Below are 110,553 nucleotides of genomic sequence, written 5' to 3'. Positions count from 1 at the left end.
TGTATGTGTGTAAGAGAAAATATACGGTGTGTGTGTGTGTGTGTGTGTGTGTGTGTGTGTGTGTGTGTGTGTTTGTTAGAAAAGCTCAGACAGACGGAGTGAAAGAGAAAGTGTGCACCGCAGTGTGTGTGTGTGTGTGTGTGTGTGTGCATAATGGGAGAGTGCGTGTTAGTGCTTTGTGTGTTTATGTGTATGTGCGACGGTGTGGACATGGACGTGTGTGTGTAAGTAAGTAATAGATGTGTTTGTTTGTTTGTTTGATTTAAAATTATATAATTGTTTTATTATTATGATTAATATTTATTTTTAAATCACACTTGTGTGAAGTGAGGGGCGCTCTTATCATCATGTACATCATCATACATACATCACATTCCGTGCTCAGCCAATCAAATCATTTCCGTGGTACAATACAAACACACACACACACACACACACACACACACACACACACACACACACACACACACACACACACACACACACACAAAGCTGTGCATAGGAGGGGCTAGCACCCCTCAAAGATCTTTTGAAATACATTATATCTCGTGTTTGTGTGAATACTAGCGATGGTTTGATTGGCTGAGCACGGAATTGAGATGATTTGATTGGCTGAGGATAAAAAGTGAGGGCAGAAAAGTGAGGACGCAAATTGTGATTGGCCAGAATGAGATGATATACAATATGATGGTAAGAGCGACGCTCACTTCACACAGGTGTGATTTTTTTATATATGGGAAAAGAAAATGGGATTGGTGAGTCGTGACTCGTGACCCATAAACATTGGTCCGAACCGTGACCCACAAATGGGTCCCGACCCAGTGTTTGGGAACCAGCGGTATAGCGCAGTGGTTCCCAAACCTTTTCATGTCAAGGACCCCCAAAATTGGCACTAATTAGCCCGCGGACCCCCATTTGAAAAGATATGCCGCAGGGACCCCCATAAGAGAAGATTTTTACAGCTCTAGCAGTGATTCTCAATTATTTTCATTTCAAGGACCCCCCAGTTTGATATGCAACAGGCTATGGACTCCCATTAATGGCATTTTTTATCTCTGAGACCCCAATTCATATTGTAAAATCAATGTTAATTTAACTCAGAGAGTGTACGTACAAATGCAATGCAATACACATTTGTACACTCTCAGAGTTACAGACGCATAAGGGTCCATTTGGTTCCTAATTATCATTTAGCTGGAAACCAGTGCACTTGACCAGTGGTTCCCAAAGTGGTGTCCGGGGACCCCCAGGGGTCCTTGAGGGAGTTCCACGGGGTCCCCAGCTATAAATGCATATAGTTACCAACCAAATGGACCCTCATGGGTCCGTATAACTTTGGTTCCTTTTGTACACTCTCACAAAAGTTAAATTAACATTGGTTTTACAATATAAATTGGGGAACCAGAGATAGAAATGGGGGGGGGGGGTTAAATGGGGTGTCCGTAGCCTAATAATGCATGTAAATCTGGGGGTCCTTGAAATTAAAAGGGTTGAAAATCAGTGCTATAGAGCCCTAGTCCCTGGCATATGTTTTCAAATGGGGGGGTTCGGCTAATAGGTGTCAATTTGGGGGTCCTTGGCATGGGAACGATTAAGAACCTCTGGTATAATGTAGAAGAGCGAGACAGAAAGGGAGAAAGAGACAGAGAGAGAGAGAGAGAGACAGAGAGACATTCCATTCCAGAGAGGACCTTGAGTGGATCAAAGCTGCTGATACCCCAGGCCGCGTCGCGAGGGAGCCAGCTGTCAGACATGGGACCAGAGATCACCCCTCCAGTCAGTCAGTACACTCACCACACACTGTGCATTCTGTCACAGCCAAGCGGTATTTACCCCGCAGGCACGGATCTACAATCAGATCCCCCCTCTCACCCTCCCCCGACTCCCCCCACCCCCCGAAAACATGTTAGCGTCAACCTATGAGTACCAAAACATGGCTCAACTGGACAGTGTGAAGAGATGATGAGGACAATGCACACTTGTGAGGAGTGAGGAGGTGGATATATAGGCGATGCATCATGCATGGCGATGACGCGTGTGGACAGGGTTCTAATAAAAACAAATAAATGCCGATGTTGGTCATTTTTCTGCGAAAGTTGCTCGTCTGCAGCCTCTCTTCCCACACGTATCATGGCCTTGAACAACGTGAGTCCGCGTAGAGAGAGAGAGAGAGAGAGAGAGAGAGAGACACACACACACAGAGCTTTTGATGCTGCTAAGGGAATTTAGGGGAACGGTTAATGGGGAGCAGATTAAGGCGAATTGACAATTGGCAAGGGCTTAGTTAAAGTAAGCAAGATGATGCATTGCGGATTGGCCGTGTAAAATCCGGCACCGGCAGTAAAAAATTACCCCTGCCCCGCATGCAATTGCCTTTAGCTATAATATTGCCTGTGCTGTGTGTAAAGGTTGTTAGGTGGTGTGTATGCGGCCCTGAGTCTGTGCCAGCAGAGCTCTGGTCAGCCCACCCGTTGTAGATGTGCTGCCAACTCTCCCCTTGGCAGACATGTTGAAACCCCTCTTTGCCTCCGCAGCGGTCAGCACTGTCAACAGCCCAGCGAGACCACATGTGTATGCAGAGCCTATGAATCACTGTGACTGAAGCGCCTCTCTGTGTGTGACTGTGTGTGTGTGTGTGTGTGTGTGTGTGTGTGTGTGTGTGTGTGTGTGTGTGTGTGTGTGTGTGTGTGTGTGTGTGTGTGTGTGTGTGTGTGTGTGTGTGTGTTCATGTTGTGTGTTGTGTGTGTGTGTGTGTGTGTGTGTGTGTGTGTGTGTGTGTGTGTGTGTGTGTGTGTGTGTGTGTGTGTGTGTGTGTGTGTGTGTGTGACTGTGTGTGTGTGTGTGCCCATGCTCACTTGTGTATAGTGTGTAATAGTCTATCTGTCAGTGTGTGTGTGTGTGTGTGTGTGTGTGTGTGTGTGTGCGTGCGGCATGCCCATGCTCACATGTGTATAGGTGTGTAATAGTGTATCTGTGTGTATGTGTGTGTGTGTGTGTGTGTGTGTGTGTGTGTGTGTGTGTGTGTGTGTGTGTGTGTGTGTGTGTGTGTGTGTGTGTGTGTGTGTGTGTGTGTGTGCGTGCGTGCGTGCGTGTGTGCACACATGTGTGGCGTGCAGTATATGCTTGCGTTTGTGTGACTTTCCAATGAGGTGTGATATGGGTTTGTGCGAGCTGTGTCTGTCTGTTGCCACAGAATTGAGGTTAAGCATTGAATGTTGCTCCATGAGGTAACTATAAGAAAGAGCTAAATTGAATTTTGCCCAATCCAAGTACCCAGAGGTGCACTTTGTGTGCATAATGTAGATGTGGCCAATTATAGCACTGAAGCTGCACTTTATATAGTTTACCATGACGGTGTTGCTTGCCGTAAATAACATAATATTCATATGTGCACAAAGTATAGGAGATACTCTTCATTTGCCACTGGCCCTTTTGCACCTTGCCCTAAAAGCTCCCCAGAGCCTTCCGTTTAGGAAGTTTGGAGCTTAAAGAGTCCCCTCCTCCATGCTCAACTGCTGCCTCCCAACCCCCCCCCCCCCCCCCCCCTCTCTCTCTCACTCACTCAGTCACTAACACACACACACACACACACACACACACACACACACACCCTCTCTCTCCCTCCTCTCAGCTTAAAGGCAGACAGCAGTGCATGCACACACACAGTCACACACAAAAGTACTTTTGCTGCACATGCATGCACATGCAGTCATGCACACACACATGTACACAGTGACACACACACACACACACACACACACACACACACACACACACACACACACACACTTTCACAGCGCATGTAGAGTGGAACAATTCACAGCGATATATAGTGAGGTTGGTGCACGTACAGCATGTGAGTGTGTGTGTGTGTGTGTGTGTGTGTGTGTGTGTGTGTGTGTGTGTGTGTGTGTGTGTGTGTGTGTGTGTGTGTGTGTGCGTGTGTGGGAGAGAGAGAGAGAGAGAGAGAGAGAGAGAGAGAGGGGGAGGGAGGGAGAGGAACCTCTTTTATCCTCTCCAACTATTGGAAGGCACCAGAGTGGAGAAGTTGCATGAAGCGGGTGAATCTGACTGAGGGAGTTAGTTTCTTATCAGACCATGGAAGCCAAGAAGCTGGGCTAGACGGAAGGAACCGCAGCTCTGTTTGGACACAAAGGATTTCATCTCGCCTAAACACTAAAACTGGACAGTATACGTGGACAGGACAGCTGTATATGTATATGTATCTCTGCTCATGTTGTAGCTATACACACGCTGGGTGATCTCCTATATAAATGACCAACTCTTACTGAGGAAGCCTAATAATATTATAGTCTCCAACTGCTTGGATTTGCCAATTGGACCAATAAAGCGTGCGTTAATTCTTCGGAGAGGAGTGCAAGTGTGCACCGGACGAGGGGAACCATGTCAAGTGGACGCTCTGCTCACCTGTTGAAGGGAGCCTGGCTGCTATGGAGCTGTCAAGGTGAGTGCATGCCGCCACTGATGCCAGAAGAACAGCTGGGTGTTTTTTTTGTGCCACTCACCTATATCTACGTCGGTCGGTCGGTGGTGGTGGTGGTGCTCAAACGTTTTACATTTCACATTTTTATTTTTGACAGAAAATTCTGATATTTTTTTATTTTTATTATTATTTATTTTTTAATAACACACCATTTAGTTTAATTTAGTCCTAGTTTAGTAATCTGAAATAGTTTAGTCTGAGTGTAGTCGACAAAAATATCAAACATTTTGTCAAATCTCAGTGGATTTTGACGGAAAAAGCTGATTTAGTCTTCAGACAAAAATTTGTTTTAGTAGTCGACTAAATATCAAAAACCTTTTAGTCAACAAAATGAAGAGCTCGTTAAGGAATTGGTCCCTCCATGGACGCCACTTTAATTAAGAACCACTGACATCAATATTTTGATTAGCAATTATGACTTTAATGATTTATTATTATTTTTATTATTATTTGTACTTTTTAATGAGTCAACTGTGTGACTGTGGTGATCGTGGTGATTTATTTGAGAAGGTTTACAAAGTGTCATTACTGTCATATATACTGCACATATAGGCTACATAATGTTTTGCTTGCAATCAAAGAATATGAAATGTGCGACATGAAAAGTAAATGTATTGTCAAATCTCAAATAGCATGGCTGCAGCATTCATTTATCTACAGTATATCTCATCTCATCTAATCCAGCCTTATTCTCTCTCTCTCTCTCTCTCTCTCATGTGAGAAATCAGCTGAATTGCTGGTGATTGAGTTTATAGGGAACACATGGCAGGATATAAGAAGAAACGGGAAAAAAAGAAGGAATGGATTATAAAAGAAAAACTCTGAATTACGAGGAAGCCATTAAGTCATTTGTCTCAATTCAGACAATTTGCAAAACATTCCATGTTTGGAATCGGATGTGCTTAAAAACAAAAACATAACCTGTGCTAACACAAGACTTATGAATAGTGTCTCTGTTTTCTCTCTCTCTCTCTCTCTCTCTCTCTCTCTCTCTCTCTCTCTGTGAATCTTCAAAGTCTCTGTGGGATTGGGCGACGAGCAAAAAGGAGCCTTAAAAAAAAGAAAAAAAGAAAGTCTCTGGCTGTGGACTGTGGTGCCTTTAAAAAACAATGGTTCCCTAGGAGCAGGGAAGCATGGCCCTGGAACTAATGTTGCCATTATGTTAATGGCTAGAATAACAGCAGACGGCCATTACTGACCCTATAGTTCGGCTGCTGTTCATAGGCTGCTTGTACTGCCAATGTAGCCTTGATTGTGTGCGTGCGTGCGTGTGTATGTGTGTGTGCGTGCGAGTGTGGGCGCAGAGCGTTTTGGCCGTCAGGGCCGGTTAGGGTGATGTTGGACGGGTCACGTGGTGTGGCAGCAGGAGGCATCTGCCCATGCTTCCCGGTGCATATGGGGTTGTCACAACCATTACATGATCGTCTAATCTCGATTGTTTGAGATAATCACAATAATTTTTGTCCATAATCGTGTCCACGTTGAAAAATGTCCATAGCATAAAAGTTTACAACGCACCACACGCTATTTATTTTTTAACATATGGCAGAAATTCCTTGGTATATTTCAGTTATTTGTCTGCCCTGTAACCTGAAATGTAATTTCTGTTCATAATGTCCCAGTGTTCAATTATGCCAAAAAAACGCAATTAAATCGTGAATCGCGATTATTCGTGTGTCAATTTATTCGTCAATTCGTTAAATGTGTAATCGTGACAGCCGTAACCAGTGCACACAGTGAAACCTGGAGTGTTCATTAAATCCAGTGGTTCTCAAACTTTTTTTTTTCTTCCCAAGGACCCGCATAACTCAAGAGTTACAGACCTATAAAGGTCCATTTGGAACGCCTCCCCCTCCCTCCCCAAGGACGGTATCCCCCCGGACCCCCACTCGCATGATGTGAACCCTAGCATCGACATTCTGTGAAAACAGCAGATGGACACACAAGCTCACAACACGTGACAACAGGCTGTATTGCGACACACTCTGAGCTTGTACTGTGTAGTGTAGATGTTCATCTGAGCTATATGGGCTGTATAGAGCAGTGCTTCTGCCCTCTACATTTCAAGGACCCCCCTGTTATGATCACGGACCCGTAAGGATCCATGTGGAAACCCCTCAAGTAGCACGGAGGTTATCACATCATCACAAGTTATCACATCGTCGTCTATAGTCGCAATTATTTTGTCATAATCGTGTCCCCGGCCGTCAGGTGAAAAGAAGCAGCTTGGACTCCTCGTGCATAGAAGGAAAGGAAGCATGAGGTCAGTCCGCTGCCCTCCACAGCCAGGTTGGCAGAGGAAGTGTAGAGCGCTGCAGGATTACATTAGATAATTGACACTGGGGGAACAAATGGGTTGCACAATTGTGGGATAAAAATGTAGATAATCAACATACATAAAAAGGAGCAAGGAGCATTGGTATGTCCTTAGTCTTGCGTTGCCAGACTGTTGCCTCTCGCAATTATGAGTAAAATCATGAGTCTATCATGAGTCAAATATAAATAAATCATCTAGCTTGTTGCTTAGCACTAGCAGACATGGAAAAAATAAGCTCTAAAGATATTATAATCCACCACTCCTGAATGAAGTGCCTGGTGCTGGGAGTCTGGTGCAACGCACAGGTCCTGGGCCTGGTGAGAGCAGGAGTGGACCTGGAGAGACGTAGGAGGGGCCCGGACAGGAGTCAACCCACAGAGCCTAGTCTCTCCATGTGCCAGATTGCTGATCCTCCCAGTCCCGGTAGAGTATAAATTCCGGAGCGGCCCTGGTCTTGCCCTAATGACTGATCGAGGGTAGCTACTGGGGACGTAAGTCAGGACTTGATCACCCCGGGCTGGGTCACCTGAGTGAGGGGTATGATGTTCGAGAGACCCGAAACCCCAATGACCTTGGGATACATCACTGAGGATACGTCCCAGGTGCATCCATGCAATGTATTTTTAGTTAAAATATATTTTTGTGAACGGAAATGATACATTTATTCGGATTTCGGGAAGTGTAGTTCCAGACTCTATAGCATTCGCAGATTGTGGAATAGTTGTCTGGTTATGTCCTTAAAACTGTTTTGTTGCAAGGATTCGTGACTATAGTTTCATTGGTGTGGTTTGGGCCTTAGATTATTAATTCATTATTAAAAAAACTATGTGGAAAAAATATTCAAGGATTTACTTCTTTGGCCCTACTGGCACCATGCACAAGACAAATCATCCCGGGGGTTTGCAAGATTAATCGCAGATACAGACAGACAGACAGACAGACAGACAGACAGACAAGACAGGCGCGTGCACACACACACACACACACACACACACACGCACGCACGCACGCACGCACGCACGCACGCACACACACACACACACACACACACACACACACACACACACACACACACACACACACACACACACACACACACACACACTGAACATTTCAGCTGGTGCTTAAGTTAAGTACACTGGATATGTCAAAATATTGATCAATATGGAGCTAGACTTACAATTTACAATTTAGGCATTTAGCAGACGCTCTTAATCCAGAGCGATTTACATTAAGCAAGAAGCATGGGAATACATCACATAAAAAGCATTTATCATGAAACATGCGTAAGCTAAGAACGTAACAGTGAATATCTATATAATGAAATGAAACTATAGGCCTACATATAAATTATACATATATACTATAGTAACTATACTATGCTATACTATGTCGTGCTATGACTACATACAATGCAATTATATAGTGCTGTCGACATAACAAGACTTTGGGGGCAATGCTTTACGTGTCATTTTTCTGTAACGATGGGAACAGGGTCAATGCTTTTTTATTTTCATGTTTTGTTTACGTAAGCCTTTGGAAGCGCTTGCTTTGATTTTCTAGACTGTAGACATTCCAGTCTTGGTAGAATACTATCTCCATTGTTGGGAGTTTGTAAGGAAGACAAAACTGAGCCGCTCTTTTGCATGGACGAAGGACGGTTACATAAAAAATATGAGAATGTGCTGCATGTGGTGGATCTTTAGAAAGGAAAAATGGATCACCGTGTCCTATCACTACCTCATTTGACCATATGTTCCAAACCGAGAGAAAGAGCGAGAGAAAAAAAGAAACACATTGATCCTATTCATATAAATTAAAACCTTGGATGCACTATTCCCATTTGGCCCCCACTAAAATGTTCCCGTTGAGCCGCTGGCTCGTCCAAAAAAAACCTCCCCACCCCCACCCACGCCCCCCCCCCCCCCCCGAGACAAGACTTTGGATTAACCCATTTTGACCTGAGATCAGATTCTAAAAATGTCTGTTTGAAAATGACAGTTTTCTGAAAAAGCTATGTTTCTATGTCAGTCGTTCTTTCTAAAATAGCAGACCTACAAGCTCGCTATGACCTTGTATATCTGCTATTTTCCAATAGCTAAAGCATAGCATAATGCTAACACCAAAAAGGGGGTTCCCGCCCAAAATGGATTAAGGTGAAACGGCTGTAATCTCAGCTCTAAAAACATCAGCGGACCATCAACTTTCCCTTCCCGTCTGCTATCTCCATTCCGACTGTGGCGGCAGGCAGCTGTCCGGGCGCCCGAGAAGAGAGAGAGCGCCGCAATACAATGTCAGGTGCCGTTAGCATCACGCATCTTCTCCGTATACTCTCCTACTGTCTCACAGCCTGGAATAATTACACTGTATAGGGGGGGGGAAATACCAAAATTGTCCATCTTACTGACCCTCTGTGATTTATAGAGCACGTAGTTATGATGTGGTTCATATTACCGACCGCTGAGGCAGTCTATTGACAACTACACATGGAACAAGTGATCATCATTAGTGCGAATGAGACCCTATATTAATCCTCGGGCTATTACGGTAGTTGCTGTACAGCAGGGTATATAGGCTACGTCATATTACTGTAGAATGGTGACTTATTACTGTCAATCATTAGTCACGTTCATCTTAAAATTGCATGCACCTATGGCTACTTGTACTGCCTTTAGTTTTATCCTTAGATTATGTCTGAGGGAGATTTATTTTTTTACTGCATCGTTACGGAGCATAACATCGTGAACTTACAGTACTTTTCCATAGGCTAATATACGGGAATACGGGCACTGTATCGGTACGTGTTGCCAGTGTTTTTGTAGGTTTGGCGATGCAGGGCGGGGTTTTGGGTGGGTGGTGTTATGAGAGGTGACGGCCCTGATCCCCGTTGGTTATTTTATTAATGCAGAGAGTGTGAGACGCAGCAGGAGAAACGACACGGTTGTTGTTGTTGAACGAACGGGAGCCAGAGTTTTGCTAAACCACAGGAGGAACTGGCAGCGAGGGCTCACTGGACAAACCCCTCTAGATCCCTTGTCCAAATAAACGAGGCCGGCGGATTAGCCAGCTTAAAACTGTGATGAAAACACAACAGGCATGCGTTGCCCCCGCGGGACAGGGGGACACTTCTATATGACTACTAGGAGAAGTTAGGGGGTTAGGGGACGGGGTCGGACGGACGGGGGGGGGGGGGGATCGGGCGGGCTTGGGGTTGGAATAATAATAATACAACATGGTTCATGTTCTTTGAATTATTCCTATGCTCACCTGACCCGGGTTTGACTTTGCTGTCTCCAAGGATGACGTCTCTTGGTTCAAGCAAAAGGACAAAGGAGGTATAGGTTTCTATAGTGAACAGGCCTAAGAGGTATTTGCATTTCTTTGGCCCTGGCTCTGGGTGGGGTACAGACAGTATATATACACCACAGGACAATACATTTCTTTGGCCCTGGCTCTGGGTGGGGTACAGACAGTATATATACACCACAGGACAATACATTTCTTTGGCCCTGGCTCTGGGTGGGGTACAGACAGTATATATACACCACAGGACAATACATTTCTTTGGCCCTGGCTCTGGGTGGGGTACAGACAGTATATATACACCACAGGACAATACAATTGTCACTGAAAAGAAATGGTTGTTGGAGGACAAGGCTTTTTTAACCACTGACTGGTGCACCCTGCAGTTTAAGATGAATGTTAATAAGTACTTGTGGTTTACTGATTGACACACCTATGTTTTGTAGCAAACGATGCAAGGTGTAGCAATTCTAAAGTCTTACTTTGTAGGCGTTGGCTGCTACAGAGGTGTGTGCAAAGTGAGTGACAAAGTTGATAATTTAATGTTGTTTGAAGTTATTTAATGCAGTCAAATAGGACTTTTCTGTTTGGATGTATGGGCCTGTCAAGGCCAGAGTAGTAGTTTTTTTGCCACTCAGTGGGCGTTCCCGCATAACTTCCGGGTATGATGATGATGTCACGCGCATAGCCTCTATGCTGTTGCTCTCCTCTCAGCTCCATTTTGGGGTATAACAAGTAATGATCCAGACTGACATCTAAATAAGAAGAATAGTATTAACGAGGATAAAAAATACTTTTCTTAAAAGCATTTCCATTGGTAAAAGAAACATCCTTATCTGTCTCTTCCTCATTGTGGTCAGTAGACATGTGCAGATGTTCACCGAGTAAAAGAAAACAAAAGGACAATCCATAAGCAGGGGAGCAACATATAATATATAGATAGTCATATTTCATATGGGATTAGAGCTAATGCTGCGAGAGGAGAAAAAGAAGGAGATGATTTAACGGAGCTATATATTCCCCTGCGAGGATTACCTGAAATCATTTTTATCCATCCAATACGTGGGCGGCGAGATCCCTCCCATTATGAAACGTAAATCCAGCCCATCTCACATCAGCGACGCGGGGAGATCTTGGAGGACAACTCGACCTGTTGCGTTTGTCTGAAAAAACAGCTGTGAGCGCAGCACTGCAGCCAACTGAACATGTGGAATGGATAGAAAGGTTACTGTACCGTTTAATATTTCTACTCAACCTACACACACAGTCGCTCGCGCACACACGCACGCACACTCGCACACACACACACACACACACACACACACACACACACACACACACACACGCACGCACGCACACATGCATGTATTGAAGCAGTACATGTGTGCTGACCATGCCTACACTCTAGTGTTTCCTTTGTTCATCTCTTCTTAATACTCAAAAGGACTTTTACTTTTTGTTTTTATGTTTTTGAGGGGAGCTGATCTGCCATAATTATGTCATATATGGCAGCCTATATGGACGTTTTTATTAAGGCACTTTAAACAAACATAGAGTGCCAAGTCCATGGACTTTTAATGTTTGTTATATGGGCACTTATATTACCAGGTGTCCCTCACTTCACACAAGTGTGATTTTTATTTCACATGTTGGCACTGGCACACTAGTGACTAGTCTATAAATAAAGTTTATTATTACTTTTATGCACAACAGACTTGAATGTATACAGGACTTGCAGAAGGAAACACATAAGTTTATGACTATGAATGAACACACAAAAGTGTTAATTGGATGATACACGTAACATGGCGCATGCACACACACACACACACACACACACACACACACACACACACACTCGAACCCTTGATCAATCATCCCTTATGAGAGTTCATGGTCATTTTACAAGAAGCCTTCTCCCTCTCATTCCCACCGAATATATACACTACTAACAGTACATCAACCACCGGCAGACGCGCCACACTGAACAAACAAACGCAGCTAACAAAGAAAGAATGAAGAAATAAAGAGAAAAGGGCAGCTAGGGAGGAGGAATCTGAAATCCATCCAGGAGAAATGAGGCGTAAACATCAGGGCAATGTATTCATCAGGGGGAGTGCTGGGCTAATCAAGCCTGGGGGGAGGGAGGGAGGGAGGGAGGGTGAAGAAGGCACAGCTTCAGTGGCGTGCACAGACATTTAGAGGGGCAGGTGCTCAAGTGAAAAAAGGGCACCTTGTGCAGCGCGTGGAACCGGCCGGTTGCCTTAATAGTGTGAGATTTATAGATTTTGGGACCTAAATATAATATTAGAAGCTTTTTTATCAAGAATTGGACAATGTCACCATGGTCCACATACTGTACAGTGTACAGTGTACACTGTAAAAGAAAAACCCTTTTTATTTTTTCAAAAAGGGTACCTTTGTCCAGAGGGAAAAGGGCAAGGGGTGCTCTAGCATCCCCTAGTGTCTATCTGTGCACGCCACTGCACAGCGTCCAGGAAGGACCAGGCCGTGCGTCCGTGCGTGCGCGTGTGTGTGTACTGTACATGTGTGTGTACGTGCATGTATAAAAATAATGCACAGACAGTTGGGGAGGGTATTTTGTCCTGCCGTGCTGAGGCAGTCAGAGGGATCTGTGAACGTGGAGAAAGACAGCGGGTTGCTGCAAACGGTGCCCAGAAGCAGACCACCATGCCGGGGTCTTAAATCGTATGTATAAACCTGGAGCAGGAAGTAGTAAAAAAGAAAAAGAAAACAACAACACAGGATGCACATTGGGATGAACACAGACTATTGGATCGTACATGCTGTCAGCTCTGTGTTCATTTTGTCTATCGGATAGAACAAAATGGACGGGTTCCATTTGTACGCCCTCAGAGGTGAGAGACTTCTACCGTGTTGGTGGAGCAACGTGAGTGGCTGACAGAGGGGTCTCTCACTGCCCAACTACAGTACCAGTGCTGGACAGTATAACTAAGTACTTGAGTACTGTGCTTAAGTACAATTTTGAGGGTTTTTTGTACTTTACTTGAGTAATTTGAAAACTTTGAAATGGGCACATTCTGCATAATGAGTACTTTCTTACTTTTGGTACATTTTGAAGATGTGGCCGGCGAATTCAAAGTGGCTGGGGAGCTCGCCTCCTGTTTGCACAGCGACTGCTCCAAATAGAGAGGTACATAAAAGCGCAGTTTGACTCGGGTGCTATGTGCGGACAGGACATGAGAGGAGAGAGTGAGAGTTGCCAAAACCCTAATCACCAGCGCAAACAAACAACAAACAAACAGTCACACAGCATGGCGGAGGTCCTTCATAAATGGCATCCCTTCTATAAATCAATGTCCCCTGTGTGTGTGTGTGTGTGTGTGTGTGTGTGTGTGTGTGTGTGTGTGTGTGTGTGTGTGTGTGTGTGTGTGTGTGTGTGTGTGTGTGTGTGTGTGTGCGCGCGCACATGCGTACATTTGTATGTGTATATGTGTGGAAACAGCCCCCGATGCAGATAGATTACTTTGGCTGGCCATCAGTCAGACATGCGGGCTTGTTGAAGCTGTTGGCCGGCCAGTGGCACTGGAGGCGCTCGGAGTGCTGATAGGGCCGACTGCAGCAGACCACACACAGGTCACACTGACTGCTGCGCTGACCCCCTGTGGGAGGACAATGCAATTACAGTATAGGAGGCGATGGAAACCGTCTCTAATGGGCTATACTGTATGCACACAGAAATAACTCTTCCTACTTCCGGGCCGCATCCGTATACTTAGGTGTTACCGATGATACTAATTAAGGCTCCGTTCCATTTAGTGTGCAGTGGTTCTCGAACCTTTTTTAATTTCACGGACCCCCATAACTCAGAGAGTGTACAAATCTCAGTCTCAGTTACAGACAAGCATATTATATATTCCATTAAGTTGTTGCTTTCCCACTACTTCTCTTTATGTGTTTTGCCCTTTGCTCTTGATAATGAAACAAAAAAAAAGCACAATTATAATAATAACTTGCCTAGAGGGTTGTGAACAACCCCAAGAACGCTCACCCTAAAACACACTCGCCCCGGGTCAAATCCGGCGACCTCAGATATTCCTGAACGCAACCTCCAGTTAAACTATGTATAATCCTATAACCTTATTCATAACCTTAACCCCAGTAAAAACCAATACCTGAACCGCTGAAACAATGGGGGCGAGTGTGTTTTGGGGGCGAGTGTTCCGTTTACCATGTAAGCTGCCTATACAATAGAATTTCTATTGAGAATTAGTTGGGGAGCAACAAGGAACTGTTTGGATTCTGGTACTCCAATTACATTTCTTTTCCCAGCATCTCACTGTCAGTGTATGAAATGTAGCAACTCAAATAGTCCCCCCGCAGCTCGTCAGTAAAATGGGGCCCGTCTCCTTTTTGGAATAGTATCATTTATACATTTACAGTACAGTTGTATCACTCGTGGCTGGAATATAGCCTCTTTTATAGAGCAATACTTAAAACCCCGCGATGAGCACTTTTTGTTTTACTAAGCTCTGTTTTTACGAGTGCTCTTTTCGTAAATGCAACCATATGCCCGACTGGAATGAGATCCAAAAGAGAGCGAGGGAGAGAGAGAGCGCCCGGATGGCAAGTGACTTCAAGGAAACACCCTACAGAAAAATACTTTGGCAGAACTAAAAACTAAAAACTTAAAATGGCTCCTCATCACACGCACACACGTGCACACACACACACACACACACACACACACACACACACACACACACACACACACACACACACACACACACACACACGCGCACACACACTAGAGCTTGTTTTCCTTTTATTCTTTTGTATTTTTGCTTTAATCTTGATAGTGACGGTGAGAGAGACAGACAGGAAAGGCGGGAGAAAGGATGACATGCAGATATAAAATGGCTTTGGGTTGGATTTAAACCCAGAGCAGCTGCAGGAAGAACTATATGGCGTTATTTACGGGGCATACACGCTCCAACCAGGTGAGCTACTGGCGGGCACCTGAGTTAGTTTTTTGGTTTGTGTGAGAGGATGTATACGTATGAGCAGAACTTCAGGCAGCATGCAGCAGAAAGACAATATAACACAAAACAGACCTTATATCAGATGACTCAGTGGAAATTAATGAATTCTGATTTAGTGTTGTTTGGGAATCAGGCCTCCCAAAAATGCAAACGTGATGATCAAGTGGATGTAAATGAAAATGCTTGAAGGATAATAAGTCTGATTTATGGTGACTATATAATGTACTGTTACTGTATGGCTCAGTTGTTTGTTTGTGGGCATGTATGTGTGTGTAGTTATGGTTGTGCACATATACTGTAGTATATATGTGTGTGTGTGTGTGTGTGTGTGTGTGTGTGTGTGTGTGTGTGTGTGTGTGTGTGTGTGTGTGTGTGTGTGTGTGTGTGTGTGTGTGCGTGCGTGCGTGCGTGTGTTTGCAGGCATGCATGCGTGCGTGCGTGCACAAAGTGGGACAGAGCTGCGTGAGTGACAGTGAAAGTGGTATACAGAAACAGCCGAGAGAACAGGAAACATCCCTCTTAGTTCCGACACTGACAAGCCCAAGGAAACACTGTCCAATTAGCCCCCCCTCTCAGCCTTTGAAAGACCACTCACTGGACAGCTCCGAGTAAACCTCCGGTTCCGCTTTTCCCACTCAGAGACAGTGCTCCTCGTCCTCGAAGTGACACCGCAAACCATGCATGCTCGAACCTGGCTCTCTGTGTGAGCACGTCACACGCATGTGATCTCTGACCGAAACTGTACTTGGCGGAGCCTGGGTCTTAGCAGCTGACGCGTCCAGCGACCAACTCCCAGTTCAGCCAGTGCAGCTACACAGGGCTCGGTCGGTGACGTTCTCCCCTGTGAGCAGCGTGAGGTGAGGGGTGAAACGAGGGCTCGGTCGGTGACGTTCTCCCCTGTGAGCAGCGTGAGGTGAGGGGTGAAACGAGACAAACAAGGGAAAGGCCTCTTGGAGTACGTTCATAAAGCTGTCTGCCCGTGATGATGAGTTCCTGCAGCCCCAACGAGTGTGAGAGGGGAAAGGGAGAGTGAGAGGGGAAAGGGAGAGAGGGAGAGTGAGAGGGGAAAGGGAGAGTGAGAGGGGAAAGGGAGAGAGGGAGAGTGAGAGGGGAAAGGGAGATGGTGAGAGGGGGAAGGGAGAGTGAGAGGGGAAAGGGAGAGAGGGAGAGTAAGAGGGGAAAGGGAGATGGTGAGAGGGGAAAGGGAGAGTGAGAGGGGAAAGGGAAAGGGAGAGTGAGAGGGGAAAGGGAGAGTGAGAGGGGAAAGGAGATGGTGAGAGGGGAAAGGAGATGGTGAGAGGGGAAAGGAGATGGTGAGAGGGGGAAGGGAGAGTGAGAGGGGAAAGGGAGAGTGAGAGGGGAAAGGGAGAGTGAGAGGGGAAAGGAGATGGTGAGAGGGGAAAGGGAGAGTGAGAGGGGAAAGGAGATGGTGAGAGGGGAAAGGAGATGGTGAGAGGGGAAAGGAGATGGTGAGAGGGGGAAGGGAGAGTGAGAGGGGAAAGGGAGAGTGAGAGGGTAAAGGAGATGGTGAGAGGGGAAAGGAGATGGTGAGAGGGGAAAGGGAGAGTGAGAGGGGAAAGGGAGAGTGAGAGGGGAAAGGGAGAGTGAGAGGGGAAAGGAGATGGTGAGAGGGGAAAGGGAGAGTGAGAGGGGAAAGGAGATGGTGAGAGGGGAAAGGGAGAGTGAGAGGGGAAAGGAGATGGTGAGAGGGGAAAGGGAGAGTGAGAGGGGAAAGGGAGAGAGGGCTAAAGTGAGGAAGGATGGAGAATTTATTCCCTATTGCTTTATATAATAAATCAATCAATCAATCAAACATTATTTAGCACAATTCATACAACTAGTGCAGTTCAATGTGCTTCACATGTGAATGGTTTAAAAATAAAGATGAAAAAAAAAACTCTGAAGGATAACAGCAAGCAAATAAAACGAAAGCATGTGAGAAGAAAAAAGAAAATATATTAATTTGAGAAATATTAAAATAGGGGGAGAAAAAAAGGTTCTCCTTCACGAGAACTCCTTCTAAAGCTCTGGACCAGAGCTAGAATATTGTCAATTTATGGCAGTCATACCAATATACAGTACTGTATGTCTGAATAAGAGATGCAATTGTTAGAGATATGGGCAGACACAGAAGTCCCACACACGTCCTTACCATGGCCATAAATACACCAAAGATCAAACCCATGTTAGGTTTTTGCATGAAAGCCAGTGTAATATCTCCCTTGACCGAGGGGGGATTTCCCTTTGGGTGAGTGGTAGATCTTTGCTTTCCAGTGAGGGAGACTGCAATGCAGGTTCAAATTCAGGTGGTGGTGTTGGTGGTGGGCCAATTACAGTGCTTCTGCCCTCAACAACAGTGGGATCCACAATGTTCTATGTTGCAGCAGACAGGAGCCAGAGAGAGAGAGAGAGACAGAGAGAGAGAGAGAGGTCAGAGAACATACAGAAGTCTGCAAGGACTCATCTCTGTTGCTGTTGTGACGTTTGGTATAAAGGAGACAGACTGAAGCCATAACTCATCACACTCGCTTGCACACACTCGCATAATCTTTATGCATGAAATCAAAACACTGACAAAAACTTGACACAGATGCACTCACATATCTGCACACAGTCACCATTTTGCTCGTGCACGAACATACACGTGCGCACACACACACACACACACAGCCCGACTCGTGCCGAGACCCCCAGTGGGTAGTGACCATGAGGGTCCAATCAGGGAGTCTTTTTTTTTGTCTGCAAGTGAAACCGGATCGTTGATATCCCGGCCTTGTCCTGTCAGAGGGACACGTTCTCCCTGCTATAGAAACAAGCGGAGAGACACCAGGATGTGTGTGTGTGTGTGGTTCTATAGCTAATGACAGCCAGAGGGACTGCAGATGTGCAATGTGTCGGATCAATAAGCGCCTTGCGGAATGAATAATGTTTTCATTTGGATTAGGTTTAACTGTCAGCGCGTTTTGGAAAGACTTACAGTGAACGAGACCGTTCCTCATCACCAGTGTGTGTGTGTGTGTGTGTGTGTGTGTGTGTGTGTGTGTGTGGGGGGGGGGTATAAATAGTCATATTATCAACAGATGTTTTTGGCTTGGTCAGCCGACTGACCCTTGCTGACAACAGAAGTACGACTCATGCATGCTCAAACATGACAGCCAGAGACACACATACAAACAGAACATATACCAGTAAGACGAAGCTAAGAGAAGCGACCTCATCTCGTGACGGCAGGCTGCTGGGCGAGCACTGGCGCTTTGGCATGAGGGGTCAGCATATTGGAATTCATTCTGTGCTGGCCATATATGGAGCGTACAGGGTTTGATGAGGTCAGATCAACATATGGAATGTCAGAACAGGTCAGCTCCATATGTGGAGATCTAAGGGTGGCAGTGGGGGAAGTGCATGTCTTGAGTGTACAGGGTTTGATGAGGTTTGGCCATATATGGAGCGTGTCTTGAGTGTACAGGGTTTGATGAGATCAGATCAACATAATGGAATGTCAGAACGAGTCAGCTCCATATATGGAGATCTAAGGGTGCGCGGCTGCACTAATAACTTTGGGGCAGGCCCGTCTAGAGTTTAAATGGACAGGTATCAGTCAAAAGGGAGACATCGGAGAGGAAGGACGGGCCGGGAAGGATCAACTTATGGAATGTCAGAACAGGTCAGCTCCATATATGGAGATGTAAGGGTTTGAGGTCAGATGTAGAGTTGCTGGCCGGCTCCATATATGCAGATCAAGGTGATGATCCAGTCTTCTCATCTATGGCTATCCAGGGTTTGATGAGGTCAGTGTTGTGATCTTCATATATGGAGACGGCCATATATGGAGCTTATCACAAGGTGTTCATAGTAATCTGCGACCTACGGTCGCGACAAAACTATTAGTATAAATCAAAATATGCAATCTTACACACCTATACACACAGACAAGGGCCGCTGAAATGTGCACAAACATGCATATGCGGGCACGCACAGTCGCACACGCACGCACACGCGTGCGTGCAAAACCACATACAAGGAATGCCAACTGACTTTCACTGACCACACAGATTACCCCTAAACCCCAAGCTGTACCCACACCCACACACACCCACACACACACCCACACGCACTCACACTGCCCCCCCAAAAGCTGTCACTTCTTTGACTCGCAGCTGCAGGCCGATAGGATTGACAAGCCCAATGCGCTGCTTGCTCTCTGTGTTGTCCATGGCTCGAGTCCTGCTCCACTGCTATGTATACACGGTTAGGGTTCCTATAGCATCCACTCACCGCTCATTACACGGACAATTTACCCAAATCACAACATTCCAAACTGCTCGCAGTCGACCAGAATAGTGTTTAGATGTACAGAGGAGACGGGGTGAGTAGTTCCCCCCCCCCCCCCCCCCCATAGCTATTATTGGCTCCCCTTCGCTTTCTGACAGACGGCGCTGATAATCATCTCCGAAGCATTATATCATTTTGTATTTCTGTTTCTTATAAACGCCACACACATGCACAGTCCAAAAGTCAGCCATGATGGAATCTAAAATGTTTATCCGATTGGAGCTGTAGATAATGATGACTGAGAACATTTGCCATATACTGAACAGTGGTGGAAAGTAACTAAATACATTTACTTAGGTACTGTACTGTACTTAAAAGTTTTGAGTACTTTACTTGTGTATTTCCATTTCTACTTTTACTTCTACTCCACTACATCTCAGAGGCAAATAGTGCACTTTTAATCCGCTACATTAATTTGAAAGCTTTAGTTACTATAGTTACGTTGTGCATTTAGATTATTATTACAAGACAAGACATACATTAACCACTTTACCAAAAGTAGACATTTTGTGAGCACTTTTGGTACTTTAAGTACACCTCGATGCCAATACTTTTGTACTGGTAACAAGATGTTTACATGCACGCACTACAGTGGAGGGACACGCGGCAGGCCAACAGCACGCACACCACTCGATCATGATTGGCGGAAGGCCCCTCTCATCCTGATTGGATGAAGACTTGGCCACCTAGCCAAAAACGAAACCTACGGGTTTTTTTATTTTTACCCCAGGGGCTCACTGGGGACAGGGAGGAACTCATTATATGGTCAGCACACTCTATACTGTAGTAGGGAGGATTATCACAACAAAACAAAATAAATAAGTGATATTTGAAGTATATTAAAGTATATTTCAAATTCTGGACTTTTACTCATAGCGGAGTATAGTTCAACATTGCCGTGTTGATACTTTTACTCGAGAAACAGATGCGAGTGCTTTTTCCCCACCACTAAGCGTACCGAGTTACTGACAGCCTCGTCCTGTCTTTCTCCCACAGTGGTGCTCGTGGCTGGAACGGGGAGCAGACTATGGGAGGTCCCTACAGCCTCCCACAGCTCACTGTCCAACCGCAGCACTAGCGCTAGCAGCAGCAGCAGCGCGCAGCGGGAGCCGTACTGTCAGCATCGCCACCTACGGGACGGGGTGAGGATCACGGCGGACATCCCACCCAGGCTGGACGGCACCTGGGTGTCAACGAGGTGAATTTAATGTACCGTATATATATACCGCCATTTGAGAAAGGCTTTTTCTGCAAGATTATTATTACTCTGCAAATGGTGCTCTATGCACACATGCCATTTCGGAAATAACTTGGGCCCCTTCCCTACTTCCTTCACAGGTGTTACCGCTGACACTAATGAAGGCTCTGTTCCCTTCTGGCCAAACAGAGACAGGGTGCTGCTGTTGACTCACTGACCAAATGACCCTGTACGGGTGTGTAACTCTGAGAGTGTACAAATGGAACCAAATCCATTTGGTTCCATTTGTACGCTCTGAGTTATTGAAATTTAAAAAGTTTGAGAACCACTCGCACACTAGTCTCGCGTTACCAGACAACTATTCCACAATCTCCGAATGCTATATATGGAGTCTGGGACTATAGCCCCCATGAGCTGAGTATGAACGGAAGCTGCCATTTCCGTTCACGGAAATATCTTTTTTATTTCCTTTTCTGCTAAGCAACAAGCTATATATGCTTAGTTAAGATGTTTTCTATTTATATTAAGATAAATGTGCGCAACTGTAAAGACGAAACGGAAGTGGCGAGGAGGCTCCACTTCCGCTTTATCGCATACTCATGAGACCTCTTCCGTTGGCCCAGACTGTATGATGAAGCGTTTGGAAATCGCGGAGGCAACGGTCTGGTAACGCGAGACCAACTGCACACTAAATGGAACAGAACCTTATTTATTATCATTGGTAACACCTGTGTGAAGAAAGTAGGGAAGCGGAGAGGAAGAGTTATTCTGTGTGCATACTAGAGCCCATTCACAAACAATAGTGGTCTAACGGTTAGACTATTGTGTCTAACCCAATCAACACGATCGTCCCTAAATTCCATGTTGTTGTTGTAGTACCACCAGCAATGTACTTATTGTTATTTTGTGACAATAATATATTTGTCTGGGCTAGTACGAGGAAGTGAAAGGGACCATGTTAGAATGGTAGACAATGATTGCATGTTCACAACAGGTGCCTAAAACCCAGAATTCAACATTTGTCAACAACAACAATTAGTTTTTTTAAACAATAAAGCCAGTAGCAGTCATTGCTGGCAATGAAATGCTTGCACTCTGAGCCTTTCTCAGTCATGTAAAGTAAAATATAAACCTAAAACATGAATACATGTAACGGCTTATGGGTGGAAGCGGTGCCTTTAGAACCGTGTGCACTGGTTCCCTGATGGTAGCAGATACCTGAGGTCCCTGATGATCCTATACGGCTTCTTCCTAGTCCTATCCTATGTATACAGTCCTGGTGTTTTAACCACCCTCTGTAGACCATTGTGGTAGTAGAAGTCGAAGTCCAGAATTCCAAATTGACTTGAGTAAAAGTATGGTATTGGTATCAAAATGTACTTAAGATCTGGTGACATCAAAAATAAAGTTTTTGTAATGAGCTCAATTGCACCCAAAAGACCAGAACTTTGAACATTCAGTAGATTTTCTGTGGTCTGGGGTTTTATGAATATTTAGGCTAAACAAATTGCTCTGATTTGCCTGTAGAGTGTACTGTAGACTGTGATATAACAGTCCACAAATCCCATATATGACTTATATGATTTTGCCTGTTTTCATTGCACCTCAAAAGGCTTCAGAACACACAGAGAAAACCCCAGACCACAGAAAATCCACGGAATGTTAAAAGTTCAGGTTGTGTGAGTGTAATTGAGGTCATATATATATTTTTTTAAAGTAAATGAAAATGAATGTCAGAAAACCAAAAGTACCAAAAGTAGAAAGTAGTCATTAGGCAGAATGTCCCATTTCAAGAGGCAAATGTATATTTTTGCAACTGGCCTAAATGTATTGTGGTTAATATACAAAGTAACTGTAGTAACTGCGATGGCCACACATGATGGCCACGCAAAGTTGGTAAGACATGGACTTGTCTTTTTTGGTTTAATTTAGCTTATATTTATTTTCAGCACTACTACAATCTACATACGTAAAGGACTTGAATGAATGACACACTGTTTATTGCAATTGTGGTGATGAAATTACGGACTGGAATACACATCCATTAAGTTATATTTTGTCAATGCCAAGTTGTTTCATCAGGAGTTATTTCATTGTTTGTTTGTTTTGAGTATCAGTTCAAATGGAGTGCTGGAGTTTAAATGTCTTGGCCACAGAAAGAAAGGAGCAGCTGCTTCAGATTGGCTTATAAGGAGCTGGGTAATTGGACTGCACCATATGTCCCCTTTGCATGGGGATGGGCAGGGCTTTATGTTTGAATTTATTTATGATTTTTGAGGATATTCTTTCAGTTTCATTGTATTTTCTTTTGTTTATATGAGTCAGTGATGTGTTCTAGTGGATTAAGTTGTAGTGATTTCTTTGTAGTATGTTTACATGTTGTTTATTTGTCTTCCCCTGTGTGTCAATAGTGGTTTAATCACCTACTACGTATGTTCCCCTCATGTGTCATTTTGGTTATAGCTCAGTCTTGATGTCAATTAAGTTCAGTTCTGCTGGTCTTTATTATTTTGGGCCTAGAGATAATGTTTATTTGTGTTGTTTCATGTGGAAAATAAAAGACAAAAACACCTTTATAAGAAAACCACGCAAAGAAGCCTGATGTCTCTCTTTGCCGACCAACTCTGGTCCCTGACAGTAACTAAAGAGTTCAAAAAAATGTAGTGAGTAAAAGTACGATATTTGGAATCCGAGACATAGTGGAGTAAGAAGTAAACGTATTGGAAACTGGAAGTACTCAAATAAACTAAAAAAAATCACACCCGTGTGAACTGAGTGGTGCAACTCCCCCCCCCCCCCCCCCCCCCCCCTCTCTCTCTCTCTCATTAGCAGGCAACAGTGCAGCACTATCTCTCTCTCCGTTTCTGGCACAACAGCGCCCCTACTGGTACTCATAATCATACTGGTGCTCATAGTCACATAGGTAGTCACATACAGTAGGTGAACACGGACATTGCTGTTCCTTGGAGTGGTTGCACCACTCCAAAAAAAACTGGTCTTACCTAAATGTAAGACCAGTTTTACTAACGTAAGACCAGTTATTGATCATTTCATTTGAACCGTTATGCCTCTCTTCTCCCCCGCTGTGGTCAAGGTGTGAGGTTCGCCCCGGCCCGGAGTTCCTCACCCGCTCCTACACCTTCCTCCCGAGCCGGCAGTTCCGCGCCCTGCAGCACTACTACGCCGACAGCGGCTGCGCCGACGCCGCCTACTCGCTGGTGATCCGCGGGAAGCTGCGCCTGCGCCAGGCGTCCTGGATCAGCCGCGGCGGCACCGAGGCGGAGCACCACCTCAGCAAGGTGGGCATCGTGGTCCACGGCGGCGGCCCCCTGGCCGCGCGGAAGCTCGCCTCTCGGCTGCCCCCCGACGCCTGCGCGGCGAGTCTGGCCGCCCTAGCGCAGATGGCGCCGGGAAAGCTGTACGAGCTGTACAACGTGCGCGCGGGCCGGGCCTGTCTGGCGGCAATGGGTTTCTCCATGGTGGAAATGGGGCTGATCCGAGTGGAGAACCAGCACCGCGGCCATGGAGGGAAGGTCCAGGAGCTGTTCCTGGGGGACGTGCACACCGACTGGACGCAGAGGACCCACTACAGGCCCACAGGGTACCAGCAGCCACTGCAGAATGCTATGGTGAGAGACCCTTTTGTGAAATAGATCCACAATACACAAGAAAAGCTACCAGTCTCTATACATGTCTTTTAGAACTGCTAAGTTGTTGATTTGTCTTGTACCTTCTTCAGCATTTTGACACAGAGGGGCCAATTATGGAGCTTACTTCATGACAGGCTAACAGAAATCCAAAACATCTAGGCGCCAACTAGCAAATGCTCCTGTCTTTCAGCATATTTGTGCCCGTTAGACTTCAGATTCCTCTGATGACAAAGTGTCTGAAATAAAATAGAATAACATCATTCTTTACCCTGATATCCCCCCCCCCTAGCATCACATCCATCCCTGTGCGGCGTGTGCCCTGGTGTACCGCTCCTCCGAACACAGAGCCCCTCTGCTGCCCCGTGCTCCCGTGGCCGCGCTGGCTCTGCACGGACGCTGGGTCAGCCAGCGCTGCGAAGCGCGCCCCGCCGTCCTCTTCCTCACCCGAGACTTCACCTTCGACCCCGACACGCATGCCTGGCTGGGCGTGTACCGCCACTACTCCGACCCTAAGTGCTCGCAGCCCACGTTCACGCTGAGGGCCTCGGGCCACTATGCCCAGGGCAACCCCTCCGTCCGAGTCGCGGGGGCCACGGAGTTTGTCTTCAAGGTGACCCGGGTCAACGTCACGGCCTTGGACGAGGCCACCGCCAAGGTGCTGAACGGAACGAGGCCGGGCAACTGTGGTCCGGCGGGCGGCTGGGAGGTCGGAGTGGGGCAGGACCTGACGCCCACGGACGGGTGCACCGCCCTGGGTATCAAACTGCCGCACAAGGAGTACGAACTCTTCAAGATGGAGCTGGACCATAGGAAGAACCCACTGCTGTTCACCGGAGAGAGGCCAACCAACGGCTCGAGCCCCGACCGGCCGCAGAAGAGGCCCACTTCCTTTCAGGCTCCCATGGTGCTGTGCAGCGGGGGGCAGACGATGCCCTCGCATCGGTACAGATCAGGCTCTAACAGCAAGCAGTTCCAGTCGGCAGGCAGCGGGGCAGACAGGTTGGCCCATCTGCTGCTATTGGTAATGGGGTCTTTGCTGTACAGCTGGCTCTGTGTGTATTAGGCCGGGACATGTCGAGAATCAATACAATCCTCAATGGACACCATCTTTTGGCAGCTTTCTTACACACTCTCTTTCCACGTAAAATGGACCTTGTGACTTATTGTCAAGGCAGTTGACAAAGACCAGAGAGCTAAATGCTTTCCGGTGTCATTATGTATCGCTGATGTACCAAATGGTTTCGCATCTGGATGTTTCTACGATGCCTGCAGGTACATTTTTAATGACTCTTATTTCAGTGGAGTGCAGCATATTCTATTTCTACTTAAAAGTGATATGTATATATATTATCATTATCCACATGTGCCTTCACCTCGATATTTTTAAAAGCCATGTTTTTTTTGGTTATTGAAATAGCTCTTATTGCTTTACAGAGATCATTTCCTTTGTATTATCCTACATGAACGCTGTAGGCCTACTTTTGTTTCTCCCACTAATCACAGCATTTTAGCGTAGACCAATTATTTCCACATCGAAATGCAAGAGATGGACATTCCAGAGGACTTCACGCGTTGCTCTCTCTCTCTCCGGCAGCAATAACTGCAGTACAAGCTAAGCCCAATTTATACTTTGTCGCACGACGGTGCTGCGCAGAAAATGGACAATTTACAAGCTCAGAACGCATCGCAGTTGCAAGGGGTTGGGAGTTTGTACATCGGCTGTTTTCCGCCACGATGGAGCATAAATTAAGCATTAGATGCTTTGCACTGAACATTGTTCTCTCTCACCATATGGAAAAGATGGAAACCACAAAGTACAAAATGTGTAATCGAAACCATAATGACTAACATCTCCATTGGTCCAATGCTGCTGCAACACAATGTTATGCTTGGAGGGTAGCGATATATGATTTATTCCTCTATCCTCCTCTAATTACAGTATGTACAGGACTTATTTCTTTTTGTGCATTACGCCTTATTACTGTCAATCAACAGGTGATATAAAGTTGAAATCTGAGAGAATTCAAATAAATATTTATTTTAACCATTTTACATCATGTTGATATGGAGAGGGAAGATTTCATTTTTTTGATTGAAGCTTGTAATCTTAATAACATTAAAGAACCACGGTCCTTTGCTATTAAAAAACCTTCCTACCATCCATGTTACATTTAATTAAAGAAATACTCGGGGAAGAGTCGGAAGACATAAGTCGGGAATAATGTTAGTTGGGAACGATACAAGTTGGGTATACATGCCCCACCCGTTTGTTCAATTGACAGGGACAACACAAAAAAGTTATAAGAACTTGAAAAAGTTGCATTGTATGTGCGGTTTCTAGCCGAGGCCAATTTCCGACCCCTGTCACTTTTTAGGCCTTTCTAACAATATACCACAGGTTTAAAAAAACTAAACAAAAAAACAATTACAATAAGCACATGCAAGAAGCTCTAAGTATACAAAAGCAATAGCATTCCCAAATTATAGTCAGGAAAGCCCATGAGTATCCATCATGCTGCACTGCAATACCCAGCAGCACCCACTATCAATCGAGCAAATATGGAGATAGGCCTACAGGAACCCCTGGTGTAACCAGAACCTGGAGATAGGCCTACAGGAACCCCTTATGTAACCAGAACCTGGAGATAGGCCTACAGGAACCCCTTATGTAACCAGAACCTAGGCCTACTACAGGAACCCCTTATGTAACCAGAACCTGCCGACATCGTGTTGATGATGTGAATGGGCATGAATGGGCAAACGGGCGACCTGACAGACAGATTTAACATATTGTGCATTTCCCTGTGAAAGAGTATTGTACACTATACGCTATTGGTGCAGCCGCTGCACAAACGTATAGCACTATAAGCGTGGCTAATCTGCAGTGGTGGAAAACGTAGCCTACACATTTTTTATTTAAGTATATCTATGGGATCTATGGTATGCGCATGCATACAGTGAGTGTCAAAGTGAGTTTAACATTGCATAACGTCGTTTAATCATGCAATCGGATAGGACTTTTCTGTTTGGATGTATGGGCTCTCAAGGCAAGAAAATAGTTGGGGGGGTGCTAGCGCCCTTCAAAAAAAGGAGCGGTTTTGGTGGAAATCATTGAGAGGAACCCAGTGCTGGATTCTGCATCATTCATCAGGGTCCCATGGTGTTCATCATTCCGCGGTTTGATCCAAAGCCCAGATAGTGGATTAGTCGTTTGATAAATAACTGTCATACAGCTCACACATTACAAGGGACATTCCAACGCCACTTCAGAGTGATTTGGACACACACTCAAAGGGACGTCTGATTGTATTTCACAGTATTTCATTCAAATCCATCACCGCCGGCCAACAAAGTTCACTTTGCTTTATGGCTGCACAGACAATAAATGAGCAGCGAGCGACCTGTGGTCAGGAGACAGGCAGGGCCAGCAACATAGCCATTCAGCTGTTCATTGTCAAAATGTGCGCCGAGAGGAAATCCAGCTTTATAACATCGCTGTTATGACTGGAACCACTGAGGTGCATCGTTCCAAAATGAGATGTCCCTTTACAATTTCCCTTTACAAAAGGCCTTCTGGCATTAACGTTAAACAGGCTATGTGGGGATATTGAAAACACTGACTGTTATATGAGCTCAATAGACACACAACCTGTTATTTGGGGGGCCACGACGACAATCAGGTCTGCAGTGCTGATCGTCATAGAACGATCGAAAGAAATGAGCAACCTTTAATTGACATTACGTCATTCTTCATTCCCGGGTCTCATTTGTAGGGTTACATCTAAATGAGGAAAATAAAGGGGAAATTGTGTGGTTTCGGAGAAAAGTGTAAAAAAAATGTAAGAGATGATGGTTTTTGGCTCTCTATTGTAGACGTTGCCGGGACACCGAAGGTTGGGGGAGTGTGTGTGTGTGTGTGTGTGTGTGTGTGGGGGGGGGGGCTGTAGAAAGAAAGAGAGGCACAAGTCCTTTCCAGAGCCTGCATGCTGTTCCTATTAACTCCTGCGAGAGTGGCGATGGCAGCCGCCAGCGCCATTAGGTCATCCTTTAGGGTTCTGAGCAAGTGTACTTTCAAGCCTGGATGAATGAGAACATGACCTTGTTGGGGTTGCTGGAGGCGGGGGAGGGGATGAATGGCATTTATCTGTACGCCAATGACGCAGATCTGTCATTAAACGTATTCTGAAGCATCCATCCTGGGGCCCCCGATAACAACGCGCGGATCCACCCAGGTTGTGCATCAGAGACTGGCTGGCTGGGTGGTGGGGGGTGATGACGGGACGGGATGGGGGGGGGTTGTACGTTCTTCATCGTCTGTTTGCGGTTTCTATTGCACGCCACATGCACAACCAGGCAGAGGGAAGCGCACGGTCAACCTGTTTGCAATTAAGCCTACTGGCTCGTTAAAGGCATCCGTTCAACACCAATTTATAAAATCCTGCTCCGGTTTTTGTGAAACAATGGAAAAACCCCAAAGCGTGACCGATTCCAGGACATGTTTCTGTGTGTTCGTTCTGCTGATCGATTGCTTTATAAAAGCAGCATGAGGAACATTTGGGACAGGGCAGGCAGTTGAGATTCTACACAGCCAAGTCAAATTCCACACCTATTTCAGTAATTCAGGCACATTATGAGAAAATATACATGTGATGGTATAAGCAGATCAGTTTGCCACTTGAAGTTAAGTGAAGCTTTATACTTTATACTTTATACTATACAAGTTAAGAGCGTACCAAAACTGATGCAAATTTTTTTGAATGACTATCTCTGGGGACTGCTATGGAAGTTCTTGACGTTACTATAAGTATAAGTAAACAGATTAAGATGCAGGACTCAGCCGTCAGAATTAAAACTTATCTTTTATACGGTCAGGAGTGTACAGAGAGTAACAAGAGATGGTCATCCCTTTAATACATGGACTCTCAAGAGTCTCAATTGTATAGACTAGTTGACTCACAGTTTGAAATAGGTTTGCACGAGTCGGCAGTCTCACAGCTGGATAGAAGCTACCACCTTCCATTCCCGCCAGGGGCACTGTGGGCATGTTCTCTCCTCTGCGTCATTGGCACCCATACCTTAAGGGTATTTGTGTGGAGTTTGCATGTTCTCCCCTTGGGTAGGTACCCTCAATTCAATTCAATTTTATTAAAGTGTCAAATCACAACAAAGTTGTCTCAAGACACATTACATGTAGAGCAGAGAACCGACAGAGATCACACCCTGAGCAAGCAATTTTGCGACAGTGGCAACGAAAAACTCCCCCTTAACTGGAATATTCAGAGTTGATCGCGGATGGTATTGTTTCCTTGAACTTATTTATAGCATCGGATAGACTTCTACCAAGGACATTATTGTCCCAATGGTGAGTAATCAACTAATGTAAATTCAAAAGTGATCAAATAATGGTCAGAGAGAATATGGTTGTGTGGGAATTATATGATGGTCAATTCCAAAGCCATGAACCAGAACAAGGTCAAGAGTATGGTTGAAAAGGGGCACGGTGGCACAGTTGGTAGTGCTGTCGCCTCACAGCTAGAAGGTCCTGGGTTCGATTCCCGCTCGGGGCGCTGTGGGTGCTGGCGTCGTGTTTCCTCCTCTGCGTCATCAGTGCCCATACCCAAAGGCGGGGTTGGCGAAAGGGCCTTTCTGTGTGGAGTTTGCATGTTCTCCCCGTGTCCCCTAGGGTAGATACCCTCACAAAAACATGCAGTAATCCTGGTCTCTAAACTGCCTCCCCCTGGCCAGCCGGGGCGCCTGATGGAGGGGAAAGGAACTGGTTGGAATAACGTGTTCCTTCCATGCGCTATGTCCAACCAGGGAAACTCCCCCCTGTCAGGTGTAAAGGAGCAACTTGGACACTCAAGCATGAAGGAAGCATGAGTTAAGTCTGTTGCTCTCCCCAGGTTGGCGGAGGGTGTGTAGAGCCCAGGATCACATTAGATGATTGACACAGGGGTGAAAAATGGGTTACAAAATCGTGGGATAAAAAATATATATTAAAAAAAAAAAAAAAAAAAAAAAAAAAAAAGTATGGTTGAAAAAGTGGGATTATACACACTGAGAGAAACTGATTTAATCAAATCATGAAATAAATACTCTAAGGTCCTATATCCACGTGAATGTAAATTTATTTTTTGAAGTAATTTTTATTAGACTCAAGGACTAAACTTGATAGGAAATTCTTAGAACTCAAATTGTGTGTAGGCGCCAGGAGGGAGGTACACTGTAACAAATATTAAAAGGCTATATTGATTTCCAGCTTGGGTGTGAAAGATTAAGAACTATATAGGCTTTCGAGTTTCAAATGATTTGTAGGTGGGTTTGGCTCTATATAGGACTGAGATTGTTATACAGTAGGCTTGAGTTGAAGATGCATGGCTGCAACTCCAGCTACCAGTCTTACCGGTATACCCTGACAAAAAACATGCAGCAATCCTGGTCTCTATACTGCTTTCCCCTGGTCACCATGGAGGCGCCATGGTTGGAATAACGTGTTCCTTCCACGCGCTACATCCTACCGTGGAACCCGTCCCGTCCCGTCAGGTGATAAGAAGCGGCTTGCTCACTCCTCATGCATTGAAGGAAGCATGAGCTCAGTTCGGTTCGGGGCTCTCCCCTGCAGGTTGGCAGAGGGAAAGTAGAGCCTCGGATTATAGCTTATAGACTAATAATAACAGAAGACACTTGTGATTGTGAGAGATTCTGACCCCAGCCCTCTTTTCCTTGAGTCTTCATACGTTACATGACTCTGAAGACCAAGGAGGTGACCCTGAATCTGAAAGAGTCTGCGTCATGTAATACAGAACACAGATGTATGTCTAATTTAATGTAGCTCGTTATATTTGTCTCTCTAGCCAGTAAAAATCACACCCGTGTGAACTGAGTGGTGCAACTCCCCCCCCCCCCTCTCTCTCTCATTAGCAGGCAACAGTGCAGCACTATCTCTCTCTGTTTCTACTGGTACTCACTGGTGCTCATTAACGTCACATAGGTGAACACATAAGTGAACACGGGCATTGCTGTTCTTTGGAGTGGTTGCACCACTCAAGAAAAGTATATTGTTCCTTATGTTTGTATCTAATGATTTACATCGGTGGTACCAAGCATGAAACAAAGAAAGGATAAAAACACCAGTGGTTTCCTTTAAGGAAATGAATGCTCTTTTAAAGAAAAACGAAAGAAAACAAAACAAAGTCCTCAAGAATTTCCTTTCAGAGAGAAAGTGAGGTTCCAAACCACTAACAATGTGGAGGGTATGCCTGACAAATACGCTGGTAAAAAAAACAAAACAAAAAAAGTGCTTCTGGACCGAGGCCGAGGAAAACGGGTCAGAGTCACGGCAACAGAGGTATGTTTTTCTATCGACTGTTTTTACTTTACTATTTCCAGTCTCCTCATAAAAAGCTTACAGTACAATGCAGCCTACAGTATGAGCACACCAACACAAAACCACAGTGCGCACACACACACACACACACACACACACACAGGCGGCCGTTTGAAATTACATCACTGCAGTAGTAACAATAACATTCAAACAAGCTTGCCCTCTCTCTCTCTCTTCCTTTACATTTAACAAGCTCCGTTAGGAAAGTGCCATTATTTATATGTGCATTAGAAAAGTATAAATAGGGGAACATCAGCCACAAGTAGTGGGCTGGCTCTGCTTGTATGAATGCTATTAAAGAATGCCAGGTCCTGTGAATAAAAATGAACCAGGCACAGTGTGTTAGAGAGCGGCACTGCATCGTGAGAGGCAATACTAGTGCTTGATCTCGTGCCAATAAAGTCGAGCAGCCTCATTTTCTGTCATGACCTCATACTCATCTGGAAAAATATAGGGCATAATGTTTGGCTATTCTCAAACAAATTACCAGATCCCACCTATTGACATATGCATGTTGAATAGTTCCACTGTTGAATATAGTACTATATATGTTTGAGCAGACTCCTCATCAGTCAGTACGATATACTGATGGGATATGGGACATGTCCCGGTTCCCAGGGAAAAAAAACACCAGCCATTATAATCCATTCTCCATTCTATAATCGAGTCTCTTCTGCCACAAGAAGAGACTTTATGTGTAGCCATTATTAGTTTGCAACATTCTCAGCGGACGAGGCAAGGTACAGGACATAAGACAGAAGGAGATCGCCATATAGCAATTAACCCATTTTGGGCGGGAACCCCTTTTGGTGTAAGCATTATGTCATGCTTTAGCTATTGAAAAATAGCAGATCCACAAGCTCATAGCGCGCCACCGAGTGGCGCGCTATGAGCTTGTAGGTCGAAGAACGACTGACATAGAAACATAGCCTTTTCAGAAAACCGTCAGGAAGTAGAAGACATTTTATAGAATCGTTCCCAGGTCAAAATAGGTTTTAACACGGCTGGTCAGGTTCCTGAGGCCTGTTGAATCTGGGTCATGTTTCTGCTCTACGGTTAAGATCATGCACCATTGAAAAGGCTATTGCTGGAGAGAGAGCCGCCACAGGGCAATTCTCCCAGTCCGGTGTCTGCCAGCTGACATGTGCCTCAACCCATTTTGGGACTCCGACTGTCCCGTTCCCAGTAACAGTGCGGACCCAGACATTTCACTCGCCTATACTCCTCCTACACAGAGCTCTTTGCCTGACCATGCCCATGGGCTCTTAAGTCGATTTCCAAGATTATTTGGCTTTATCTACGTGCCAAGCAGGTCTGCCTCGCTGGCCATACAGAGGTAAAAACCAATCTGCATGATGTGCCAGTTTGATTTAAAAAGCCGTTGACGACGCGAGGAGGAAGACGGATCACTTTTCTCCGCCGGCTTCTATACAACAGTTTAAAACAATACACATCAGTTTGCCAAAAGCAATTACGGCATACAGTTAACACCAAGAAATCTGTTTCTTGGGCGTGTCGGCCTGATGCATAGCTGAATGCAGTGAACCCGGGGCTGCAATGTTTTATATGTTTTCCAACTTCGAAACACAGCCAGACATCAAGTTTATGGCGCAGACCTCAACGAGGACCAGATCCATCTAAATAGGGTGGGGAGAGAAGCAGGACAATCTCTGGATAAGGGAAGAGGAGAAAGCCCTGCAGCCGTTGGAAGTCTTCCAGTTTAAAGGCGAGAGATCAACATCTGATGTTTCTCTTGCGGTCACTGGTGACAGTAAAGAACCGTTTCGGTATTCATCATCTCACAAATGGGACTCATAGAAAACGTATAAGCTTACACTTGCATTTAGTTTACGTCCATTTCAAAAACATAATGTCCAACACAAGGCACGGGGAAACGCTACGGGGGAAAAGACCTAGCGGTTCAGCATGCAGTAGAACCGGCTAGACATGTTTATTAGGCCGTTAATATGAACGCCAATGAAGCCATGCCTCATCAATCAGCCAGCTGCTGTCTTGAGGTGCTGGGATTGCATCACACCTTTGGCATTTTAAACAGCTGCAACAATGCACTTTGAACATCCATTACCGACTCTCTGACCTTTGCTTCAGGTGAGGAGCAAACCCCAGGAGGACCCCCTTGAATTATCGTGGATTCTCTTACGTATCCGGAAGCGATTTTCTTTGGAAATGGAATATTTCCCCAGCAGGACATAAAAATGTAAATGAACATTGGTTCTTCTCCACCGCTGAGCATCCTCCAGCTGCGTCTCACCTTGGCCAAGCCAAACAGCTGAGGCGCCACCGACTCCACCCCAGGTGCACACCGGTTGCATTCCCACATTTTCCAGTAGCACAGCTCTGCTGCTTTCGTCATGAGGTGTAGACAAGCAAGGTCCCCTGGCCGTTAGATACAATAACATTGGACAGATCAACAGGTTTTCATTCAACACCACAAAGACGTCAAAGCCAAACGTGTACTGTAATGAATTAACTGCCAACAATACAGTTTAACACGTTTATCCCACTGCAAATACTACTTCGGCCAAATCCAGCAAGAGACGAAGGAACTAATGAGCAAACATGGCCGTGGATTGGATTCTTAAGTTGTGGCTGTGTCTTTGCCTGTGATGCGAGTGCTAATTGCAGGCCATGAGAGCTTTCTGCCGCAAACTGCCAGTTGGCTATTTGGTGACAGGGGGAGAGTGATGTAATTACACTGTTCTCCTCCGGGGACGTAATGGACCAATGCAAAAATGCCAGACAAATTACAAGGCGATTGATAAAAGAAAAAGTTAGCCAGCATAGCATGCTTCTGACGGGGAGAACATCAAAGTTGTTTATAATGTTGTGCCACGCGGTCTCATTTAAGCAAACAGGAAATAACTTCACACAGAGTTGGGTAGGGGCTTTATTAATTTAATTTATTAAGATGCTACATAGTCCAACAAGGTTGGGGTTTTTTTTTATACACCAGAGAGACTACTAGACTAGGAATATTAATCATCTCAGATAGACTTATTTATTTATTTATTTATGTACATACAAAACAGTTGCCTGACTGCTTACATTGATCACGGTGACGGTCAGAGACTCCAGGATAGGTCAATGTAGTGTGTTCACACAAGCAGACCCGGATTCATACGTTTGTAAAAAAAGAAAAAAAAATCTCCTTCGTGTTTGTGACCTGCCCGAGTACAATCAAAAGTACATTACATTTGTTTTTAGTTCTATTACTTTTCCTGCGATTGCCTGTCTGACAGAGGCCTTCTGGTATATTCTGGAAAGACGGGGTCAAACGAAACCACGGCCCTCCCAAGCAGGTGAATAAAACGAAGCGTGAGATTTTTTTTCCCTCCCAAACGATAATGGACCCGGGTCTCTTCACAACAACCCAGGATGGGGTTGTATAGTTGTATATAGCTCAGGCCTGCTCTGCCCTCCCTTTAAGCAGCAAGTCATCCTCAAACCCAGCACCCTGACAAGAGGTATACAGTAGAAATATGCAACGCCCTGTGGTTATAGCTCCCAGCCTCCTATAGCCCCATCTGTCCACCGCTACGCACGGAAAACTGTAAGTGTTCATTCAAGAGTTAAACTTTTCACACGCACATTAAAATCACACTTATGCTGAATGTATGTTATGGTATCACACACACACACACACCGAAAATAGTTGATGTACAAGCTCTCAACGTAGATCGGCTATTTTCGACGAGGGACACGGTTGTGCGATTAAGTATAAGTCAGGCTTTAATATTTTACAGTTTACAGGTAGTGGTAATCACTTAATCCTTCAGCGTCATTGGGAGTGAATGTACTCCTCCCTCCCCCGCTCATCTCACGTACAGCAAATTATCATTTCTTTCTTTCATCCAAAATAATACGCCTCATCACGGAACCTTTTCGTCTTATCCACAATATGCAAATTGTGAGTTGAAACATATTTTGAGTGTATTGTCTTCCTTTTTTTATTAGTATTACAATTTAAACCAAAAAGAAACCCAAAACAAGAACATTGTGTTCCTTTGAGGACGGGTTATATGCGCTCCCCCCTCCCCCCCCGCTCCCCACGGGCCAGACACATGAACAAACAAAAAGCTATAAAATACAGTATATGTTCTGTCAACCATAGTGCATTAAAATGAACGACTTCAAGTGGATATATTGGGAATAGTCAACTAACGGATGAATGCAAATCAAACCAAGACTGTACATACGACAGCACTGGAACGAAACTTGGGACAGACAGTGTGGAGTGCTCGGACAGGACAACACAGATTCTGCAGACAGACGTAGATCTGCTCTGTCATAGCAATGCCAACACATATATGGCTTAATAGGACAGTATGACAAAAGAGCAGGAACAAACAAACGGGAAAAAGCACAATATGCTTGACACGGAACAAGATTTGAGATTATGTATTGCACCTCAGCGTAGTTACTGTAATGGCATAAAATATGATCCATTCATTTGACTCTACATGTACCTTCTTTCAACTTACTTTAACTTTCTCTCACTCTCTCACGACTAAGAATGACTTGCTCAAACAGGTCACAAGGCAAACGGCTTACATCCAGAAACCATTTAGAAAAATAACCCGATCCTACCAACCTGGAGCTCCTTTTAGTTTTAGTAACAACAAAGAAATCATAAAAATGTGAGGAGAAAAAAAAAAAAAAAAGAATTATCTGAAGATTGAGTTGTGCAAACCTACAGCCAAAAGCAACATCATTATCACAATAATAAAAGCATTTAAATTAAATTCCAAAAGTCCAAATCCAAATACGCTCTGTGGAGGCATGCAATCAAGTATCTCTTCTGTCACCTGGGAAAATGGTGATGGAGTTATAGGGTAAAGGGAATCAACTAGACGGGTGGTTGGTGGGGGGGGGGGGGGTGTTGTAGCATTGTGTACGATATAGTTGATCACATTTTTTTTTGGTCCAATCAAAGACAAGCCGGTCTATACAAAGCCTCTGATTGGAGGAGTCATGTTGATTGACAATAGCCCTGTGTCGACTAACGCCCTATAGCCTCTCTCTCTCTCTCTGGAACATCTCGCTGCAAAGATCCCACCTTCCCGTAAAAAGGGGGTTTTTGCTGGAAGGAACACGGCAAAACCTTTTGAAATACTGTATACTGTACAGTCGGGGGGTGGGTGGTGGGGGGTTACGGTTACGTATATAGATATACGTAGGCTCAGGCCTTTGTCACTTTTTAGAAAGAAAAAAAAAAGAAACAACAATACGCTTATATGACATTCACACAATGCAAATGGAACCCAGTCGCACCGCGCCACGCCATCGATGACTACCACAGCCGCACCGCCACCTGCTCGCCAGTGTTTAGAAAAATCCTTTTTGTCTGAAGAATCACTAGCAAAGAAGTCATGTTCCCCACAACCCCCCCCCCCCCCCCCCCCCCAGTCCCCAGAAATGGTTATCAATCTGTATAACATGAAACTTCAAGGAAGAAGGGCCAGAAAAAGGATTATGTAATGTTTTACGTAGAGGCAAGATCTGTAACAGTTGGGTTGGTTTTGTTCATAAACACAAATGACTCAATTTTTGCAATTGCACATCTCACCTTGGAATTTGTTTGTTTGTTTCATAACCAACCCGCCCACACCACCCAACCCCCCCCCCTCCCCCCAAAAAAGCATGCTGTGGGCCGAGCGAACGGAAGCGTACTGTGCTCTCTATCTCCCTCTCTCTCTCTCTCTACAAGACCAACTTGCCCACGATGACGCCCACCACAAAGAACAGCACGATGAGGGCCACCGTGCGGGCGCTCAGGCCCTCCTCCTTCACCATAGCCACCGAGGAGTGGTGCTGGGATGACATCACGTTGCTCTTCCTCATCCGCAAACCGTCGTCCTCCTGTGTGAGGGGGGGGGGGGGGGGGGGGGGGGCACAGAGGTGAGGAAGGGGGGGGGACGTGGGGTGGAAGAGACATGGGGGGGGGGGGGGGGGTTTGGTTAAGAAACGGCAAACCGGAGGAAAGCCAGGGAGGAAAGAAAGAAGCTCTTTAATCATCGTACATCATCATTCTGGCCAATCACACACATTGGCGTCCTCACTTTTCTGCCCTCACTTTTAATCCTCAATACCTACATACATTGCTCGGGGGCAATCAAATCCTCGCTATGGGGGTGCTCAGCCAACCAAGTAATCGCTTTGGGGTACACACAAACACACAGCTAGGCTTCTGTTGCCACTCGCTCCGCGTTCAGAGTATGAGTTTTTATGCCTATAATCAGACTATCATTGGCTTAGGAGGCATACAATAATGACTACAGGTCGCTAGGAGGCAGCCAATCATGACTATAGGTCGTCACGTCGCCACTACAGTCGTCTCTACGGTCTTCAGTGGTGGTATGGGTCCCAATGTAGTCCAGGCACTTTTCAAGCACCTGGTAAAAAAGAATCACACTCGCGTGAAGTGAGGGGCGCCTCGTCGTCTCATTATTTTACTGCCACAGGACATCACGGGGGGGAGGGGATGAATAAAGCAAACATTTAAAGTCCAGAGAAGCCACAGGCGTTGGAACTTGGATGAAAGGAAGGAGGAGTGTTGTGGAATAATAGAAAGGGTGAATTGACACAGGAAACGGAGTGAGACCGACAGACAGACAGACAGACAGACCGATGAGGAGATTAGTAGGGCCGGAGGAGGAGGAGAGAGGGGGCCAGTGTATCAATTAGTCACCGACACAAAAGTCCCTAATTCAAAGAAACGGGACAAGCTTAAATCTGCATTCAAACCAACCCTCTGAGGAGCACAAAAAGGCGCCAGGCTTTAACACTCTTGATTTCCCAGCAGCGGGGGGGGGGTCGGGTCTCTCTCTGATAGTTTAATCTGAGCCGCAGGAGCGGCCAGCAGTCGTTCTGCCTCTGGCAACACTTAACCCATTCTGACCTGAGATCAGATTCTGAAAAGGTCTTCTATGTCAGTCGCTCTTCGATTACTCAAGAAATAGCAGACCTACAAGCTCGTATGAGCTTGTAGATCTGCTATTTTTCAATAGCTAAAGCATATCATAATGCTAACACCAAAATGGGCTCCCGTATAGAATGGGTTAAAGGGTAGGTAGTGGTGATGTGTTAGGCGGGGGTGTCTCTCGCTTGGCTGTCAGTGGACGTGTGTGTATAATGTGGGAGAGAGGGAATGTGAAGTGTGTATACGAGTGTGTGAGTGCATGTGTGCGTGTATGTACAGCATGACTGCATGTGTGCGCGCGTGTGTGTGTGTGTGTGTGTGTCTGTAAGAGAGAGAGAGAGAGACTCATCGCCAGCCAGATATTTTAAAAGCACAAACCCTAAACCCTATACTTCAATGATGGTTTAGTGATTGATGACATCATTGTGATTGATGGCGTGCTCATCGTCGACGGACCAAAAAAAATGCCTTGGGTGCTTACGAGGCTGAGGTCTGCCGCTGATTAAGGATCAATTCAGAGTATTATATGAAGGAGCAAAGGAGGGGCGGGGCGCTGCTGCAATATCACTTGGGCGGTTTTCAACTTTGTATTAATCAGCACTCCCCTCCATTCTACTGGTTTAAGGAGTGACGGTCTGACTCACGGCTCAGTTCTTCCGTTTGGAGCGGCCCGAAATGCACTTTTTGGAAAGCCTCCTCTTTAGAACGTGGGTTTAAAAAAGGGCTTGGTTTATGAACATCAAAGGGGCATATACACTATAGTATATTGTACACGGACATCACGTGTTTGAGTCAGACTCACAACCCTTTGATAGAAGATGTGTCAAGCTTTTCTTTCCACCATCTATTACTGGGGCTGACAAAAGGGCACGAGAGGTTTGATATAACCCCATGGAGTCTAAATAAAAGATTCAACAAAAACAGAAATCCCATTGTATTAATATTAAAGGGGGGGGGGGGGGGGGGGGTGTTTTGTCACTTTCTTTCCCCACTGTACATTATGTGTAGATTGTGTACTGCCAACTGCCATTGTTGACCTGGGAAGGCTGTGGACAACCAACACACCTGGAGACAGTGAGGAGGTTCATAGGGAGCGCATAGGTGGAGGTAGGTAGGTAGGGCTGGGCAAAATCACTGCTGCTTTTTTTTTTATGCATAAAAATGCTCATAAATATATATTTGATTCTTTGACCCGTTTCTATACAGTTTTTTTCTTTCCTGATTTTATACTGATCTATCCTCTCCCTTCTCACAAAAAAAAATAAAAAATAAAAAATTATGGAACGTGCATGAAAAAAAAAAGTAATTTCACAATATACCTGTAAAAACTTGCAATGTGAATAACAGAAAACCCAACAAATGTTGATGTTGATATGTTGTCTAGCTCTACTGACTGCATTCTGAACATGGCACATTGTGTTTCCTGTTCAAATCTGCTGCGGAGACAAATAATGGGAAGAGGATGTTATGAAACGGGTATGACACTTTCTGGAAACAGAGCCTATATAGTCTTCATTTGTGAAGGCTTTGTTCACAAGTAGTTCCATACAATCGTTTCCATGTTCACTTTCATTTTCTGTATAGGACCGTCTTTCCCATTTCATGGGTCAGCCATTATAGTCACGTCCTTTTGCATTCACACGTGTGTTTCATGTCAAGCTGCACTGACTCGACACGATCGGCACTTTTATCACGGCGACTTCATCAAAGTCTGTAAAGAAACTTTACGCGGGAAAATAAACAAACGCCGACTACATAAAAATAATCTCACTGAATACGCAAAAGTAATCTCACGACTGAACATTTTTGCTAGGCCATGTCCCAATATGTGATTTGTCGTGGAACGGCGTGAAAGGAGCACTTAACACGATATGTAAAACAATGATGTTTCGGTAGCCCTACGGAGAACCATTTGAAGAAACTGCAGATTGATAGCGATTGCGGTTATGAATTAATCTGCGATCATTAGGGTTTTCTGGAAGACTAAAATAACTACCCATATTGTGCCGAATTATAAGACGGCTCTGATTATAAGGCGATTCCCGTTTTTCAAGACTCATGGAAAAAGAACACTGAATGTCAAATAATCTACTAGTCCCCGATTATAAATACAATATAGTCTTATATTCAGCAGAATTGGGTAAGAAACAAAAATAGTCTATCCATCGAATCCAAATGAGGTGAAATCAGTCATGGGGCGACAGAGAACTTTAACCCATTTTGGGCAGGAACCCCTTTTGGTGTTAGCATTATGTTATGCTTTAGCTATTGAAAAATAGCAGATCTACAAGCTCATAGCGCGCCACCGAGTGGCTCGCTACGAGCTTGTAGGTCTGATATTTTAGAAAAATCGAAGAACGACTGTTCCTTCCACGCGCTACGTCCAACCAGGGAAACTCCCCCCTGTCAGGTGTATAGGAGCAACTTGGACACTCGGGCATGAAGGAAGCATGAGTTCAAGTCCGTTGCTCTCCCCTTGTCCCTCATATATGGGGACTAGGTTGGTGGAGGGTGTGTAGAGCCCAGGATCACATTAGATGATTGACACAGGGGTGAAAAATGGATTACAAAATCATGGGATAAAAAAAAATATATATATAAAAAAAAACAAAAAAAACATAGCTTTTTCAGAAAACCGTCAGGGTGTGTAGAAGACATTTTTAGAATCTGATCTCAGGCCTAAAATGGGTTAAATCCACCCTTTGTCTCTCTCTCTCACCCACCCGGATCTGTTTGTTCTCTTCCCGTAGCCTCTGCGCCTCCATCTGCAGCCTCTTGCACTCCTCCATGATCTTCTTGACCTCTCCGTCGTCCAGGGTGGAGCTCATGGACTTCATGGACAGCGTGGAGGACTCCGACTTCAGCAGGCCGCCGGAGGACGACATCATCTTGTTGGTGGTGGTGGACTCCACGTCGTGCTGGTTGGAGCGTGTTTTTTTATTTAAAAAAAAAAGAAAGAAAGAAAAAAAAAAGATGTCAGACAGGTATACGCATTGGGTGTCGGCGTGTTGTTTTCGTCGACTAAAACTAAGACGATCTTCATATAATAGGTCCTCACTAATAATCATGAAAAAAATGGCACATTTTTTTCATGATTATTAGTGAGGACCTATTATATGAAGATGGGTTGAAAAGTGGTGAAGTGGTCCTTTAAGGGTAAGAAAGAAAGGGTAACCACCTTACCTTCTCTACATTAGTAAGACCAGTGGTGGAATGTAAACCAAGTACATTTACAAGTACTGTACAATTTTGAGTATTTGTACTTGAGTATTTCCAATACTTTTACTTCTACTGCACTACGTTTCAGAGGCAAATATTGTACTTTTACTCCACTACAGTTATTTGAAAACTTTAGTTGCTAGTTACTTTGTAGATGCTATTACAAAATATGCATTGACCACTTCAGTTCTATAGACATTTCGGCCATTTGAAAATAGCCAATCTGCATGCTCATTTAAAGAAAATATATATATATACATTTTATACATTTGAAAACGTATGAATTGGGACATTCTGCATAATGAGCACTTTCTACTTTTGATAAGTAAATTCTACTCAAGTACATTTTGAATACCGGACATTTTACTTAACCCATTTTGGGGGCGGGAACCCCTTTTGGTGTTAGCATTATGTTATGCTTTAGCTATTGAAAAATAGCAGATCTAAAAGCTCATAGCGCGCCACAGAGTGGCGCGCTACGAGCTTGTAGGTCTGCTATTTTTGAAAAACCGAAGAACGACTGACATAGAAACATACACAAACGCAAGCCATGCACACATCTTAGAGTATATATGAATAGAGAAGGCACCCAGAGGAAACACTGAGGCGAAATGGACATAGTGGCCGAATTTGATATTGCAGCCTGGCCCCAAACATATGAACGCGCTGGTCCGTTGACTATCATTGTGCATGTTCACGACGGCAGCACGCTCGTGCGCGTTCAACGTCAGCGCGTTCATGTGTTTGGGGCCACTCACTATTGCAATCTATCCCAGAATGCACTCTGTTCCTACCCGGAAGGAGGAGTGAAATCGCCTCATGCGCTTTTGAGCAATTTAATGCAAGTGGATGGAAGGAGAACTCGGATGTCATCTCTATTCATATATACTCTAAGGCACACATACATACATACATGCACCCATCATCAGCACACACAAACATTCCAGCCCTCCTGTCATGTCTGTCAGTGGGAAGAGTTCATCTGGGGTTGTCCCTTCGTTAAGTGGATCAAGCTGTTTCCTGAGCCTATATCAGCTGCTATATCTGCTGTCCGGCAGACGTCGCGGTGCACTGACTGACTGACTGACTGACTGACTGACTGCGCAGACTGGGAGCCATGTGGATGGATCTCGCAGCCCCTAATGAATTGAAAACAGCGACAACGCGGCGAACCGATCATCCCCTCCCGGTGTTTTTGTGGAACCTGTGCACGACTGGACTTATCCAACGGGGAGCTTGAATGTCTGCAGCTGTAATGTGGCTTGGGATGAAGTCAGAGCTATAACAAACCGTGTGTGAGAAACGGAGAGAGAGAGAGAGAGAGAGAGAGAGAGAGAGAGAGAGAGAGAGAGAGAGAGAGAGAGAGAGAGAGAGAGAGAGAGAGAGAGCGCACACATCAGATGGGTTGTTGTCGATAACAATGGAATGAGAGAGCTCGCAACTGGGGGTCGGGATGATAAGATGGAGGCAGAGATGGAGATGGAGTGAAAAGGACAAAGAGAGAGAGAGATAATGTGTGTGTGTGCTTGCGTGCGTGCGTGCGGATGCACACGGAGATCCGACACACCAATGATCCGACCCGTTTTGGTGTTAGCATCATGTTATGCTTTAGCTATTGAAAAATAGCAGATCTACAAGCACCGAGTGGCGTGCTACGAGCTTGTAGGTCTGCTATTTTTTGAAAAATCGAAGAACGACTGACATTTTTAGAATCTGATCTCAGGTCAGAATGGGTTAATCAGACCAGTGTGTGTGTCCAGTGGAAACCTCGTATGAATCTGATCTCAGGTCAGAATGGGTTAAGGTAGGTTGTCGGTCTAATGACACTCGGACCAATAGTATGTAGGAACTAAAGCCTGTACCCTGTGTGTGTGTGTGTGTGTGTGTGTGTGTGTGTGCTTGCGCGCACCCTTACCATTTTCTCATTTTCCGCAGGCAGCTCAAACACACACCTCAGCTTGGAATCCATTAGTTCATCTGGCTTGGCCTCCTTCCACTAGATACAAGAGGATAACATGACATTGATCTCATTGTTATTTAATGCACCTGGGCAAGGCAGCACAGCATACCAACAGACAATCACATGGCAATATCGAATGATTGTATTTCATGGTGTAATTCAACAATTCATAATGACGTGATTTTGTACTGTTGTTTTTTTGAGTTGTGCGAACCACTCCTATAGACAGCTTTGTGTGTGGCTGTGTCCCTGACTCCCCGTGTTCCGAGCACGGAAATAGCATATTTTTGTCACCACCAAGTGTCACTGTTGTGCAGCCTAACACAGAGACCAGGGAGGAGAGCTTGTACAGTACAGTACAGTACAGTACAGTACAGCTCACCTCAGACAGGTCTGATTTTTATGTTATTTTCTGACTTTTATTAGGTAACGTTTCAACCCTTCGTCTTCGTCAGGTATGATCATCATACGAAGACGTTGTTTCGACCGTCGCCGAAAAGGTCTTTGACGATCACTAAAATTCTATTTGGTGAGACAAGCTGTCGTGCGAAGTCAAAATAAAGTTTTCTTTCATCTAAAATATCACGTGCGCAAATGTTTTGGATTGCGTCATCGTGAGGAGACGCACAACACAGCATGTCGCACGGGCGCGCGCACAACACTAGTACAGAGGTATATATGGACAGAATTAAGCCCAACACTTATACACATACGTGACATGACATAGGCCACCCGCCTATCTGTTTCGGAACAGTTCACTTCACTCAGCATTCAGCATGCAGTGTAGCTCTCCACTCGAAATGAATTAATCTCTGCATGTTCTCATTTTAGTTTCGATTGTGCCTATACTTCGACTTTGTTGCGCGGCGGTGGTACCGCACACCCAAAATAGCCGCTCTACAAGCTCACAACGCATCCGCATTGTGAGCTTACACAGTGTGTAGTGTGTGTGAGCTAGCCAGCTAGCTTTTTTGTCTTTTAACCTGTAGCACTGGCTAGCTATATATAAGAAAAGAAAATCCTTGCTACCCATCCTTCCCACGAAAAAATAAAATAAAATAATAAATTCCCTACCTACTCAGCCCAAAAATGACAGCCAATCGGAGACCAAAGTATTATTTTCCATGGCCTTATTGTTTGCAGGGTTTGTTTACATCATACTGGGAGTTAATTGATAAAGACGTCTTTCCCGAATTGGGTTTAATTTATTTTATTCGCCGTTTTTGATAACTTTTAAGATATACAAGGAGGACACTCTGTGATACGTCACTTTTGGATCGCATGACCGGAACAAAAAAAGAAAATGACGCTCGCTTCTCAGGGCTTCTGGGTAATTGAGTCACAATGTATTGCCTATGGAGTCATGGCAGCCTCCATGTCGCTCTGATCTCGCTTCGTGTTGTTGATCGGGACCGTGGAATATTTTTCGACACCATGACAAGCGATGGCACAATTTTAAGGTAGACTTTTGAAATGGAGTTACGATCACGACCGGGTGATTCTTCAAAGTTTAGTGAGAAACTCCCGCAGTGAAAGTCTTTTCACGATCAATGTGTTAAGAGCCTTGTCCGCTGACAGTGTCTTTGTGCAAGACCAAAGTAAACCTTATTGGCTCATAATTAGAAGGGGAAAAAAAGTAGAAAAAAGAGGAGTAAAAAGAGTATGAAGTCTAACTTCAATCAGTGGAAGAGAAACAAACAGAGGAGGTTATCTGTCAAACATTGTGGTATATTCAACCAAAACAGAGAGAGCTCAGAGAAGCCAAGAACCTCTCTGGCTGAGGCCGGGTGTCAAGATGACCGCACAGAGGTCTCATCCTCGAGACATCTGAAGTTCTGAAACAGATACAGATGAGAGACACCGACTACAACAACATGGAATCCCTGTAGAGAGAGCAGAAACCAAACCTCCTGTCGATAATGATGGGTAAAGCGCTAGTAAAGTTTAACACGGCTTGACGAGTTTTGTCCGAAATTCTGTCATCCTCCATCAGCTATGCTGGTGAGACAGTGAGTGATACCAGTTTAAAAATGCATGGTAAGTTTGCAGACGTAAAAGCTTAAAAAAACCCGCTGTAGATCTTAGTTACAGCTAACAGGGAACTGGAAGTTTTGCTTTTCTACACGTGGTATTTCAGTTTGGGAAATCACAATGTCTATTTAGCTCATTAGCTCAAATTGGCTGGCTCATGGCTGAGCCAACAGGTTCCAGTTCATGTCTCAGTCAGACTCCAGGGAAACAGACATATAACACTAGCAAAAGGTTTCTCTGGAGAGCGAATTGCCACACAATATGATTACATGTTATATTTTTAGTTTGCTAACCATCCTTTTAATCACAATACACTTGACACCACACTTCCACACCTAAGCGCAAAACGGTTTTGCGCCACGGACAGAAGAAGCTGTGCGGCGTGTGCGCAGCTGGTTTTTAGACAGCTGGTGGATGGGAATTAATCTCCACCTCCTCCGCAGACGATTGACGCGGAGGAGAGCGCTTCCGGGAATCTGGCCGTCGCGCAAGTCGTCCGCGGAAGTGGAGCTTCTTTTCCATCCACCAGCTGTCGAGCCGAGAACGTGCGCGGCTTTTTAGATAGTGTGGCAGCACCTTGAGGGTGTCAGTGATGTCAGCGACGCTTACAGAACTCGGGAGTCAGCGCCTTGTTCCCGACCGCGTCACTGTCCCGTCAATAATGATGGCAAAGTGAGTGTATATTATCGCCAAGTTGTCTTCCGATATACAAACATATTATCAGCGCATCCCCAAGTTCAACTGGGCATCGACAGCCTAAATTGTGTTACGGTTCATATCTATATATACTGTATAGACCGATTCCGTAGCTGGTTTCATGGTCGCAGCCTACGTATTTCCTGTAGGCGGACTCGACGTAGCTGCAGGGATAAAACCCTCACCAGGCGCACCTCTTCCACTACAGTGAACGGCAGAGTGACTGATGTTAGTTTGCCTCAAACTTTACTCCTTTACCTGCTTTTTTACTAACACTAACATTACAAAGATGCCCAGAACATCGAGATGAACCTGTGTAGTTTATGGCTGCTCCAACAGTAGTGGCAACATAAAAAATAAAATAAAACGGAATGTCTAATATCCACCGCGGTGGCTGAGACCAGAGCCATTGAGTAATGGTTGAGACGAAGCAGTGAAAGATACATAACGCCAGTGTACTTTATACCTCATACTTTAAATGCTTAGTATGAGGTATAAAATACAGCAGCCTTGTGTTCATAAAACAGAAAGATTTGGTATTGGGTAAGACTGGCGATATGTATCTTTCCCTGCTTCGTCTCAACCATTACTCAATGGCTCTGGTCTCAGCCACCGCGGTGGATATTAGACATTCCGTTTTATTTTATTTTTTATGTTGCCACTACTGTTGGAGCAGCCATAAACTACATAGGTTCATCTCGATGTTCTGGGCATCTTTGTAATGTTAGTGTTAGTAAAAAAGCAGGTAAAAGAGTAAAGTTTGAGGCAAACTAACATCAGTCACTCTGCCGTTCACTGTAGTGGAAGAGGTGCGCCTGGTGAGGGTTTTATCCCCGCAGCTACGTCGAGTCCGCCTACAGGAAATACGTAGGCTGCGACCATGAAACCGCTACGGAATCGGTCTATATGGAGGTGGCTGGCCAAGGAATGTGCTTGAATAACGCTCCAACGACCAAGAACGAGTGGAATTTGTTGCCCGTCCGTGTGTACAGTTATAGTAAATCCTGTACAGTATGTGCATGTAGTTCGATGGTCAGCAGTCCCTGTGTTCTGTGGTTTTGTCGGGTTGTCAACTTGTCAGAGCACCACATGCAAAAGAAACATTCCTTGCACAAAACGTCATACTTGGCAATATTCTGACTCCGATTCTTCCAACACCCCCCCCCCCCCCACCCGGCAACTGCTCCCAGAGGCCACTGGTGCAAATAACTGCGTTGTTAGTCAACCTGCCTATATGGAAACACTTTCTTGGTCTTGCGTATTACCAGTGGGAGTTCTGTTCATTGTGTGCTGCGGGGCGGGGGGGGGGGGGGGGGGAACTACAGTGGGCAGAGATCGACCGCAAGCAGGGCGCTGCGGGCTATTCCTTTACTTACACTCTCAATCCGCTCAAGTGTTGCTAGAACCTCACACTGGCTTACACAGTAACCCACTGGGCTTCGGTCTCGGCCCTCTGTACAGTGTACAGTGTCTCCTTTGTGACTGTTCCACGGGGTGTGTGTGCGCGCGCTGTGTGTGGTGTACGTACTGTAGGCCTACACGGTTTTGTGTGTGTGTGTGTCACAACACAATACCAAATCCCCAAGTGTCTCGCCACCAGCGTGTTGCAGTTAATTTACGACTGCATGTGAGCATGTTGATAATGAGAGCGCCAACGAGACCACACACACACACACACACACACTGTCATCGAGATAGGTCCTCGCCCAGGGCTGTGAGTTGCCCTAACTTGCGATGCGATGTACAGTAGATTGGATAATTTCCCCCTTTTTTTCCCTTTTTTTTTTTAAAGAAAAAAGTAACTATAAAATAGAGCTCAGGGTCCACCTTGTTCAATTCATCAAAACATTTATACACTTCTATTTAGTCAAAGAACAGAACAGGAATCCATCATAAAGGAGGTAAAAAGGTAAAAGAAACATATACAGTGAGGGGGGAAAGGGGTGGGTGAGGGGGGGGGGGGATTTAGATTTGAGAGCGGTTTTGAAGGAGTCAAGGGATTCACATGTCTTAATGACTGTTGGTACGACGTTCCAAATTTTAGTGGCATAGGAGCGAAAATAATTTAGTCCCTCATTTGTGCCGAATCAGGGTTTGTTGAACTCCCTCTGGTGTTGTGGGTGTGGACTTCGTTGACATTATGGAAGTATTTAGACAGGTACATGGGTATCTTGGTGGTGTATCGAATTCATTTTTCTTTAAAAAAAGAAGAACCTGCCCGACCCAGGGCCAAACATGTATGATAATTGATAGAGAACGGAAGGGAGAGCTAATGAGAACGTAACGGACAACGGAGGGTGGAATGTTTCCGTGTGTGTTTTCTGCGTCGACCGCCAGTAAGAAGAGCAAAGTTGTGCTGTGTACTGTACATGAACTCCAAAATCATCACTGTGAGTAATATTCTGGAGTTCTGCTCCCAGAATCAAGTTGAAGCCATTTGTTGATGCTTGTCGTGCAAGACGAAGCGAGAACAGACAAATTAAATGCTCAAAGTCGCCTTAGGGGGAGACTTCTCCCTGGAGAATGGATTATGAAGTCGCGGCCTCGCTCTCTCAAATTCACCTTTTTACAACGTGAAAACTGTGCACCGTGGGAAGTACGGAACTTACAATAAGCAACAACACAAGGTAATACATCAAATGCATAGAAATAGCCGTCTAGGATCATAAGTAAACTAAGGACCTATCATCCGTCTAACAGTAGAATTTTCCGTAAAATGAAACTATATAGAATGCCTGATCAATCCGTCTACATAACATGCCATTACTTATCATGTCCATGGATGTTTTTTTTTTATGTGTGTCCAGTACACCTGCACATCTGTGAGTGCGTGTGTGCCTGCGTGCGTCTGTCCACTACACAGGGTCAAGGCGGGGATATATTCACCTAGAAGTTGATTAGATGAGACTGTGTCACATCTCATTCTCTCTCTCTCTCTCCCCCCCCGCTCTTTATTTCTCTCTATTTTTCCCTCTAGTGTGCATTTTGTGACTCTCTCTCTCCCTCGCATCCCGTTACCCGTAGCCTACTGTGATTTACAATCAAGCCATTTCTGGCTTGAACTCAGGCTATCGGGCCGGTCTCGGGCATAAAACTATGGTAATCGTATGTTTCATAGTATTGTGCGCATAAGCCTATATATACTCTTCTTTTATCATAACGTAACAAAACGTTTTGCATGTCACCAACACCAATATTTAACATCCAATCACTAAACGTGTTCTGTGTTAAGAGCAGTGTTTCATTTGACAGCATTTTTGTCTCCACCAGGCTGAAGGCATGGGGAGGAGAGTATGTTTTGCCCTTCTTCCGTATGTGTGTGTCCGTCCGTCCGTCCGTTACCAGTTAATCTCCGGCACCGTTAACCCGGTCGATGCCAAACTTTGCACACACACACTCCCTGGATGCCAACGACGAACCCAAATTTCCCTGAACTCGTTATAGCGCCACCATGAGGCAGATTTTCACATTTTATCTATAACGTACTGCACCGATCTGCGTGGAACGTTGAATGCACACTCCCTAGAGGCCAAGAAAAAACTTTTGACCTGCCGATTTTTTGATTTTTGGATATCACTCCTCCAGATTCTGCCCAAAATAAAAAATCACGTAAATCGTTACACAGTATCTATATAGTCATGTGCTCAAGAAGGATCTGTCCGATATTTCATATTCCATCCTCATTGGCTCACACATTGGCTTCCAAAGTTTGCAGGATTGGCCCATTTGAACAAAACTCCTCAAATCATGTCTTGATGAAATTCATTCAAGACACCAAGACTTAAATGCACGCTGCGTCCCAGTCATATTTTAGTCATCTAAAATGTTCTAGATTTGGCCGGGCTCAGTTCTGGCCAGCCCAATTAGGGGGTCAGGCGTTCATTTTAGAACTTGTGTTCGTACGTGTGTGTGTGTGTGTTTATAGGATGCCAGGGTACTCACAACTCCCTCCATGTCGGTCATGTCAGGCGGCGCCAGAAGGGACTGGACCATGAACTTGTGTTTGCTCTTTTCATTGGGGTCATAGTCGAAAGGCTGCAGCATAACTGCAACACAAAAAGACACAATAAAGTCAACATTAATAACCACATTAAAGCACATGAACCTAAAGCGTCCCGATCCTGTAAATACTCATAGGTGAACATTCGGCGTAAGCAGTCGAGCATTGCAGATCTCCAATTTTCGGCAGAGAGATTTGGTGTAAAAAAGGGAATCAACGCATTCCCTCCCGTTAGTATAGGCTAGTGCCAGTGCAATGCACGAAAACGCAAGAAGAAGAGAACACTTCCGCTCCGACCCGGAAGTGATAGTCCTCCATATTTGGCTGTGTATCGAACACGCGATGGATTAACTTTCTTAGCGCGATCAAGGATTAAGGCTTTATAAGGTCCCAAAGATGGCAGTTTGTCTCATTTTGAGGAGAAAAAGGACTATTATGTAGGTGCGAGTAAAAAACCCTAAAAAAAAAAACATGTCAATGCTGGATTAATGCTTATTAATCATAGTCTCGTAAATGGCAAAGTTGGATGCAAGAGATTATCTCATTCTGGCACAGATTCGGATAAGGCCCAGTATGAAATCCTGGGGGACCCATGCAGTCAACAAAGTATATACTAGCGTTTAAGTGGTTAAAATAAAAATATGAAATTTTTCTGTACAGCAATGAAACTCAAACATTTATAGTGGTTGCTTCCAACCCAACCCTAACGAAGAGCGACAAGTCAGGTGGATATAATTGCATAACATCCAAATTCAAATCACAGTAGATAGGCAGGGTTTGATTTGCAGGTGAAGTTAAGCAATAAAACTCGCCTCTCCTGAACGTGAACACTTATGGAATGTCAGCGATTAGGCCCTCAGCACTCGTCGTCAGCGACTTTTCCCACTCTCAACTCAGCGTTCCAGATCAGTCCAAAGTATTAAAAGGGGAATTAGTGAGCCTCAAGCGCCCGTATATTTGTCAAAACGGTAAACTAGGGGCCCAGGCAGCTCTGAGGCTCTGCGCTCACCCCTGCTGCTCGGAAATATGGCGGAGGTGATTTATTTCCATGTTAGTGTTACCATGACAGCGAAACACTGATGGATCTTACAAATACCCTGGGGGGTAATCTTTCCAACAGCTTCTAACACCGTTGTTTTTCATCTCAACGTTACATATCGCTCTAATAAAAAGCAGGTGTGGGGCTGGAATGGTACTTTTTTAACCCATCACCACATCAGCGCACTTGAGTCAGGTTGTGTGTTATTTGATGTCATTCCAGTGGCCGAAAAGGTATTTTAAAGCTGTAACGATGATTTACAATGATCACTTTCATATGTCGGTTTAAAAAAAGAAAAGAGAAAAGAAAAAAACATTCCAGTCAGAGCTTAGGGGAGCCTTGCAGTTTGAGAGGGGATGAAAATGACTACTCGTGAGTGATCTTTTTCTCTCGTTTGTTGCAGTTTTTTTTTTACATTCTTTTTCATAAAAGAGCAAGGCTGGAACTCAAAAAAGGCAAATCTTAAACATCAGTGCCAACTCTGAGCAATGCGTGATGCTTTGGCTTTGGTTAGAAACAAATGACCTCTTAATTTCAAAGCCAGCAAAATGGTTGCGCTCAGATGTGGCTACCAGGATGGTTCTCGTCTTATGGCACATGCCAATTCTCCCCGGAGTGGTGGAAAAACCTCAGCGTCGTGTAGTGCGCCATTAGAGCAATCAGGGAGCAGTTCAATATAGCAAACCAGAACCAGACGGCGGGAACAGATTGAGAACGTCCTGTTTCAGTCAGGCCCAATTTGCACGGCCATCTACCTTTGAGGTCTGAGGGGGGCAGCGCCGGAGAAGGCGTGTGAAGTGGCAGCCTGATTTAGATTCAGTTGCGTGCCCGTGTGTTGTGCATCCAAAAAAAGCAGATCGACAAACTCACGACGGAGTCGCCACGCACCGTGTTGTGAGCTTGTGAATTGCCTTTTTTTCCCCCGGTGAGCGACCAAGTGTAAATCAGGCGTTGAGTTCTTAGAGGAACACAAAAAGTAAGCTAAATGACTTTGATCTGCACTCTTTAAAGAGAAAAGAGAAAAGAAAAACACTTATTCTGCTGATAGCATGATTAATATTCTGACTTCACACTGGGCACTCATTCATAAAGCTGAGATTAATTGTAGTCAACACGGTTGAGCGGGATTGTAATCTGCACGCTTGCCATTGATGAATGGGACTATCGGAAGGGGAGAGGTTGGGTTGTAAAGCAAAGTTACCCTTTCCTGTCGCTAATTAATTGGGTCTCTTTTTTTTAAATATATATATTTTTTATCCCACGATTTTGTAACCCATTTTTCACCCCTGTGTCAATCATCTAATGTGATCCTGGGCTCTACACACCCTCCGCCAACCTGGGGAGAGCAACGGACTTAACTCATGCTTCCTTCATGCTTGAGTGTCCAAGTTGCTCCTTTACACCTGACAGGGGGGAGTTTCCCTGGTTGGACGTAGCGCGTGGAAGGAACACGTTATTCCAACCAGTTCCTTTCCCCTCCATCAAGCGCCCCGGCTGGCCAGGGGGAGGCAGTTTAGAGACCAGGATTACTGCATGTTTTGTGAGGGTACCTACCCTAGGGGACACGGGGAGAACATGCAAACTCCACACAGAAAGGCCCTTTCACCAACCCCGCCTTCAGGTATTAATTGGGTCTCTTGAGAAGAACCGTTTCCCCGCCAAAAAAACGTAGCCTGCGTTATTTGTCGGGAAGCGGCACTGCCAAAATACGTAGCCTACGTTTATTCAGTTGTATAAATGTGTTTGATCCGATCTAGTGGAAAGGCTACTCACATCAGCTTCGGATGGCTATCTGTTGTTAGCTTAGACACTGGACTACGCCATCTTGATTGTGAACGCGCGTGTGTGAACGTGCGTGTGTGAACACGCGCGCACACCGCACGCACACTTTCAGTCGTTTTAGTCTCCAAATCCCCCTCCCAGGCGGCATTTCTGGTGAAAACAGCGCTCATTGCACGGAGCCTAGTGGTCGCAGTAATGGCGCCGGCCTATGCTTCTCCTCGGCTCGTGAAACAATAACATTCGACCCAACAACACACACACACCATTAACTACAGAGATAATACAAATACTCATCTTTGAGTGTTTACAGCAGTCAGTCTCCCAATGATTCTGTTCCAGTGCTCTAACCACCTCACACCAAGTTAAAACTTGGCCTAGTTATAGCTTTAATGTAATGCATAAATCTTGACTAGCGAAGATTTCTATTTTATCCAAATTATATTGTTTACTAGTTGAGACATGACCTACAGTGACGTATGAGGACGTGTCAATGTTTTCTGTTACTGGGAAGTCGGACATCAAGAACTTCCACAGAAAAGGGAGTTCGAAATGTGTCCATATTAAATCTGCTCATACATAAGTTACAGATTAATCAGTTAACATGAGTTTAAAATAGGAGGTTAAGAGAACAGAATAAGAGCAACATGGGATAGGAATGGAACAGTGTTTGTCAATCTTTTTTGAGCTCCGGACAACTAGCCTAATCCCAGTTAAATAATGACTGTTGAGGGCTCGATTAAATTTGTTGCACCCTATAGTATCGTGCAGCAAATTAAATGAAGCCCTCAACACAACAACAGCCATTTAAGTGAGGAAAAAGATCAGCATAGTCCTACTGAGGTGTTCTAGCTCGACACTGGGAAAGAAACTTAAGTCAATAAGGGTCATAGGCCTAGAGGGAGATCCCACAAGGACCGACGGGCTATATTCTTAAAGCTCCTTTATATTCAGGTTTCTCAGAGGAGCCGTGCATATCTCACACCACTACGGAGTGTGTTCTCCTGGGTCCATCTTATTCAATAGAATTCAGACTTTAGCAGACTTATTCCAGTGTGGGAACTTACCACCTAATCCTGGCCTCCAGCCAAAATGGTGGTAAACTTTGGCTTTTGGCAAGTATGTCTACTCCACAAGACAATGGCAGGCAACATTTCTTTCTTTCTGTTTTTAAGAAAGTCCATAATGACAGTATGTGGTGAATTCTGGATATTAGCCGCTGAAGAACGAAAGGTTTAGTCTAAATGTTTTGTATATGGTACAAGACAGATGTCGGGTAATTATATCACACATAAGGAGATTATTATTTATTTATTAACTCCGGGAGATGGGTGCCCACTTTAATCTGCTCATGATGACGATATTCCTATGCTGTCATAATGTGGGCAAACTGGAATTGTGCTCTATGGAAACTGTGGCTATTGCACTGTCAAGTTAATGACGATAATTGCAACAATGGAATGTTACTTAACTTTTTGGGAATACCCTGAGAACATTGACATGTTCCGAGAGCTTAGCAGGCCCACTTGAGACAACAAAGAACTTTTGACTTCCTCCCAAAAGCGGATCAATATTTGTTGAAACAGGGATTTTTGGAGGCCAACGAGTTTTCCAATGGGTGCTGGATAACACCAATCAAGCTCAGCACCATTCCTGTGGCGTGGGCTACATTGAACATATAACGTTTCGGCCGGGTTAAGCTTCAAAAGTAAAGTGTGTATTCTCTGCTAAGCCAGCAAATGACACATCAGGGGTTTGTAGGTATCCTGTGGCAAGAGCTTTCCCTCTCGTCCCGACAGACGTACATTTCCATGTAAATTTTATGCTGCTCTGTTTACAATTACCGACTACAGACAACTAAGACTAGACGGCGAAGAGGTTACTACTCCTGTACGGTGTTTTGGCAATGTGGGAATTTAACACCAGCAAAACGCTGGTACATTTTGGATTAAAAGGACCACTTCACCACTTTTCAACCTATCTTCATATAATAGGTCCTCACTAAATAAATATAATCATGGTAAAATGGCCCGTTTTTTTCCTACTCAGTCTGTGTGGGCAGTTTTTTTTTTTTTTACAAAAATGTTTAGATTTTCATTTTCGTGACAACGATGGCTTCCATTTTCACATTGCAACTTTTCAGGACTAGAAAGCCTGCAGTTTCTATTAGCTTGTATTCCCCATCGACGATGTCACTGGAGGACGGTTTCTGAACTGCCAACAGCCCTCCTATGAGACACAGACAGAGTAGATATTTTTTTCTCATGATTATTAGTGAGGACCTATTATACGTATGAAGATAGGTTGAAAAGTGGTGAAGTGGTCCTTTAAGGATTCCAATTAGAGAGCTGGGGCTCTCACTCAAGACAGAGGTCTGAGTTCCTTAGGTCAGTGGTTCTCAAAGTGGCGTCCGGTGACCCCCAGGGGTCCTTGAGGGAGTTCCAGGGGGTCCCCAGCTAAATGATAGTTTGGAACCAAATGGACCCTTATGGGTCTGGACCCAAATGGACCCCATCGGGTTCCATTTGTACACTCTCAGAGTTAAATTAACATTGATTTTAAAATATAAAATCGTGGTCTCAGAGATAGAAATGCCATTACATGGGGGTCCGTACTCCGTGGCCGAATTCAAGTCAAACTGCGGGTCCTTGAAATTAAAACGGGTCGAGAATCATTGCTAGAGCCGTAAAAGTTCACTTATGGGGGTTCCCTGGCATATCCCTTCAAATGGGGGTCAGCGGGCTGCAATTTGTCAATTTGGGGGTCCTTCCACAGTGGAGAACCACTGCCTTAGGTCAATGGTGATTCAATGTGTAAACTATAATCCTGCTGGGACACAGAACATGATGTGACCTTTAGCAGCCTAATAATGAGGGTGACAAATGACAGCATTTAGCAGAGTAGACTGGAGCCAGTTTGTGGCTCACGGGTACTGACCGATGTGTCCCATGTAACACAGTGTGCAGACTTCACTGCGACACCAGATCTGGTGGGATGTAAATGGCAGAGGTGGTGTAGCCTGGTAACCCTAGCCTGCACTTTGTGTCCTTCATAGGGCCCGGCTGGGTTTTGAGGAGGGGGAAGGGGAATAGGTCAACTAGCAGGGGGTGGGGGGGGGGAGAGGGGGTTAATGTAGGCCTAGCTGATACTGTAGCTAAATCATAATCAAAACTGACTGTAATTTATGTTGAAATGAAGGTTATTTTGATAATCGCTGTTCTTAAATTCCTGAAACAGAATAACAAGGGTGAATGTAATCACACCCGTGTGAAGTGAGGGGCGCTAATATATATTAAATATAATAAAGTATAAAGTATTAAAGGTGATGTAATGGTGATGTAAAACAAACGGTGCCAACACAAACATTAAACACCATTACCTATATAGACAATATGTACGTAATGTAACAATTATTTGACGTACATTTTCAATGGTGTTTTTAAAAACATTGAACTAAAAACAAACATTAAACCTGTATATATACGCCCCTCAAAAAGAAAGCATGCAGTATTTTCGAGGGTGTACCCCACAGCGATGATTTGATTGGCGGAGCACGGAATGTGAGGATAAAATAAAAAGTGAGGACAGAAAGGTGATTGGCCGGAAAGTGAGGATGTAAGATGATAAGACCAACACACACACACACACACACACACACACACACACACACACACACACACACACACACACACACACACACACACACACACACACACACACACACACACACACACACACACACACACACAGTGAGTGTGATTTGTTTTTGTTCTCTCTTGCTGCCTTGATCTTTACATAAATATATATTTTAAGTCGTATTTTTTTCATTTTATTTAGATAAGACAATACTGCAAGCTGAGACAGAAACAGGCAGTGGCAAAAAGCAAAACTGGTACATATGGTTCTGGAGACAGGTGCTTACCTCTTAACCCATTTAGACCTGACGACGAAATTTAATTATTAAAAAACAAAACATATTCATGTCAAGGAACCCCAATAATATATGACATTGGCCGCTGACCCCCATCTGAAAATATGTTGTTCCAGGGACCCTCTAAGTAGCAAAGATTTGAGTAAAAAACTCGCTCTGAAAGAACATAATTATATTCAAAGATTTCAGGCACATTTTCATGATTTTTCAAAAAATAGCAGACCTACAAGCTCGTATGAGCTTGTAGATCTGCTATCTTTCAATAGCTAAATTATAACATAATGTTTAAAACACCAAAAGGGGCAACTAGAGGCAACATGGTACACGAATCCTACAAATGGTCTCCTAAGTGGGCAAATCTCGTGAACGTCCTAATACTGGTGCTAGATCCCACAAGTGTATGTTGCTGGGAGAGTGAAAGGTTGATAACAATGTTGATTTTCTCCTGATTTGCAAAAAAACAAAAAGGCCATTTTAGTATGAAAATCTTATAACCATGTCACATGTCATGTCACATTCCGGGAGCCACGGGTGATTTTTAACCCGCAGCACGGGTTAGTTATAACCATAGAGTATATATGAATAGAGACGGCACCCGGAGGAAACCCTGAGGCGAAATGGACATAGTGGCCGAATGAAGGTATTGCAGCCTGGCCCCAAACACATGAACGCGCCGGTCCGTTGACCATCATTGTGCACGTTCACGACGGCAGCACGCTCGTTCGCGTTCGTGCACGTTCAACGGCAGCGCGTTCATGTGTTTGGGGCCAATCCATCCCAGAATGCACTCTGTTCCTACACGGAAGGAGGAGTGAAATCGCCTCATGCGCTTTTGAGCAACTTAATGCAAGTGGATGGAAGGAGAACTCGGGTGCCCTCTCTATTCATATATACTCTAAGGTTATAACCCGCGCATGTCGGGAGCCACAGGTGATTTTTACCTCTTAATTTTTTTGTATTCACCGATACCGAGTACCAATACGAATACTGTATTTTTGTTGAGTAACAACTTTTTTTACCCCCCTTTTTCTCATAGATGCAGATGGAGCTCCGATCTATCTATACTGTCAGTTGTCATTTATTCTTGTAGATCGGCAGTTTTTGACGATTTTGCTGCAGCGTTGGGTCAGACGTGCTCCCGTCGCATTCGTTCAGCCTAGAGTGTCAATTGGATGTTTTTGGTACTCGGGTCAAAGTATCGGGGGGGGGGGGGGGGGGGGGGGGGGCGGTTCAGAGTACGAGTACTTGAGGGGTGGTGTCGGCCCCGAGTAACCGATACCAGTATCGGTATCGGAACAACTCTAGCCCATTCTGAACGGGAACCCATTTTGGTGTTAGCATCATGTTATGCTTTAGCTATTTTTGAAAAATCGAACAACGACTGAACATTTTTAGAATCTGATCTCGGGTCAGAATGGGTTAATCAGATCAGTGTGTGTCCAGTGGAAACCTCGTATGAATCTGATCTCAGGTCAGAATGGGCTAGTCGTGGAGTCGACAGTGTTGTCGGTTCTAATGACTGTATAGGACGGTTTATTACCTGAGACGCTGATGGAGGTTCCGGCGTCGATGATGCCACTGTTGGGCCGGACGCAGTACCGGCGTGGCGCCGTCGTCTTGACCTTGAAACACACATTCCTGTCCGTCGGGTTGGAGAGCTTGAGAGTCGTGGTCACCACGTCTGAGAATGGACCTGCGGAGGGGAACGAGGGAGACAAGTAAGTAGCCTTGCCGAGCCATGAGGCCCATAGGGCAGGAGCCTATCTCCTGTTTCTGTAGCGTGAGGCAGCTTGGTGTACAAGTACACCCCCTGGACATGACGCTAGTATGTCGCAGGGACTTACCCCCAATCCAACCCTTGATGCTGAGTGTCAAGCAGGGAGGCATTGGGTCCCATTTTTAGAGTCTTTGGTATGACCCGGCCGGGGATTGAACCCCGACCTCCCAGTCTCAGGGCGGACACTCTAACCTGAGGACACTGAGCTGGTACGAGGGAGACAAAGTGGCCACTTTTTAGTGTGGAATTTTGTCATGCGCTTGGTTTTCATTTGGACAGATGTTGTTGATTTTGACAGCACAATTTGATTTTAGTTTTTAAGTCACATTTTAGTCATCCGACATGTTTTAGTGTTAGTGTCTAATTCTACAGTTGTTCTTTGTCGACAAAAATGCAATTTTTGCAGGCCTTGATGGCGTCGTAATGCCTGATTTTACACTTGGTTGCATGCTGAAAATAGCAGGCCTACTAGTCTTTTAGTTCCACTTGATCTCTTGTCCACTAGTCTCTGTCTAGTTTATTTTGTTGACAAAATTGTCGGTATATTTAGTCTTGGCTTTAGTCATAGTAGCTTAGTTTTTATTTAGTTTCCGTCAGTGTAAAAAGTTAGTCGACAAACATTTTTCGTCATAGTTTTAGTCAACAATATCAACACTGTTTTGAGGTCTATGTACAGACATCTTCTTTAGTTATTACAACTTGATTGAAAAGCTACCGGTACATTTTTTAAGTACTGTCATTACTTCAATAAAAAGGTCAGCCTCTTGCCTCATTCAAGCACTGCTTGTAACCTAACTTTGTTACAGTTTAACCACCATCCCACTTAGCCGCTTAATATCATAAGCAAGTTAAGCCACACTTCTCCTCAAGAGACTGAAAGAGTGAATTGTACACGGTCACACTGCAGTAATGCAATTCAGCTTATGACTTATGACTATAAAGCAGCTGATTCCGTTAGGCCACTAGCGAAATGCAGCGAGCATTGTAAATACAAACCACAGCTCTCAAGGCACTGGAAGGCAAGATGCATTAATGTCTCAACAACACTCATTCATCAATAACACTGGAGCCCTCATCATAAAAAAAGAGCAAGTGGCGTTAACTTACAACAGTGATTTGTTTCATATCACACCCAAGTGGAGAGAGAGGTGAACTAAGGTTAAGTGGTGCTGTGGGCACTATATCCAGCTGTCTGGTGCTGCAGAATACAACACTGTCAAGATGGAAAATAGTTTTGAGGGGTAAAATGTGTAATGGAACCTAAAGCGCATAGCCCGCTACATTTGGATGCATCATGCATATTATGATGGAATATCAGTTTTATACTAGATTGCGCAGACCTGAGGACATAGGAAACCAGCACTTGGAATTTCATTTGTAATATTGAATATGTCTTGGACATAAAATGTGTTGCAGTCATTACTCACATTTCTAATCTATTATTCACTTTTGAGGATTTTCAATTATTGTATAAAAAGTAAAAAACACCCAAATTTGAAAGATGGATAGAAGATAGAATTCCTCAACAGTCGCAAGAACGATTCTACTGTTACCCAATATCTGCCTGACTTAATGTCCAAGATTAATTAATTATGGGGTCCAAAGGGATAAAATAAAACATTTATATTAATAAATATTTATAAATGGTTTGGTGTAGGGTTTAACTTAAATAAAAATGAGCCTCATATCGCCAAGTCAAAGTCAAAGTCCAGAATTCAAAATGTACTTGAGTAAAAGTACAAAAGCATTGGCATCAAAATGTACTTAAATTACACATTATGCAGAATGTCCCATGTCAACTTTTCAAATGTACAAATGTTTTAGAAAACAGCCGATCTACAAGCTCACAATGTGTCACAATGCGTCGCATCACAATGCGTCGCATTGCGATGTATTGTGGGCTTGTAAAGATCGGATAAAAGATTATCACAGTCTATAGGTAAGATAAGTAAGTAACTAAAGTTTTCAAATAATTGTAGTGGAGTAAAATCACAATATTTTAGTGAAGTAAAAGTATTGGAAATTGGAAATACTCAAGTAAAGTACACCTCAAAATTGTACTTAACCCATTTTGGGCGGGATGCCCTTTTTGTGTTTTAAACATTAAGTTATAATTTAGCTATTGAAAAATAGCAGATCCAGAGCGTGCTATGAGCTTGTAGGTCTGCTATTTTTGAAAAATTGAGCACCACTAATACAGAAACATGTCAGGAAACTGTCAGAATTTAGAAGATTATTTTTTTATTTCGACGTCAGGCCTAAATGGGTTAAGTACAGTACTTAAGTAAATGTACTTAGTTACTTTCCACCACTGATGACAACACATCTCTGTACTTCTGTATGCCAGTTCAGGTAGACTTCCAGCAGCAGACAAAACGCATCGATGGATTGGATGGACATTTACACATTTATATTTCTTCGTAATGTTATCTTCTCAGTTTGTGCAGATGTAGACAGTGGGTACACCCATATATACATGACAAGGGGCGGCAATATGCCACTTAGAGCAGGCATCTCTTCTGGGTTTTTTTAAAAGCTGGTGGATGGAAATGCCGCTAGCGCGCCGCCAGCCATTTAAAAACCCGGAAGAGACACCTGATCTCGCCGCTTCTTGTCGTGTATATCTCGGTGTACCGTGTAGGGAGTGTACGGAATGTGATCAAATGGACGCTTACATTATACAACAACAGTACTACCATTTTCGTAATCATAAACTTTAAACGGGTCGTGGTGACCGGGTCTGTGAGCGGACCTTGTCGCCTTTTCCTGTCTCTTCTTTGTCTAGCGAGTCCGTTAATCAAACTAAATCGACTTAATCTATATAAAACAATATCATCAATTCACAATACAAATTCAACTTTGTGGAGTTGGGTAAAAAAAACAAAACACTAAAGATAAAGCTTAAAGAAAATGTTTTTTTCCCATCTGATCAGGATGGAACCGTACGGCGTACGCAGCACCATCTGATCAGGATGGAACCGTACGGCGTACGCAGCACCATCTGATCAGGATGGAACCGTACGGCGTACGCAGCACCATCTGATCAGGATGGAACCGTACGGCGTACGCAGCACCATCTGATCAGGATGGAACCGTACGGCGTACGCAGCATCTGATCAGGATGGAACCGTACAGCGTACGCAGCACCATCTGATCAGGATGGAACTGTACGGCGTACGCAGCACCATCTGATCAGGATGGAACTGTACGGCGTACGCAGCACCACCCACAATGTGTCCATCCCGCAGGGAGTTCCGCATTTAGTTGTTTTCCTCTGAAAGGTAATAGGGCTGAAGGCAATGGAACTGCGTAACCCGCACATACACGTGGAGAAATAGAGCACTTGCATTTTAAAAAAACACACCCGTGTGAACTGAGTGGTGCAACTCCCCCCCCCTCCCCTCTTTCTCTCATTAGCAGGCAACAGTAAAGCACTCTCTCTCTCTCTCTGTTTCTGGCACAACAGCGCCCCTACTGGTACTCATAGTCATACTCGTGCTCATTAACGTCACACGGACACATAGGTGAACACATAGGTGAACACAGACATTGCTGTTCTTTGGAGTGGTTGCACCACTAAAAAAAAAAAGATTCACGCACGGAGCTCACGCAATAGGAAAATAAAATATATATACACTACACTATGGCTTGGCTGAATACTTGGTCATTATTCAATGTTATCGTTCAGTTGATCAATGTGCATTCATGTTGCCCAGTATGCCCATACTCTTTTATTTGAATCTAGTCAATGTCAAGTGTCTTGCTTTCCATCTTGCATCAGTGCATTCGACTTTTAAAGGGTAAGACCACTTTTTTTGAGGTTTGGGTTGTGTAGTTACTTTGCCATGATGCAACTCCAAATGTGGACAAGAAATAAAAAATAACTGCTCCAGTGATTAGAAATTGATAATTCAAAATATGCTCCTCATTGACTTACATTGTAGCTAAAACAGCTCTCAAAGTCACTCTTTTAGTACATAAACAAACACAAACAATGTTGATTCAGACAATATAGAGCATCACCAAAACTCATGTGGTTTTATTTTTTCATAAAAATGTTATCTTCCTGTTGATTTGTCCATTTTATTGGGAAGAAAACCCGGACTGGATCCGTGGATCCAGATCCAGATCTTCCAATAGTAAAATCAACAGGAATCTAACATTTTTATGAAAAAATAAAACCACATGAGTTTTGGTGATGCTCTATATTGTCTGAATCAACTTTGTTTGTGTTTGTTTACGTACCAAAAGAGTGACTTTGAGAGCTGTTTTAGCTACAATGTAAGTCAACGAGGAGCATATTTTGAATTATCAATTTCTAATCACTGGAGCAGTATTTTCTTGTCCACATTTGGAGTTGCATCATGGCAAAGTAACTACACAACCCAAACCTCAAAAAAAGGTCTTACCCTTTAACTAAACCTTGACTGACTCTGTCCGATATTGTCTTTTTAAGTGGTGCAACCATTTTCATTAAGTAGCTTTGTGTGCCTGGCTGGCTGGCTGGCAGTGTCTGAGCACGAAAATAGCATTTGGTTGGTTTTCAAAACCAAGTGTCACTGTTGTGCAGCCTAAGGGCCGATTCATACTCCTATTTTAGAGCCGAATGAAAGTCGGTTCGGCTCTGTAGAGCCTACAATGTGACGTCATTTGAGGTTCGGGGGGTGCGGGTATACCGTCCTAAAGTCGGCTCTTATACCTGCGACTCACCGTCAGGCATGCGGCTATGTGGTATGTGCCTGGGCGGCTAGGCCAGCGGGCGCCCTGGTGTCTCATTCCGATCAAGCCATGGTACACACTTCTGCGCAGTGTACATCAAAGTGCACTCTATTGCAATCTATTTATGTGATTATTTGCCCCGTTGTTTATTGACTCGAGTTCATGCTTACTCAGCTTATTCCGACCTCACGCTTCAGGATAAGAGTGGCTCCTAAATGCCACATTTGTAAATTGTAGTACCGGTACTATTCCAACTACTATGTATTGTATTTCTATCCCCAATAACCTGAACAAGTCTAGAAATACAAGCAGGTTGGGCCAAGTCGTGTTACTTAAAGCAGGGGTTCTCAACGGTATTGGCTATAGGGACCCCCGGAAATGCTTTGGCCATGTCTCACATTGGAGTTAGGATTGAGACAGTGGGGACATTGAGGACAACTTGGGAATCGGGATGAGTGGGGACATCGAGAGATGCGATCCAGACCCCGATACATATAGGCTACTGTTTTTTTTATTTCAATAAATTTTGACGTCTCACGTAATATGTATGGGTGCAGGATCTCGTGATACATGCCCGAGACCGACAGGACGTAGCCTGTGCGTGAGACACACACACACACACACACACACAGAGCGAGCAAAACCTTGGCGTTTAAAGCCCGATCTTGTGTCGGATCGGGGGTTTTGTCGGCGAGCGCCAACAATGCTCCCCGACAGCATAATCGGGAGTAAATATCGTGCGGTGTCTGTGTATGAGCCCTTAGAATGAGAGTGGACACATTAACCCATTTTGGGTGGGAACCTGTTATGCTTTAGCTATTGAAAAATAGCAGATCTACAAGCTCATAGCGTAGGTCTGCTATTTTTGAAAAATTTAAGAACGACTGACACAGAAACATAGCTTTTTCAGAAAACTGTCAGGATGTAGAAGACTTTTTTAGAATCTGATCTCAGGTCAGAATGGGTTAAGGACAACTAGGGAGGTAGGATGAGTGGGGGGGTCATTGAGGACAACTATAAGTAGGAGTCTGGCACTTTCTCTGCATATTAAAACACTCCTTCCAGCCCTGGTGAAGTTATCAAATGCACAGTGTACCTAAACCGGACTACAACTACCCGGTCTCCCATCACAACAAACCACACTTTGGGTCGATGACTTTGGGCTCTATGGATTAGCAAAGCCGGCTGGGAGGCAACGAGATTTTGATTTATTTAGGGAAACACACTTATTGCTAAGCAGATTTCAGTTAATACTTGAAGATTATCAAAATGTATAGACATAATATTTATGATACGTTCCATAATGACATAATATTGCCCTTTCTCTCCATTTTTAAGTAGCAGGCATTGGTCTGATCTACAAGCTCGAGCTTGTAGATAAATTTTTGAAATATCGTGAAAATGTGGCGCAAATCTTTGAATATATTCTGTCAGAGCGAACGATTATAACTCAAATCTTTGCTTCTGGGGGTGCCTGGGAGAACATTATTTTCAGATGGGGGTCCGCGGCCAAAAACAGATAATTCCGGGGGTCCTTGACATGGAAAGGTTGAGAACCACTGACATAAGAGAGCATACCTACACGCACCTAGACAGTGGGTGCAGGGCCATTGAGGCAATCATGGAAGGAGGTAGGGCACACCATTCTTTTGGTAAAGTTAATAATTCTTTACCAAAAGAATGGTGTACCTCCTTCCAACGACTGACATAGAAACATGAGGATTTTCAGAAAACAGTTAGGATTCAGAAGCCTTTTTGTTTTAGAATCTTGTTTTAGAAAGTCAAAATGGGTTAAGTCATAAAGATACTGTATTTTTCTATCAACACAACAAACCACGACAACAACGGCCACTGATGTTAGCAGCTAAAAAGCAAGGAAGTACGTTAGTGCGGGTTGTTTTCCTATTCACAGACCTTAGGGGAAACGTATCATCGTGTTTCAGAAAGACAGAAATGTAGTTATAATATATAATAATAGAGATGCTAAGAAATGCGTTGGTTTCCCTTTAATTACATCAGGTGTTCACGATTATGACAACACGATTTATACATGTTGGGTAGGATTATTTGTTGTAAGTCTACTTTAACAATGTGCATGTGTGTGCACGTGTACGTGTATCAATGCGTGTGCATGCCTGAGTGCATGCACGTATGTGACGGGAGGTGGGGTGTGTCTGACTGTCTGTGCAGACTGAGACTGGTTTAGGCCCAATAGCCTATTTATTGCCACGGAATAGTCACTTGCGTCTTAATTTCAAGGGTTATGAAGCTGAACCACAAGCATTACCTTTCATTGCATTTGATTTTGTGATGAAGACTGCCCAAGCTCAAATTCAAACCACATTTTGATTCCCACCTTTGAATAGTGCCCAGTGCCAGTGACCTCACACTAGTTTAATAACTCCCATAACTCAGTAAGGCAATGTTATTTTGTGAAAACCAGACAAAAATCTAAAAAGGCTTTTAGACCAGGGCAGTGAGGGCACCCAGCCTGCCCTGCAACATGCCAATATTGGGCAATTTGGGCCTATACAGTATTATTATTATTATTTTAAATGGCTTTAATATTGGGGCTTAAACATTCCATAGTAGGTATACTCGAGATTCAATTTTAGCTGAGATCGGTTACACACTTAGGAAAACAATGATAAGATCTAAAAGGTTGGGTATTTGTGTGGGTCTAGGAGATTTAGTTTAGTCTACCAATAAAATAACATATTATTACTAGTGGCAACAGTAGGCACTAGTGTAGACAGGGAGAAAGAGTCTGCCTTTAAGGGACAGTACTACTCTGTAAAAAGCTAATGTGGAAGTGAGCCGGTTCGGAATTAGCACATACACCAGATTGTAGATAAGGTTTCACACCGGTAAATGTCCAGAGCAACTGACACTTCCCCTTCCCCAATCGAGCCAGCGGAGAGAGAGGAAATTCAGACCCTCACAAACTTGGCTCAACATCTGAGGGGGCTTCAATCTTCAATGAAAGGACTTGCGCCAGTGACTACTGTACACCTGATCTACAACTTCCTGAAAGTACCTCGGGATACTGTCCAAACTCACTGAAACCACACGATTCAGTTTAAAAAAAGAACTCTGTTGGGCAGACATTTGATGCCATTGCTGTTATCTGTGAAGGGTATGGACTTATAAATAGAGCAAGTGTGGCGAGTTGGACGTCCGTGTTGAAAATATTAGTTAAAATTAGCCTTGACAAAGTAGGATAAGCGATGCAAAGAAAATAATGAATGCATGCGTGCGTGAACAAATCCTTCCCTCCACATCTGACGGCCTTAGGTTCAAGGCTAGGTTTGCACTGAGCTCCTCTATGGCCTATTCTATTGTCAGTGTTAATTTAACTCAGTGCACAAATGGAACTAATAGACCTGTAACAACACATGCCTATACATAACTGAAGCCTGGGTGGCTAAATTAAAAGGTGAATCTCTAGCACATCATAAAATATAGACTCAGTCGTTCGATTTTCCTTCTAAAATCTGTCTAAAGGATTAAACAATATGTAGAACTCTAATGCCTCCTGCATTACAGCTGTCATTTACGCTGCAGTTACTTTAGAGAACGTTTGAAAAGTACTGTAAAACGCAGATAGTTTTAATCTGTCTCAAATTGCAACACACACCCTAATTTGTGTGCTATCTGGAGTATGGGGAATTTTGAATGCAATACATACAACAATGTTATTTATTACAAGGTGTAAGGGGAAGGATGTTGCCACAACTGCTTCTGCTCAACGCCCATTAGTTCCCCTGAAAGATTAATACATTAGGTGCTCTGAAACACAAGTGATCGTGGTGATGTGCTCGTGATGACAGCATATAAAACGTGACCCCATCCTTGGAGCTGTCAAGTTATTTAATGACAGCTGGCCAGCAAGGCAGAGCGACACAGCCAATCAGAGAGCGAGCTAATGAATGCTAGCTGGACAACCCTAGTGCTAAGGATGTTGCAGCTAATGCGTACTGCAACACCAGCTATTAGAATGGGAAGGCGGTGTCATTCATTCATTTATTCGTCAGACTGTTGTCCTGCCGAATGCGCTTTCATCTCGCCCATTTCCACACTGCTTAGTGACAGCTGCTGCAGTGCAAACGGTCTGACTGGGCCTGGCTATAGCGTAGCTAGCGCAAGCTAATCCCGGGGCTAACTACTAAGCTAGCTGTCATGTCCACCGTGGCTGTGGTACTGGGAGCTGTGGCGTTTGACCTGGTGCTCGTCCTTTCTAGAACTCTCCTTATTCCCGGCCGACACGGGCGGTAACTGTCCGGACAGGCAGTGCAGGTTATGCCCGGGGGGTTCGTCGTCCCCGACGTCCCACCGGCCCGCGCCCCCCCATCCTTCCCCTCCCGGACGGTACGTCAAAGCTGCATGGGCCCTCCCCTCTTACCTCGGAATTTCAGCTCGTGCTGAGGCTCCAAGAGCAGAACCTGTTCTGGCCTGGCCATATCCCAGCGGTTGGAACGTGAAGGCAGGGGCTTTTCTCAATGCAACCACTTTCTGGCGGTTGGACTTGTTACGATGTCGCCGGGTGCTGCAATGTCTGCGGTTGTTAATTGATGTTTAATTGGCTCTGGATCCTTTGCCCCCCCGGTCACTGGCGCTGCTCGAGCTGTACTTTCTCTAGCGGGCTGTTGTGATGCAGCAGGAAGGGAGTGAGACTGGCTCGCTGTGCGACGTCACTGCCCCTGCATAGCCACTCAACAGGGAGAGGGACGAGGGAGGTGATGCGAGGCTGCACCTACACCTAAGCTATTTCAGTTCACAAACAAACTGCTCAGAACTTCAGATTTTAATCGTTTGATTGTCTTTAATGTTTGCCTTTCCAGTGCACTTTATATTTTAACGGGTTTTTAAGCTCGATTAAAGTGCTTTATAAATATAATCATAATAATAGTAATACTAGTAGCCTAGTATAACAGCATTCATGGCAATTTTGAGTGAGATGAAAGATATAACTATAGTACATAGACAAATATAATTCCAGGGTGTATGTATTGATTTAAAATGTCTTGTATCAGGCACATGTCAGCTGTTTCACAACAGCACTCATGCAAAGTATTAAGGAATTCCCATGATGCTAGTCTAATTAATCAAACTGTAACAAATGACTACTAAAACATCATAGCCTTACTCCTGCTAAAATGATAAATAAACCTGCAGTGTCTTTCTATACAGTAAAAATCCAATCCTACCATTTACAATTTATGCATTTAGCATCCTACTCAGAATCAAACAAGCCAAGCCAAGCCAAATATCACAATGGATCACAAACACATACAAGCTAACAAAGGGATTGTGAATGAGCCTGGCGTTCAGAAATTGCCAAGTTAACATTGGCCTCAGTTACATGCACAAAATGTATTCAGAATGAATGAATTCATTCCGAACAGAGATTCATACACAACTGTTTACAATACATGGAAGTGATGGAACCTGAATACAAGTATTCCTATTCCTCAATTGACCAAAGCATTCATTCGGAATATAACTTTGGACTATATAAAACAACCCAGAACTAAAAAACACAGCATCCATACACCCTTATACACTGTAATTGGCAATGGCACTGTAATTCGCAGATGGGTTTGTAAATAGCACATTTTATTATGGGAAAAATAACTGGTGTGTATTTGTATTTTTGTAGTATTTTTATGTGCGCATTTCTGCGCACATAAAAGGTCTCCAAATGGCCATCCCTGCTTGGACATGGGCATAAAGCACTATAGTCTACTAAGGGCAGACATGTGTAAAATAATACATGTTTTCCAAACTCCCAGTAGCATTCGGAATAAAGTGTTTATATGGTGATCTATACCGATTCAAAAGGTATATACCACCCCTCCAGACCCGAATGAAAATCTATTCGGAATGGTATATTCTATTCCAATTGAGGTGTCTACATGAGCATTTTTATTCTTAATAAGTGGAATGAATCCATTCATTCCGAATGAATTTCTGCATGTAAATGGGGCCCATTGTGCCATCTCAGCACTATTGAAAGTGCAGCGAGAAGCTGCCTCTTTCTCAAACACATATCTCAAGTGTCATACAGTATTTATAGCCAGGGGACTTGCTGCCACTAGTGAGGCAACACAACCAATTACTGTACCAACAACATTGCCACAGGATCTCATTCTCCAAAGTGAGTAAGCACATATTCCCCACTTGGAGAGAATGCAACTTAACCAGAGACACATACCAACAGCCAACAGGCTGCATGTGATATGATTATAAATGATACAGACAGAAACATATTTTTTTTGTCAATTTTTATTAGTAAACAGTTTGAGAGATCCCTTTTCAGACATTCAGAAAAAAACAGCCAACAACCTTTTTTCCCCCCAGGCATTGTTTACAATCGATATGAAAGGCAATAAAAAAGGTAAATACAACAATTACGGTGTCGGATGGAATTACTACAAATGGTGTGTATACCACAAATCATGGTAGTCCGATAAAATATACATGTGTGTGTGTGTGTGTGTGTGTGTGTGTTATCTGGTGGCTAATAAGTCATTGATTTGTGTGCAATTTGATGGTATATACAGTGAAAAAATACATAATTAATACATTTGTCACAATCCTAGGACCAGCCTAAAATGTGGTATTTTTCCAGATTGCCCATGTAAAACTGGCAAACAATTTCTAAATGAGGGCAAATAATATAGTCACAAATCAGTCATTATTAGCAACATTCAGGCCATTGAAAAGTATTTAGCAATATCTTATGTTAAATCATATTACAGCAATGATAAAATGAAAGGTAAATGACAAAAATAAATTGGCACCAATAATCTGCTTGTAACTTAAAATAACAGGCAGGGACAACAAGCACTCTGACACCAATAAAGTAGAATTCACAGATAAAGACAGACTTCTAAACGAGTCAAGAAATCACTTGGAATAAATGCTGTCTCTCCACTTATCTGGACAAAGTTATAACAATTAAAGTTATGTTAGGGGCACATCAATAACAAAGTGCAGTCTTCAATGTACCAGTTATTCCCTTTTAAGTTCAAAATATAATGCACAGCTAAATCCAGAGATTCAGCAATGTACTGTAGTATGGGACTATGGGTTGACGGTAACCTATTGGAAAGTGTGAATCCAAATCACCTGTACATAAGTACAGTAAGGGCAAGGGAGTCATTTGTTTGTGCATTACTCCTATGTGTCAGTTCACCACATCACATTGATCACTTTATCATCTTTCAATATCAGAAAACGTCCTAAAACTAAGTAGCTACTCAAAGAAGGTCAACATTGACCTATGTCTGTATAATCTTAAAGTAACATTGCATCAACATAATCTTTTTTTCTTTCATTGTAATTCGTTTCTGAGATTTTAGTCAACATAGTATAGGTCACATTTCTTTTGACATATTGCTTGTTGTAATGACAACTATTGCACTCCAACAAAAATCCTGAATGTTTCTGAATCCTTTTTTCCATAACTCATCAATAACCTTCAATTAAAATCACATGAAAGCAAATAATTAGTTTGTATTTAAGACCACATAGAAGGCCACCATTTCTCATCACTGCTTGTACAGTACCTGCATGCGTTAAACTATAACCCCTCTTGATTCTTGAGTAGTCTACAGAGACTATGATGTTCATGTCTTGTGTCAGTTTTGAAAGACAGACGGGTAATAAGACATAATTATTATGAAAATAAGATGTCCAGAAGGCTCAAGAGTGTCGTGTACGAATCGAATATGACAGCTGACGAGGAACAACATGAACTCAAAACCCAATTAAGGTAGCTGCTGAGCAGAAAACACAATTAACCTAAACGAAAGAAAAAACAGCGTACACACTGTTGGGCTGCCTTTTATAGCATTCACAGCTGCATGCATGACATTTCCAGCTACATGCTCTTCATCAGACTGTTTGATGAACGCAGGCACTGTGTTTGCGCAATAAAGGGCTTGCTTAAATGTAAGTCGCTCTGGATTAAGAGCGTCTGCTAAATGCCTAAATTGTAAATTGTAAATTGTTTAAGCCCAACAGTGTGCAAGCTGTATTTCTCGATGAAATTTGTTTTCCCCTTTCATGTGCATAGAGAACAAGATCGGTCCGCAGCACCCCAAATAGTGTTGTGTTAAGAGCAAAACAGCTACTGTGTCAATATGGTCAGTTGCGAGGAGCAAGACAGTATAGGGCTGGGCAATATGTTGGACCGTATGAGATCTTTTTTGACAATGTTGGGTATGCATATTGGTGCTTTCACTAAATATTTACACAATATTTGATTATTAAAATAATCATCGGTAATTTGTATAAAACTATGCCGATAAAGGAAAAGAAAGTGAGCTAGAACAGTGAAATGCAAGATTTTAACACTTTGTTAATCGCATATCATGATAACGACATATGGAAATATTGCCCAGTCCTACAAGACAGACAGATGTATGAGTAAAAGAAATACAGAGCCGCAACAAGATCCCAGGTCATCGGAGGGTCATGCATATCACCATATCAACCATGTCTGTTTCAGCACATGTTTTCCTCTCAATGTAACGTCAAAGTTCTCCCTGGAACAAATCTAGTTTCCACTTTCCAGATATCTTTCTTTTCATCATAGGCCAGGTAGTAAAACTATGTTGGATGTGCTAGCCAGTGTGCTTTTTCTGCGAATAAAATGAGAAAAGAAAAAGATGATAAATGTTTATGAGACAATTAAAGAATTTGGCAAGACCTCACAAAGCCAGCTTCTCCTGTAAAACTGCTGTAAAATAACAGCAGCGGTCAAGGATAGACAAGCCCGCCAAATTACACAAAGTTAAAATGAGATTACAGCAAAATTGAAGGACAATTAATACTGTAAAACAGCTGGCATAATATTCTCAGAGCACGGTGGGGCAAATCACAGAAAGAATTCTAGGGCTCGTCTCATATTATTTCAAATGTTAAAAATTGGAGGCCTGGAAAACATTTGAGTGCTTCGGAACGGTATCATGTTAGCACATGTGAGGACTGTGGTTCTCGTTATCATAGACAAATCTACAGTATTATTACTGGCAAATGCTGATGGTAACAGATGTAACTTTGCAAGACTATTTTTCTGGGTTGGTGACCATGACAGCCAAAATGTTATTTACAAGTCTAACAAGAGGGGTATAGCACATCCTGTATTTTGTGGCATTGGGTATGGGTACTATACAAGCCATTTTTTGATGAAATAAAAAGAGGTTCCCACGTGCACATAATACCGCTTCATCTTTCATTTGCTTGTCTTTTACTTGAGGAGTTGTGTTTTCATAGATACATGATGCAGAGGCATTATATCATATGGGAATCTTCCTCCTTCATAATCAAACCATCCTCAACCTCAATTAGCGACCGTGACAGATGATGATCAAAATATCCTCCTTCCTTCAAAAAAGTGGAATGGAAAGGTGACAACAAAAGGCATAACATCCAAGTGTTCCTCAAATCAGGAACTCAGGAAAGAACTGGACAGAATGGAATCAGGCAATAACTTAAGTTAGAAATGAATTGGTTTGGCAAGGAGGAAGACACAGATCTACAAGCTCACAATGTGTTGCATCCACGAAACGTTGTGAGCTTGGATACCAGCTATTTTCGGTCAGCAACAACTATCGTAAGACAAAAGTATGAATCGTTCTTCCGAACCAGGATTCAGTAGACAGGGCAGAGATTGGTGGCCGCTTGCTTTCTGAGTCTCCAGGGGAATTAGGCAGGTGGTGCCTTACTGCCTTCTTACACAGAGTAGTAAATTGTAGGACAGGATTCACTGATGATGGGAGGGCAATTATTACATAAACAAATAAATAGCATGTTAGTGCCAGCATTTGGGTCTAAATCCTAGGAAACACGGTGCCGTTACTTGTGATTACGTCGTTTTGTGTCTGATGTGTTTTCTGTCTGTTTCTGATTACCGTGTCGTTTATTTTTACATTATGCCGTTGTAACGTATCAATTTCCCTGCGATAATAAAGTACATCTCATTTCTCATCTCATAAAAACCAAACAGCTGATTAAATGAAAATCGCCCACGTACTGTATTAATTAATTCATCGTTAATTGCATTTACAGATTTCCAGTTTTTAACTTGTCGTTGTTGAAGTGCTTACTTTCCGGGGACGATTATACATAATACATTATGGTTTATAAATGTTATCGTTTGTCGGTACCGTTTGCACCCAGATCCGACCGATGAAAGTTGTGTAAATGGTATAGTGTTGAGACGCGTCAGTGGCAGAGGCTGGCGGCAGCTATAAAGTGAAGCAGGCCATGGGGTACACATGGGGGAGGAGTCATCGGGGGGAGGAGGAGGAGTCACGTCGGGACAGTGACCGACTGCTCGGCGGCGTCATCATCAGCAACACGTCCTGCGGGATTCCGATGCCTGGCGTCCCAGTTTAAAACTCTTTCCCGCTGCTCCACCCGCGGCGTCTAGGACAGGGATCCGCTGGCCTGTGACAGACATTAGAACCCATTTAGACCCGACGTCGAAATAAATAAATAAAAAATGTTTCCAAATTTGCGCCACGATTTAAAAAAAATAGCAGCCCTACAAGCTATGAGCTTGTAGATCTGCTATTTTTCAATAGCTAAATTATAACATGATGCCAACACCAAAAGGGGTTCCCGCCCAAAATGGGTTAAACCCATTTAGGCCTGACCTCAAAATTACAAAAAATAAATCTTCTAAAACCCTCCAGTTTTCCAGAAATAAATATTTTCACGATTTTTCAAAAATAGCAGACCTACAAGCTCGTAGCGCGCCACTCAGTGGCGCGCTATGAGCTTGTAGATCTGGTATTTTTCAATAGCTAAAGCATAACATAATGCCAACACCAAAAGGGGTTCCCGCCCCAAAATGGGTTAAGTACACATACAGTACATACAGTACATACGGACAAGACACGGGCACAAACACAGACAGACGAGATACATTTTTAGCAGTCGTGCGCCACGCATTCAAGCTACCGTATAACTCAGCGAAGCCAGTCATCGGTGCAAATGAAAGCAGTAAAATGCTGAACTTGTTCAGTAAGCACTGTGACGAAATCAGTAGGCATCAGCAGACGCTAAGTCACCGGCAACCATTACCAAACAAGTACACTCACTTATCTCTATGAAGACCTCGTTGATGTTAATTGCATTCTTGGCACTGGTTTCCACAAAGATGGCATGGATGGAATCAGCATAATCCTTGGCATCTTTCTCCGACACTTCCCTGGGAAAAAAACACGCGAGGTACAAGTATGTCAAAGTGTCTCTACTGTGGTAAGATTGATGTTAGTTTTGATGCATAAAAAAAAAAAAAGGGATTTGGTTGTCAGAACATGGTGATGCACTTCTTCACGTGCATTTAAATGTTTGAGACTTTTGCCTTTTGCTTTTGGGGCATATGTTTCTTAGCATTATTTTGATTCGATAGGCAAAACGGCCAATACAATTTATATCATAAAAAAATAAACATGGCACAAACGTCATGTTGGGCCCAGGCGGTGGCGTAACCGTCTGGGCACCCGACTGGTAATCCAGTCGCAGTGTGCCGCGGGTTCGACTCCCGAGCCCGACACGGCCTTTACTGCATGTCTTCCCCCATCTCTCTCCCGTTTCCTGTCAGCCTAATGTCTGTCCCTTCAAAAAACCAATAAAAAGGCGTAAGCCGCAAAAAAATATCTTAAAAAAAAAAAACGTCATGTTGGGACTCATGAATGTTCCGATTACAAGGTGGTTAAAGGTCAAGGTCACTGTGACCTCACAAACGTCTTCAGTAAATTCCTACAAAGTCTTAACAATATATTCTTTCGGAGTGTAGACAGACACGGACGTAAAAAACGCAACAGATTGACGGAGGCACACACAACCGCAATGTGGTGGTTTATATCGTTTTTGCAGACCGGAAGATTTCCCAATTTCATGGATATAATATAACCACCGCAAGCACTTCATTAACTGTTATCTGGGAGATTTATACATTTTGTGGTCGATATAGGTTAACCACAAAAAATGAAAAAGAGAGAACAAAGGAGACTGCGAGAGACTTTTCCGTTGGTGTTGCACGTATTGTTTATCGTCCACTATGAATGACCACGGCATTTCGCGGCACAGCACTACTGCCATACAATCCCCATAGCAATCATCAAGTTCAACCACAAATGCTGAGTGGGGTGAAGGGACTGTCAGCTGATGTTACATACACAACAGCTTATTCAAATAGGGTTGAATATCAATCAGCATTGAAACCCAGATGAGATTCCTGCATGTGAAGTGGAATTTACTCCAGGGCTGCCCGCTTTAATTTCCGTGGTATTCCTCGGGATGGAAATCAAATATCTTCCCGATGATGGGAGGTAATGAATGACCTTCGAGGCACAATGACTCAAACCTTCCGACCAACCACGGTAACGGTCATAATACAGACACCGTCTCACTCCATGTTGTACTCTCTACGTGGAGAAACTCAAACTTAGATATCTTTTAATCTATTGTAGTGAACTCATCCTGAATATATTGTATAAACTCCTCATGTGGGTATGGGAGGATTTGGTGCAGTTGTGTTTTGTACTGCATTTTATACTGCAGCACTGTCTATTGTACAGGCCAGACAAGCAGTGTGGCAGGGCACAACTTGGGACTTTTGTGACAACTATACAAAAATGTATTACTTTTGTATTTACATACTAACTAAAAGGGTATCCTGCGGATCTTTTTTGCCCCGGTGCTGCGCCGTATAGCCTAAAATCTCTGGCACCGTGCCAAGACAAGCCAAGAAAAATAAAAGTGGAGTGAAATGTTTAATATTATACTACAGGCAATTAAATAAGCTCACAAGCTTAAATATATTTAAAAACTTTTTTATTTGGCATTAGTAAAAAATAATATAAATGTTTACAGAGTGATAAGACCGATATAGCATGTGTTATATAGACACTTGTTTTGTTTTTTTCCACGTACAGTATATGAATACAGGCGTGTCTTGAGATTTTTACTTTGCCTTGAGCACTAAAACCTCTGAAAACCACTGGTATAGACAAGGAAGGTTTACCTGGCATCAGCTAGGTCACACTTGTTGCCAGCAATGGCTACCACTATGTTGGGTGGGCCATGTTGACGCAGCTCTTTTACCCAATTCTTCAGTGTCTGGAAGGAATCCTGGTAACACATAATGGGAAGTGCACCGGCAATTGTGAATGGGGAAGTCAGCATAATTACAAAATGATCGAGGGGAAAAAGTGAGCGTGAAGTGCCGTGATATCTCTAGTCATCTGTGACAGTTTGATTAATTAGGGAATGGGAATTAATTTATGCTGTGAATGAGTGTAGTTGTATCTTCCATCTCACTCAAGGATGATGATGATGATGATGATTAGTATAATACATAAAGCACTTTAAACAAGGTAATAAAGTGCTTACAATTCAATAAGGGAAAAAAAGAGACATACCGGCAGTAAAGTAGAGGTCTAACAATTAATAGATCAACAAAATTATTGAATGACGTTTTAATAATGGAATTATCGGTTTAGTGATGCATCATGCCAAACAAACTGTGAATTGACTTTGTTCCACATTATCTATAAAAAAAAGTTATATTTTTGAGACTGCTGCCGTGGTCAGATAACAGCATTTACTGTGTCATAATTGCGTAGTTTAGGACTTTAGTTCACTATACTTAACGGTTTAAATGAATAATTAACAGATTCATTGATTGAAAAAGAATTGTTAGTCATAGCCCTACTATACTAATGGACCGAGAGGAGACTGTGGTGGGCAACTTTACCTCTTTAGTGATGTCATAAACAATGATGGCTGCCGCAGAGCCTCTGTAGTACATTGGCGCCAGGGCACGAAACTATGGGAAGACAAAGGAAGATTGAGGCCGAGATAAATAATGGTGAGTGATGTCCTGCAGTCATTCTTCAAAGAAAGGGGGCTGTCCACTGGAGCGAGAGAAGAGTTGGCCTTCTACAGCCTCCTACAGTATTTATCTCCGACTAGACCAGGTCCTCTATACTGAGGCTAGGCGACATTATAGGTCTGCTTATTAGCGTTTTGCCCAAGTCAAACTGTACATTACATTTACAGCAACAGCAGAGACCCGAGACTTTAGAACTTAATATCCTCTAAAGTCAAAGTTAATGCCAATGCTTGGCTTCACTTTGAAGACTGTTTATCTGGATGTCCTCCCAAATATTTGTACTTTTGACATGCATGGAGAAAAAGAAGATTATCCAAATAGCAGCATTATGGGACAAAAATACTGCCATAAAAAAAGGAAAAATCCACAACTCCCACACTGGACCAATTCTGGACATTTGATATGCTATAAATAAATCCTAAATAGTCTGTCACATAGTAAAACATCACGTATGGTCAGTATGGTGACATCAGAGGGTGCTTCATCAAACGGAATGATATGAAACACTGGACTTGAAACAGAGCATAAAAGTGAGCAACAAAGAAACCAAACAACCATGACGTTAAAGAAACCAAAAGGCCCCATGTTCCGAGCCCGTAAGCCAAGCGGGCTTTATTTAAATGGGGTATGGCAAGCCTTTCCACCAAGAACTCACACATGTGTTAGCCATCAGGAGAAAGATGAGCAGAATGTGTCAAAGACACTCAGCATTTTGATATTTATGGACGACTATACATTTGGTCTTAGCCCAATACATCACAAAGCCCTGTATAATCAAAACAATCTGCGCATAATTTCCAAATCCATAGTTGGGAAAAGGGGATGGGGCAACGGGGGGGATTCTGATGTTTGCCACGTCTTGGCATTTCCATGTCAAATATTTTCCAACGCTTAGCAAGACCTCACATTCAACAATTAGCCTATTATCATAATATTTCAAACGGAATTTAGGTTATTCTCATGTAACTCCATTTTGGACCACTAATGGTTGAAAGATGAGGCTGGGTCAACAGTTGAAACAGCTCACAGATGGAACAGCATTTGACTTGGCCAGATTTGTCAATAGACAGGCCTTAATGACATCCCCCAAACTAACGGAAGACAGCTCTACAGAGTAAAATCATGAGTGTTAATATTATATATTACTCTGGAAGTGTAACACTGTGTAGATCTTAGCTAGAAAATAAGAGTGGTGATCCGCCTGAACTGAACCCACAGCTGTTGTTGTACGATAAAGGGGGAGGGTTAGGTGAGAGGATGATGTTGTGATTGTGATTGTTTGGGCCTTTTGACTCAAAGGCTCCTTTCAGCTTGCAGCCTTCAGGAAGAAACCCAAAACACACAGGGAAGACATATTTCAATATTCTAACCAACCACACCTGTAGAGTTATGTTAATTAATTTCAGACACATACAAAACAGAAAAAGTACAAAAAATCGCGGCACTCATCTTTAAACAAAAAATCACGCTCGTGGCACCTTTGGTGGTAATCCAGTCTGGCAGTGTGCCGCGGGTTCGACTCGCCGGCCTTTACTGCATGTCACCCCCCCAATCTCTCTCCCCAGTTCCTGTCAGCCTACTGTATACCTAACCCTCTATAAAATTAAAATAAAAACACGCTGGTGTAAAATGATCTCATAATCTGAGGACCAAGGCAGAGCTATTTGAAAAACGTTGGGTGAATAGTGGGTATCCCCCCCCACCTTTCTTTTTTTGCTTTGTGGCTTTGTTGTCGTCGTTTAGTTTTTTGTGCTGGTTTGTCTTTGTTTTAGTTTTTTCTTGAATGTACTTATGTTTCATTTGTTCTGTTGTTCAAATCATTGCTATGGGGTGATCAGCCAAGTGTCAGCCAAAGCTAGGCATAGGAGGGGCTAGCGCCCCCCACAAATAGGGTGAAAGGCCAACTTTGGAGCTACCTTTCCCCCAAAACTTCGTCATTGAAATAAAGGCCCCCCTCCACTTGATATGATTGAACTGTAAAGTAGGCCTACATTAAATGAATTTTCTAATAATTTGATGTGTTAATTATTAACCAATTAAACTTAAAACAAGCATGTCCACTCTGCACTCTCCAAAAAGTTTAGTTCACATGGAATGACCCAGCCTTTCCCGCCGATTTCATTTTCCCTTACACTAAGAAGGAACAAATGATCCATCTTAAGAGTGACACAGTTACCTCAGGAAAGCACACATTCCACATAATTATAGTTGTTACTGGCCACCGAGTCCACCGAACGGAGTCCAACTCTGGATATTTGGCAGAGGCAGTGAAGAGAATGCTGTCTGTCTCGCTGGCTATAGTTGCCGGTGCTGCAGCTTAAAGCTACGCTACAGCCAGTCCTGTGTGGTCTCTTTCCGCCTTCACCCAGGGAGCATTTCACACAGCGAGGCCAGACCAGACATCTGGCCACACGGCAGCCCCTGAAAACAGCTCCAACGCTACCCAGTGCATGCTGATTAATTACTGAAACCGGGAGTCTGGCGCTCAATGAAAGAAGCCCTTCCATGCCAGGGGGATGCAAGTTCGCCTTGCTTGTTTTCTGTGACGAGGAATGGTCAGGGAGGAAAGAAGGCCCCAGATAAAGTGTTGACAGCGAAGCCGAGATGCACCACTGAGGTCCCATATGGTCTAAGGGGGGTGAATTGGGTGGGGGTGGGGGGGGTTGAGAGGTTGTGGACTGTGGAAATTGCAGAGCTCCCTTCCTGTGGCGGTCTTTCCTTCCATGTGCATTGGCTGGCTCAGTGCTCCTTGCCGTCTCAACTCAACAGGTCTTGATAAGCAATAGCTCAAAGTAAAAATAAAAAAAAATCACACCCTTTGTGAAGTGAGGGGCCCTCATTATCATACATCATCTCATTCCGGGCCAATCACAATTTGCGTCTTCACCTTCGTCGTCAATGTTTGTGTTTACACTATGACGTACAATTTGACGTAATTTGCCTATGACGTGAAATTCTCCATTCATTGTCAATTGGAATTAAATGTTTGTGTATAGGACAAGGTTTGTGGACACACACCAACAGCTGGACATAGGAGGGGCTAGCGCCCCTCATAAACAAGCAATGAAAGGCTTAGTAGGAAAAAAGAAAATGGGGAGAAACCAGCAGAAAGTACCTCAACTTTTTTAGTCACAGCTGCGAGCCACTTGATAGACTACGTGAGTGAAGGCCACATGGAGAGAGGGAAGAGAATAGTGGAAATGGAAATGAGGCAGGGAAGGAATCTTAAACTAGAAAAAGTGACCCTCGGAGTACAGGTCTCCACCAGGGCAGGTCAGCTTGTGGCCTCCTGGTGGCGCTATAATAAGCCAATGTGAAAAGGGTGCCATTTCTTCTCACGCCTTTGATGACAATTGGATGATTTGAGGCATTTTTTTTCCAAAAATGTGTTTTGCAAAAGTCCACCTGTTGGTGGCGCTATAACAGGCCAATGTGAAAAGGGTGGGATATATTCCTCAGCCTAGTAGGAACGTCTGTGAAAGATTTCACGTAAATTGCATGCTGCTTTCATGATTTGAGGCTTTTTGTTCAAAACGGAGATTCGCTGTACAGACGGACGGACAGTCACACACACGGACAGTGCAAAACATACTCTCTCCATATGCCTTCGGCCTGGTGGAGACAATGAAGAGTTAGTAATAGTAAGAACCAGAAAGAAGTAACTCAGCAGATAGCAAGAGGTGGCCAGTGAAAGTGCTGAGGCAACAAAACAAGAGAGAACGTCCAACTTTGACATCGCGCGGCAGGGACGTGCAGATAGATAGGCCATGGCAGCAGAAGGGACCACTGATCTCATCCTCTCATCTTATCTTAAACGGTTAACACTGTTTAAGATAACTTAATACGTGTAAAACTGTGGCACAGCAGAGCTAAAAGGGGGATGAGGACAAATCAAGTGGTTGTTTTGTCTCACCCTTCAGCAGGGCACCCCGCCCCGGACACAAACCATTGTCAAAAGCAGAGGACTGCATTTTGGAATGGAGAAAGAAAAAAGGGGAAAGGGAACTAATGCTTGTTCATAGTCATACAGTGAAATGTAGGATGTGGGATGTCCAGCTGAGTCAAAAAGAGAAAACGCTTCCCTTTTCTGCCCGTCTAGATCTGGGCCTCGTCTGCACAGGCAGAACTGCCAAGACTCGTCATTAGCCTCATATATTTTTTCTCAAATCCGGTATCATATGAAAGTGTATACTTCATACACTCTCCTTGTGCAGGTCTACACGGCATTTCGGATTGCGCATCATATACGTAACGTTGTAGGCAAACAGTGGTGTTGATTACGTGTCAGGTATCCTAGTCTCAATACTGACTGACTATCGTGTTCTGACTGCTGACGAGTGACAAACGCCTCCACTTGACAGCTCAAAGGAATACACAGCAGAGCATCCATGAAAACAGAACATGCTGTGAAGTAATCAGAGTATATATAGGCTACGCACCCTTTCCCCCCCCCCCCCCCCCCCCACCACAGGTGCTGATGAGCCAAAAGAAAGCTAGTCCATACATACGGAAACAGATTTGCAGCACTGTGGATGCTCCCAATCAATATCTTTATCTAAAGAAAAAAAAAAGGTTGTGGAATTGATTTGGGGGCAGCCACAGCGTTGCGAGTCTTGTTTAACTAAATAAAATGGAAAGACACACGGTCACAGAGTGCATCGGGTGCTATTGACAAGTTACCAGTCCTAACATGCATGTAAGAGAACACAGAGATGGATGGATGGACAGTGAGATAGAGACAGAAAAGATAACACAAAAGCAGAGAGAGGACGCAAGAGAAAGGGAACGCTAAATAGCAAAAGAGAGACATACAGTAATCATGACCGACGTAATATGATGATAGTATGATACCATCTGCAAGACTAAACAGACAACCCTGACTGAGCTAGACTAAACTCATCGCACCATGCTCTGCCTTTCAGGCAGTGGAAAATGGGCCTAAAGTGAAAGCACTAAAGAGTGGGCCATCATTAAAAAAGGGCAGACTTTGGCCTATAGAAAGTGAAATACTGCCCCCTATCAGAAATTATGTATTACTGCAGCAACGAATGCCTTCCACCATACTGAGTAAGTTAATTATTCAACACATTGTAGTTTTGTCTCATTCTGAGAAACAAGGGATTGGAAGGAGTAGAATACGTTTCAACCATGTAAGCACCTTCAATCAATCAATTAACCAATCAATCAAGCACCATTCAGACAAGTGTAGTTCAAAGAGCATGTGCAGTTCAAAATAAATCTAAATCAAAGTGCAAATACAAATAAAGCATAAAATGCATAGTAATAGTATAATAATAATAATAAAAAAAAAGAAAAAAAGAACGTGTGTCTTCTTAAGATTTCGTTTAAAAATGTCAGAGAACCGTAGATCCCCGGCAGGCTGTTCCAGAGCACAGGGGCTATTTTTCTAGGTCCGGAGATCAGCGCTGGAGGATCTAATTCTATTCTAAGGGGTCTGGCCGGGCACGCATTTAGGAAGCATTGCCGACAAGTAGGCTGGTGCATTCCCATTCAATTATTTGAAAACCAGTAGAATGATTTTAAAATCGATTCTAAAATTGTCAGTCAACCAATGCAAGGACTTTACAAATAGGTGTAATGTGTGCTCTACATTTGGTCTTTGGTCTGGCACACTGGCTGCTGCATTTTGGACAAGTTGTAACCGAAGTTTGTAAGCCAGATAGGAGAGCATTACAGTAATCAACCCAAGTTATTACACCAATACTTATCAACTAATTGCATGGTGTAGAAGTCCAACTCAAACACATGATTCCTCTTTGGATAGAACTATGGTAGGAATAATACTACCGGTATGCCCACATTTATGAGCATTAGGCCATGTATTGTGAGAGCAGGTGGTCTGGGCACGTTTATCTAATTGACTATGGTATACTTCACATTAACTATGTTCCCAGGGATCCTAAGTAATACAATATTAATAATAGATGTGCCCCCTGTAGTTGTTGTATTGGCCAAGTAGATTTGCACATGACCGGAATTTATATTTAACCCATCATAACTATTAGAAGCAGTGGGCAACTGACAAAAAACACCCGGGGGAGCAGTTGGGCTTCAGTGTCTTGCACAAGGACACGTTCGGCACTAAGCCAGGAGGAGCTGGGGATTGTATTTCCTGGTCCCCAAATCCAATGGCACTCGGGTGGTGCAGTGCCAAAGTGCCTGCCCACTAGCCTGGCTAATAAGCCAGATGCGAATCAGCCGTTGGCAAAAAAAAAAAAAGCCTGCCGGCGGATTACACAGTGTGATATTAGTCTGGCTTATTAGCCAGGCTACCTGCCCACCACCATGGAAGTTGTAGGTTCGAATCCACGTGGTGCATCCGGCTTTATCGGGCGTCTACAGTATATACGAACAGAATTGGCCAGTGTTCGGTTCGGGGAAGGAAGCCATTTGTCATTGCACGTACAGTAATCCTATGTGCTGGGGCGGCACCTATCAGCAGGGATGGCCTATTCTTTTTTTTTTCTCCGACCAGCACTGGTGGTTTAGCACGGTTTCCATTTTGCTGCACAATAGAGCGTCGCAGTTCCACCCCCTTTCATGACGACGCCAGGCCCATGAAATGAATCCCAATGCATTTTTCCCATAGACATTTCAAAAGGTATTTATTTAAAGACGGTTACGCCGCGGACAAAGCCAACTCGAGTAGTGACAACTCATGACAAACACAATATTTTGGACCAAACAAACAATTACAAAGAAGAAAAACAACAACAAAAAAGTGTTGTAACCTGCCGTTTTTTTCTTCTTTCTAATTATTTGTTCGGCCCAAAAACTTGTGTTTCTTATCATGATTTGTCACGACAAGAGTTGGCTGTGTACGGGGCGTAAACGTCTTTAAATAAATACTTTTTGAAACGTCTATGAGGAAAATGAACGGAGAATCATTTCCTGGGCCCTGGTAGCGGATTTGACGCTCTATAGTCGTGTATTGGCTGCATACGTGCAGTAACTGCAGTTGCGCTTATAGTCTCAACTCGATCAAGGCGTCAGACACAACAGATACCAAAAATGTGAGTCATGACGTCCGTACCCACCAAATAATGTCCCCGCACTTTGTATGTCCTGACGGCGCCACTGAACCAGCACCTTGTTACAAATGTAAGCACCTACCTGACCTTAACATATTCAGACTGTACGACGTGTGGAGCCGTCCTAGCTAATCCAACCGATGGATTGCAACCACGTGTACACACGTCCTAGCGCTTTTTCATTGATATCAAAACGGGAAAACATATTGGGATTTTTCTCTTTTTTTCTGGGTTGGCCTCTCCTTCTACAATGTACTCCTTGCTGTTCGCGCGTGCTCGCTGCCGTTCACTTCCCTGTTTAGTGCTCAGAAAGAAAGGTTTGCTACGCCTACGCTACGCGTAATCTAGGGAGCTCTCCGTGGTTTTGACCAGATGGGTATACTTCTGTCTTCATTTCTGACTTCAACATGGCTCTTGCCCAGGATAATAACGCAGTGCTTCTAGAGAGACTTTATCGTAATCATCGTAAGGTATAAGCAAGCATATCTTATATGCCATATCTTCCCGGCACCCAGAGCTTCTATTTTGAAAGAAATCCCGGTGCCGATTGTGTTTAAAATCAGTCAAATGTGAGCATATGGAAGGATTTCAGCACAAACCACATAAATGCAACAGAATAGAGCCAGTTGTGCCGTTATGGTTATGCTAGCTCTGTAATGTCACGTTGTATAATCAATTCCTCAAAAGAAAAGAACAGAACAGAACAGAACAGAAAAGAAAAGGGATCAGAAATGTATTGAAATATTATTTACTGACCCGCTCTTGCCCTGCTGTATCCCAGATCAGGAACTTGTGCAGTTCATTTTGGTATTGCACTGTCTTGGTCATGAAGGATGCCCTACAAGATAAACACTTTCAGATAAATAGAAAGATAATGTGGACAGTAGGCTGTAGTTAACCGGACTCCGCCAGATGGCGGCAGCAGTGAGTTCCTCCTCCTGCTCCCATCTGGTCCCTCTCGGGGCAGAGACGATGATCAAATGCTGATCGGAGCGATATGTGGCCGTTTGCGGCTGCTAGAGTTCGGGATCAACGCGAGACTGATTGAAGCGCTGCCATAGCAAATGTAAACACGACCTGACAAGACTACAACTCGAAATTGTTATGGAGATTTTTGTCACGCTTCTTCCGGTTCATCGTTTCTGCTTGAGAGAGATCAGATGCAGGCAGGAGGAGGGAACTTGTGAACCCAATGCTGCCGCAATCTGGCAGAATCAGGTTAGGCTGTAGTGGCCAACTGGCCACAGACTGAATCTGAAATATAATTTTATGTCCAAGGGCATTAGTTCTCAAAGTGAGGCCCAGGGTCCCTCATTTAGCATGAGTTTAACTACATAGGTTGGCTATTTGAAAATAGTCAATCTACAAACTCCCACGTTTCGATGCCACGCGTTGTGAGCTTGTAGATCAGCTATTTACAAACAATCAGTGCTTTTTAAAAATATATCTTTTTGAAATATTTTAACAACACAAATCTTGTATGGGGGTCCCTGGCAGAAATGTATTTCTGATGGGGGCCCAATGACAAATAAAAAGGTTTGAAGAAAGTCTTACCACTAGTATTTTGTCATTTACAAGAACTGAAAAAAGCTGACGAGAAACTACGGGGGCTCTGTGAGTAACAGCAGGAACTTCAACTTACCCAATTGTAGGGTTGATATTTGGGTCAAAGCTGTCCTCCACAAATCTCCAAACAATACTTGATTTTCCAACTCCAGTGTCCTGAAGAGAAGAGAAATAAAATCCATGGTTACCAAGGCTGGCCGTAAATAAGACCCAGCACTGTTAAATCCTGGAATGTGATTGCAACAATGCTGATGGTCTTATTGTGAGTGAATAACACATTCTCTGGGATCATGCCAGACTGACCATTCACAAATGTGCTTCCTACAACAGTTTTTTGACCACTCCAAGGAACAGCAATGTCCGTGTTAACCTATGTGTTAGTTAACCTATGTGACTATGGATGGAGGGGACACATGTTACACTACTAGGTTATTGTGATGCTGACACTTATCAATGACCACAGTTGCTGAATTAGCTGGAGATTTTGTATCCTTCCCAATACATGTAGGTGAAATCATCACTCATATTGGCTGGACAAGATCAATAACGTTTCTGGAGACGTTACATGTGTGCCTTGTTGTCACCACAAGTTCAGAAGGCCATCACATTCATCTCATGTAAGTTAATACAGTAAAGTCAGCAGGCTTAGCATCTTTAAAGGAAGAGCACTGTAGCTTCACATGGGGGTTCGAGCTCGGTGGCTTTCACTCAAAACAAACGTGCAACAAATCACTGTGAGCAGTGGGCTGATCAAAATCAATCAATCAATCCGAACTTACCCCAAGAAGACAAACTTTCAACTCTCTCAGTGCCATATCGGTCCCTCTAAAAATTAAGGTGTGAGGATGATGATGATCATTGGAAGATTTTCTTGCTGATTCTTCGGCTGGTCAGTGATGTTTACCAACAACTTCCCTTTTCATCAAGCCAAACTGTAGGGAAACACTGTATAGGCACATTTCCGACTGATGAAATGTATCAGTGTTCGTTGGGTATCATGTTTGGATTCTTCTTTCTTGTAAACAGCTAAACTGCTAACAAGAGAGGTACAGTCTACGTCCCATAGCCTAGAAGGGCGCCCGCTGTGATTGGGTGGGTTCAGAATACCATAAAACAGTGGGCAGCATTTTTACGCAAATACAGCATGTTCGCACTACATTTATGTTAACTCTTATAAATATTCCACAAGGAAATTAAGGAAATATTGTCTTCAGTGTCAGTCGAAGTAAAATAATTCGAACGATGTCCAGTTGCGTTGGCAACCAAGTTGCCCAATCACAGCTCGAAGTCCATTCGGGATATGGTGTCTATATAGGGCTGTCTCCATCTTGAACTACAGTAGTGGTCACATGACAACAGCTCTTTTTGTTTGTTTGTTTGTTTGTTTATTTGTTTGTTTTGTTTGAAGAACCACAAAGCCGACAAAGCTGTGTCTATGAATAATGACTAATTCGTGTATATTCATGCCAGAATTGACAGGGTTTTGTATTTAGCATTATTGTCATTCGTATTATTTAAAAATAAAGCAAACATCAGGAAATGGTTTGAGGAAGTAGTTGTTGAGTGACAGCTGTGTGGAGGTGACAGCAAGTGTTGCCAGGTCGGCTTATTATAAGCGACTCTGGGCTTCGTTTTTGTGTAAAGGTGCTTGTAAAAATTGGTAGTTTGCGCGGATTACGTTTTTTGGGCTTGTTTATAAAGTGTATACTATTTGCCGGGCTCGCTTCCAAATGTTGTAGTTATCATTTCCTATTTTCATGAAAACATTTTGTGCCAGGGAGCATTTGTGTTGTTAGATTCAGAATGTTTCAACAATATCTAACAAATATTCCAGATTTTATTTCAAGAGTTTTTGAAAATAGCCGACGGTTTAAATTGCTGATGTGGCCTAGTAGTTGCGCCTTTTGGGCTTGTTTTCCTAGACCTGGCCGCTTATTTCTCTCACAAGATCTGGCAACGGTGGTGACAGCCCACACGGCACAGACAGCAGCAGAGCAGAGAATCAAGATGGCAGGTAATGGCACTTTAATAACACCCCTCTGTTCCACACTGCCACACGGCGTTGTTTTGCAACAGCGTTCGTGGATATCTGTATAAAAATGCTTACATGAAGACGCGTAGTTTCCTGGCGATGTGGTGTTTTGAAGCAAACTGCTCGCAAGCGAGCAAGTCAGGCGAAATGGCTGGACAAGCTATGTTAGCTAGCGTGGATAGCGGGCTAGCTAACGCCGAGACCCCAAGAGTAACGGATTTTATACTTAAATGTGAAGTGTATATATGTCCCACCTATGTAGGAGACTTTACGTTACCGCGGGCCTACATTACTGGCCTTGTTGGTTTGCATACATCACGTGTACAATGTCGAACTGTTGTTATAGCGACGCTTAGGCAGTTGACCTAACGTTAGCTAACGTTAGCCACATTGCTAACGTCATATTGAAGCCACAAGCTTGAGCAAGCCACCCTGCTTCAAACCATAACAAAGGAAGACGTTGCTTCCAGGCGGCTTGCTTTGCGGGACATTGCATATAAACATCCACATCCACTGCGCGTAGACGTGTAAGAAAACGAACATGCATGTCCGTTTACTATAATTTGCAATTAAATACAGTTTTGGGGCGGACGTTCTCTCGTTTATACATGAGCAATAACATTCATTCCATCAGCGCTCTTTACACGATAACGGTCTTGAGTTCACCTGATTGGCATTGATCATGTCATCATCTGACTCGTGGAATATAAATCAATCCATCCATCCAGGTTGTCATCATACTCAAAAATCACGTAGACGTGATTTTTATCTAACTAGCTGATATTGACTAGCTTATAACTATACATTAAAATAACAACAAGCTGGGCTCCGTGGGCTGTGACTATACCTCCTTCCTTTTAAACGTGTGCTGTGTGGGTCTGTGTGGGATGGGGATTGCCTGGGATTCCGGGAAAACCCCTGGTGATTCTCCTTAAAGGGACACTTCACCCTTTTTGCAAAAAAATATATGTTAATGACGTTTAGAAGCTTTAGAACACTTTCCTGGGGGTCTTTATGTGTGTAATATGTGGTTTTAGATATTTTAGATTGTAGCAGTGAGCCTGTTGTCTCTGATGTCATGGACACTGGGCTCACTTCCTTCCTGGACTACATGTTGTCTCAGTAAGACAGCTCTCCCCCTATCCACAAGGAGGAGCAGTGCACCAAATAATTATGGGAATTGTAGTCCAGGAAGGTAGTGAGACCAGTGTCCATGACATCAGAGACAACAGGCTCACTGCTACAATCTAAAATATCTAAAACCACATATTACACACATAAATACCCCCAAGAAAGTGATCTAAAGCTTCTAAACGTCATTAACATATATTTTTTTGCAAAAAGGGTGAAGTGTCCCTTTAATATCTCAGCACGCAACTTGGCCTACAAATCTGTGTTCTGCTGAGATTAAATTGGGTAGATGGATGATAGATGGTCTGTTGTTGTTGTGTGACCTCATGCCAGTAGAACTATACCTTCATGTTGTTAAGGGGAGTGCCATGCTGCTGTGTGTGTCGAGGGGTGTGTAATGTTGATTAGATCATGTTTGCCACCATGCCTTTCCCCCGCTTATTTGCCTTATTGTTTCAGGTCTGTCTTTATACTTTGAAGATGGCCATGATGATTTGGATGACTGTGAGTATTCTAATGTCCTATAACTTATTGAAATAACTAAACTATACAGTTTGTCACATATTGTCACATTACAATATGGTTACCTGGTTTACAGCCAGGTATAAAATAACAGACATTTATAATTTCAAGAAAGGGGTAAAGAATAGAGAAAAAAATAAAATAAAAAGGGAAAACAAGTCATTTGAAAACATTAGTAATATGATACTTAAAATATATACTACAAGGTGCATTGTTATTTGCAAATCCTTGCTTTCCCCTCCATGTGTGTATAGGCAGAATTATATTTCTGGGAATCCAATTTCTGGGAAATGTAAAGCCGTCAGTATAGCCTCCACTCCCCGACCCCAGCATTATGATAGGTGGTCCACAGACGCGCTATTATTAGCAGTAATAGGGACCATCCTATCCATGTTTCCTGCATCGATCGATCATGTTGTTAAAAACTTTTGAAGTAAAGACATTATACATTCATGGATGGATCTTTAATATATACAATGTGAGACCTTTGCCTTTTTAAATTATTTGCCCATTTGGAGCGGAGGGGTGAGCCATAATGTTGCTCCTATATTTAGAACAGCTATGTACAGTCAGTATATCATTTTTGTCTATGGCAGTTCCATAATGACATGTATATCCTTTGAGTGTTCTTACGTTAAAAATATATACCACATGCTTGGATATTTTGTATTGGTACGTGTGTCTACTCTGAATACATTTGACATTGTGTCTCTGCTTTCTGGCCACAGTTGGTTTCGATGACTATGGATCAGAGTGCGATGGAATCCGCATCACAGCCTTCCTGGACGCCGGGCAGGACAACCTCACTCCTCTAGGGAGGCTAGAGAAGTATGCCTTCAGCGAGAACGTTTTCAATAGGTAAGCAGGAGGATGCAGCAGCCCTGCTGTCAACTGAAGTCAAATAATTTTACTCTTAACGCGCAATCCTTCGTGCTGCTCTATCGATTTGAAGCTCCAGGAGTGTAGTCGGTGTACAAATCTAATGAATCTATAAGCAATGCCAGAATGACAGATAATTGGATGTCCGTGACTTGGCACAGTGGTAATGGCATGTTCTGTCACCCACTCGAAACAATATACTTTTCTATGAGCATCCACATTCCTGTTTATTTGCTAAGCACATACCTGGGCTAACGCCATAGAGCAGGAATGCAACAAGTCTTGATGCAGGGCTGCAGGCATTGGGCATGCAGGCTACAGTGCATCCAGCTCCTCTGTTTCAGGTCATGAACTTGTCATACCAACCTCAGTGGGTTGTTTTTTTTCTTCACACTGAGGATATGTTTTGTTTACTGTTTGCATTTTCTGATGTGGTTCTTTCTGCACTCTGCGCAGTGAAAATTTAGAGCCTGCCAGATACCCTCTGTGGTTTATAAAGACCTCAGGGTATGCTTTTGGCTTAGTTCAAACGCAGTGCCTCTGTAAATATTTAACAGTGCTCTGTTGTTGCCCCCACGCAAAGCCATTTTAGGTCCTGCTTTCCCCCACTCGGTTTGCAGGCTTCAAAACCATCCTGTCATTACCACGTACAGTTACAGTACATGTGTATAATGTACTTGGCTGAGCTCCAGCAGGGCCCTGTTATGGCAGCATGCACTTGTAGGTATTGGCAGGCAGGCAAACTAACCTGGAGCTTGTGTTGCTTTCTAGGCAAATCGTGGCACGTGGTCTGCTTGATGTGCTTCGAGAGTTCAGTGACAATGAGAATGACTTTATCAGTGTGATGGAGACAGTTGCCAGAATGTCAGAAGATGGAGGTAGATGCTTTATTATTTTACTTATTTTTGCCTGTTCTTATGTTTCTACAGTATTGACTGCCTATAACACTGTTGATCACAATAAAATGACACTTGTATGTGTTTCAGAGCCCACAGTGCGAGCTGAACTCATGGAGCAGGTCCCCAACATTGCTATGTTCTTACATGAAAGTCGGCCCAACTTCCCAGCCGCTTTCTCAAGATACCTGGTTCCGATCGTGGTGCGGTATCTCACAGACCCAAATAATCAGGTTGGTACTGGTTTAGAAAACTGGTTTTGTTGATGTGATTTTGTTAAAAAAAATAATCTTTGCAACATAAATGAAGATGGCTCGTCTCTATATTATATTTTTTCTTTTTCGCATTTTTTTTTGCAGGTGCGAAAGACCAGCCAGGCAGCCTTACTTGTTCTGTTGGAGCAAGGCCTCATCTCTAAGGCCGACATGGAGACCAAAGTCTGTCCTGTTCTACTAGACCTCACAGAACCCAGCAGTGACGACGACTATAAAATAGAAGCTGTTGCTGTAAGAAATTCTTCTGATTTATCAAAATTAAAATAATGTGTTTAGGGAGTGTACTACATTTAAAACAATACAAGAACGCTCGCCCAAAGCAACCTCGCCTTGTGTCAAATATAAATAATCAACTGATGGCGAGAAAACGCTGCCGAATTAGTTAAATCTTTGCCGGTATCAAATATGGGTAACTATCGTAAACGCCACCTCCGCGACAATATCGCAGAGACAGTTTATTTTTGGACCACAATTTGTAAGAGACTATATTCTAAGATGACCCAATGTTATTCTCTATAGAGAAATTACTTCCGCAACCCATGGGGATGAGCGAGTGTCGTCGTCAGGACTTGGGTACTCTATATGCATCAGTAGTGGCAGGTGTGGGTCAAGCCATTTTTGTCTTTGAGTTTTTAGTTCAACATAATAAATGGCCTCAATCACACCGTTGCATTGTAAACAGAAAGCTCAGTTGTTTAAGTACAGCAGTAGAACCGATGTAAGATCCATGGAGTCACTGAAGCACTTTCTCTCTCTCTCGCGCTTTCCCATCGATGGATCCATGTCTCAATCCTGCCTCAGGCACCTTGAATACATCCTGCAATACCCAGTGCCTTCACTTTCCCCTTCCAGATCATGTGTAAGCTGGTAACCATGCTGAACAAAGACACAGTGGAGCACCTGCTGCTGCCGCGCTTCTGTGAACTGTGCAGTGATGCCAGGCTCTTCCAAGTCCGCAAGGTACAGTAACCAACACATGTCTTTGACCATATTCTTCTCCACCACGTCCTTTCCGTAATGATTTCTGTGGTTAGGCTTAGTTTAGGGTTGACTAAAAATATTGTCACCAAAAAAAAAAAAAAATCATTAAAAAAAATTAAGAATGATGATTTTCACGTTGCAGTATTAACTTGGGCCACTGTGACCTCATTTATACAGTACCTCTGAAACAAAGGCTCCTTGAAGTCTTTCAACACGGGACCCAAAGGATGAGGAAATTTGTTATTTAGATTTGGTTTTGTTTTACCACAAATGTTGAGAATGTTTTTAGATAGCATGTTGTTTAGACAGATGCTAGGTTTGATGTTAATACCCGGTATCCTGAACCAGCGGGAAAATGTTTGACTGAGCACCGAATGCATGAGAGCTTTCTTGCCGTAACATTTCCCAACACCCTCTTTTATCCTGTTACAGGTCTGTGCAGCTAACTTTGGCGAGTTCTGTTCTATTGTGGGCCAGGATGCCACAGAGAAACTACTGGTAAGAGACTTCAAGACTCCTCTGTTGCTTAGCTTGCAAACTTCAAAAGCTATGGATCTCTGTGCATAGGCCTATTTGTGATTATGTAACGCTAATCTTTCACAGCCGTTCAAGAATTTCTCATGGCAAGTCATATAAGATAACAAACAGTAGGATAGCCTTATTGCCGTCATGAGACTTAGTTGTTTATTGCTTTCCATCAGTGAGACACTCCTTCATCGGCACAGTATTTTTTTATTGCAGCAGGCCTCTGCTTCACAGTTCAGATGCTATATATTGCATACAAGTTGTAATGTGCCTAATTTCTTTTCATGCAGATGTCAAAGTTCTTTGACCTGTGCTCAGACAGCCTGTGGGGCATCAGGAAAGCCTGTGCAGAGTGTTTCATGATAGTCTCCAATTCAACCTCCCCAGAGGTGCGACGCACTAAATTGTCCCCACTCTTCATCAGCCTCATTAGTGACCAGTCTCGTTGGGTAAGTACATCCTACAGTACACAATAACGCTACCCTGAGAGATGAACAATTGTCACATTTTAAATGAAATGCTGAGTAATGTGCTGTGTATATTGAGACTACAACGAAAATATAGGTTATGTTTGGGGTCATTGCAGTGTTCATTATGGACTTCTTGGCAGTTGACAGAGAGAGAAGACATTTTCAAAAGACAGAAACGAGCCATTTCTCCTCCTTCCCTTCTATCTAGGTGCGCCAAGCTGCCTTCCAGTCTCTGGGACGTTTTATCTCCACCTTTGCCAACCCCTCCAGCACAGGCCTTCTCTTCAGGGACGATGGAACTTTATTGGAAGTCCCCAGGTGTACCTCAGACAGGTAGGAGAACCAAACCACCTTTTTTTTCATGCATGTTTAGAAGTTTAGAGAGTTTAAGAGTTTAGGTCAGTCTGGTTCTCTCGATGCCCAAGCTTCCGCCTGGGTGTCAATGTGTGTACTTTTGTTTGGAGTGCACGATGCTCTGAATTCTCTGTAGCTAAAATGCCACGTTGCAAAATAGTGATGTTCAGCCACAGAGACCTCGTATAATATTTTCACATTTTAGCCTAGATTTGTATAGCTCCTACCCTTATTTTTTTTTATTTCTGTGCTCCAATGTTAAGCAGGGCTGTGCTGAAATATTGGTCAAACTAGTAGCTACTAGCTAATACTTGGCACTATCCTGTGAAAGAACTAGCTGTAATGGACAGGGATGCAAGAAATCTATATATTTTGTAAAGCACGCTCCGGTTCCCTTTTTCAGTAGTTTTATTTTATGTAGAGGTGGAAACTAATAATATAAACACCTGCTCAAAACACCACTGAAAATTAAGATGCAGTTTTTATTGATCCCAGAATGTTTAGCTATCTATGCTAAAATGTAAACAACAAATGCCTTGACTGTCATTACAGTGACTCCTCCCTCAACTCCCTAAACTGCTGTGAAATCAGCGGGTGCCACACAGAGAGAACCATCACACACACGCCTCCCAACCAGGACGGCCGTGCCACACCCTCCCCCGAGCACTTGTCCATGGTTGACAATGAGGATATCCACTCCTTTGACGACACCCCTGCACAAACGCCCGCCGTGAAGCTTGAAGGCCACCTCAACGCCACGCGCAGCAACAACAACAACAACATCCCCATGAGCTTGGAGAGCAATAGGAACCATAACGAAATGGAGCAGGCGGACGAGAACTTTAACTCTTTCCACTATTGGAGGCCTCCTTTACCAGACATCAGTGGGGAACTGGAAATGCTAAATAGGCAAACGTCGGAAAAGGAGGATACGAAAGATGAAGACGAGGAGAACGAGGAGGAATGTCCGACCTCAAAGTCCAGCTCTGGTAAAGCCACCACTGACCAGATCCAGAAGGTTTTAGACTGCCTGCAGCCACACATGGATGACCCTGACGTGCAAGGTGAGACAGACTTTCTTTTTAAATATACTTTTTATCCCACGTTTTTGTAACCAATTCTTCACCCCTGTGTCAATCATCTAATGTGATCCTGGGCTCTACACACCCTCCACCAACGTAGTCCCCATATATGGGGGACAAAAGAAGAGCAACGGACTTGAACTCATGCTTCCTTCATGCCTGAGTGTCCAAGTTGCTCCATGGGGGAGTTTCCCTGGTTGGACGTAGCGCGTGGAAGGAACACGTTATTCCAACCAGTTCCTTTCCCCTCCATCAGGCGCCCCGGCTGGGGGGGCAGTTTAATGACCAGGATTACTGCATGTTTTTTGTGAGGGTACCTACCCTAGGCTAGGGGACACGGGGAGAACATGCAAACTCCACACAGAAAGGCCCTTTCGCCAACCCCGCCTTCGCGTATGGGCACTGATGACGCGGAGGAGGAAACACGCCGCCAGCGCCCACCGCGTCCTGAGCGGAAATCGAACCCAGGACCTTCTAGCTGTGAGGCGACAGCACTACCAACTGTGCCACCGTGCCCCCTAGAGACAGACTTTCAATATAATTACCTCTACAGCATATATTTGTTGTAGGACTTGTGGTTGATTTATACTTGGTTGCGCATCATGTTGCACACTTAAAAAATTGCCGATCTACAAGCTCATAAGGCGCCGCAGCACGCCGCCTTGTGACCTTGTAGATTTACGCACAACATGCACATTGCACAACATAAGAATAAATCTGGTCTAATACACCATTAGCTGCAACAAAACTGAGCAGTATTTTGTTCTAAAGGTTTACTCGAGTTTTGGCGACCCCTCACTTAATTTATAGAGCCATTTCAAAGTGTAACTAGAAAAGGTGCCCTTCTGGGCACAGGTCTCCACCAGGAGTATAGGAGTGTGTGTGCTCTTTGGCATAATGTTTAGGAGTAATATAAACATTACTTTGTCATGGTGGTGCTATAACAGTTTGGGTCAGAGGTTTGTCGTTGGAATCCAGGGAGTGTGTGTGCAAAGTTTGGCATCAACCGGGTTAACGGGCCAGAGATTAGCTGGTAACGGACGGACGGAGTGCAAAACATACTCTCTCCCCATGCCTTCAGCCTGGTAGCGACACATATCTTAAAATAAAATCATACATTGTTGGCCTTTTTATATATGAACATTTATTAGAAAATTAAGCCCATCAATTAAATAAATAATAATATTGTAGCGCTGCCGAAAATCACTTGGTTGCGACTTGCGCCGTCCTGAGCGTCCTCACGTGAGCTAGGTTTCTTGGCGGAGCTTGTTACCTGGTCACGTTTGCTGAGCTGGAGAATGGGGTTTGATTCCAGCTCGGGCCTCGGGAGCACAAACGCTACAATATCGATAAAAGCAACAAATGTTTCTGTACACACATTTTGTACATGTAAGCATAAGTTTCATGCTCGCAGATGTATCTTTGAGGCCACTGACCGTGTGTTTTTCTCCATCGTGGCCACAGTCAGCTGTAGGCTGCTGGTCGAGTTTTGTGTGATCAGGATCTCCCCGTACGGTAATATTGCGAAACGCAGTTTGTTGACTAAAATGCAGATTTTGGGGCTTATTTACAGATACAATTTACACAGGGACCACTCCATCCAGTCCGTGCCAGAGACTGTACAAATGGGCCCATAAAAGGTCCCTGCACACGGAGCGCCGTTTAGCGCCGTTTCTCTGTGGGTTTTCCGAAAAACGCGTCCAGTGTGCAACCACCTTCCGTCCATTTATTTCCATGCATTTGACCCTCAGCAAAAAGACCCAAACCAGCTTTTTTTTAAGAGCCACCCATCACCCAGGCAGGAATTCCTACACAATTCCTAGGCTATCCACCTTTTTCCTATAACCCACAAATCTGTTTTTGCATAAGTCCCTCTTTCTCTTGCTGTGCCAGTTTTGCAAGTGGCCAGGTCTATGAAAACGAGCCCAACTGAAAATGGCTGATCTACATGCTCACAGCGACACATTGTGAGGTTGTACATCTGTTATTTAAAAACTAAATAAGGAACAGGTTGGAATAACGTGTTCCTTCCACGCGCTACGTCCAACCCTTGTCAGGTGCAAAGGAGCAACTTGGACACGAACTTGGGCATGAAGGAAGCATGAGTTCAAGTCCGTTGCTCTCCCCAGGTTGACTGAAGGTGTGTAGAGCCCAGGATCACATTAGATGATTGACACAGGGGTGAAAATGGGTTACAAAATCGTGGGATAAAAAACTATATAAAAGAAGAGAAAAAAAAAACGAAATATGCAACTACTGTACACTAGCCCGCGACTACCGATAAGTTATTTTCAAGTGACTTTACAGAAAAAAACAATTCAACGGTTGCTTATAATAAGCACTGAGCAGACATGGCAACACAGCCTGAAGGAAGCAAAGCGCACACACAAGGAGCCCCAGTACCCTTGGCAGGGAAAAGGTGGATATACTGTAGTTGCCTCTGCAAGGGTCGTTCTCTTCACGTCAGTCGTTTCTTCCTGCCTATGCCCATTGGCTCCTGTCCGTGACCTATCATTTGAGAACCGCTGCATTATGGAAATGGTAGCATAGCAAGGTATTTTCTCTACATATGGTATCATCAATATGTATTTGAAATGCACTGTAATAGTGTAATACTGTTCCTTTAAAAAATAAAAAGATGAATACCTGTACTGATGGGTAAGAACTCATGGTAAAACCATTTGTCTATGATATATGGGTTTTAACACAATCAAAGCCCCTTGACTTCCACAGAAGTACCTTCACTGTTTTACTTTAATTCAACATTGGTCCTGGACCAGGACCAATGTAAAGGTACTTCTGTGTGAACAAGAAATCCGACCCCGAAGCAGAATCGCATTCTTATTTGCGTCCCACGTGTGCATAATGCATTGCTTGGACGTACGTGTTCTTGTATTTTCTTTTAGCGATTTATCATGTTGCACTTGCTTGCGCTTGTATTCTAGCACCTGATGCAACTTTCTCATCATTCTCTGTGAAATGATCCCAGCCCATTAGTATTTCCTTTGCGCTCGCTCTCTCTCTCTCTCTCTCTCTCTCTCTCTCTCTCTCTCTCTCTCTCTCTCTCTCTCTCTCTCTCTCTCTCTCTTTGATGTAGACCTCCTGGTGCGGAAATGCATCTTATGCAGCGCACATTTATTTTGCAAATAAACCAATAAGCATATGTTTTTTTAAATAAATGGCTGTGAATTCTTCAACTAAAGATGCTGGTTTGTGTGCTCACCTCCAGCCCAAGTCCAGGTTCTGTCAGCAGCTCTTAAGGCAGCCCAGCTAGATAGTCCGACTGACGACGACGACAGCCCCGCCGAACCTGAGCCGCCCAGCCAAGAGGAGAGCCCGATCGACATCGACGGCCAATCGGCGGAGAGCGACTCCTCCGAGGTCCAATCGCAGACCGACACGAGTCCCACAGAAGAGGAGGAGGAGGAGGAAGAGGCGGAGCCCACAGAGCCTCTCCCCCCGGCGTTGGAGTCCTGCCCCGTCCAGGAGCAGGGCGAGATGGAGACCCAGACGGAGAGCCAGGAGGGCCAGGAAGAATCGCCTCCGGACTCGCCCGTGCTGGTACGCGACGACTCGGACCACAGCAGCGCGGTGAGTGGGCGGGAACCCCTTTTGGTGTTAGCATTATGCTATGCTTTAGCTATTGAAGTATAGCAGATCTACAAGCTCATAGCGCGCCACGAGCTTGTAGGTCTGCTATTTTTGAAAAATCGAAGAACGACTGTCAGGATGTAGAAGACATTTTTAAGATCTGATCTCAGGTCAGAATGGGTTCATTTACCACATGCTGAGCTTTTTTGCAAAGGCCTGGGAGTGTAATCAAAAGGATAAACGTAGAGATAATGATTCCTTGCTCACCTGCTAAGCAGAATGTGTACAGTTGGTTACTTCTCCAAAAGTAATTTTGGCTCAAGACGTAGCGTGTTATATGTACAAAAAACGTGATTTGCGTGTGTTAGGGAAGAATTATGGTCTCCGCTGTATCTTGTATAACTTAACAAGTTACTTTTGGCAGGGAGTAATAATTAAAGTAATGTTACTTCTTAAAATAGTAATAAAGTCATAACGAGCCCAACTACAACCTACAACCCTTTCCTTTCGGTGATTGCAATTTGGTTTCATTTTACACTCAAGAGTTAAAGATCTATAAGGGTCCATTTGGTTACCAATCTTCCATCATTTAGCTGGGGACCACCTGGAACCCCCTCAAGGACCACTGGTGGTCCCCGGATGAACTGGTTGAGAACCACTATTCTAAGATCAATTATTTAATATAAAAATAAACCCCCCAGGCTGGTACCCTACTCAAAATATGGCTCTTGGGGAAAATTAATTGGGAAACCCAACCCTGCTATATGTATTTGTGGAAAGTTAGTTATAGAGGGTATGCGCGTGACATCATCATCATACATTATGCAGGAACTCAAAGGAGTTTGACAGGAGTGTAAAAAAACCTACCTTTGTGGCCTTGACAGCCCATACATCCAAACATAAAAGCCCTATCTGATTGCATTAACCCATTCTGGGCGGGAACCCCTTTTGGTGTCAACATTACGTTATGCTTTAGCTATTTAAAAATAGCAGATCTACAAGCTTGTAGGTCTACTATTTTAAAAAAAAGTTGTTTTAATTTGGTGGTTTTGTTTTCTTTCCTGTCTCACTGGCCTAATGCACCATTAGCTGCAACAAAACAGAGCAGTATTTTGTTCAAAAGGTTTACTCGAGTTTTGGCGACCCCTCACTTAATTTATAGAGCCATTTCAAAGTGGAACTAGAAATGGTGCCCTTCTGGGCACAGGTCTCCACCAGGAGGATAGGAGTGTGTGTGCTCTTTGGCATAATGTTTAGGAGTATGTTATTTTGTGCAAAGTGTTTTGCCAAAGTCGGCCTCATGGTGGTGCTATAACAGTTTGGGGCAGAGGTTTGTTTTTGGCATCCAGGGAGTGTGCAAAGTTTGGCATCAACCAGGTTACTGTGTTGGGTAACTACAGTGTAGGTACAGACAGACTAGAGTGCAATAATAAATAATATCTGCTAACATGATTTTATGATTGACAATATTACTTGATCTCGTGTCATGGAAGATTGCAAGATGACTCATCAGCGTCATACTGCAACTGGTCTCCCGACCCCCAAGAATGCATTGTGCTGTAATCGCATAATCTAACCTAGGTGAATATTGTCAAAAACTAAAAACTTTGTGCAGTCTGATCCTGGCTTTAAATGTGCCTTTTTCGTCTTCCTCAGGAGTCTGAACTGATTGAAAGCGTGGAGGAAGAGGGGAAGGATGACTCTCTCCCCTGCCTAGTGTCCGAGGAGAAGCCAAAGATCCAGGTTCGTGTTCGTCAAGTCCTGTTCCAGGAAATGTTCAGCTGATCCATACTGTCAATGTTTGGAGCGGGATAGGAATGGACTATTCGTCACCTTCTCCTTAATCTCCTAGCAACATAAATATGCGAGCTCAGTGGGCAAAACCCTCAAAATTGAATGAGTTGGGGGGGGAAGTATTTTCTGTTGAAATGATTTGACATTTACTAGTTTGTGTTACTACAGTTTAACCTCCCCCCATAATTTCTCCACTAATTTCCCTCTTCTTTCTTAGCCCTCTAATATACTTGTTGGTTGACTAGGGGTTAACCCGACTTTGTAAGTCGCTCTGGATGAGAGCGTCGCCTAAATGCCTTAGTTGTACATTTCTTCCCGACTGTACTTTAACTCTCTCTTTTTTTTTACCCCCATCTCACTGCGCTGTTTCATAACCTCCATGTATCTACCCTCGGCCCCTCTTATACATCCTCTCCCGTTTGGTCCGTTTTCCCTGCAGAATGTCATCCCACAGCAGCTGTTGGATCAGTACCTGTCTATGACGGACCCGGCCCGCGCCCAGACGGTGGACACGGAGATAGCCAAACACTGTGCGTTCAGCCTGCCCGGGGTGGCCCTCACTCTGGGACGACAGAACTGGCACTGCCTCAAGGACACGTACGAGACCCTGGCTACCGACGTGCAGGTAAGCAAGGGGAGATGTCGTACTGTGAGAGGGAGGATGACTGATTTAAGCAGTCGCACCTGGCCTGCTGAGTCAAACTAGAACTGGACTCGGAGTGGGTGTGGCTGCGCACCTGTTGTGCATGGACTTGATCAGGCCAGGTGTGACTGCTTAAATCAGTCATCCTCCCTCTCACACATACATTGTTTGTGCCTGATGCCATGACGACACATTGAGGTTACAACACACTCGTGGGGGCGTAGCAGACTGTTGTGACTGGGCGTAGCTGCATTGGGAACTCCTTATGTGGTTATGGCTGAGCCATAGTGACATGAGCCGATGTTAATATAGGACATGTAATTTGAATGGGAACGGAATTGGGTTTATTCATTTTACTCTGAGAACCTGTATCAAACAAAGGCATGCATAGAATATTAGCCTAGGAGACACACACACACACACACACACACACACACACACACACTTAACTATTCTAACAATGGCAGTTGTTTCCTTTTCTTTATTCTGAAAACACTGCTTATATATGCAGATAAAAAAATAACAATGATAATCTTCTCTCCTGCCTACTTCACTCTCAATGCACTCTCGCAGTGGAAGGTTCGTCGTACGCTGGCCTTCTCCATCCACGAGCTGGCGGTGATCCTGGGCGATCAGCTGACAGCGGCCGACCTGGTGCCCATCTTCAATGGCTTCCTCAAAGACCTGGACGAGGTCCGCATCGGTGTCCTCAAGCACCTCTACGACTTCCTCAAGGTTGGCCTCTCTATATATATATATATATACATAGATCAGTGGTTCTTAAACCTTTCTGACCTGAGATCAGATTCATACGAGGTTTCCACCTGGACACACACTGGTCTGATTAACCCATTCTGACCTGAGATCAGATTCTAAATATGTCGGTCGTTCTTCGATTTTTCAAAAATAGCAGACCTACAAGCTCGTAGCGCGCCACTCGGTGGCGCCCTCTGAGCTTGTAGGTCTGCTATTTTTCAATAGCTAAAGCATAACATGATGCTAACACCAAAATGGGTTCCCGTTCAGAATGGGTTAAACCTTTTCCATGTCAAGGACCCCCAAATTGACACATATTAGCCCCGCAGATCCCCATTTGAAAAGATATGTCAGGGACCCCCCCATATGAGGAAGATGTTTAGGGCTCTAGCAGTGATTCTCAACCAGTTTTAACTCACCCGGCACTGAGTTTCGCCTTTCTTTCGTATGTACCTCGGTGCCGATGACACCCTATCACAGCTTTTTGTTTTTGGGTGCTCTGCTGCATCCAGTTTCCCTACGTAACACTCCCATCTAGATCCGGTCCAAATCGGAAATGAAAAATCCAAGGGCTTATGCTTTTCTATCGGTGGTGCAAACGATTATTCAATTAATCGCGATGCCGTCATGGACGATAACTCATCGATGCACAAATGTTAAAAATCAATTATATAATACTAGAATTTCGCGGCTCATCGCAGAGTTACGTTGCCGCGCACTATGGGAAGAAGGAAATTGCGGGAGTTGACTCCACATGTAGTAACGGATGGGTTATTAGTTGTTATGTGTCCTTATTAGTGTAGTGTAGTGTAGTCAACACGTTAAGCAGTGCCCTAAAGGTAGATCACGATCTACCAGTATAGAATCTATATTGGTAGATCGTGATCTACCTTTTGGGCACCGCTTAACTCAACCTTTTTTGTCCCAGGGCACACTTTTCATAGCCTAAAAATCTCGGGGCACACCTAGATATACGGTTTGTGTACACTGTATATATACCGGTGTGTGTATATATAGTAAATATACATAGTAAATATATATATATATATATAGAATATTAGTGGTCCATGACATGAAAATGTTTGAGAACCACTGCTCTAAAACAACATTGGACAATGATGTTTGACAGTCAGCAATATTGTTGCTTATTCTAGATTTATTTTCTGACTTTTTCGGATTTTCTGACTTGATCTGGCCTGTTAACATTTTCATAGACCTGGTTGCTTGTTTCCCTCAGTCAATGTGGCAACCCTGGTCAATGCCGTGTTGACTGTTGTGGTTCTGTATGATAATTTAGCTTAGCACACAACAGCTAGGAGGATGCAGCAGGCTGATGCCGTCATGTTTAACAGTATTTTGCGCAATTTATGTCCCCGAATTTATGGATATGGACTTATGGCTCCATCGCTGCCTCTTTCTTTAGTAGAAGTAGAAATTTAACGTGTTGCTGACTGTTTGCCGTCCCTCTCACACGCACGCACGCGCGCGCGCGCGCACACACACACACACACAGACACACCGCCTCCTGGTCGCTGCAGACCCAGAGGCTCTGTGCAGAGTGAGACCCGATATTTATTTATCGCTATGAAAAGTGTTACTTTCGGACAAATCTCGCGGCACACCTGGACAGATCAAACGGCACAGTAAAGTGCCGCGGTCTGAAAGATGTGAACACACCAAAACCCATGCATGACCAACGGAACAGAAGGTGGTGTTGTTGAACAAAGAGTTTGTGCATGCCAAAAAACTAAATATAAAGAATCATCATTGCAATACCAAAGCTGATTGAGTTGCCTCTGTGTGTGTGTGTGTGTGTGTGTGTGTGTGTGTGTGTGTGTGTGTGTGTGTGTGTGTGTGTGTGTGTGTGTGTGTGTGTGTGTGTGTGTGTGTGTGTGTGTGTGTGTGTGTGTGTGTGTGTGTGTGTGTGTGTGTGTGTGTGTGTGTGTGTGTGTGTGTGTGTGTGTGTGTGTGTGTGTGTGTGTGTGTGTGTGTGTGTGTTGCAGCTGCTCCATGCAGACAAGCGGAGGGAGTATCTGTACCAGCTACAAGAGTTCATGGTAACGGACAACAGCCGCAACTGGAGGTTCAGATACGAGCTTGCAGAGTAAGTTTCCTTGATGAGGACTTGAAATAATTATCAGAACACACACAGAGCTCATTCACAGTGTAAGTCTCGTTGACTAGCTGGACTTAAAATAATTATCACCATTTGGATAGTTTTTTTGTATTGTTGTCAATTATGACATTCATACATTGGAACTGTTTTTGTTACATTTGTAACAGGATTAGAAGGATGCTGCATAACATGTTTAATACATTAGACAAAAGTAGAAAATGTCCACGGGTGTAAACAAAAACAAACTAAAAAGGCTTGTCGATGGTACTTGTGCCAGATCTATTTGCTCTGCATTCTATGCAATGTCTTTTTTTTTTTTGTGTGTTTCTTTCAATCTTAAATGATTGTATAAAGCTTTTGCTTGTTTTCATTCAATATTAAATCCGGCACATGGGCCAAATGAGTGAAGAGTGAAGTGTCCTGAAGCTCTCTCTGTCCCCTTCCACAGGCAGCTAATCCTGATCATTGAGCTGTACAGTCACTACGATGTCTACGACTACCTCAGGCAGATAGCACTCACTCTCTGCTCAGACAAGGTCTCAGAAGTCAGGTGGATCTCCTACAAGCTGGTGAGTCAGTTGTGATGCATAGTTCTAAACTTGTGTGGAACAATACTAAAACGTGGTTGGGAAAAGCCCTTTGGTGGTGCTATGTTGGTTGTAGAATATAAGAAAAGGCATGGATATTGGATAATCAATGTTGATGGATCACGCTACAGTATGATCGATACTTTTGATCTAGTGATGCTGACCTAAATCGGATGAAAAATCTGCTATTCGGGCTAATCTGATCATTAAAATGAACGGTACTGTCCCAAAATATGCACTTCAGAATAATCCTCCTTGGACGTGGATTGACTGAGCTGGCCAACATTATATCAAAATATACTCGCAGGTCATGATGACATAATATTCAGTGTTAAGTCCATGGGTATATGTGGTTAGTTCCACCTTTGGGACAGTTGTTCAAGCTTTTGCGGAGATCTTGTGCAGTCCCCTCATACTGTAAGAGCTTTTCAGTTTGAATGGCAACGTTTTATAGGACTATGTTTTCTGGTTCTGCAAATGCCATGAGTGCACATAATCTCTCTCCTCTCCACGAAACTTAACACTGAATGCAGTTATGCAGCACTGTCGTGTAATACATGCACCATACTGTTGTCGTTTTATTCACCACTCTTGCCATCGCCCATAATTCACAGAGAACGACCGGTTCTCGGCGTGTCTCACTGGAGTGTGTTTTTTATGTTTGGGAGTGGGAGGAGCTGGTCATTGTCTTATATAGGCTGCGTTGTACTGACAGATGGGGGCTCTTTCAGCAGGTCTGATTGAGTGCAGATATGGATTTAAAAAATCTAATAAAAAATGTAGTGTATTCATTTGGCAGTGCATACCAAACCAAAAGCCTTGTAACGAACGGTTCACACACAAATCATGTTAATTTCTAAGTAAGATTCACATTTTCTTCCAAATTCTACCTGGTTATTTCCTGTTCAACATCCCTTGGCGTACTTTCCAAAGAAAGTCTAAACATCATCCCATCTTGGCTGCACATTACATGACTGTGGAGCCCAGTTTCCCTTTCTCTTTTTGCCTTGATTAAAGTTGATCGTTTCCTGTGTTTGTTGTGATCAGGTGGTGGAAATCCTCCAAAAGCTGTATGCTTGCGGTGCTCATGACCTCGGTCTGAACTTCATCAACGAGCTCATTGTAAGGTTCTGCCACTGTCCCAAGTGGGTGGGGAGGCAAGCCTTTGCCTTCATCTGCCAGGTCAGTGGAGTTCTCAGGTTACCTATAACTATATGAAGAAGAAAGAACAGATTTTCTGTCTTTCTGCCAGTTTTTTTTTTTAGAGTTGTCTTTATCTGCTTGCATGTTTATCTGACTCAAATGTGTATTAAGTGCAGTGCCCTGTTTGCTAAAGTAAATATAAAGTGGCACATCTGTTGAATACTTGACATTCTATAAAAGCGCGGCTATGGTACCTTTGTACATGCACTGAAATGCAAGAGGATACACATTTTTGACAAAGTAGGATATTATTAAAAATAAAAGAAAAACAGTCCCACAGTAGGATTACCACGAAACAATGATGTTTTTCGTGAATTTATTAATGAAACGGACAATTTACAAGTTTATTTTTTTATATGGCCTGTAGTAATATAAAAAGCCAAAAATGTAAACGTGAATGAACCATTTGTTTTATGGTCATGTACTCAGGCTATAGTGGAGGAGGACTGTATGCCCATGGACCAGTTTGCCCAGCATCTCCTGCCCAGCCTGCTCAGCCTCTCCTCTGACCCCGTGGCCAACGTCCGCGTACTGGTGGCCAAGGCACTACGACAGAGCATCATGGAGAAAGGTACAGTTGAAGACATTAGAAATTGAAATTTCACCAACACTGTGCTTCCTTATCCTTTCCTTTCTCTCACACAAATTCGGTAATTATTTTTATTATTTTTATATGGCAGTCCAGCCTCCTTAGTTCTCCTGCCGTCTCTTTTGTACCAAGTGAGAAAAACACTGAGAATGAGATGAAGGGCATAGTCTGACCCTTGTCCAGCAAGGGCACCAGTGGGTCTTGGGTCGGGTCTTATTTGAGCAACAGTGGATAAGACGAACAGTACTAGGGTTAGGAACCACTGCGCGTGTCGGCCTGTGAGCTATGTGGGTGTCCTTATTTCTTTAAAATGGTGACTGTGTTGTGTCTGCAGCGTACTTCAAGGAACCGGGCTGTGCCTATTCAGACGAACTGGAGGAGACGGTGATGACTCTGCAGGCCGACAAGGACCGTGATGTGCGTTTCTTTGCCACCTTAGACCCCAACAAAGCCCTGATGGACACTGCTCCTTTAATTTAGACCCAGCTCTCCCCCAGACTCTCCCACCATACCGCGCACCTGCCTGTCTACTTGTCTGTCTGACTGTCTACCTGTCTGACTGAGCCACAGTCAGCTAACTGCCATCACCAGTACCTGACCGGACCACGCACTTGCAGGACAGACCTGTACCCGCGGCACTGATGACCACTTGGCAAAGCCACACACACACAAACATGAGGTGTAATCATTTCAACACAACCAGATACTGGGTGTGCTGCGAAATGCGACATTACATCCATGCAGATTGCAACCCAAAAGGCATACGAGCATCCCATGTCTTTGGCCACCGATTGAGTTTTCCCAGATAATATTGAGCAGGACTCAGCAGTTAGCTGGACCCCTAACCCCCCCCCCCCCCACTGTGGTAGCAACATTTACTTCCAGCTGGACTCCTAACTACCAAGCCCCCCGCCCCAAGACTGACTCTTGGCTTTGTCTAATTGCAGACTTGTAAAACGGAGCGATGTGTCGCTCACCAAAGCTAAGAGCTTGTGATATGAAATTGTTTTTTTTTTTTTTTTTCCAGGCGATTTTATTTCTTACTGCTTCTTTTTTGAGGATTTCTTAACGAACAAAGCAGATGAGGCCTGTCTGACATGTGCACACTAACTCAGGGCGACTGATCTGAACCCAAGCAGCCATTAGCTTCAATAATCGCAGCAGCTGTCACCGACCACCACGGCAAACGGTGGGGTGACTCGATCCCCAGGTGAAACCTCCAGCAGTCTGACCACTGGGTCAGTGACGAGCCACACCACCGAGTAGCTCTGTTGGTGTACCCTCACCTCAAAACGCCTCATCGTGTCCTTCCTCAGGCTTCGGAGATGTCCTCTGGGTTAATGTCTATTTTTTTTTTCTCTCTCTCTCACTCTTTGCTGTTTTTCCATTGTTTCGTCTTCATCGCCCCACTGATACCACTACTACACAGGAAAATGGACATGAGACCTCTCATCATTCAGTGGACCTCTTGAATTTTTAATCCATATCAGGACAATTCTCTAAAGAACACCTTTAAGGAACGGTTCATTGCTTCACTCTGTATTCATGTGTTTACCAATAATGTGACACGGCATGTCTCCCCCGAGTGGCAGGAGACCAATACCTCTATATGGACATGACTCTGGCCAGTGTGTCATATATATATATATAGAGGGGACGTCCAGGTTTTAACAGTTTCAACAGGCTTTGAATGTCCTTGATTGGTGATTCTAGAGTCTCTCTGGTGTGGATGGATTGGAAAAGAGTTATTAAAAAAAGGGCTTATGATGAAATGGCACAGGGTGATGATGTAAACCTCAATGCGTGATGTGAAACCTTGGAAAGAGGAGGATTGCAAAGCACAGTTGGAATATGCATGTTCCCCCTCACATTAAAACCCCACCTATTTCCCTTATCTCTTAAGCCTGATTTACTTCAGTTGCACGCTGATGTTGCGCGCCAAATGGCAGATCTACACATTTGCATTGTGAAGCACTTGGGCACGCAACACTTTGTGCAACAAACTATAAATCTAGCCTTACCCCTCTTGTGTATAGTCTGTTCCACTTATTCTTATTAAGTTGACTTCCTGATTATGTGGCCATGGTAGCTTTTCATTGGCTCTGATTGACCATGGTTGTACAGTAGGAAAAGGAATTGGGTTGTCGTTTAGCTCCATGGTCAAAGAGTCTAAGCAACAAAGACAACCAACCGTATTATTTCCCCCTGTAGTGGCGAAATGCATTAAGTATGAGGTTTCTCAACATTTGCAACTCTTTGAACATTGTACAGTACAGCTTAAAGAAAAAACCCTGTGGAACCAGTACGTTTATGGAACCAAGGCCAGTGTAGTAGGGTGTTTTTTTTTTTTTTTTTAATCTAACATGATACGTGTGAATATTATGGGAGCAGTCACCAAGTCACTTTTGTAGTCTTTTTTTTTTTTTTCCTGTGTATAAATGGTAACTCTTCTTTTCTTTCTTTTTTTAATCAGACAGGACTTGAGAACTTAAGCTGATTTGTGGTGTGCTGTGCATCTCAAGTCTTTCTTCTTTCATAAGGAGAGCTCACTGTGGTAATGCAGTGTCTACTCATCTCATCTGTCTGCAATTTGTGCCCTTCTGTTTTTTTATGTGGTAGAACTGTTAATATATGCATTTTATGAAATTTATTTTTCTTTTCAATTATGCACCATTGTTCAAAGATTTTATATCCTAACTTTGCAAAATTTACGACCTTTGTAATATTCAATGGTTTCTTTTAAGATTACATTTTATGTAATGTTATTTTTAGTATTCTGTAATTAAACTGATAATGAAAATTAGATCGTGTGTGAATGTTTCCATTTTGTTTTTGCAGTGTTGCGATTTCTCAGGCGTAATTCACTGTGCAGTAATCCAGCTGTCTCACTGCTTAATATTTCATTTTCTCTTGAGCCCCATTGCCCCCGCGGGCAGGGCCAGCAGCTGTCCACCTCTGAACAGCGCTCAGCGGGTCAATGGAGACCCAATCGGTCTCCGGTTCCAACTCTGATGTGGATTTTCCCCCTGGGGTTTAAGAGGTGAATATTAATCCTGGTCACTAAACTGCCTCCCCCTGGCCAGCCGGGGCGCCTGATGGAGGGGAAAGGAACTGGTTGGAATAACGTGTTCCTTCCACGCGCTACGTCCAACCAGGGAAACTCCCCCCGTCAGGTGTAAAGGAGCAACTTGGGACACTCAGGCATGAAGGAAGCATGAGTTCAAGTCCGTTGCTCTACCCTTGTCCCCCATATATGGGGACTAGGTTGGTGGAGGGTGTGTAGAGCCCAGGATCACATTAGATGATTGACACGGGTGAAAAATTGGTTACAAAATCGTGGGATAAAACATATTTAAAAATAAATAAGGTGAATATTTCACTTTAAAAAGATCTTTTGGTCATTATCGTCTACTCAGGCTTTTGTGAACACCCCAGACAGTTTTTAAGTTGCCTCGAGTCAGTATTTGGATATTTAATATTCATTTTAACTACCCCGCCCACTTCCAATTTATTAAAAATAAATATTCAAAAGTAATAATACCTCAGGACTATCCCACTCCCCTCTGCCCCCGTCGTCACTTTCATCACCATCATCCACATTAACCACCTGCCTTGAGGAGATAAAAGGCGTGGATGACTCCAAGACAGAGGCCATTCTCATCGGCACCCCACACCAGGTCAATTCCCCAATAACCAGCATCACCTTCTCCAGCCAAGACCTACCCCTCTCACCTGTAGTCACCAACTTGGGTGTAAAAATGGACCCCCATATTAAACACCTGCAAAAT

General features: G+C 43.8%; 4 protein-coding genes across 4 annotated transcripts; 2 read left to right on the top strand and 2 right to left on the bottom strand.

Moving 5' to 3' along the window:
* The first annotated feature begins 3,984 nt into the window (after positions 1-3,984).
* Positions 3,985-26,372, top strand: apcdd1l (adenomatosis polyposis coli down-regulated 1-like). The gene is made up of 4 exons (XM_083771461.1): positions 3,985-4,465; positions 20,477-20,678; positions 23,773-24,307; positions 24,618-26,372. Exons 1-4 carry the CDS (start codon positions 4,405-4,407, stop codon positions 25,389-25,391), a joined length of 1,572 nt encoding a protein of 523 aa, XP_083627587.1. The 5' UTR covers positions 3,985-4,404; the 3' UTR covers positions 25,392-26,372.
* An 11,007-nt stretch (positions 26,373-37,379) lies between these two features.
* On the bottom strand, positions 37,380-68,472 carry vapb (VAMP (vesicle-associated membrane protein)-associated protein B and C). Its single transcript, XM_083771976.1, has 6 exons — positions 68,209-68,472; positions 58,851-59,003; positions 50,504-50,607; positions 43,790-43,870; positions 41,379-41,573; positions 37,380-37,595 (listed from the first exon to the last, which is right to left on the bottom strand). Exons 1-6 carry the CDS (start codon positions 68,264-68,266, stop codon positions 37,437-37,439), a joined length of 750 nt encoding a protein of 249 aa, XP_083628102.1. The 5' UTR covers positions 68,267-68,472; the 3' UTR covers positions 37,380-37,436.
* A 1,611-nt stretch (positions 68,473-70,083) lies between these two features.
* On the bottom strand, positions 70,084-87,388 carry rab22a (RAB22A, member RAS oncogene family). The gene is made up of 7 exons (XM_083771869.1): positions 87,119-87,388; positions 86,416-86,495; positions 85,530-85,611; positions 77,584-77,655; positions 76,852-76,958; positions 74,921-75,030; positions 70,084-74,264 (listed from the first exon to the last, which is right to left on the bottom strand). Exons 1-7 carry the CDS (start codon positions 87,152-87,154, stop codon positions 74,167-74,169), a joined length of 585 nt encoding a protein of 194 aa, XP_083627995.1. The 5' UTR covers positions 87,155-87,388; the 3' UTR covers positions 70,084-74,166.
* Positions 87,389-88,335: 947 nt separating this feature from the next.
* Positions 88,336-109,568, top strand: ppp4r1l (protein phosphatase 4, regulatory subunit 1-like). The gene is made up of 20 exons (XM_083771387.1): positions 88,336-88,353; positions 89,962-90,006; positions 90,753-90,882; positions 91,675-91,781; positions 91,890-92,032; positions 92,159-92,305; positions 92,927-93,034; positions 93,488-93,553; positions 93,871-94,029; positions 94,259-94,383; positions 94,957-95,468; positions 98,716-99,077; positions 100,734-100,820; positions 101,311-101,496; positions 102,088-102,249; positions 104,274-104,374; positions 104,835-104,955; positions 106,021-106,155; positions 106,606-106,747; positions 107,100-109,568. Exons 1-20 carry the CDS (start codon positions 88,347-88,349, stop codon positions 107,243-107,245), a joined length of 2,991 nt encoding a protein of 996 aa, XP_083627513.1. The 5' UTR covers positions 88,336-88,346; the 3' UTR covers positions 107,246-109,568.
* Positions 109,569-110,553: the final 985 nt, after the last annotated feature.

The sequence above is a fragment of the Protomyctophum parallelum genome (genome assembly GCF_964188405.1).
Source record: "Protomyctophum parallelum genome assembly, chromosome: 8".
NCBI classification, from domain to species: domain Eukaryota; kingdom Metazoa; phylum Chordata; class Actinopteri; order Myctophiformes; family Myctophidae; genus Protomyctophum; species Protomyctophum parallelum.
Note: the sequence above shows the minus strand (reverse complement) of the source record. Positions and strands in the feature narration are given on the sequence as shown.

Coding starts and splice junctions, on each gene's coding strand:
- apcdd1l (XM_083771461.1), top strand. CDS start 4,405: ATGTCAAGTGGACGCTCTGCTCACCTGTTGAAGGGAGCCTGGCTGCTA. Junction 4,466..20,476: donor GCTGCTATGGAGCTGTCAAG/GTGAGTGCATGC, acceptor TTTCTCCCACAG/TGGTGCTCGTGGCTGGAACG. Junction 24,308..24,617: donor AGCCACTGCAGAATGCTATG/GTGAGAGACCCT, acceptor CCCCCCCCCTAG/CATCACATCCATCCCTGTGC.
- vapb (XM_083771976.1), bottom strand. CDS start 68,266: ATGGCCAGGCCAGAACAGGTTCTGCTCTTGGAGCCTCAGCACGAGCTG. Junction 59,004..68,208: donor GCACGAGCTGAAATTCCGAG/GTAAGAGGGGAG, acceptor TCCCCTCCGCAG/GTCCATTCTCAGACGTGGTG. Junction 43,871..50,503: donor TGACCGACATGGAGGGAGTT/GTGAGTACCCTG, acceptor TCTTGTATCTAG/TGGAAGGAGGCCAAGCCAGA.
- rab22a (XM_083771869.1), bottom strand. CDS start 87,154: ATGGCACTGAGAGAGTTGAAAGTTTGTCTTCTTGGG. Junction 86,496..87,118: donor TGAAAGTTTGTCTTCTTGGG/GTAAGTTCGGAT, acceptor TCTTCTCTTCAG/GACACTGGAGTTGGAAAATC. Junction 76,959..77,583: donor TTTATGACATCACTAAAGAG/GTAAAGTTGCCC, acceptor ATGTGTTACCAG/GATTCCTTCCAGACACTGAA.
- ppp4r1l (XM_083771387.1), top strand. Junction 100,821..101,310: donor AGGAGAAGCCAAAGATCCAG/GTTCGTGTTCGT, acceptor TTTTCCCTGCAG/AATGTCATCCCACAGCAGCT. Junction 101,497..102,087: donor CCCTGGCTACCGACGTGCAG/GTAAGCAAGGGG, acceptor GCACTCTCGCAG/TGGAAGGTTCGTCGTACGCT.